This window comes from Amphibalanus amphitrite, unplaced genomic scaffold, assembly GCF_019059575.1.
Source record: "Amphibalanus amphitrite isolate SeventyFive unplaced genomic scaffold, NRLGWU_Aamphi_draft 000078F_arrow, whole genome shotgun sequence".
Lineage (NCBI taxonomy): Eukaryota > Metazoa > Arthropoda > Thecostraca > Balanomorpha > Balanidae > Amphibalanus > Amphibalanus amphitrite.
Window position 1 is genome coordinate 517410 of NW_024881574.1, and position 144179 is coordinate 661588.

Consider the following 144179-nt stretch of genomic DNA (forward strand, 5'->3'; position numbering starts at 1 on the left):
CGCCGCACACATGCGAGGGTTTAAAACATGCGTCGAGTGACATAAAACACGTGTCACACGACTTATACATTTCCCACATGCATTCCTCAAAACTTCCATGACCTTTTGTGACCTAGTGCGACCTAGTTTTGTCATGAAACATAAGTGGTAAAAGCTCGGTATCTACAAGGTACCTTTTATCATGCATTTATGAGTGTGTAAGGCAGACATTAGCTCGCTGTGACTTGCTAGCAGCGCTGAGTGCCCGAACTGGGGGCCCGCTGAGGGTCCTGGATTCCCACGCCCTGCTGGGGTGTTTTAACACCCCATTCTAGCTCGGCTCCTGGGACACGTAGTGACATAGTAGGCGGCATTCGAAATAGCGTAAAAATAATGAAGAAATCGGTCAAGGTCAAGGTCAAAACTCAAGTCATGGTCATGACCTGCCCGGTAAAAGGTCTTGTTGCATGCCGGTCGATCCGTGTTGTCAAGCCAAACAAATCTTAGACGTTTGTGCCTCTATCAAAAGCTGTTGGCCAAAAACTGTTAAATGCCATTTGTGACCCAAGGTGACCTCAGGGACATAAAGAAGGGTCAAAGGTGCCATTTTCTGGTTCGTCATGTTTACTTGTAATTCGATCGTTGAAGGTGTTTGCCGTTATGTCTGTTTGTTGCGATGTTTATTGTGACGTTCCTCCACACAAGATGCACCTTTCAAGTTTCCCCAATGGCTTATAATGGAGGTGCGCGGGTTAAATTCCTACTTGCAACGGTATACTAAGCCCACCCGAGTGTTGAAACACGCATTCCGGTTTGAAATACCGTTGACCTGAGGTCAACTATGCATTGAACGTTGGTCAAAATAACATGGAATGCAATAAATTTGCTATGAGCTTTAGGTAAAGTGTGATTAATTTAGGTACACCGACCGAGCGAGGAGGCCAGTGTCTTAATTTCTTTTGTTTTCTTTTCTTTCAGTCCTGTCCCGCTCAACGATGCCCAGCGGCAGCGCACGACAGTGCTGGCAACAGCATCATCGAGACGGCAGGTTGCCGAAGTGCAACTGCAACAACAGTGCGCCGACATGATGGAGGCGGAGAAGTTCTCAACTCTGGAGGACATGCATACCAAGCTCGAGAACGAAACGCTTCCTTCAGGGTACACGACAGTGAAGATGTCACACCCAGCCGGAGTCGAGTCTGTACTGAGCGTCCGATTAGAGCAGCTGGATGAGAAGTCAGGGCACCCGGTCATCACCAGAAACCTAACGGTATATGAAGATCTTCACTTTCGGGCACACGCAGCAGGTGTTGAAATCTCTGTTCAGCAATTTTCTGGGTTAACTGCAAGAGCTGGGCAATTCCAAAGCACCACAGAGGTCTTGAACGTGCTTGCTCGCCTGAAGTCATTCACCATCACTGCCAAGGACTTGATGACCTCTGCTGCCAGCGTTTTGGATCTAGCAGCGGAAGCCGACAGTGGTGATAAGTTCACCATCTGTCAGTTCGTCGCGGAGCAGCTACGCCTGGCCTCGGTCCCAGCAAACAGACGGCGATATAGTCAAGCGCTGATGAGTTTGGCTGTAGTGTGGGACAGAACCAGCCCGAAGTTATACGAAGAGTTGTGTAGCTGCTCTGTTCTGTTCCTGCCGCACAAGAAAACCCTCCGACGCCTCACATCCGCGCTCAGCGTGAGAGAGGGTTTGGAGATCGGCACAGTTAAGTATCTCCAAATGAGGATCGAAAAACTGACCAAGAGAGAGAGACTGGTCAATCTGGCAATGGATGAAGTGTACACGGCGCGAGCAGTTGAAGTGGCTGGAGGGCGCGTCTTTGGTGAGAGCAAAGACGGTGTCGCCAGTACTATCTTCTGTACCCTCATCTCCTCTGTGGCTGGCACGTACGAGGACACCATCTCAATGTCACCGGTATGCAGCATCACCACCGAAGACATTCGCACCATATTCTTCACGGTGCTGAAGACCCTGACGGAAGTAGGGTTCACTGTCGTGTCATGCACCACCGACGGACACCGGACAAACCAAGCCTTTCACAACTCGCTCGGTGAAGACGGGCGTCATCCGGAGTACATCGTGAATCCCTTCAACGCTCAAACAAGAGTCTACACCATGTACGACAGCGTGCACCTGTACAAGAACTTCTTTTTCAATCTGATGAACAAGAAGACCCTCGTCTGCACACCTCCAGGCCTCGAGATGGCCGTGCAGGCCCAGTTCAAACACCTGCAACAGCTGCACAAGCTGGAGATGGGAGAAGAGGTCAAAATGGCCTACAAACTGACAGACCGGGTACTTAACCCCACCAGCATTGAGCGCGTCAACGTTCAACTGGCTGTGGCAGCCACCCATGAGTCGACTGTGGCAGCGCTCAGATACTACAGCCAGAAGAACGAGTACCGCGACTTCGGACAGACGGCCGAATTCCTCGAGATGCTCAGGAAGTGGTTCAGCGTTGTGAATGTGAAGACGGCATTCACGCACGTGCGCCTGCGTGACCCTCTCAGGGCCCCACCCAGGAACGAGGAAAGCTGCACGGGCCTGGACTTCCTCGCTGCCTTTGCAGCTATGCTGCGAGTCTGGCAGAACAGGAAAGGAGGCGGGAAGATGTCTGTCGACACATCGCAGGCCGCCATCTACACCTGCAGAGGTCTAGTCGGCGTGGCCCGCTACCTGCTGGAAGAGCACGGTGACGTAATCGACTATGTCCTTCTGGGGAAAATACAGTCGGACAGGATCGAAGGCCGTTTCGGCTACCTGAGGAAGTTGGCTGGCGGAAACTTCTGGGCGAGCGTCAGACAATTTTTCGAAGGGGAAGCAGTCATCCGGGTCAAAAGTCTCGTCTGGGCTACAGTCTCGGCACAGTGGCTGCTGTCATGGCGGAGGCACGTCAACAGCGACAGCAGGACGACGCTGAGGTGGCGGAGACCCTGGCGGAGTACGCTGCCAGCGCGGAGCACGAGCCTCTATCGGAGGGAGCAGAGCAGGCCATCACACATGTGGCTGGCTACCTCGCCCGCTCAGCGCTGAAGAGGAGACAGTGCCATGCATGCCACGCACTCTTGGTCAACAAGGAGCCGAGCCAGGTTCAAGAAGTACGAATCGATGCGGAAGACAGCCAACCAGAAACAGCACCCGAACTAACAGAAGCCGTGAAGACATTCACTGATCATCTGAACCGGGGAGGCCTGCTCTGCCCTTCCGAGCTCACCGTGGACTTGTCGATGAACATCTGCCACGCTTATAGGTAAGCACTACCACTCAGTTGTTTATATGCTTAATTTGTCTGAGTTAGTTTGAACTTTTGGTCATTTTCCTGTCAGATATTAGGTACTTTGAGTTCTGGCTCGGTGGCAGACAGAACCTGTGCATCAGCTAATTTTAGAATAAGTCGACACATGATTGGTGACAGTACTTTTGTATTAAATTGTAATCTAAATTGAACTTGTTGTAGCGTTTATTATACCTGCATTATAATTGCTTTAAAGTGTTTGTCTAATACGCTACAGTTCTGCCGTGCAAAGACAAAAACGATTAAGTCAAGTCAGAGATCATTACGTCAGGTTAGAGGTCACCCTAACGTTTTTGCCTTTGCACGACAGGGTTATGCAAATTAGTAATCAGTAGTCATGTATCATAGTATGTTAGTTCAATGTTCTTTCCTTGTATTTCACAGGTCGCTGATGCAGGATGAGGCATCGAGGCGCGCCCTTCTCGGCTGCTCCGAACCACGCTCCACGTTTGAGCACGTCTCCACCTCCATCGCTCAGCAGGACAGCCGGCTGATAAGCCTCCAGTGCGCCAGAGGCCACAGCTTTCTTCCATTATATGGACAGATGGCGCGCGCACTCTTCAATGTCTTCACATCCAACTACGCTACAGAAGTGAACAGTGCTGTTCACTCAAGTAAAAGGCGATCTTCAAGTCCGGTAGTCATGCGTCGACGTGATCAGACTGAAAACAAAGTGAGAAAACTGAGCGGTGCAAAGTGACAGCAGTGAGTGTGTGGTGGTCGAGAGCGCCGTCGTTATCGTACGCTTACGGATGTGTGTGTGACATTGTCCCGCCGTCAGCGGGCAGGTCCTGTGATCAGCCGCTTCCCGCTCTTGACAGAAGTTGCAAGTAACGCACGTGACTCCCGTCGCCGCCGCCGCTACCGCGCGTTGGCTCTCCGTGCGGATGCATTCCAGCGCCCCACATTCGCCGACTGCCGCGCGTCTGTCTTCAACGTTCGCCCCTGGCGAAGGACGTTCCTGGGTCGAGTCGCGAGAGCTGCGTGCCATGCGATGCATCAAGGGGTGGTTAGAAAGGCGTTTTGTGATGAGTGTAATAGTGAAATATGTTGTCTACAGTCCCGAAGAGATGTTCATATGTTACCCGTTGTTGTTATATGATATTTGTTTTCACGCCACCCCCCAATAGCTGAATGTCGCCAGAGGTCGCCTCTTATAAGGCTTTGCCCGGATGCAGAACAGAGACTGTCGCACGAGCGAACAGTCCTTTCGTGACCGAAACAGGACATTCCGAGAATAAAGCTCCTCAACATTTATCCTACATTCTTTATGACAATCAATGGTATTGGAATCAAATGGTGATAAAAATAAGAGCCTATTACAAATACAGAACCAGGAGTGTAAAAGTTCCTATGCTTTACAAACATTCAGTAAACCTAAAAAACAAGAATTTGACTTAAATTTATCTTGTTTATCCTCTCGCACTCATAACAAATACGTTAAGCGAAAGAAATCAGCTGTCAATGTCTCAGTCTATCATTTAAAGCATTTTCTAACTAGAAGCATAGGCGAGGACACTCAGTGTCCGAGGCACAACAGGGAGTGTGCACGAATGCACGTGCGAAGTCATTCCAAAATCGAGATGTTGACCAGCAATGCTTGCTGAGTATCAAGCTAAAAAGTAAAGTTCAGCAAAATCGGACGAGTAGTTTCTGAGATACAGAAAAGGGGTGTGCACGTGCGCACGTGCAGCTGCACCCCATGTTTGAGGTGTGCACCAACAATGGTTGCTTAGTGTCCGGCTATATATCAAATTTCAGCAAAATCGGACGAGTAGTTTCTGAGATACAGAAAAGGGGTGTGCACGTGCGCACGTGCAGCTGCACCCCATGTTTGAGGTGTGCACCAACAATGGTTGCTTAGTGTCCGGCTATATATCAAATTTCAGCAAAATCGGACGAGTAGTTTCTGAGATACAGAAAAGGGGTGTGCACGTGCGCACGTGCAGCTGCACCCCATGTTTGAGGTGTGCACCAACATTGGTTGCTTAGTGTCCGGCTATATATCAAATTTCAGCAAAATCGGACGAGTAGTTTCTGAGATACAGAAAAGGGGTGTGCACGTGCGCACGTGCAGCTGCACCCCATGTTTGAGGTGTGCACCAACAATGGTTGCTTAGTGTCCGGCTATATATCAAATTTCAGCAAAATCGGACGAGTAGTTTCTGAGATACAGAAAAGGGGTGTGCACGTGCGCACGTGCATCGGCACCTCAAAATTGTAACATGCGTGATTGGCCAATGGGTTATACCTGGCTGTGTTCCGAATCTGGACTCATTCGGCCCAGCCGTTCCCGAGATACTGTCACGCCATTTTCATAAACATCTCTCACGCGCCACGTGCAGGTGCTCCCCCATCACACCGCATCGGTTCGGCGGATGATCCCCATCATTTTCAATGAATGAGGCTATGCGGCGGTGAAAAAATGGATGTCATAGGTAAACTGACTCTCGAGTTATAAGCATTTACTTTTAGGGCCGTTGTGGTCATGGCCGGATTTTCTGTGTCCAGTCCATGTATACAGAGGTCTATGGTTGAACTTAATTGATTAATTAAAGTTTACTTAAAAATTAAGAAAAACTTTAAGTACACTTAAGCAAGCTAAAAAGTATATCCTTCGACGCGCCTTGACGTGCTGAGTTCACTGGTGCTTTTCTTTTTGCTCTATCTTAATTAGATCAAAAGTTATAAGCGAAAAACATTTGACCTGTTTTTAGCGAAATTTTTACATTTATACCCCCCAAAACCCCCCTAAATATTGACCTAGAGCAACCAAATTTGCACAGGGGCGAGAACTCCGGGGGACTCACCTACCTACCAAATTTGGTGCTTCTAGGTACCATAGGAGCCAATCGCGAGGGGGGGGGTCGCATCGACCCCCCCTGCCAGGCCGTGTTATGAAAAATGCCCTGCCAGGGCGAGGGTTAAAATCGAACACACATTGTATGGAGGAAACGTTCATGGTCCTCGCCTGGACCACACCCTCTGTGCGATGACCGTTTGAGGGGCAGGGCGGCCTGTCCCGCAACGGGGCACTCCCGACACCCGTCCTGTACCGGGACGATCTCTGCCGCTGTGGCACACCGTGTCGGGGGTCAGACTCCGGTCCCAGCGAAACGCAAACACAATAGTGACGGATACATCAAAAATAAAACAGATGCCAGTATACTAAATTGCAGGTATTTCCCAGTAATTCGGCATAACTTCTGGATCCTGTACTGCGTGGTTTTCGATTTGGTGCACCAATTCATTCGGACACTTGAAGCAGTACCTACTTAATTATCTTCCACCTGCATGCCTTGCGTTCCACTTGGAAGAGAGATAATAAAAGCAACTGAATAAGTGATAACTAAATATGTTATTCCTAACTAGATCAATTAGGTATTGATCTTATTATCATTGTAAAAATATTCATGTCACTTTGGAAAAAATCTCTCTCTCTCTCTCTCTCTCTCTCTCTCTCTCTCTCTCTCTCTCTCTCTCTCTCTCTCTCTCTCTCTCTCTCTCTCTCTCTCTCTCTCTCTCTCTCTCTCTCTCTCTCTCTCTCTCTCTCTCTCTCTCTCTCTCTCTCTCTCTCTCTCTCTGTATCCCTCTCATTCCCTCCTTTCTCTCCCTTCTTTCGCATCTGTTACTCATTCGTTCGTCGTAGGAGCCTCTCGGCTGCACTTCATAAGACAACCCCGAAACAGCGTAAATAACATCACGTCATTCCGAACTCTCCAACCTCGCCAATTAACTTCTTCAATCCACCAGCCAACGCTTCTACGACCGCTACTATCATACTCCGATCTGTGACGTCATATGGCCTCGGGCGTTTGAGTGACTCACCGCGCTGCTTGGCAGGGCAGGGCGGTGTTTTGGCATCGGTACCCGTAACATCCCCGGCTTTCGCCCGTTCAGCATTCAGTTCATGAAGGAGGCGGTGCCTGGCCCAATGTGCGGTGGTGAAGTGGAGAAGGTGGTGGTGCTAGTAGGACATTACACGGTGGTTTTAGAGGACGAGGAAGGTTGGATTGGAGGGTCTCTGGATAAGCGGTGAAGAGACAAGACAGATTCTGGTCTTCGTGCAGAGATGAAGTAAGTACCATAAAAAGTGATCAATCTAGCCCAACTAAAACGCTGAAATTGATCAGTTCCGGTGGATGAATGGTGACGTAAAACAGGATGACGCGGGCTGCTTGAGTACCTGCGCCTGCAGTATTGAAAATTGCTGGCTACTGATCGTTGCACCCTGCGATGCAGCCTATATTTTATAAACAAAAAAGCAAAAACTGCCATGCTGACGTCATATAACCCTCAGAGGTTGGACACGCCACCAAAGCCAATCATTATCATCTGCATCAAAAACTGCCATGCATTTGAAAAATAAAACAAGTTTTCACGCGCTAAGCGATTGATAATCATGGCTAGCTCATAGTTCCACACAATCACCATAATCGCCTTCATTATCTTACGGCCCTAATGCCATTGTCTCATTACAACACACCCTACGGGAAAAGTCGCACACGTCTCATGACCTCTCTGACCTCATGTGACCCCATGTGTCCCATTGACCTCCCGTGACCCGGCGTCACCGGCATATTCCGGCGCCTATCCGGTGACATTGTGGTCCCCGCTGTCACAGCCGCGATCACCGCGGTCACCTTATCAGCTGAGCGGTTACAGGGACGCTCTCATTCCCATCAGCCCCCTCCCCTCCCCAAGAAGGGGATGGGTGTGTCGCAGCGTGAGGAAATGGGCGGTGGCTTAGCGGCATCCACTCTTTTTTTTTTGGTGGCATGACCTGCCTGGCTTAGGCCGTCAATATAACCTCAGGTCTGCTCGCTGCGCTACGATGCATGTGTGAGGCGGGATAATGTAAATGCAGCCATGACATGTCAGGCTGGCGTTTGTCTGAGATGCAGTGTTGCAGCCGGGAGAAACTTTAGGGAGGATAGCTCGCGCTCTCCCTCTTCCTCGCCCGCTCCTTTTCCCTCTCCCTCTCCCTCTCGCGTCCCTTTCCCTGTCCCTCTCCCTCCGCTCCCTCCGCTCTCTCTCTCTCTCTCTCTCTCTCTCTCTCTCTCTCTCTCTCTCTCTCTCTCTCTCTCTCTCTCTCTCTCTCTCTCTCTCTCTCTCTCTCTCTCTCTCTCTCTCTCTCTCTCTCTCTCTCTCTCTCTCTCTCTCTCTCTCTCTCTCTCTCTCTCTCTCTCTCCCTCTCTCTCCTCTCTCTCTCTCTCTCTCTCTCTCTCTCTCTCTCTCTCTCTCTCTCTCTCTCTCTCTCTCTCTCTCTCTCTCTCTCTCTCTCTGTCTGTCTGTCTGTCTGTCTGTCTGTCTGTCTGTCTGTCTGTCTGTCTGTCTCTCTCTCTCTCTCTCTCTCTCTCTCTCTCTCTCTCTCTTTCTCTCTCTCTCTCTCTCCCCTCGCTCATGCTCCCCCGCCGTTGGACCTTCAAAATGTGCCGCAATGCTAGTGAAGAGCCCGTCTTCGTACAGCTAACTCTGCTGGATCCCACTGCATGCTACCATTACAGATTGCCTAATCCTCTTCCCCGTTACTGAGAGTTTGTACCGATTTATCTTCTGGCAACCGTACGGTAGGAATAAATGATCGCCATTAGTTAGTGGCAATGGTAGTCAATGGTGATGAATATTATCACGGTTTTCCACTCGGACTGAAGAGAGACGTTAGAGACGGGAGGAAAGGGAAAGGGAGAGAGAGAGAGAGAGAGAGAGAGAGAGAGAGAGAGAGAGGAGAGAGAGAGAGAGAGAGAGAGAGGAGAGAGAGAGAGAGAGAGAGAGAGAGAGAGAGAGAGAGAGAGAGAAAGAGAAAGAGAGAGAGAGAGAGAGAGATATATTCATTTTCATTAGATATAGGTATTCTATTCTGCGTATGCAATTTTAGTTGTTGCATGGCATAACAGACATGTTGAGTATTGAAATTTTATGAAATGTTAAACAATATTTCATTTACATTTCGCTTAGCCAAGAAACAGTCGCCCACTTTTCAAATGCGCTATGCGTGCCTAGGACTGTGACTGGGGCGTTCCACGACAAATCGACAAGTGCCCTGCACCCTCATATTTTATTTTTTGCTTAAAATTGGTCTAATGGGTTGCGATGGGTGGGGAAGCCAGCTGTGGCAAGGATTTTTTTCTTCGAACAACGGTTTCCGAGATATAGCCTCGGGCAATTCTTGGAGTTTGCGCTGCAGTCCTATGTTTGGTGGCCTATAACTCAGAAACTATTGTTTTTTTTTTACGATAAAAACTTCGTATGGTTCAACTCACAATCAACCATCAAACATTTTGGCTATCTCGGATTTTCAATTTTTGAAAATTTTGATCACGTGACCTTTTGTCCTATTTTTCGAAGAGTGACCTTGATATTTTCCCCACTGAAAGTTGCAATTTTGTCTGATGACGATTAAAGCCTTATCAATTGTCATTCATATGCGATAATAAAAAAGTGGTTATCGCCCTGCGTTGACCTCAGGTCAGGTCATTTTTATGACCTGTCCATTATTACGAGCGGGAGCGACAGCGAGATCTCGAGCAGAAAGCAAGAAAGCGACAAGCGGTAAACGGTAAAGGGTACACACGGATAAGGTCTATAATTTTTACTGAGGTCATTTTCAGGTCAGTTCAAAGATGACGTCACAGGAGCTAAAAGGAAGTCAAAATAGCGGCACTATACATATATATGAAGTTTTTCTCGAATAACTTTCTAGGTATCCCAGCTAGGAACAAACTAATAGCACCATCGTGATCCTCTCGTCGATCCGCATCGAAAAATATGTATGTTGACCTCGAAAGGTCAAAAGGTCAAAAGTTGACCTTAGGTCACGTGATCTAAGGTCAACTTTTGACCTTTCGACCTTTCGAGGTCAACATACATATGTTTCGATGCGGATCGACGAGAGGATCACGATGGTGCTATTAGTTTGTTCCTAGCTGGGATACCTTGAAAGTTATTCGAGAAAAACTTCATATGTATGTATAGTGCCGCTATTTTGACTTCCTTTTAGCTCCTGTGACGTCATCTTTGACCTGACCTGAAAATGACCTCAGTAAAAATTATAGACCTTATCCGTGTGTACCCTTTACCGTTTACCGCTTGTCGCTATCTTGCTTTCTTCTCGAGATCTCGCTGTCGCTCCCGCTCGTAATAATGGACAGGTCATAAAAATGACCTGACCTAAGGTCAACGCAGGGCGATAACCACTTTTTTTATTATCGCATATGAATAACAATCGATAAGGCTTTAATCGTCATCAGACAAAATTGCAACTTTCAGTGGGGAAAATATCAAGGTCACTCTTCGAAAAATAGGACAAAAGGTCACGTGATCAAAATTTTCAAAAATTGAAAATCCGAGATAGCCAAAATGTTTTTTGGTTGATTGTGAGTTGAACCATATAAAGTTTTTATCGTAAAAAACCAATAGTTTCTGAGTTATAGGCCGCCAAACATAGGGCTGCAGCGCGAACTCCAGGAATTGCCCGAGGCTATATCTCGGAAACCGTTGTTCGAAGAAAAAAAATCCTTGCCACAGCTGGCTTCCCCGCCCATCACAACCCCTTACACCAATTTTCAACGAAGAATAAAATATGAGGGTGCAAATTTGATTTGACTGTGTCGTCTTCCCAATTCGTCACCCAACTTTCCTGCCTGTCGTTCGCCGTTCGGTCGACACGACACACCGCTTTTGCCAACCACAACAGCTCCTCTACCCTCATCCCACCTGGGCTACCGCTCTCTCCTTCCCGGTCCCGCCCCCCCCCCCTCTCTCTCTCTCTCTCTCTCTCTCTCTCTCTCTCTCTCTCTCTCTCTCTTTCTCTCCTCCACTCCTGCACCCGTCAACTTCGGCTGCTAGAATGTTTCGCAGGTCACGGGACAGCCACAGACCTGTAGTGAGACTAGATAGTATGTATGTATGTATGTATGTATTTACGATCATGGGCGATCCACACATGGCGTGGCGATTACTGCCCATTAGTAAATCACCTCAATCACAACACTTCCGTCGCAGACTTTGTATCACATCTTATGGTATGCGGGGCCATAGGCCATTTAGTTGGCGTTGGTATGTAGTGTTGCTTGTCCCTTGAAAATAACTATATAACATTTTCTAGGCTGCACTGCTGAACAATATCTTCCATCATTGAATGTATGGCTTTATGCTATTTTGATTAGATATAGAATAGTTTCATCCATCATGTTTTATTGGTACGGAGTGCAGATTCAATCGAATTTGATCGTGCAGATCAGTTCAAAATATTTCTTATATCTGCTCTTTCCGCATTTGAAGTTGCAGATTTATTCGTAGTATTTGATCAGAGAAGGGACACTGCACACTGCACAATGTGTGTAGCTTATGGTGTGCGGTGTCTCAATGTGCTCAATTATCATTCGTCTGTTAATCTCGCTTATTTTAAATTCGTCGAACAGCGCAAACTCGTGCGTCATTGGGATCCCTTCTGCTTTTTCCACGCGGCCTTATTCTTGTATCCACGTGCCAATTGGGACCTCAGACCTGTGACGTCACAGCTGTGACGTCAGCCACCCATCAATCACGCGTCATTTTGGGTCGTAACGGCTTGTGGTGGGTTCAGTCGACCTCATACGCTCGTCAAAAATGCACGAGTTAGGGTGGTCAGGTTACTGACCTGAAGGGCACAGAAGGTCGCAAAACTCGTGAGCTACCGAGTGAAAATGATGGAGCATCGTGACCCCGCAGCCTTGCCATTGTACTTGCTTAGGGCGTTCAATTGCAGTGTTCTTTGTATTTGCCGCCTCCGACCTGCAAATCAGCAGGATTTTCAAATGATGTGTCCGAGTCTCTCACGAATCGGAAAGAGAGACTGAATTCAGCAGTCAATTGTCGTGAAAGAAACAGATGTTTGTCATGAACGTCATCCATTCCAGGGCATGATTGACAGTTCACACATAGTTCTGAATGCATGCGACGTGCATGAATGAGCCGGGGTCGAGTTCCCACGGCTCAGTGCAGGAAATATAGCTTCTTTATCACTCATGCATGAGCGCTACAGCCGGCGTGACATCTCTATATCGATTCTGATGACTGATACTGTCAATACTATATTCATGTCCAATGTACATATGTGCTTTATGATGCTGCAATGCACCTGCTAGTGTTACAGTGGGCGCAACTGACATCCTAGCAGCTTTGAACCTTGCACGTCAAGCTTAGTGCGCTCACAAGTCTCAGGTGCACACTTTCGTGCGAGTTTTGCAGGGCGCTGCACCATTTCATATCTTCAGCTTTCCTAACATTTTCTTTCGTGCGCTGACACCAGAAATACATCGGTGTGAACTCCGTTCCTTAACAGCGGCGCAGAGTAATTAACGGTGACAATTAGTGGAGAGATTTTCCCTACTGTCATGTTGGACACGCTGTCCACACACCTCTAAACGTCACATCACACGCTCCGCCCCGCTAGGCTGCAGTCTCGGTCACAGAATCACGTGACCTGATCAGCGCCAACGCCCGTCAGTCACGTGATGTTGTAGAACATTTACAGTAAACGGCGATGGTGGCAGAATTATTCTTGTGCTAAATGTGGGGTGCTCCTCGATGGTTAGGACACTCAACTTTGCTATTTGTAAATTGCAGTGTTCATATCGTTATTCGTTGACTGGTACGTTAATCTGCCTCGCTTTTCATTAAATGCAACGAGACGTGCAACGTCACTCAGTATCGCAAGAGTTTCTCACATTTAGCGCCCTACCCGTTACGATGTTTTTTAGAGTTGCCATTATGTGAGTTGAATCAGAAGATTTATTTAGCCAGTGCAGGGAACAATGTGAAAAGCTGGCGTGGCACTTTGTGCAACAAGTGGATAGAGGGTCGGCCAAGCTCATTTGCAAGCTGTTTTCATAGCTTGAAGCTCAATCTTTCTGTAAGGAAAGAGGATACCTTTCATTGCTGCTTGCAAGAGCACCAGTATTTCACCGTAATAATTATACACCTAAAATAATCCATTCACATTAGTTAACCCTATTAGTGGCAGGCTTCTGGCTACCCCTATATTAGTGGCACGGGGGGCTGTTTACGACCCCCCCCCTGATATCTCGAGATCTAACGGGCCGATTTTCAAAATTCAAACGGCATTCGATTTCGCTCAACGTGATCTACATTTCTAAAAAATAAAATTAAAAAATGTCAATAGGGGGGTAGAGGGGGGTAAAAACGGGCAAATTGCAGATAAATTTTAGACTGTTTATCACGGCCAGGTTTCTGAACCAATCTTAACGCAACTTTTGCCGATCGAATGAACCAGGAATTCGCATGGATCCTAAAAACATGCATTTTCAAAAATCATAGGCGGATACAGATGTAATTACTAATTGTTCCCCAATATTCAGCACCTGGACGCGCCTATGATTTTAGGGGAAAACATCGCTTGTAAGTGTTCACAAATACATGATATGGTGCATTTGATCGCTTTCTGGCAATGATACTACGAAACCGCTCATCAAATGGTACTGTACATTTCAGTATGAACCCCCCCCCCCCTTTTGGACGCCTGGATCCGCCTATTATAGCAAAAACGTGTCAAAAGAGGATGCACAATAACTTTGTATATGTTATCACATGATACCTTTCATTCACTGTTCGTAAAACTGGTGCATACAGTTATAATACCTACATCAGCATCGTGATCTTCGCCCAAATGACTCGCTTCACGAATAGGACCCCCAAATTCCCAATGCTCTGGAGCCGCCCTTGGTAAGGTTATGAACTTGAAATTTTCAGGGAATGTGCCCAATTTAGTTTTAGGAAAAGTCAGAAAATTTTAACATCGTAGCTTCAGCGGTTTCGGAGATATTCCCGAAAAACCTGAGGGGTGGATGAAAACAACCCCCCCCCCCCTGCCACTAATAGGGTTAAGCTTGATTCGTACCAGAGAATCACTAAAATGGATGTTTCCCAAACGTCCAACACATCATCAAAAACCATCATTCCATCCCAAGTTCTCGGCATTCCAATCCACATTGGGCGCGCCACGTTTCACACCACTGCTGCTTCAGTCTCTGCCGCGCCGCGTGGTGCGCCGCTATGTATTTACCGCGCCGCACGGTGCGCCCCGTCCAACTCGGGTGCGCCACGATCGGAGGCAGCTGGAGTTGCGTCAGGGCGTGTTTCACGTCCGAAATCGTCAGCGAGCCGAGCGTCGGCAGCTGGCTGGAGGTCACGATCCGCAGCTGGCGTCCGACGGCTCCCATCGTCGAGAACGACGCTGGTTCGAACTCTCTGCCAGCGTGCCGACGCGAGGGAACGGTGCCAAGAAACGGTGGAGAGCCGTTAGACTGTGCAGTGTGCAAGGTCAGAAATGGTTGAATAGATCGTTGTAAGGCCCTCAGACCTCAGCATTGCGAGGAAGGACTTCAGTTTAGTTTGTTTGGCTATAGATATATGCGCAATTGTCGTCGTTTAGACTTACTTTGGTCGAATGAGAAGGCGATAATGGAGTAAAGAAGGTTAAACTATCCTGCAAACAGCCGGAAACCACTATTTTCTATCCATCGTTTCAGTAAAATTAAATAAAGGGTCCTGAAAGAGCATTGAAAATGTATTTCACCAAATAATACACTAACGCAACTTACCCCGTAATTTCAAATGCTGGTAATGCCGATTATCGATTATTTACATGAGCAATCGATACAGCAGTATCGTGGGTGGTCCATAATCATCGACACCGTCGCGTCGTGTCGAGAGCGACGAAGCCCGCTAACGGTTCCGGCTCCCGGCAGCACTCCGGAAGCACGGCATAAGCTCCCATATCACATATGGCTGACGGGGAGGGAGGAACCACGCGCTGGAGGGGAGACACAAAAAGCAGGCGCGAATCACTGCTACGTGCGTTTGTGCGGGCGGGCCGGCCGGAACAGAGCGTACGGGGGGGGGGGGTCGCAGAGAGGAGAGGGGGAGGTTTGTGTGTGGGGAGGCTGCATCGATCGCTGTCCCCCTCTTAGCGATCAGCGCTGTTCTAAATGCCGGGCAACGGTCGACGAGTCATGCAGTGGGGTGGCTGTTAGTGAAATGATTGATGAATGTGTCTCGTTATATTGACGTCCCGAACGCTGTGCGGGGCTTGCTTTGTTTCCTCACACCCGGTCGCTCTAATGAGAGCACATCGGAGCAGATGAGCTTGCACTCACTTGAATAAAATGTTTGACTGATTTTCCGTTTTTGCAAGATTTAATTAACTTTTTCCTAATAATTTTGAACTGATAGCAATTCGCCGGCCTACTTCATTTAAACAGTTGAAGCCAAAGTGCGCACACATTTCGCTGACGAACACACTGATACACTTTGGGCTTATTTTCTTATTTCGCTGAGTCGCTTTCACCCAACATGACATTGCTAACTGCAGCAGCAAAGTCTTCATTAACATGACTCGGAAATGCATTGCTTGTGAGAAAGGAAAAAGCAAAAGTCGACTGACACGATGTGGAAGCTATTGCCCACCAATTTCACCATTATCAAGCGGATGTCTGGCGCATGCTTCTGTCAAAGGTCACTTGTGTTTGCAGCAATGTGAGCAGTGGTTTTGTTTGAAAAACCTCGGTGTAGTCCCGTCACACCTATCGATATCGATGAGTCATTTGATTGAAGGAAAGACAGCATAAACATCTCTAACCACAAGAATAACATATCACAGTTTGTTTTTCCTGTTTATAAAAGCGCTGTTGTCAAACAAAATTATATTTCCTCATTCCATTTTCACCCTTAGATGCTCCACCCTTCGTTTCTCTTCATAGTCCTCCCGATGTTGTTCTGCTGACACCACTACTGACGTCATCAGTGATTCAGCTGGTAACCGGAGACCAGTGGACGCGCACCACTTGTGCTGGAGAACGCTGGTCTCTCCCTCGCCGAGACAGCTGAGGAAGGGAGGGGTGACTCCATGTTGCAGGGAGCCGTATTCATGAGTGGTGACTGGACCGCGCGGCTGCTGTGTCGATTTATTGGGACAGCCGGGACGGAATAAACGTGGCCGATGAGTCCATGCATACAGTCATCTGGGGCTGGCTTGGAACGAGTGATGTCACCAGCCAACTCTGCGGTCATGCATGGTTAATGAGGAGCGCTTTCTCGCTACAGTAACATCACTACAGCACAGCACAACTCCGCCACAGCAAACTGTATGCCATTTGGTAACAATGGTCCTCTCAATGAGCCAAAGGTGGCAATGTTTAGCTCCCCTTCCGCCATGAGTGTAACCAATCACCTGTTCCTCCCTTCTGAAGCCTTCTGTCATTAGCAGCACCCCTCCATCAGCGTATGACCCCCGCTGTGTCGCACTGTATTATGAGCTCACCAAATGGCGTCCCCTTCCACGCTACAGTACAACTCTCCCCTCTTTCCCCTCCGATCACTCTCTCCTGTCACTCTCTCCCGTTCACTCATCATTACCGTAACTTGAAAACGGACGGCGGGAGCCACACAAAAGGCTCATTTTGCCGGTCATGTGACGGAGGGAGCGTTGGCCCAGCACTATCCAGTTACTTGCCCAGCTCTATTTACCGCCTGCGGCGCTGCAGGGACGACTAACGAGAAATAAACACTGTCCGGCGCCCCGGGCGATTGGTGAGTGACTGGCTCACGCACTGCGCCCCCCCCCCCCGTCCCTTGGGGAAGGGGAGAGGGGGTAAACGCAGGGTGGGGTCGCTGCATCCCCCGGGTCCCGGGGTTTATGACTGTTCTAGCTGTAGCGTTCGTGGCTCCGAATGACTTCCAAGTCAGTAGTCACTCTGAAATCTTCAGATATTGTCCGACTTTTTATGGTCTGGAGCTTTTTTTGGAAATTGACGCTAAAACATTTTGTTTGAATTGAATGAGAAAAACAATTACCTGTAGATATCGTGCTGGTTTTTGAGTCCCACAAACACGCTAAAATAATAATGAGTGTTATTAATTCCTAGAAATGTTTTGATTGGTGCAAAAATATAGGTACTGGATTTACCGGGACTATGATATCCTGATCATCTTTATTTATCTACTCACGTACTGCTCTGTTTTAGCTTACTGCTCTATGTAAGCTACTCTGGTGGGCAATGTTGCGAAAGATACTATACGGCATCTTTCGTCCCCCGCTTTGCACGCACCTGCTAGTTGGGCTCAGCGAGCAGACACCGTCCTCAAAATCGATAGGTACACACACGGTGATCGAGCTCCCTTCCGCTCGGCGGATCAGGCATAGGGGAGCCATCGATTCCAGTGGCGCTCAAACTTTCCGGAATTACAGTCGATCACCGAAGATAAAAAACTGCGACTATTGAATCCAGTATTGGCATGCATCCCAGTCTCATATTTTGTGATGGTGGTGAACAAAACACCTCATTTAAAACATATTCATTTCCGGTATTCACAGATGAGAACAATTGTTATTGATGATTTTACCAGAACGATCTTATCTTGCAGTTGTTACGCATAAGAAAACATGATGACCATAAGACCTTAGCTCTCGATGACCTGATCTATTCGCTATCGCCACAACACCCCAGTTTGTGGACCTCCGCCTGCTTCCCGCTCCCTATTGTAAGGGCTGCGTCGGGGCAGCTAGGGCCGACGGCATTCGCTCAGCTGAGCCGGCGGCGGTGGTGGCGGCTCAGCGGGGGCGGCGGCGGGGGCGGCGCCGCGTACGGGAGAGCCGTGTCAGTGGCCGGCGGCACCTGAGCGCGTGGGGCGGTGCGTGTGCGTGTGTTTACGCGTGTGAGAGTGGGGAGTGGAAGGTGCCATGCGTCTGCTCGTGCCCCGCGCACGACGAGGACTCAGGTGGGTGAAACTCGAGAGAGGGCTGGTTTGTTGTTTTTTTGTTATGTTATCGTTTCAGGGTTGGAGCTGAAGAGGAGATAGAAACGGATATGTTGTTCAGAAATCATGACGATGTGGAAATGGCTTACTCCTGAAGTCTATTGTTGTTATCATATGCATTGTGAAATTTTACGGAAAACGTAAATGGATTAGTTCAAAAAATGCGGAGCTACAAAAATGAAGGAGACAGCCGCATATGATGCGGCACAAACCTGCAGTAATAAGCTATATTTGTTTTTGAATGATCAGATTAATTTATTTGGCATGTCGGAAATAAAATGCCGATATCGACGTCTGTTCAATAGTGCTTAGTCCCTGTCTGGAGTCTTGACCCTGCAGCTGCGATTCTCCCATGTCGTCTGAACTATAGCATCACGTAGTCATTAAAGTCGCGGCAGATACCTTTGCCTCCTCACCGCTGTCTCCAAGGGCAGACATTGTTTTGTCATCTGCCACACAGTGTCATCTCTTACAGACAAAGCCCGAGCAGCGGCCATGGGGCGACTTGTTTTGTTTATGGTAATAACTTGGTCACATATCTATGTAGCCGTACACGGGAGGACATGCCGCTGCTTTCGGTCCACCCTCCCCGAGCGTGGTTAGTGCCGGGTGACACGAGGTTAGTGCCGGGTGACACGCGATCGACCCTTGTCGCCTCAACTGTGACCTCAGTGACATTTAGCGACAGGCAGCCCAGGCAAGCTGCCGAACCTTTTCTGTTTTTGTTGTTGTTGTTGTTGCAACGCTATATATCGTCGGTTTGTGGACTCTTTGTGGAAGATTTAGGTCAATTTTATCGAATTTTATGTGTGGCTATTGTGCTCGAATTATATTACATTTCTGGTATAATTTTTACATTAAATGCATACTATTTTTGTATTGTATTCATACTCCACATACGATGTGAATAATATGAAGAATTGGGGTGACTTGTATCCATACCACAGTCCTTTGTCAGATACTCAATTCATCATCATTCCACACTTCTCTCTTTATAGTGTACGATAAGTGGACCGCCACGCCGTCCACTCATACTCATACTCCTGCTGGGACCATTACTCTCTGTGCACGGAAGCCCCCACACCCGTGGTCCTACAGAGAGGGTAGTTATAACCGCAGTGGTCGGGACGTGACGATAGTTCCTGCGTTCAAAGATAGCTGCAGTGGCTGATTCAATGACAATAATTCTGTCGCCCTATTTGGCCGGGCTGGACGCTGGGAGATCAATAAATGCCAACACCCTCGTTTGGAAATGATCTGGTGGCGATCTAGAAGCCGAACAGTCACCTATGTTGCTCCAACTGTGAACGTCAAATAAACAAGTTCGCTGGAACATTGCAAGGACATTTTTTGGTCATGACTAAGTACTAACCACTCCTAGTCGTCACGGTAGCCCGCTCCCTGGACTGTGGCTGTTGCTTCTGAATTACGTAGATCGTCACGGTTGAAGGAGACTTTGCGAGATACCATGAGTAATGTTGCCACCGCAAGTGGGGTGCACGTTGTGCCCCTCAGCCCCCTCCCCGCCCCGAGTTACCCCACCCTGAGCCACAGTGGGGGTTGGTTCTCACGCTTAGGGCCCGTTTCACACGACAGCTGAGCGAGAAGACACGGTCCCTGACTCCCTGCACATCAGCTGATTGATATCGAGCGACACGATTGACTGATTGGTTAATATTTCATGCGCGATTGCATGCCATTTGCATATACGGCACCCTACAAGGGGACGCTCAACGAAACATGTGTATTGAAATGGAGGGTGCGGCGCGTGCAAAGGGGACGCGGGGGGGGAGGAAGAGCAGGATGTCAGAGGGGCTGGGAAGACAGAAGGGGAGAGGGTTGTTCGTACAAGGACGACTTAATGAGCCGTTTGAAGTGTCCTTTAGTGGGCGAATTGATGTCTACGCCATACGGTTAGTGAGACACCAAGGAAGATGTGCCAGCCAGCCACGGAAGGAACATAAAGTTACCGGAGACAGATAGCAAGTTGCGCGTTGACGAAGGACAAGGGACATTTTAGCGGCTGAAGGAGAATCTGATGAGAATATGCACCAAGGTATACTTGTGCATTGTGCAATGACTCTAGTTCACAGTTTAGTGTCTGGATTAGCTCCCATACCTATAAGTATTCACTCTGCCTGACTTTGAAAGTTTATGTAGCTTTGAATATATTTCAAGATTTTGAAGAATACAAAAATATCAATGAAGTATGTAATGCCTGACCGGCAGACATGTGCTTGGATCCGAGAGCTGGATCTATGATCTCAGTGGATCTCTCGACAAAATTGAGGGGTTGGATCTATGATCCGAGTGGATCTCTCGACAAAATTCAGGGGTTGGATCTATGATCTGAATGGATCTCTCGACAAAATTTAGGGGTCGGATCTATGATTTAGGGGTCGGATTTGCCGGTCCCGTAGCTCAGTTGGTTAGAGCGTTGGACTCCGCGTGGTGAGAGCACGCGTTCCCGGTTATAACAGTCCGGGTTCGAAGCGCGACGGGCGCTCGACATTTATGGGCCTCCTGACAGGTATGGTTGCGGTTGGTGGCAGGCCGTAGCCAGGCGAAGTCAGCGAGGGGACCGGCCGTGCGCGGCATTGTGCGCACGTTAAACTTTGGACTCTAAATTCTGCCATAGAACTGGAATTGCGCGATCGGAGGGTAGAGGGCAGGGTCATCGCAACAAGCTTCGCTTAGCGGTGGCTCTGTCCTTGTGAATCCTTCCCATCAAAAGGTTCGGACAAAATTTATAATAAAAAAAAAATGATCTCTGTGGATCCAGCGGACAAAAATTTGTGGAGGACCTATGATCTGTATGGATCTCACGACAAAATGTAGCCAATGAAACCCTTATCCTACATAATTGTACACCTTACAGTGCAATACAATTGAGAATTATCACTTGTGGACATGGTTATTGGTTAAGACCACTTGTGATCATTAGGTATCATCATTAAATTTGAATTTAAATAAACAACATTTGTACTACATTTAAAATAAACCAAGAACATGCATATTGCTACTTTTTGTGACCAATTGTAACTTTTTCATGACAGCACTGATGACAATCTTATCAACAAGCTACAGCCACTTTAATTCAAAGAACAAACAGTACAGACAGATGCAGTGGCAGCAGGGCACTGCAGATTTTCATTTTGGTCCCATTCTTTCTGCAACGCCAGTAGGGCTAATGCTAAAATGCCAAAATCTATGGGGGGCACTGTACCCTGGTGCCACCCCCCCCCCCTGTTCTGCTGCCTATGGACAGATGCTAGGAAATCAAACCTGGAAGCCAAATAGGTCAGTTTTGTTAAAAATAATCCAGCAATCCACTTCTGCCAGGTATGAAATCCCAATCTAGAATGTTCATATGAGCTATTAGTAGATGCAACACAATTTCGATTTAGTAAGAATAGCAACCAACCTCTAATACTTTCCTAATAAAATTACAAGTTCAAAAATGGCATCAACTTCTTCAGATTACCTACTTTTGACCACTTTTGGCATCGTGCCACACGTGTGGTGCCATGCTGCCATGCTGTGCTTTTGTTATGAGAGAGCCTCCCAAAAAAAGACAAACGAAATTCACAGCTCACGTTTTGGTAATATGGTTTTATTACGTCATTATCGTTTGACCAATGAAAAATCTTAATTTGACCAAGCCCGTAATGATTCCAAAAGATTCCCCGTAATAGGCCCTTTAAACTAATGACGTAAGATATTGTTATTCTTTTGAAAAGTGAATAAAATAAAGATGCAAGGCGCACACTGCTCAGGGCCATATAATACCGTTTCAGCTTACGGTTACGTCATTAAATTCAACGCTACAAAGATGAAATTCACAAAAAAATCGTATCGTAAAATTATGTGAGGCAGAAAAAATGAACATTCTTTAAAAAAAAAGGCTCCAGACTTTTGAACTTCCAGTTTGATTTTTTATTTATTTTCATTATACTCGAAGGTAGAACGCCTAGCTCATTTGTTATTTGAAATGACGTCACGAGTTCAATTTAGATACTGAATAATCATTTTACGGTAAATATCCAAGGCCATTACAATTGATATTTCGCTTCCCATCGCTTCCGCAGGCTGTTGAATATTTTTATACTTTTGTTTATATCTGTTTATTTTATCAAATATTTCTTTCAATAGATTGAAATACCTTTACCTAACCAAGCCACATGTGTCAGTATCATCTTTTATTGTTTATCAATCAATTGTGGTAGCTGGAAACTGGAAAGCCTCATGGTTGTCTAATGCAAGATCAATGAGATTGTGTTATCAATATCATTATGTAGATTCTAACATGAATTGTGATGTGGTAGGTACCTAGTTATGTATTGTTCATTAGTCATTACTTTGACTTACCTCTATGTTAATTGTTAATGCAAACTTTTCTGTTGATATGTGAACTGTGAACAATCTTCATGTCACTCAATTCTCTTAAGTTGTGACCATCATGAGCCTCCTTTATTTTGCATTCTGTATAATGTAACTGGATGCCTTTACTAATATGGTCTTTGTATAAGATTGTTTGTTTCTAACCATACTTTGGTATTCATAACTTCTTATGAAAGAAAGTTGTTAACATTTTGAGCACCTATGAGCTATGATCCCAATGGATCTCACGACAAAGTTGGGGAGCCAGATCTATGATCCGAGTGGATCTAGCGACAAAATTGAAGGGTCAGATCTATGATCCCAGTAGATCTCTCGACAAAATTGAGGGGTTGGATCTATGATCTGAATGGATCTCGGATCGGGATCCATGGGATCGGATCTCAGATCCATTTTTCCGGATCCAAGCACATGTCTGCTGACCGGTAACGGAAACAAGAAAATAAGTAGGTAGGCAAGTTTGCAATATACCGCCGGTGGAAACCGGTCATGGATTCAAGTAATGTTCGCTGTCCTGAAAACTAAAAATCACAATCAAGAAACCGCATAAATTTGTTCAATCTAACTATGTGCGATGCTTTGCTGACCTTGCCATGGCATAGCGCTTTCTTTCCTCTTGTCCCATGTCCAAAGGTTCGAAGGACATCACCTGTGTCGTCAATAGAATTCCGTGATCGGCCTTACATGTAACTCTAGCTAACCAGTGACCACCCAATGATCCGGTGTCTGATTTGTCTGATTGAGCACACCTGCTCCTTTCGTGTTTTGGAACATCCATTGGCACGCTCAAACAGGATTCCAGCGACGGCTTTCCAAAAATAACCAATCGCGCTGCCAAAAGTTGTGTCCGGGAAAGCTTTGAAAATGCTGTGGGGCTGGTCATTTACGTTCCTGTTACAGCGGTTAACTCACCCTACAGCGACAAAGCTACAACAATCGACAAACGACGTGCAAATCTGCGCCGAAATCTCAGCTAATCGCATTATAACCCATCCCGTCGCTGGTTCTTGACATGTTGCGATGTAATCGACAATAATGGCTCCCTATTACCACCTGTATTGGTAAAACTCCCGCCTAACACGCAAAATGATGGTCGTTAAAAACCACCGCCGCCCTCGCACGCACGAGTAATTCTGATCGCAGCGATACATACCGCGCACGGGTTCTGCCCGCTCGATGGGCTCGTCTCGACCGGTCGGAGAACGCAATGAAGCCGTCAAGGTGGTCGTCCGTACGGTCGTCCAGCTGTTTCTGAATGCAGTCTGCAACGGATACAAACTACTGCTGTCGCAGCCGCGTATTTACAAATTGCAACCGAGCTCCGCCGTAGGGTATTTTATATCCGCCGTAGTGTATTTCAGTTGGGGTATTTTCTACCATACATCTGCCTGAGCTTGGGGTAATTACAATTTGTCGGCGACGTTAAAAAATGATGCACCTTTTTTCGCAGTATAGGTTATCGCATGTGCATATTTGTCTTTTTGGTTGCGCTTTTCCCTCGCCCGTATAGGGGGAGGCGTTGAGCGGACCCCATCGGTTTTTCGTGAGTAACTCGCGTAAAAACCGTCCGATCGCGACGAAACTTTCAATACTCCCGATTTTATCAATTTTACTCCTGCCCTGAAAATTTCATGACCCTGACCCAAATGACCTTTGACCTGTGACCTATTTCTCGAGGCCATGTTTGGCCCGAATCGCGATTCGGCGTATGTCGGCTCGCATTAGCCGCGCGTTTGCAGTCTTTACGTGGTTTCAAGCGTTGAAATATGTGATATGATGCTGGTCCCATGCATTAGGGTGGGTGTCACATGAAGGTCAGGTCAGCTCAAGACCTTTGATGACCTCGGTTCACTTTTTCGAGTTTAACATGTTTCTAGGCTAGTTTTTGGAGCTGATTTCGAATTTAGCAACCACTTGAACATTACAGAGGGTGTAACGAAATTATCCGGACATCTTTCTTCCCGCTGTAATTAAAAAGCAAAACATTCTGGTACTTTTATTTTGACTGAGCATGTAGCCACCTTTCATAAAAACACAGTGGCGAATGTTTTGGAGCATTTCAGCCAATGTATTCTCCAGCACACTGGCTTTGATGCGGACCAACGCCGTCTAAACCTGTGGCAGCGGTTGGGCGGTGCTTGTGGCGGGCGTCTCTTCAGTCACCTAAGCCGTAATCGCCACGCCATATGTGGAAGGCTTTTGGTGTCAATACATATACATACTGAACAAGAGCCCACAGGTTTGCGATTGAATTGGGATCGCGACTTTTTCCAAGTCATAAGCGTTAGCCCAGAATGATTGAAGGTTCTATCGGCATCACTTCCCGTTCTTTTAGGGACTTTTAAGTAGCGCGCCGTCCCGCATGAAGACAGCGTGGCTTGAATCAGGCATCAGTGCGCGTTCAGAAACCGAGCCCTCAGGCGCTCAACCAGACGGTATAGGAGGGCCTCCTATACCGTCTGGTTGAGCGCCTCCGACTATTCATTGGCCAGTATGTTTCTCCGGTAATACTTGACGTTGATGGCGGTATTTTGTGACACTATGTTCTATTGGAGGATCGCTAGGCAGCTGAACATGCTCCAGTTCTGGATGTTGTCCGGATGTTTGACGGCGGCGAAGGCCAGCAAGTTCGAGCGGCTGACCGCCCATACATGGCCGATTTGACGGTTCAAAGGATAATACAGCTCGAACGGCTACCCATCCAACCAGACCACCTCACCCTTATCATTCTTCAACCAGTGGACGCGATCTGGCGTGAGGCGAAAGGTGGCGAACTGGTTGCTTTCCCGTCAGTTTTGTTGTCTTTTTCAGTTTGAAGGGCACTAGAACCAAGTTAAAGGGCGGGTAGCGGTAAACCATGATATGGGATCTCTTATTATCTGACTTGGTAGGAATTCGAGTCAATTTGCGGATTGATTGGTGCCGTTTCCTTGCCGCTATCTTGATGACTCTCCTCACCACTTGACAAAGGGCGGCTTTTGTGGTCGCGACTGGGCTGAGTCTGCCACCGAAGTCCCAGATTATTACACCTCAGGCAGATGTGCAATTGGCTGCTGCTGATGTCCAGCTGCTGGCAGACCAGCTTCTGGCTCATGACGCCGTGGATGCCGCCATGCGATTTTACCACGAAAGGAGAGATTGTATCACTTTCTCGCAACTGCCTTGGACGAAAACTACCATGTGAACCCGTCTGTGAATTGACTCCTACTCAGAGCAACAGTCACATGACAAGGTCAGGTCACTGCTGAGTTGAAAACCGATAGCAGAGGCACGTATTCATCCAATATTCCCACTTCTAACATCAGAAAGGATTAGGAAATTGTGCAAACAGATATGGCGAAAAAATAGATGTCCGGATAATTTCGTTACACCCTGTACTGAAGTAGTTTTAGTGCCTTCGTAACATGTTACGAAGCTGTCAGAAAAAAAACGTTCTGCCCCTCCAACTTTTGCTTATTTGTAGAACTTCGTTGCTTAGCAAACCACTATGTTGTTCGCATTGAGGAGCTTTGAAATGTCTGTGTAATTCAAAATGTTAGTTCTGTAATTAAAAGAATTGATTCAGTGTTGCACATAATCTAACTTAACAACCGAGCATTGCAGGTTTGACAGCTTTTTGCCCCACCAGCACCACCTTCGCTGGAAAAGCTCCACCCTTGCCTATCCCGCGAGTTGCTGGGGGGGGGGGGGCGTTAAACGCCCCCACTTTTTTCGCCGGGCCATAGCATAAAAACGGCGGGCCGCAGGCGCGCCAAATTTTGGGTACCTGTAGGGAATTGATTGAAGTTTATTGTGACAAAGTTTTAAAAAAATCAGTCGGAAAATTTTTGAGATATCGAGGTTTTAGTAACGTCATGATTTCTGAGTTTTCGACCAAAAACGGCATATGTTCAAAAAATCATATTAAATCACAGAACAGACATACAGACATGCCGTAAACGCCATTAGACTGCCAATACCATGATCAATCAAATGGCTATCTTCGATTATTGATTATCGTTCCGCATTTTCCATAATCTTGAACTGAATCTTGGCAATTTTTCGTGACTACTTCACGACCATGATACATGCATTTCTTAAATTGAACTTTTTGAGCCAAACACGTACACATATGGTAAAATGAATGTCACCATCGTGTTCTACGCCCCAAATTACCTATAAAACATGTGTCACAGGCTGCGAATATCAGTTTTGATTTTCGGGGATATGTGGCATGTGCCTACCCGGTTGACCTGACCTTGACCCTGACCTATGCTTGACTGACCCCTACATGGAGCTGACACTCTTGTAGGCCTTATATGATGGATTGTGCACCGTTTGGACAGAGTTTATGACGAGAGGCGCCCATTGCGAAGTCCTGAAGTCCATGCTACTGAAAGCCCGATTTCAGGTGTTTGACCTGACCTTGACCCGACCTGTGACCTCAAAATTCAACTTTAAAGTACTCATCTGAAGCGTCTCGTCGCGCTCTTTCGTTTGCCGCCTCGTGCGTTTCGCTGTGCCTATTGGTTCACGAGTTATCGGCTGGGGGCGTTTAACGCCCCCCCCCCCCCAGCAAACGGTGGGTGGCGAAATACCCCAGCAACTGCCGGGCTATGGGGCAAAACATAAGGGACAAAAACAAAACAAGACAGATAAAAACAACACAAAATGAACTCATTGCCTAATGAAGTTCAGTCTGGAGCAAAAACATAGGTAGTAGGCATCTATGTCAAATTAGAATGAAAGATTAAAATCAACTTGACCAGGTCTTACGGTCTGACCTGATCCTGACTGCCTTACTTCACCTAACCCCAATTCAACCTAACCTACCACAACACCTGCAGAGGTACCTTCCTGGAAAATCACGCCCAGGGAGGTGTCCAACTTATTGGAATATTACCATGATTGCTTGTCAAAATGTGTGTCATCATGCTCTTGTTTGACAAGTGATGTATAATAAATGTGACATTCAAAAATGACCTCCTGACTGTTGAGTGATTAGAATCTTCAAATAATCAGGGTACAATGCTGTGCATCATAGTGCACACTAGTCACTGTTGTTTTTGTGTAGGCCCTCTGCGCATTATTGTGTACACTGCCATGTGCACCTTAAGGAAAAAAAGTGACTAGTGGTGCATAAAAAAGGTTGTGCAATTGTGAAGTTCATGCCCTTGGTCTTGCTGGAGCCAAATGCCTATAGCTATAGCAGGATCAGTGAGGGTTGTAGACATGCTACCAGCTACATACACTGTGAATTGAAGATATTGGCACAAAGTTCACCCATAGGTAATTACTATGCTTAACACCTAATGTAAGAAGCAACATAAATGCCCAGATGATACAGCAACAGCTCTCTGGTCAACATCACACAAATTTATTGACATACTTTGCAGGTACATATTTACATTCATAGCAAATACTTTCGATTTGATTCAATAACTAGGTGCTAGTAAGCTTGCATTTTTGTAGGTACAACAATGAACATATATTTAATCATAAAAAAACTTTCTCGTGGCATTAATCACATACCTTTTTACCGAACAAGTACCTATCTACCATGCAATGATTCTAAATTTTTTCCGCAATGTACCTATATCTCAACTGACGCATTGCAATTGAAATACCCTAACAAAACCTAGAACTGTACAAAAGGAGAATGCAATTCTACAAGAACTATGAAGTTCTGAAGTTATTCTCACATGCTGGAATGTTGAAACTCTACTTTTGTCGTCCATTTCCACGTTTCATTGAGCAATCATATAGAACTGTTTTCGCTCTTCAGTCATAAGCTTTTGCACAAATCTTGAATTTTTACACATCATCTTGAACCATGCTCCAGTCTTTCCCACAAGGTACTATGGAACATCAAAGCAATTTTGATTTGTTGCAACAGCTTCAGATCATGATAGGCTTGAAGTTTGTTACACCATTTGCCAGACAAACCTCTAGAAAATGTGTATCAATTCCCAAACTAAGCAATTGATTATATCAGTATTTGCGGTTTCCACACAATGTTTCATAATATTATTCGATTTTTATATCAAGAAACCCAAATAATCCACAAATTGTTATTGAAACACTCCCACTTCAAGAGTTCTCAGCAATAACAATACAAGTTCAGAAGCAAATAAACATTGCGCCAGATTTCGTATGAAACGCGCCATCATCCTGAAGTTTCTACCACAGACGGTAGTTCAACTTGAGTTCAACCGCAGCCGTAGTGCGAAAACCCCTGCCCACCTTACCCCACGGCGGAGCTCGGTTGCAATTTGTAAATACGCGTCGCAGCCGCGACCCCGCTGGTTTCCCACGCAGGGTTGTAATCCATCAATGTAGATCGCATCTGTTCACCTATAGTTCACACATCTTCACTTTGCAAGATCGGTCAGCGTTCGATTTATCAGACCGAGTCACACGGATGTCCGTTTGTTCCACTCCGACGCACAGTGCCCAGCGCACGACTTGCTTATGACATCAAAGACGCCGGCTGGCATGACGTCATGACCCCCGCTGACCCCGCGCGCTCTGTCGCCCGGGGGCAGCTGGCACTTGCCCGGGGCGGCGATGCGACGCGAGGCGCCCCCTACCGAGCCGGGCGCGCCGGCGCGGGCGGCGGCGGCGGCGGCGGGGAGGGAGCGAGGTAGTAAGCAGCGTGCATCAGTGCAGTGAGGCAGGGCCGGAGAGGGTCAGCGGTGCAGCGTTGAGTTGCAACTCGGGGGGAGCGCGGCGCTGGTGTAAACCAGGGAGATGTGCTGGTGCGGCGAGGAGTGAGAGGTGAAAATTCAGAGGTGATTGTAAGCGACACATCAGTGAGAGTGACGTGAAGGACGCGCGGTGACGTGGGTGACAGTGGCGTGGCCGTGGACTGACGCGGGCCGTGAGTGACGTCACCAATATCAGCAGCTATGGTCGGAACCAGGGTAGTGACACATCTTTTCGACATCAGGTGAGCTCGCGGGTGTAACCCGTTCTACGATTACGATTGTAACCCGCTTCGTACAATCGTAATCCACAGTGCATTTCGTTACCATTCGACATGCGGGAAAGGTCACAGGCATCTTTAGCCCGTTCACACTCGTCTACGTCGTCCACAGTCCACTGCCGTCCACAGTCCACGTCGTCCACAGTCCACAGTCCACAGTCGTCCGTGACCCGTCCATATCTCGCGAGCACCCACCCACACACGGTTACGCCACGCACACTGTCTTGCCACGGCATGACTTCAGTGGTTCTACCTATCTTCAGACTATCTACACATCACTCACAGCCTGTCCAGTGTCCACATTCCACTTTATCGTCCAAGTTCCAATTCCACACCCTTCCACGGACCGTGCCCCGCCCACGCTGTCAGGTATCAGCCTTGAAAACCGCTCCGCGGTCCTCGGCTCCCCTGCGGTCGGTAGCGTCTCATCCTGGCTCTTCCGTGGCTTGTGCTTGTGCGTCTGTGTGTCAGTCTGTGTGTCTGACGGCGCACAGTTCCCCCTTGGGAGTGGGGAGGGGGCGCAGATGGAGCTCGGGCCACGCGCACGTCCCGCCCCGCCCCGCCCCGACCCGCCCTGTTCCGCCCTGACCTCCGCCCTGAACTGCGTACGGCTCCGCCCTTCTTCCGCCTCCCCCCCCCAGGAAAGGGGGAGGGGAGGGACAACGTGCACCTGTCCATTTGGCATTCAAAGCGACAGCCGCATATCCGGCCAATTAAGAAAGAAAAACACAGTAGCATGGAAAGCTTTTACAAGTTTTTAAAGTATTTCGTTCACGGAGAAGAAACTTGCCGGGGTTGGCTGTACCAATATTTATATTTGTGTTGTGTTTGATGGAATGTTTTATGCATGTCAGACGAAAGAAAAGCTCGCCAGTCGCCCTGCTAAATATAAACGGTGCATGATTTGCACTTCATTCGGAATGCGAATCTGCAAGTGGCAACCGGCCAGTTTCAACAATTGCATTGCATGACTTAGTTTCGTGCAGAAATGCTGGATCGATTTTCGCTAGTGCGCTTGTCTATGTAGGCATTTTGTATTGGGTATGTTCGTTACTATCAGTTTTGTGTTAGGACTGAGATAGCTTTGCTTTTGGAGTAATGATTATGCAAATAATTTGCTTAACATGTTTTTGCTCTTTTCTTTTTTCACGATGGTCGCAAAATCAGTTATGTTTGAGAATACTTTTCATGATCCGAAAACAAATGAATAATTTGCTCATGATTGGGTGCTCTGATAAACGTAGCTACACTGAAAACAATTTAACCAAAGGCCGGCGAGTAAACCGGTGTTTCGCGGGTACCCCTATCCGCAACCATTTTTAACCACCCTCCCAGGTGTACAGTAATGTCCCATTGCAGTGTAGTCGTCCCTGCTCTCAGCGGACATGTTCGCTGAGAGCGGTTATATCCGCTCAGAGCAAGTACGACTACACCGCAATGGGATCTAGCACTACTCCTGGGAGGGTGGTTAAAGATGGTTGCGGATAGGGGTACCCGTGAAACGGTTTACTCGCCGGCCTTGGGTTAAATTGTTTTCAGTGTATACGAACAGAGGCCTCTTGCACCAAAATCCTCTTGCACCAATGCTTGGATTATTTTGCATCGTATACCCAGTCCAAGTCTCAAATGTAACAATTTGCGTGCAAAATTTAGCAAGCACATGTAGGATTATGTATTGGACTATTGCAAACAAATTTACCACCATTAGATTAGCTTATTCTGAAACCGGTTTTTCGATTTTACCTAGCTAGGTAGTCTGGTGCAAGAGGCCTCTGGTATGGGCAAACTATGTGGTGCTTGAGATGTCGATTGTCGGGGATTTAAAGAAATTTCCAACCACTCTCGTAGTCAGGACCAGGGATCTGTGGTATACAGACACAGGCCTCTGCAGTACTGATCTACATTTTGCAATGCTGATACGAATTTCACGTGTCTGTCTCTACTCTGTCCTTCCGAATCGCCTGCAACTCTTCAGTACGTGTCGCAATACGACGAAACTAAACAGTGCTTTTCTGCGTATGTACAGTCTGTCTTAAAAGTTACGCGCAAAGTGACGGTGGATCCATCAAGCCTGACCGAGGAAGGGCCTGCTATAGTTTGAAAGTCACTGAACCAATTGACCTGGGGAATGGACGAGGATGTCAATTGCTTCGGTGACTCAAATTTAGCAGGCCCTTCCTCGGTCAGGCTGGATGGATCCACCGTCACTTTGCGCGGTACTTTTAAGACAGACTGTACACGTCAAAGGGCAATCGCTTTGCTCAACCAGAGTCCACTCATCCGCTTGCATGTTGCGGTTCCCTTACCGCTGCAGTTGGATGCAGGGTAACAGGGCTGAAGTTACCAGAACACTGCAGGATTCTACGTCTAACGGAAAGCGACTGTAACGGACCCAAGTGTTGGACTAGGACTCCGCAGAAACGGAATCAATGTCAAAAGAACGCCGGCTTATGTTGGGAGAGTATCGTCAAATCTACCACGCTGTTCCGCTTAGGCCAGGCGCAGGGCATTATGCTCTTTCTCCTACCGGGTCGGCTATGCACAGTGCAGTCCGCTTTTTGCGATCACCTGTGTTGACCTGGATTCCACGAATATCGCCTGCTTAGGCGCCTAAGGTGACCGATATTGGACAAAAACAGGTCTCTCCTTTCAGTCCGGTGCTGTTCGGGTTATCATTACTGGTGCACGCCCATTTCCCAGGCCACTGCTTGGAGCCTTTGGTGGGTTGTTATCCTCCCCTCCCCACCCGACTGCCAGGGGCCCCCAAATTCCAGGGCACGTGTGGCCAGCGCGTGCTGTGCTGTAGTCCAGCTACCGTCACGTATAACCCCATGGCGCTGAATGCGGCCGCGCGCTGGTGACAGTAGCGGCGCGCCGGTGGCGAGTGTGGCGCAGCTGCGGCAATGGTGGCGCGGTCCGGACGTGACTCAGCCACGGCGGCTGTCTGGCTGGACGTGCTTCGAGAGCCCGCTCCCTCCCTCCACCCGCCCCTCCCCTCCCCTCCCCGCAGCCTATCACCTGTCCGTCAAATAGCCTGCCGGCTGCCCTCACCGTGCATCTTGCAGACCGGGCGGGGCAGGGAGGGGAGGGGGGGGGGAGTGGACCGCACCGGCCCGCCCCGGCAGACGGCACTTCGCAGTACAGTTGACGTCATGGGTGACGTCATGGGTGGCAGGTGACGTCATATCAAGGTTGGCGGCCGTGGCGGAGGAGTTGGGAGCAGACGTGACGTTATCTTGTGATAATGGGGTGAGATAGCGACGAGAGAGGTGCAGACTTAGCCGTGCTGTGGGCGCGGAGAAGCGGAAGTTGCATCTCCGTCGAGGTATCGTCACCATTTGTGAGAGGTTGTCACATTGACCAATGACCGGTTTAATTGGCACCATTCCTCCTACTGGAGGCAAATTATGCCAGACTGAAAAACAAAACAAAAAGACAATGAGCTTTCCTTTATATCAGTGGCTTCAGAACCTGAACAAGGTGCATAACACTTTGCCTATCAAATGTTCTGTTATAGACCCACCTACGCGCGTCAAACCCATCTTTCCTTGTATCTAAACTTTGCACCTCGTAAATCATTCTAGAAGGATTCCCCTAACCAAGACGGTTCCCAGCCTGCAACAAGTAAGGCGTTCTGCAACACATTTTAACGGCTCCAAGCGATTGTATTTTACAAAGAGCTGGTTATGGTCTAATGGCCGTCGTGAGAATAACTGCTCGATAAATGAATTACTGTGCTACGCCTACGTCCATCACAGTATTGGCGAGAAAAACAAACTATATCTTCAATTATTGCAGCTTAGAAGTGTTGTTTTCCTGAAATGGCATTTGTGAAATATGAGAACGATGGCGTGTACTTCTAAAGCAATCGATATTACTATGCATTGCTAATTTAACTTTTTGTGTGAGTCAAAATGATTTCATTCCATTAAATTATGGCCAAAATCTATCGGATCAGTTCAGTAGATATTGGTGATAATATCTGGAAAACAAGTTCTTGCAGCTGATTGAGTAACTCCCAGCTAACGAACATGATTTGCATGTTGTAGTAATTAACTATCAGTATTACCGCTTAACCCTATTCCTGGCGGGCTCCGCCGGGACAAGAAACTGGCGGGGGGGGGGGGGGCCGATTCGGCCCCCACCCCTGAGATCTCGAGAACGAAGCAAGATAGCGAGAAGCGGTAAACGGTATCGGATACGCATGGACAAGGTCTACAATTTTTACTAAGGTCATTTTCAGGTCAGGTCAAAGATGACGTCACAGGGGTCGAAAAAGTCAAAATGGCGGCGCTAGATATGGAGAGAGTTTTTCTCGAATAACTTTCGAATTAGTCAAGATAGGAACAAACTAAGGGCATCATCGTGATCCTCTCGTCAATCCGCATCGAATGATATATATGTTGACCTCGAAAGGTCAAGGTCAAAGGTTGACCTCAGGTCACGTGACCTCGAGGTCATCATGTATATCATTCGATGCGTCTTGACGAGCTGAACACAATGAGACCATCCACGCGTCTGTATCTTGTTCCTGTACGGAGTTATTGGCCAAAAACCTTTGGTGACCTTTGATGACGTCACATGACCTCACAGCTGCCCAACAGCAAAACAGACCTCAAGGTAGTGAAGGTTGATCGTATATGAAGTCATGTATGGTATATGGGGCCATTCTGACCCGTTTTAGTGGTAAAAACAGGGAGTTGATTTTTCCCCCATTGACTTATAATGGGGAGGTCGCGAAATTGACCTGACCTTAGGTCACCGATATCAAAATTCCGAGATATACAAATTGCACATACTGGTACTCTAACTAAAGCCTGAAGAGAAGAAATTGATCGGTCAAAAACTCTAGCTCTGACGTGATTGCAAACTTTTCTGAGGTAGGGTCACCAAACCGCCTCTGGTGACCTGACCTGAGGTCAGATCAACTCAAAATTTTCAGACATGTTGCGTAGAAGCCTTTTAGGAAAAGTCAGAAAATTTGAGCTTCCTAGCTCAACGCGTTTGGGAGAAATAACCAAAAAACCTCAGGGGGGGGGGGGCTCCTGAGGCCCCCCCCCCCCCGCCAGGAATAGGGTTAAATAAACTCATTATTGATATCGGATTAGTGAAGAGCGACCACTAGGGAGAATAGTTCTTTATAATTATCCTACATTTCACAGTCCACGTAACGCTGTTGCCTATTATTGGAATATATTTTCATGACAATAATAAAAAACTCGCGTATCATTATTTTCCTCTCTTGAGACACACCACCCACCGAGTATAATACTAAGCGTCCAACTAAGCTCACAACACAAACCATGCCTTCCCTATACGCCACCTCATGTCGGCTTATCGCGTACCACATCATGGGTGCGCCCACTCGCATCGAACAATCCCTCAGCACATACAATGCAGGGTCGCTGGAGTTCTCTGGAAGCCTGGCAAGGCCGCCCATATTCATGGAGCCGGCTGGACCCTGCCGAGTATCGCCCACTGGATCGCTACTGGAATTCTGGACAGTAAGGAGTGCCACCGACCGGTCACGTGAGGTGGGGGCTGCCTGCCTGTTTGGGCGGTGGAATAGCGCCGGATTGAGCTAAGATGGTATGCTGGCTGTTCTAGGCTGCAGCTGGGTCTCGGGATGAGACTGAGTTGAGTAAGTGATCAGAACAGAGGCTGAGACTGGCTGAGCTCGGTTCAGGATCTAACTACTAGCTGGGTCGGAGTTGGAGCAAGAATTTGGTTTGGACTGCAAGCGAAGCCCAAAGCGAAGCCGGGCTGGGGCTGCGCGGGGGCTGTGAGAGAGATTGGTGGGTCTGTAGCTGTGGTTTGACTTAGTTGGGGACTGGGGTGGGGCTGAGCTCATCTGTGTTGATTAATTGATATAGCTCACAGGATCCTGTGAGCTATATTAATTGAATTAGAATAGGACTTCACATAAAAAGGCCCAGGAGATGAGCATTGGTTTGGTGAATAGTGATCCATAAAGTTAGGCTGGTCAATACATTTTCGTTGGTCCTTGATGGTCCGTACAGTGGCGGAAATGATGGGTATCGCACTCAACTGAGACCTCGAGACCTCTAATCTATCCATAGGAATTTTTAGCCTTAGCAGTCCGTTTTACAGCCTTATTCTTCGCACCCTCCCCTCATGTGTGGGCCCGTAGTTGGTTGGCACGTCCCATCAGCATTGACGAGACGAGTCACGTGCGTCCAATGGGGTGATGACAAAAGGTTTGCAGAGGTTTGAATGGCGACTGGCTGCGTTTCTGAATGGTTATATGCACGCAGTACACCCATTGTCGTTTTGGACGGCGTCTCTCTCCCCTTTTCCATCACCCCATAACTGTTCTGCATACATTGTTGCACTATCGCATAGCATAGCGCTTATTGCAGTTACTCTATGTGTTCTCTTCTGTGCTTCTTTTCTCGGTGCACACTGCAAAGGTTTATTTCAACAGTGATTTATTTACTACAAGTACACATACGAGCATTCGGCGAATCCTTGCAGAAGACACTCTGTCACCAGCTTTGCGACTTTGTACCGCGGGAAATCTTACCGGTCAAGGAAAGCGTGCATAGGGATTTTTTGTTTAAAGTTCCATTGCATTGGCTAATAGTTTCAGTATGTTTTCCTGTATTTTTCTGTGTCACGGCACAGACGCTCTGGCCTTGGGCAGCTCTTCCTCCTTATACATACAGCCATGTGCAAGTCGGAAAATCGGCCGTCTGCACTAGAAGCTCAGCGCTGACATAATTTTCCGCAACTGAGGTGTGAATGCCGCCGGAAAAATTGTATCTTTTTTGAGATGTCGGGTTACACCTCGTCTGGCTTCCTTGTAATTCAATTACTCAACCCCGACATACACAAACGTTGTCCGTACCTATCGCAGATATGCGGGCGGGCTACTGAGTCAATGAGTCATCCCTAAACCGTCCACCTGCCGTCTATATTATACATAATACAGCGGGCCACTTTGACCACCATCACCACAGCAGTGGCGGCTGGAAGAGCACCTGCCTGTGCGGGCAGGTGCGGGCTTCAACAGAGGGCTGCCCACGTGCTCACGTGCCCCTGCCGTCAGCCCCCGAGCCTGTGTCGGTGGCAGCATCGCTTCTGACACGCGATCGTTTTTGTTTGGCTTGTTTTGGTTGTGTGAGGCTCGATTGTGCTAAGTGGTGGGACTTTTGGGCATTGTTTGATCTGAAGAAAAGATGGTGCGGGACTGAGTGGCATAGACTGCTAGTTGTTACCTTGATCTGTTGTTTTGGTCTAAAACAGACGGCTTTAGCGGCATCTGATAATTGTCGTAATAAATAGTCCCTTTCATAGGCATGGCTCGCTGAGAATGCAACAAGAATCCATTTTTAATTCTGATCCTCCCTGCCTCACTTTTCCTCTTTCTCTTCCTCTCCTCCCCATTCCCAACACTCCCTTCCTCTCCTCCCACAGTTCCATGTCTTTCCTTCCCTTCTCTCCACTCCTCCTCTCTTGCCTCCTCTCGTTTCCTCCATCTCTTCTCGTCTCGTCTCGTCTCGTCTCGTCTCGTCTCGTCTCGTCTCGTCTCGTCTCGTCTCCTCTCCTCTCATTTCCTCTCCTCTCCCCTCCCCTCCTCTCCTCTCGTCTCCTCTCCTATCATCTTCTCTCCTCAGTCCTCTCCTCTTGTTTTTTTTTCTCCCCTCCTCCCCTCCTCCCCTCTTCTCTCCTCTCCTCTCCTCCTCTCCTCTCCTCTCCTCTCCTCTCCTCTCCTCTCCTCTCCTCTCCTCTCCTCTCCTCTCCTCTCCTCTCCTCTCCTCTCCTCTCCTCTCCTCTCCTCTCCTCTGGACTCTTCTCCCTGGAGTAGCCTGCCACCTACTGGCGCTACACTAGCGACGCCTGTCGTCGGACTAATGAAACTTCTATGCGAAAGCCTGATCTCAGGCTCAGCATTTGGTGTGATTCCAGGCGAATGAAGGGCAGGGCTATCCATTTACATATAATATTATTTTAGGCGATATATTTATTGATCAGGGTATGGGATATTGAAGCTAGTATACATGTGGAAAGAACGGATGTCGAAGATTAGATATGTTCGGTAACAGAGACTGAATTAACTTAAATCGTTCGTACAAATTACAGTAGAATGTATCGTACTGTTATTTGTCATTTCGCTCAGCAGAATGTTTTTTTTTTGCCTCACGAAAAACAGCACACACCGTTGCACCCGTGCTAAGGAACGTTCCGCCTCTCGGTCACAACGGTTCCGTATAAAGGCTGACGACGCTCAACGCTTGCGTGCCTGCATGAACGCTGTGCCGGGTTCACTGGGGTCAGAGGTCGCGGGGAGTGGTCAACTCGGACACAGAGGGGTCAGCGAAGGTCACGCTCCGGGTGACTTACCCGGGAGAGGTCTCGTGGGGTCAGCCGACGACCAGACTGGTGTTACGCTGTCACGGAAGGAGTTTCTAAAATTCACTGCAGCTAGTGAGTTGTGGTGTCTGCCGAAAACGATTAGGCGTGTCCGGGATTGTTAAATATTGCATCGGGAGCTGTAATGATTTCGTACTTGCGTTCTACCTACCCTAGATAATTATGGATTGTGGAAGCCAAAAAATGATCAATTATTGGTGATTTGCGCTTTGCAGCACTTTATGTACTGAATTATGATTGACTGCACACATTCTATTAGTGCTCTTTCGCGCAATATTGAGTTGATTTTCATTATATTCACAGCTCATATTTATAATTCAGACCGCACAGGCCTGCTCCCTTGCTCTTTCTCCCATAACCTCTGCTGCTTCTATTTAGTTTTAATGTCGCTGGAAAAGCTCTCATAATTTCAACCAAACAATTAATGCAATGAGTCACTCATGCTAAAATAGAAGTTCACAGCTTAGGGGAGAGAGGTCATATTGCGCCACCTTAAGGATATCGGCCTATTGCGGCTAAAGTTGACCAGCTGTCATGCTTGATGATATCTCAAATTGTACCTCAGTTATTTTGGCATCAAATTACAACTCCTAATTTGTATCACACCCATAAAAATTAACAAGAGAAAAGTTTTCCGACACACCTGCAAAGGGCGCATTTACGGACTTCCCCATCAAAAAGCGCCCATGCCTCTCATGTAAAAGCGCCCTATCAAAAACAACGGTTTGCCACCTAACTAAGTAGCCTATTTGAACGTGTCAGCCCATTAACCATTTATGCTGTGAAGGCTAAGGTAATGGTAAGGTGAGCGCTCTAATAATCAAAGTGTTCAATGAAATGTGTCCCAACCACCAGATGCTGTTTCTCTGGGTTGAAGAATAGGGCGCAAATAGGGTGGGCGCAATTACGAATGGAACACATTTTTCATGAGCTTCAAATATGGCGAGGACAGCGAAGCCACGGTGGTGTTAAACTTTCAAAACTATCATTAAACGAGCAATTAACAATGATTATTAGTTGAATCACTATCTCTAAGATAAACCATGACACTAGCAAAGGTCGAAATAGACTGTTTCGCGTAAGAAAATATAGGAAATCACAAAAAATGGTCTGCGAGAAAGCTGAGACACCTCACCTGCCACCGTGGACCGGAATAAGAGCGAGTTATTGGTGGTGAAGTAAATGCACACATTCGAGCATTCATTCGAATCGAATTTTGGACAGGAGGAAGGTGTGGCGCATTTAAGAACATGGCGCAATATGACCTCTCTCCCCTATCAGGGCTTCTTACTGTGGTTTGTATGCGCTATAAGCGTGTTTGAATGCCTGGGAGGGTGCACGGCAGTGCTGCTGTGTTTTCTGGGCAACCGCGTCGCCATAATAATGAATAAACTGATCCCAAATTGTAATATTATGCACATTCTGTGCCTTATGTCCAAGTTCTCACTTATCGAGTATCTCTGGCAGGCTGTGCCAGTACCCGCTTGCATTGCTGATCAGACAGTAAGAGAGACAGACAGAGACGGGCTGAACAGAGTCGCTGAGCCGTGACAGCTGTCGGAATGACAGCTCTGCACCCGACACCGCTCAGGTGACAGGTCAGGCGTGACAGATGGCACGACCAGGCGGACCAGATGGTCCAATCTTGATCGGACAGGTGAAGTTGGCCCGGTTGGTCCCTTTGCCAGCGTGTGTGAATTTGTGGGCAGAAATATATTAACTAATTTAGGTCTACGACATTCGGTGATTACATCTTCCTTCTCTTGCAACATAGTCACAGGCTGCTTTCCCGATTATTTTTCGGCTCCAAAGTCATCGCTTTTCACGATTGCCTTTCACTTCCCAACAATAATTTGGCGGCCTAATCGGCAGGCCCGCTAAACTGGGTCATTTGGTTCATGTTTGCCCTGCTTTATGACAGTCATGAAGTAGCTCAATACAATCAATGCAATCTTATCTGCTTGTACTCATCGACGGTAAATAGTCTTGTGCCCCTGAAGAAAAATGTCCTATTTTGCACACGTCCACTTCCTGGGCTGGTGTTGCTGAGATGACCCATTTGGCGAGGTTCCATTCTCCGATGGCATTGCGCTATGCTTTATTTACTCTTATGGCACTTGTAAGAAACACATTCCCAATCGGTGATGCCCCGAAGGTTGTTGAGTGGTAGCGACTTGTTGCCAATTCTTTTCGCTAAAGCGTAGCAAAAAAAGGCATTGCAATTAATTGAATTCGCAAATATGAAAGTGGACATAGATTACCTGCATTGTGACATATTTTATATTTATCAATTGATAATTTTAATCAGACACAAATGCTGCACAAGTCACATTGCAATAAATTAGACATGCTGGCTGGGCTGTAGGATCAGACAAAATAGCTGGATAGCAGACAGACAGACCGTGCACAGACGGGCAGACTGCACGGACGGACAGGCTGCACCGACTGACATACCTACCGCAAGAAAAGCAGCTGTACAGTGTAAGTACTTGCGGACAGACTGCACAGACGGACAGACTTCACGCCCAGACAGACTGCACAGACCGCTAGACGAGCAGCTGGCCAGATCAGCACACTGCAGACGGCCAGACTGCACAGTAAGACCAGACCGCTAGACGAGCAGCTGGCCCGACCGGCAGGTGAACGTGCAAACAGCTGAGAGACCGGAATGCGCGCCAGCTGAGCCGCCAGGTGCCCCTCGGGAGGGCTGGCTGGCTCCAGTGCCGGGTAACTAATGGCTGAGAGGTGCTCTTGTCCGCCACCTGCAGAAAGTACCAAGAAACCCTTCTGTCATGTTTCATTTATTTCCAGCGTGTATCCTTTTCTTTTACTTATCTTGCATTTCATCCTCATCAGTGCTTCTTCGCACCTAACGTTATCTCTCTGTTGTAAGTTCTGACTCGTGTATCCAAGCTTTGGACCACATATTTTGTCATGAACTGGGTCGGGACTGATTGTGCGTGCCACCCATCACCCTGTGGAGGGGCGGGGGGGGGAGGAGGGGCTCGCACGGCCTCGGGCTATCCGCGGCATCGCGCACCTCTCTGTTTGGTTTTGCGCGGAATCGGGCCATTTTCGATCAAGGTCGCTTGACCGTGCAGGTCGGCCAGTCCGCTGTGGTCTGTCGTCATTTCAAACAAGGACAGAGTGCTTTACTCAGCACGAGGACACTGGGACACAGTTTGGTGGGCTCGAATTGACCGACATTGGCGCGAACTGGGGAGGGAGGGGAGGGGTAATGTGTATGGTTGACGGATTCGTCCTTCGGCTAACTGGGGGTCTGGCGACGTTATGATTCAGTTTGTCGTGGTCTGTCGATTTTGTGCGATGCGGAAGTCGGAAGTGAGGGAAGGGTGAGACACGGTTTTCATATTTCCGTGTTCCGCGGCAGTATTTGTACGTAACCGTTGGTAAACGATACTTAGAAACTCATAATAACTCTGTTGAGGATTTGAACCTTAATCATGGGGTGATTTGTCGCGATTCGCGTGACGTTGCTGAGCTGCTTATCATAGTTTTTATCAAGCAGGCATGCCACTCATTCAGGGAGGCATGCATGATGCTTATCGGTTTAACTGCCCGAATGGGATCCATATCAGACAAGAGCACATGAGCCACTTGACATAGATTACACTGCTTATTTGCGGGTGTTCGTGAATCGTGATCTTCAACACTTGACCTATCTGGTCTTTTGGGATAATAGTCATTTCAATTTTCACGTTTTACAGATAGGGAAACACACTAGCACAAAATCTGTGATGCATCTCATATTCATGAAAACACGAGGCTAACTCTGATGATTAAATTCATGAACTGATTTGACGCTATCACATGTCGGCAACTGCCAGCGGTAACTGACAACCAGCTGACATTGTGCTGGTTCCCCAGCCACACGAAAGATCGATAAACCGTGAACTCTCGGCAATGCCAAGACTAGAACATGTATTTGGGCTGCGTTCGTCGCTTCATTCAAGTATGCTGATCCGCCGGGAGAGCGCTCCACAAGTGATTGATGTTTATTGGCGGAGGGTCTTTAACTTGGCGCCCCGTATAATTTGTCGACGCACAAACGACGCTCTCACGATCAAGACGAGCACAAATAGATGGCTGAATGCGTTAGCCTATGGATAAGCCACGCAGCTCACGCACGGGCATGCCCCCGGGCTTCCAGACCGTTCATTCGTCTTTTGAGACAGGCTGAGCTGAACGCGAGGTCGAAAGTCGGACCGTTGACGGTGACAGGAGGTGCTGAGGGGCCCTGTGGGCGTTTTTGTGCCGACCATGAATCCTGAGAATAAGGGAGCTATAAAAAGTAGAACAATATACGTATTGCTTACCATATCTGCTCATGCATATTTCGTATCATGTTTGTTTTTAATGTTTAGGCAGAAAAGGTTATATATTTAAAATTACTAAAGAAACATTCAAGTTTTTTTGTGATGACGTGAACTTTTGTATTTATTTATAACTTCATCTTTATTTACTTCGAATGTTGCTGAAACATCAACATATGATTTACGATGAAAAGCAGTTTTGTTGCTATTGCCTGGAGAGGGCATACCAATCTGTTTTATTTTTGACATCCGTCTTACCGCGATACATCGATATCCTTCCCGCCACCTCTTGCTGTCTTGCTCCGCGATCTGTTTTCGAGGAAATGCTAACCTTTGTCTGTCGCCTACCCCGTAACGTGACGGGAGCGTCACGGCACAGTCCCGTGACCGTCACGGAGGCGTGATGCCGACCTGGACCAGTCACGGCCGGCGGCCAGTCGAGACCAGGGACCCAAATTGTCCGATTGTCTGACAGTGGCGGCTTCTAAAGGCCGACGGACCGACACTTGGCTGTTCCGCCGGAACTGGTGTTCGCCGGCCGTGAGATTTGTCGAGATTTACGGGAAGTTTGCTGGTTGTTTGGTGTGAAGTTTACCAAAATTGATACATGATTGAAGTGACATTGGAAGTGCAAAGACAGGAAGGAATGGAGCTGCACTGTAAACTCATTTTGACAAGGGGTTGTCGTACAACGACGAGCGTTTGTCAAAAATACTAATAAAGGTTATGTCGAACGACGAATATCTTGTCATAGTTGGTTGAATCAACATTGCAAATATAAGTATCAGCCCCAGCACCTAGTCGATCATTCATAAAATTGACGAGGATTATGGAGGCTATTGTGAAAACTACCAGTGTCTTATTCGTAATATGGAACATAGATTTGCTTATGATTTGTAATTTACATCCTTGTCGAAAGAACCAGCTACACCATTGCAACAATACTGATACATACTTGTGTAATCTATGTCCTTGTCGAATGTATCAGCTACACCTTTGCAACACGGACTTAGTTACGCTAGCTAGACGTGTTAGTAGTAACATACACAAAGCTGTTACTTGTTATATAGGTGGCGCCAAAAACGTTTCCGGCCGTTTAATTTTGAAAGTTTCAGTTGCGCGCCAACCGCCGTGCAGTGATGTGGCCTCCTGCGCACTTCCGTGAAAATGGTAGGTGATAACAGTGTTCGGTCGTTTTTGTCATTTTTTAATGAAATGTATGTCTTTCAACTGATAGTAATGCAGATTGAATCAGAGAAATTTGCTGAATAAGTGCGTGATGTATGGAAGTAAGCAGTAAGCACAATGTGTTCTGCTCCAGGCCATATTGTTCTGCATATGCTATAATATAGCGATGCTTTCTTCAGGCTTTCATCAGGAGCGAAAGCTCCAGCTTGCAAGCAAGGGTCGCTGCACTGAAGACAGCAAACTGCAGAAACTCAAGATGTCTAGAAATGAAAAAGCACCTGAATTCCAAGGGGCTAATGAATTTGAATGCCCCTTAGATTCGAATTGGTTTTGCCCCTTAAAATTTGTGTTCCGCAGACTTAGAAATAACATATTTTTTTCCGAATCAAGGCATTCCTTGATGTTGCGAGTCCCCAAACCAGTTATTGCGAGGCAGGGAGCCCAAGTTGACTATCTTAACTCAAACCTAATGCATGTAAACGTGTGATTCTATAGTGTACTCGTAAATGATGACGCTCATTGCCTTTTCGCATGCGTTATTGCCCTTACCCCTTGGGTCATCAGTGTCATCACTATTGTGTGTGTAATGTGTATGTACCATTTTAACCCGCGCCCCGTTGGGCTCTGCCGAGCAACGCGCCCGGTTGGGGGGGGGGCCATTTTGGCCCCCCCCTAAGATCTCGAGAACCACGCAACATAGCGACAAGCGGTAAACGGCGTTGGATAGCCCCAACGGGGAACTACCTTGTGACCCAATTTTATTGACCTAGGTCAAACCGATGACGTCACAGGTCAGGTCAAAGGTCCAATTTTCACCGTTTACAGGCACTTCAAGAAATGCGTTGTAAAATCGAGTAAAATACATTTCATTGAAAATCATCGATGGTGAAATGTTCTTCAAACACATATTTTGCTATTTGAGGTCACTGATACCAGGTCAGGTCACAGAGGTCAGGTCACGGGGGGGTCACATATGAAAGTGTCGTGTGATACATGTTTTATGGTCCATTTTACATGACAAATGCGATTATATGGGTCAGGCAGCCTTTGGGGCCAGCTTAGATCACGTTTTGGTCAAGGTTAGGTCAAGGTCAGGTCAAGGTCAGGTCAAATTAGGTCAAATTTCAAAGTTAATATTTTTGCATAAAATGGGTATCGAATCGATGCAGCTCGTCACGGGGAGTTCAATGGTGGTCTTTGTTTTGCCGTACGTGGTCTAGAATCGCTAAAAATTGAGTTCAAAAATTTGACGTCATCATTTTTGAACAGTTTTTTCGCTATAACTTGGCCAAAAAACGAGATATCGATCTGAAATTTGGTATGTATATAGAAGAGCGCTGGGACTATCACATATATTCCGTTTTTTTTTCGAAATTCGGAAAATTTTTGGATTTTTTAAAAGTTTTTCTAAAAAAATCAATTTTTTGATTTGTTTTTGGTCAAAAACCAAAAATTTTGAAAATTCGAGATAGCAGTTTTGTAGCGCCGCTTTTTGTCTACTAGACCATATAAAGAACTTTGAAATTGCTTGATAACTGTAGATTTGGTGAGCGTTTCAAGATTGCATGTTTTTTGCTCATTTTTGCTCGAACATGACCTCAGTTTGACCTCAATAACTCCTGACCTAAGGTGACCTAAGACTTGAAATTTGGTGTGAAGGTGTCAAATTGATGCCCGGGAAGGTACTGAAAATTTGGCGGCGCTGCGCGCCGCCGTTTTCTTGCTATTCAGGAAAAACCACAGGGGGGGGGGCCAAAATGGCCCCCCCCCAACGGGGCGAGGGTTAAATACATGACCTTCTTTCAGTAATGCTGTTTTGCTGTAATAATGAGACTGCAGAGCGGCGACCTGCGATTTGTGGAGAAAACTGACGAATACAAGGGAGGTCTTTGTAAAACGTTACAAGCCTGAGACTAGTAGATCGCTTACAAGTACAGGTTTGCTGCACGTAGACATTACTATGCTAACTCAGATTTGCATTGATTTGACTTAACAAGTACACGGCTCAGCTTTGTTAAATGCAACTATGCGCAGGTCTTTACCTAGTAGCCGCATGATTATAACTAGGAACACAGTCGTTCACACAACAATGACAAAGCAAACTTTGGTAGCTAATCTAACGAACAGGGGCTCCGCCACGTTTTTGGGATTGGGGGGGTCCGACCCAAAACACAAAACCTCACTCGCGGATCCAGGGTGGCATTGAGGGTGAATACCCCCCCCCCCCGCTGCGCCCGAAAATTGAAATCGATGAAAAATTGCCGTTTTCTAGAGCACAAAAAACTTAACAATTTTATTGGAAGAAATTTCCCTTAAACTGCAAAACCAGCCCAGCCAGCAAATTTGGTCTGGGCCGTAGCTGGTTTTACTCTAGCTAGCTCAGGCATTTGCTCCGGCCAAAGTACGGGCAAGGTCTGGGGCTCTACTGGAGCTGACATACGATCCCAGGGCTCGCCCGCACCACAGCCGGACTTAACCCATATCAGGCAGTGCCGTACCCCAACCGTACTTCAGCCACAGTAAGCCAGAACAGCTTCTAAGCAGCCGGACCTGGCCGTAGGGACCCGGAATAGAGCCGTGGCATGGAGCCAGACTTTGGCCAGACTTGGCGGTCCGATACCAACTCGGGAGCGCTACGGCAAAGGCTAGCTAACCGGAATAGAGCCAATGGCCATATCGACCCAAACCCCGGCTCCGACGGCGTTCCGTTTACACCGGCCCAACTATGGCATGTTGGAGTTACCGGGCAAAACGGACTTGAGCCAAACCAAATTACTGGTTGGGAAGGTTCCAATAGCACGAGGAATCGAAAACCGAGGAGCGGAGCCCATTGACACCGACATGGCGGCCTCTCAAATCAAAGTTCTTGGGGAATGGAGGCCGCTGTTGCGCGCTCCAAGGGCGGTATTGTCCATCAGAGAATGCATTGGGCTCTCAGTGACTGGCATGGGCTTGGTAATTCGGGGACCTACATAGGCCTTCAGATATCTATGTAGGCTCTAAAGCCAGTGTAGAGTCCTCTAAGGCCGTACTAAAGGAAAGCGCAGGGCTTTAGCAGTGGTAGGGATTTGAAAGCCCTGCCCTCATATGTAGGTATAGCAGCATGGGATGGGGTCCTTAGAGACTGACATTCAGTCCTGTGATGAGTGTGACCTATACTGACCCGAAAATGGATATCAAAATGCTCCACTTGAAGCAAAGGTCAGGTGATGGGGATCCTGTTGCAGTTGTGACTTGTGGATGTCCCACCTCTACGAACCTGCATTCAGAGCCCTGTGCAGATTATCGCCGATTACCTCTGAACGGTGTGAGGCTGCTTAGACTAGTATGGTGTTCTGAAAGACCGACTTGGACCCCCCCCCCCCTGAAACTATAGGACGACCTCACATGGAAAAAGGATTCTCAGATCGATTTGAAACTCTCTTAGGGCAGGTATTGTGTCTAGGAGGTGTCTGGCAAGCTTGACCCCCCCCCCCCCACAAATTGTGGCCAAATTCTAGCATACTTTCCTAATCCTAGCAATCTTAAACGCATTCATAGTAAAAACAAAAAGATTGGAATGATGACACTCCCATGTAGGCCGGCGAGTGTTGAGTACTTCGTCTGTCACGAAATTATACCTAAGGGTTCCCTACATTTCTAGATCTTCAATTCCTTAGCTCTACGACTGTCAACACATTCAAAGTGCATACTGTGAATGAATGATATAGTCATTTTTTACGCGAAAACAAGCTTATTGGTATCCGGAATATTGGGGGGTACTGTACCCCCCAGGTAAATTATTGGGGGGGTCCGGACCCCCGCGACCCCCCCTGTGGCGGAGCCCCTGCTAACGAACTACATGTGTGTGGGTTGTAAAAACAACTACCATGACAAACAATAGGGTCGTTCGATGACATGGCAAAGGGTGCGGGGATTTGCGCTAAATAATTTTCCTTGTAAAAGTAACAAACGTTTGTTGAAATGAGTTAACAGTGTGGAAGAATGCTGTTGATGCTTACATAGTTGGGCAATTGCTTGGTCTAGATGATTCCTAGGCTGGCTTCATTTTTAGCTTGCCGGTTTTCCTTGCGAGTACTCCCTGCTCACCTGACAAATTGTGTGCATTGCCCAATAATTAGCGCTGACGTCTAAATCCGTCATCAAGTGACATCTTAGCAGAGTTTCTGACACCGCACCGGTTACTTCCTCATCTGTCACACCCGTCAATCATCCGTCACTGCGGCTGTCATCGTTTGATCGCCATCCGTCATCGTCTCACTGCACGCACTAACGCACATCATAGGGAAGCTGGAAACTTGTGGTTTTAACTGTCAACGCATCGGTGCGATCCGCAAAAGTTTTCGTTGTCGATGCCTCGACTAGAAACCAAGCGTAGCTCCTGCTGCCTTTTATTCTCCTTTGATTCATCACTCATCCCATTGCGTCTGTTGTTTTGCTTCGCCTATTTCCTTCTTGCATCGCTCTCCTATGCATCCTTGCAATCCTCGCTTTTCCTCACATCCTCCTCTTTCCTGAATTCTCCCTGGCTCTCTTCGCCTCTGGCCTCTCCCTGACATCCTTCATCTTTTTCCCTCGCTCCCGCACCGATTCGCTCTGTCGCCTCAGGCGTCACCCGTGGGAACTAGACCGGTGACCTCCGCCTTGAAAATCACCAGCGACCGTGCGGGGTCACCGCCCCCTCCCCATCCCCGCCCATCCCACCTCCCCCGAGGACTAAAGTGGCCCGTGACGCGAAGGACGAGCCTTGGGCAAGCGGATGCTCTGAGGCTAGCAGTAGTGTCCCTCTAGGGTGCCTACTCGGAGGGGAGGGTAGAATGGCGACCGGGGAGGGTGGCTGGCAGACCGTGACGGCCTTCTTGTCGCGATAGAACGCAGAGCGACCAGCTGCTGCGTGTCTGATGTGCAGAGACGGCCTAATTGTCCGACCACACCCGCGTCCTGTCCGGCGCGACCGTCAGCTGGCCTGCGGGAAACAGCCTGAGGGTACAGGAAGATGGAGGTTTGGGACAAGAGACGGGACGGCAAGGGCATGGAACGGGATGGGACAGAACAGGCATTGAACGGGATGGGATAAATAGTCATGGGACAGGAGAGAGGATGGGACGTGAGAGAGAATCAGACATTGAACATCGGAGAGGACATTGAATGAAACATGGTGGGATAGGACGTCACGAGAAACGGAATGGGACAGATTGAACACAATGGAATGAATTGGATGGATTGAATTGAATGAAATTGACGTTATTGGGATGGGACGTGAGAAATGAAATTAAGATGATACTGGACGGGACGATACGCCTAAAACAATAACGGGACCGCATTGGACTGCCGACACCTGCCGTTGTGGGCGAGCACGGTCGTCAGTTCGGGGCGGCTCGCGTGGGTGTCGGCTCTTGTATCTCACGGCGCCCATTAGCCATACCCCCGCTAAGCCACCTGCCAGGGACGGGTACAGATAATTAGGGACTCGTGAACCGGCGCGGCGCCGCGAAAAACGGGGCCAGCCGGCGGGAGGAGGGCCGGTCCTTTGTTGGGCCCAGCGGATCGGCGGCCGTTTGACCGCGCTGGAGGAAAAACAGCGATTTCTGGCGAGACCATGCCGCGGGTGAGGACGGGGCCTGTCGTCTGCGGAGACGGGCCAGGAGGCTGACAGGGCGACTTCGGCTAGCCACAGGGCGATTAGGAGAGGATAAACGGTCATAACGTGCGCCATACTGCCTGCCTGGCGGATGGCCGGCTGTGGCGGCGGCTGGGACTTGTTGGAGTTGACATGAGCTCGACAAGGTCATCCACGTCGTATGTCACCACGACCAAAGGTCAGAGTATGGTGGCTTTGAGAGGGCGGGGCTGGTTGGGTGCGGTACGCCCGCGGAAATCTGCAGTAGAGCCTGCGGTGCGGTGTTGCTGTTCTGCAGAATTGCGCCACGGAACCTCGCAACCCGCACTCGTTCCCTCCGGTGACCTCGTTGACGGTCAAGCTTCAACACCCACCCTTGAGCAGACCCTAGCTCGCAAACCTGCAGCCGCGCCTGGCTCCGCCGCACCCCAGTGATTGCCGCGCGGCCGGCGAGATAACACGTGCACGGGAACCAGCCAGAAACCGGTACGGCACAGCTTGATTCGAGGATGAGCCAAGTGGGCCACCGCACCGAACGGAGCGTGCTGATTTGAGCGGTGATAGACTTTTTGACGCGTCACATCGCCTCGATCGGTTCACAGAGGCGCGTGCCGCTGACGTTGGGCTGAACAAACGACAGAGGTGCTGTAGGTAATCTGGGGTAGGAACTGGATAGGCTGCCGTTTTTGTCGTCTTAGCAGGAGGTGATTAGCCCCCGGCTGCCGTTGCCAAACAGAACCGTAGCCGCGCGCCAACGCGGAAGTTGTGACTTGTGCGCCGCGTGTCGTCGCCTCAGCGCCGGTTGTCGTCGCGTTCGCGGGCAGTGGCTTTGTGGGCGATCGCTTTTCTCTCTGCGTCACGATCGTGCCGTGACGTGACACAACGTGACGTGACGCTCGTGAGACTCGTGACGTGGCGGTGGAGAACTCTGGGTCAGATTTTGCTGGTTTGCCGGCTGGTGAACCGCCAACTCGGCCAAATTTGGTGCAGAGTGGGCTGGTAGCGGCCCACATCAGGCCAACGGTCTGCCGCGTTTGAGCCAGTCAGTGCTGAGTGCTAACGAAAACCGACCGAAACGTTCGTCCACCGGCCCCGCCGCATCGGACTTGGTGTACGGAACACAATAGCATCTGCCACTGCTGCACCGCTCACCGCACCATGCGTAGCCGCCACATCGCTCTTGTCCGCACTCGCCTCTAGCACACCGCTCGTCCGCTACCGCAGCCGCCAGCCCGCCGCCGCCGCCTCGCGGACAGCCGTCCGCCTGCCCTCCCAGCCGGTCGGGCGCCGGGCGGTGCGGTGCGCCGGCCAACCGGGCCGGAGTAGCGCGTGAGCCGCCGTCGGGTGAGGTCGTGTGAGAGCGCGCCGCGACTCGAGGCGGCCACGCCGCCGGTCGAAGCGGACCATCGCCTGGCGAGGCGCCGCTGTGATGCTGACCTCAGTGAACCTGACCGAGTCGTCATCGAGACGCGATCGCGCGACGCCTCCGACGCACACTAAGCGTCTCTCGATGCCGGAGGAGCTGTGGAGGCGCTGGACGAGGCCCATAGCGAGGCTGTCTGTGGTTTGGGAGTGCGTGAGTGCGGACAACCCTGTGTACGCAGATGATGAGTTTTACCCGCTGGTGATTCCTCGGCAGACGTCGGGCAGCTGCGGGTGAGTGTTAGAGAGGGCACGTGCGGAGGGTTGGGTCTACGTGCACACTGCAGATGTTTCGTCTTGTCACGTGCAGAGCGGGTCCCACGTGTCAAGTATTTTTTGGAGTTTCATCGTGGACAGTGGCGCCCAGGTTTGCCGTTATGATGACGGTTTAAGTTATGTTTTGAAATATCGGGGGCTATAGTAACATTTAGCTTAATGTGAGCGTATATCACTTTTCATCATCTATACTGTTCATGGTTACCTATCAGGAGGTGTTTTACACAATTTCAACGGCATTTATCTATGTGTAAATGATGAACGTTCGATTTAAACCGCTCGCCTCACGCCGTAAGCTGGCATCACTTCTTGGTCTATAGCGTGCTGGTGCGTGAACCCTTGACCGTTAAAGGTAGTTGCCCCCACGTAACGTGTGCTATCGGTAGTTGGCCGCAGTTTGTTTCTCGGAATGTCCAGTAGATAAGGCTTCTCTCGACTCGACTCGGTTCAACCCCACCGCGAGGCAGCTCCAGACTGGCTTTAGGCTGGCGGAGCAAAAAAAAAAAAAGGCATCGTTAAACGATGGGCTCAACTTTTCAGGCTTATCGGCTCTTCGGAAAGCGCTTGGATTGGAACCCAGCTATCATGGAGGTTTGCTTTGCACTTACCGGGTGTTCTCTTTTTGACTTGGTCCGGTCGCACTTCTCTTTAGTTTGCTGACTTGAGCCGCCAGGATGTTCACAAGCGGTTAAGTCGAGGCGTTGATAAACACACTAAACAAGCGTCCGTTGTCTGTGCACTCGTCTTGAACCGTGGGAGCCCAGCAGTCTGGAGATTTACAAGGTGATTGCATTGTCGAGGCAAGACAATTCATGAGCTTTTCATTCATTATGCTCCAGCAATTCGTTATCCGCCATCAGCCGGTGGGCCATTTTCGATTCGTGAGTCCGTCACACCCCGTGCACATGGACCAAAGGGGCATCAGTGTGCACTGCAGTGCACACTGGGAACAGACTGGTCGAGTGCAATTGGCTGCGGTCGGCTGCACGCCTACAATCAACACATGATTTGAGTTCACTCGTTTTGACAAGGCTTGACTGGATTTGACCACTAGGTTTCTAAGTTGGATTAGCCGTGATTTGTTTCAAGTTATGACTCAATTTATGACTTTACTCGACTGTTTTTTTTTACTAATATTTTAATTCACTTACTTTGCGTAACGTTGACTTTGATGCGAACATCTATGTAAGTTATTGTAATGGATGAGGCAGGAGCATATTGTTTGCTTGCCTTTTTTGACATTTATTTAACAAATTTAGTTAGTCATCAATTTTGAACTAATTCAGGTCATTCCGCCGATTCGGCCAGTAGTGCACTGACCTTGCAATGACCTTGCCAGCTAGCTAACCGTTCTATCATCTCATTTGGTCAGCTCAGTCTGCTGGTCCGGTCATTGGGCGGATTTCGGTAGCGGCTGATCCTCTCCGTTCTCTGACCTGGGCGCCAGCTCATCCACCCGGTTTGGTGGACTCGTCACCGGCAAATCCGGTCAGCCAAGCATTGTTCGGCACCCCGAGACCGCAAAACTTCGTTCCACTTGTCCCATGACCTGTTCTTCTTGCCCCAGTGGTGACCTCATGTCACCGGGGTCGCTGAATTCCAACCTGTCTGCACAGTTCTGGTCGGTTACCTAGCATTCCATATTTCACACCGCTTCCCATGGGCACGAAGTTTGCGATTCGCCGGCCAGTAACGTGAAGGTTGGCAAAGGTGAGCGCAACTCTTCTGAAGTGCAATTCAAACGGTCCAACCAGGATCGGGAAGTTCACAACGGCGCTGAACGGTCGGGGAGAGTTCGCATGGCTGTTTGACCTTCCAAAAGTCCATAATTCACTGCCCACACGCTTACCGCTCGGCTACTTGTGGCTTGTAACACCCACACGCCGCTAACAAACGGCACGCTCTTCCCGGTCCCTGACCCAAAACTCGCAGCATTCAATCATCAGCCTACAACCAACCATTATTTGTCGCCACCTTTACACCGAATCATCTATACACCTGTCATTAATGGTTAGTGTGGGCTTCGACCTCAAACAGCCACCAATTCAAAACATTCAAACTGATTTGAAAAAAAACAGCGCCACCGCGCACAGCGCTATGCGGATAGCGCGTCCCAGTGCGGTACGAGGAGGCGGCCAGCCTCGCTGAAATGTGGGCTGGAGAGACCTCGCGTGAGGAGTGGTGGGCTGCGGTGGCCGGTTTCGGTCAATGTCAGACTCCCACGTCTCGCATGGCGCTTGGAGTGCAGTCTCGAACCGTATCTGGTGGCCGCATAGTCGCTCGAGTTCAGAGTCAGAGCGTTGTCTGACCCGTCTGTTCTGGTCCCGTCCAGGCACTGTTTGGTGGTCCATATCCCAGTTGGCGAGTTCGCCGGACGGTGAGCGGTGCCTTTGTCTCCGATCGGGAGCCGAAGGGACGGAGGGCACCGCAGGGGTCCGCCAGCGTCCGATGTTTTGTCGAGGTGCGCAGGTGGGGAGCCAACAGCGCCCTCCAAACCCTCACCGGTGGATTATCCACCTGAGTGGAAACAGCGTGGGAAATGGCGGAGCGAACTGAAAGTGGAGAGTCGATTCATAAAACGTATCCCCGCCGATTGTGGATATTGCGTATGCAATACGGTGAGAAAGTTGAAACTAATGCAAACACTGCTTGAAATGTTGATAAGAGATGCTAGCAAAAATGTTGCTGTCGAGGTCTTCGTTGAAGTCGCCTTTGTGAGATCATTTTTATCTACAGAGGCATCTCCCTAAACGATTTCCATTTGGCAAATGTGACATCCAGGCTCCAACGCACACAGTACACACGCGCAGACACAGATCGGACCTCTGCCAAAAAACACAGCTGCGTCGCTTTGGTCGCAGCAGCGCCGCACGCGGCCGGCTCAACTTACGCGTGACAATCGTGGCGCACACATGTCGGCGCGGCGCGGTGCGTCACCGGTCGTTTGGAAGATAGTCACCTGTGTCTCAGCGGGCGCAAAAGGTGATCATTAGTGTCTAGCCCTGCGTGTTCTTGAGCGTGAGGGGAAATATGATATCCAGGAGAGCGTTGCGCAGAATTGGTTACACCATGGACTGACATGGCAATGAGGCAATGCTATTGCATTATTCTAAAATTGTGTACCCCAGTTTTGAGACGATGAGGATCGATATCTAGTGATGATATTTACAGATTTGCTGTCGGCTGATCTATTACCAAATTGGCACCATGATGGGTTCTAGTCATCATTGGATGTTTTCTGAACATTTCGCCTGAAGCTGAACATACATGTGAGCTATTTCTATCAATTCTCGCTCTTTTTGTCCGGGCTAGTGTGAGAGCTGTAGATTTATGAAACTTCTCAGTGCTCGCGCGTCCCTGAATTAAACTCAACCTGTGCCAATTCTAGATCACCCTGTCCTGCTGAATTTCATGTACTTTCAACGGCTTTCAGCCAATTTTTGATATCTCCCGTGTGAAACTTGCTTTGATCTAACGTCGATCCCTGACTCTGCTCTCGCCAGCTGCCCTTTGTATACACAGGTCAATCTGTCTTCTCGCTTCTCGCCTGTCTTCTCACTTCTCGCCTGTCATGTAGCGCACAAAATCCGTCACGGAGCGCTCGGCTGGCGGAGAATCCCGCTCCGATGGCCGCAGGGGTGTCTGAATTGGCCGACCGTGCGCGGCCGCTGACCCGGGCTTAGGTATTCGCCTCCTCGTTAGGATTTCCGGTCATGACCTGTAGCGGCGGTGGACCGAGAGAGGGAGAGGTGGCAGAAGGTCAAACTCAGAGGAGGTCTCTGGGTCTTTGACGTTCGCCGCCGCCACCGCCCGCCGCCCGCCGCCAGCCGCCAGCCGCCAGCCGCCAGCCGGCAGCCGGCCGCTCCGCTATGACCGTTGTGAACGCAGTGAACCGCCGGTGTCAGCTGACCGTTGGAGCTGACGGTTTGAAGTGATTGTCATTCCCGCCGCCCGCTGGACCGAGAGAGAAACGGGTTTGGAGTGGACGGAAAACTTGTCACGATGGTGGAGATTGGTCCAGATTAATTACGTAGAGTTGTCACCCAGAGGTGTTACGGGAGTTCATATGAAACGATTTCTAGAGGTAGTGCGGTTTCCGCGAACATTGTGCCGGTTTGAATGTATGGGCTTGTGCTGGAATTCCGACAAGAGTAACACTTCTCTACTGGCGCTCCTATACATTGCAAGTTAACATTTTTCAACATCATTTCATCAGCGCACTCGACATCAGTCAAACATATGATGTCAACGAGTCGTTCGCTGCGGGCTCACCCCACTCCCCACCTCGCATGGCTGTTACCAATGAATCATGGGCAACGGCAACCATTTGTGGCTACGCCCTCCCAAACTGCGGCCGGGCAGTCATCGCACACTTTGCCGACTACGGCGACTCACGCTCCCAGCTTCAGTCTCAGGTCACGAACGGTTTCCACATGAGGACCGAGTCTCCACTCTATGACGTCATAAGACAGGTGGGCGCTGCGTGACGTCACGGTAACTACCTGTGACGTTATCGGTGCCATCTCCAGTGGGCGGTGCGCCGAGGAATTTAACGGAGCTCTATTGAAAGCTCTATTAGGCATCGTGGGCTTGAGTTTGTCGGACAGAGCAACCCGGCGGTGATAGGCATTAAAATGTCGTGCTTCCGTATCCATTGTTTTATGGCCAATTTATTGGCTGACCAATTTGAACTAAATTGTTAGCAGTTTGTTATGCCGGCCAGTATAGTTTATACAGGTTTAAAACTATTCCAGTCTTGTCGATCCAGTTTCACTGAAAAGATCGCGGGTCAGGGCGACAGTCGACCTCACCCAACCGGTAACATTTTATTGCCACAAGTTTTCCCCTCATGCCGCATGCTTTCGAGCTTTCTCTGCGTCGCAGCCACAAACAGTGGGCGACGGGCGTGGTGCGTCGACTGTCAGTGGTATCCTCTCTCCGGTCACCGCACGCGCATTGTGCGTCGAAAACGGCGCCCAAAGCCGACCGCAGCGGCGCCATTCAGGGCCCCATTCATTCGACCACAGCTGTGCCCTCGGGGCATGTACAATGACCGACGAAAACGGAGGCTAGACGGCGTGCCGCTCGCACTTGAGAGAGGGGATGAGGGGGTAGAGGAGGAGGAATGTTCTCATCGCTTTTGACCTGACTGGGCTCTTTGAGAGGACTTGACATGTCGTTCAACGATGCAAAGTGGAGCGTAGTTAGTTGCTATCAATTCGAATTTTGACATGTAAAACGCAGAGTTGGATTGGATAGCGAGGATTATAATCGTCTCATTAATTGCCGTCATAATGGTGCAGTTATCAAGATGTATGCGTTTATGGGTATCGGATTTCATGGCTCATTTGTCTTGTTGCGAGAGGTGGCTTGTCGTCTGAGTTTAATCGCTTGCTGGTAGCTCCGAGGTTTTCATGATTTTTTATTCATGTCCAAGTTTCGCCTTTAACCTTTTATTTGATCCCGTTCACAATTTTTAGGTGTGTCCTGTGAGCTTCATTGTCACTCTGAATGTTTTTTAATGACAATACAATTACCGCCAAGTAAAGTGCGAAGTTACAGGCCGATGCATACATATTGCGACGACTTAAGGTCTTCCGGGGCCTCTACAGGGACGTTATTAGCTCCTTCTGTAGTCACGTGTCCTTGATAAGTCTCTGGTTCCGATAGCGCTCAGTATCATTGCGACATATCGTGTCGCCGATGCGCCGAATTGTTTGCACACTAACTGAGCCTCCTGCTTCCGTTGAACTTTGACACACGGTGATCGGCAATATTTGCAGTGCGTAAGGGCCTTGCCCATATCAAGACCTTAACCGAGTGACATATTTACAGCACAAAATCGGCGCACCGACTTTGTCGTTTCTGAGTCTTGTTTGTCGTCGGCTCGCTTTGAAGCAGCCTTGGCTCTTTTTTTTTTTTGGCACCAAGAGTGTCATACATCGGACGCTGTGCACACTACGCAGTCACTGAAATTGACCCATCAGAGGCGCCTGTGTAAGCACTGAGAGGCCAAATGTGCCGCGCTGAAGTACGATTATGCGGCTGCTAGATCCAATCTCGGAACAGGTGGCCAATGCGATGCATGCCGATGTACCGAACATTGGTCGTGACTTGCGATTGAAGATGTAATCAGATGCGAACGATAGTTAGGAATGCCTCCCGCTTGCTGGTGGGCATATGCAAAGAGATGGATTGGATAATGATTTGTGGTATTCATTAGAATGTTTTTGTTTGGTTATTTGCTTAACTTCAAGCCAAGTCAGCATTAACGTTAACCTAAATGATGGTGTGCTTAGAATAATATAATGGAGACCAATAATCTAAAGGAGACTGTGGAGTTGCGACTTGTGGCAATTGCTCCTGCATCGTACATTGGTAAAGGGAAAAGTTAGCGACTTCGTGGAGCAAATGGCAGGGAAGTGTCGTAATGCGTTGTCATCGCCTAATGTTACGTGCTCTTTCCTCACATTAGAGAACCGAGTGACAAAGCTGTCGCTCGCCATGATGAAAATGGTGATGACAGAAACTGCAGAGATGATAAATTGTTGGCGATTCACACGCTAAATTTCCGGCTTATATTACGTGGCATCGGCCCGTGTATTCATCTTGGGCGAGGTGTGATCTGTGGCCCGTAGTTCGGCGACCACTGAGCGCTAGTGCATAGCTAGGCGACATCTGATTACAAAACGCGTGGTTTGACGACCTCTGATGACTATCCGGTGTGGTTTGCTGATCCTTGCTGACGTCTAGTTAATTGAGGTGTCATACCCGGGTCACTTTCCTTTACAATCCGCACGATTTCATGGTGGCATCAATATCATTTAGGATGTGCTTACCTGGCACGCATACCTAATTATTAAAATAGCATTTATGTAGATCGTCGAAGGTCGAACCACTGCTCAGGCTAACAACCCATTCATTTTATGTGACCAATTGCAAAGGCTAAAGGGTCGACCTCACAGATTAAACCTTCTGGAGGCCCATATCCATCTACAGCGGGGTGGAGAGAAAGGTTGACAATTCACGTGCCCATCGGAACATAACGCACCACCATACGCGCAATCTGCATCACGGCGCACTTTTGCGTGCCAATGACGTAATATCGCCCTGGGTGGTCCGTGCTCAGATTAGCGTCACATTACTACTTAGCTTCTACGTCCACTGAATGGCCTGGGCGCGGTGCTGCGGGACTGAATAGAGCCCGTGGCCACGGCGCACCGGATGGAGGCTAATCGACTGCATTAGCGGACGCCAGTGGCGCTGTGACGGCGTTCAGAAGTGTCACGTCATGTGATGGCGGTGACGGTGCTGGTGATGGTGATGAGATGATGTAACGGTGATTTCCTCGAGTCCTGATCTCCTCTGCCAGCGTCAACCGTTGTCCAGTGCCGATGGTAACGCTGCCAAATACAGCGGTGCCAGGTCTGCGCTCAATCTCCACCAACTCTGCTGTGTGCTAGTGCAAGGTCGTCTGCACTGGACGCGTTGGCATGCGCTGCCAGACCGGTGGACAGCGGACAGCACTGGACATTGAACAGACAGGGCGCCCCGGACCGAGACAACAATGTGTGGACGGCAGCCGGACAGTGCAACCGGACCGGGAGCGAGGAAAGTGGCGCATTGTTTGGCTGCAGCGAGCAGGGGAGGGGGAGGAGGGGTGACACTGAACAGCGAATGCAACGACGTGGAAAACATTTTAGATGCGGTTTAGCTTATGTTTGGTTTGTAAGATGCATGGTGACGATGTTTTAGACCAGGACAGCTGGAATTTGGGAATGCAACATCGCTATTGCATTTACGTCGAGCCTCATTGACTAGATTTGCACAAAGTACCTAAAGGTGGAGAAGCTAAACATGAAAGGATGCCGACTCATTGTCGCCATTACCGCACAACCCTGGACATAGAGCAGCGTCGCTTAGCAGGCACTGCGGAAAACGCACCCGAAAAACGCGACCGCCGAATCCTGCACATTTTCTTTCAGTTTGACCATGCGCAAGCACATACAACCCAGCAGACAGACAGACGGACGAGACCGCGACCGTGCCTCGACGACTGGCCGTGAACCCAACCTTCCCGGCTGCTGGGTGCAATTTTCCGGTGATTGGCAGCAAGCGATCGGCGCTTTAGGCAGACAAAAACTCAAACCGGATAGGCAGGGATTCCTCGGACAGTAGCCCGTCGATAATTTTGTAAACGCGATGGACGATGGAAGAAAGGAGCAGACTCTCGAGGACAGGCCCGCCGCCCGGCTGACACGCCATCTTCTCTGAAGTGTAATTACGGCCTGTCCCTGGGTGTAAATTAGCACCTGTGCGCCGCTGTCTAGGCGGACGAGATGTCCTATCTCGTGTCGACGTCTGGTAATGTCTGTTCTCGTCAGCTACGGGACAGACACGCGCGCGAAAGATTACTGGAGCGTGTCTAATGCTGACCCCTGCTGGTCTCCCCGGCACTATGCTCTAATTAAGAGGCATTTAGCCGGACAGCTGTGCAATTGAGGCAATTAAACGTGCATTAGCGATTGCTGCTCTGATGGACTGGCCACTTGGCAGGTCGTTCGGAAACTGAGCCGGGTTTTGACATACTGCAGACGAGCAGTGGACCGGGAGTTTCGTGAGCGATGCGGCGCGGCTGGAGGTAATGGGACTTTGAACGGAGCTCCGCTGTCATGGTTCGTGCCGATCAGTCCACACAAGAACCGGTTACCGCATGCGGTCGGTGACTGGTTTTCCAGGCACTGCTGACTGTGCATCGTGTAGGGGCTCAGCGAGGTTATATTTACATATATTCTGGCGATATCTGTCAACTTTGAATGTCGCTGTAAACTGGTTTCATCGCTCGACCTCCAGGCGGCATTGAAACCGTTACGTCCGAACTGGTAATTGGAGGGAACCGCGTATAACCACCCAAAACGCACGCTCGTGGATCTTGGATTTTCTCTCACCAGTGTTCATGACGCTGCGTCACAGATTTTCCAGGAGTTTCCACTCACTGGGTGACTGCACCCTCCCACAACATCGCCAGTCGATGACGCACGAGTCGATAACCCCCGTCGTCGACCTGTCATCGACTCGTCCGTCGACCCTTCCGCGTCGGCGACGAACGTACAGAGGTGGTGCGAGGCGGGATCCTTGAACAAACCCTGGGAGACATCTCGGACGACCACAAAGACGCCGCCCGACTCTGACGGACATGCGAGCCATGTTTGCCCTCTCAGACGTCGGCATCCGAACACTAACGGTGTCCGATGCCGACGACGGGCTGGCTGGCGAGTGGCGACTTCAGAAGATGCGGTCTAATGCGTGTTTCATGTCGAGGCGAGAGGGTATCGGACTCAGGACTGCTTCTTTGCGGGCACCGGTATTGGAGGATGCGGAGTGGCAAACTCTTTCACTTTCGTTTGGCAGTGCCATAGCGGGTGAGTGGGAATGGGTTCGATTTTTTTTGTCACTCAGTGGCAGAGCATGAGTGGTTGGAACGGACAGGTACTAATTATAGTTGAAAGTTCAAACTTCAATCTCACATCAAAGTATATCACAATATCCCACAAATCGATAAAATGTGCAGGTTTCGAATAAGGCGGCCTAAGGAATATTTCAGTTACTGTGTTAAATTGTTTCCCATTCGAAACAATTTACAATCTAAATGTAAAGTAATGCGTTGTCGCCATTCCTACTTCTGACAAAGGAACAAATGATTTTCATGGTTATACCACATGGCTTGATGTTATTTTTGCATGTTAACGTATCATTTTTAGATACTCTGGTCTCGTCTGCAACAAAAACCTGGGTGCAGGCCCGCCGTTGTGCGGCTGAAACAGTCTGTTGGCAGGCGCCGGGTGGGTCATCTGAGGCACCCGACACCGCGCCGGCTGCTCCCCTTCCCAGGACCCGCCTCGTGCCGAACAAAGGCGCTCGGTGTTGTTTCACAGGGAGAGCTAATTACTGCCGATAAGGCAGAACGGTACGTCCGAGGCTCCGAGGAGCGGGCTGGTCTTGCGGTCTGCCAAGACTGGGCGATCTCTAGCGGTCGTACTGAGATGATCCTGCGGGCTTGTCTGGTGGGTGGAGATGGGTGCCCGCAGTGGGAAGGTGGAGGAGTATGTTTCGGCGAAAATTGAGTAATTACTGTGGAGCAAAGAAGGGTGACGAAAGAAACACTAATGGAGGCAATGCTAGTGATACTAGGTGGTGGGCTAGTAGAGGTGTGGCTTGACAGATTAATGAAGATGCTAACTAGCTGATTCAGATGGTGATGTGCCGATTAGTGGCTCGCTGGCGACGGAAGTGACGCGATGGAACGCGACAGTGGAAAGTGACGATGTAACGTGATTGTGTATCTATACGGAGATCGACGGCAGCTGGGAGAGCTAGCAGTGTCCGTGTCCAAAATGTTGTTGTCCCGCCTCGTCCGTCCCTCTTGGGAGTTTTCCAGGATTAGCCTGGTTCGCCGTCTGATCCCAAGCTGATTCTCTCTGATTAGATTGTGTCCGTCACCATTCAACCGACGCTTCCGCTTCAGCAAACTGCGAACGTGCCTTTGACTGTCTTCTCGATCTCGATGCTTCCGGCAGCCTGGGCATCGCTTTGCCTTAAATAACTATCCTGTGATTGGACAGGTTGGGAAGAAATGGAACAGATACACCTCTCCTGGGATCCCGTCTCCGGATCCAATTTCAAGTGAAGCTGAAGCTTCTGTTGGCATTTCTTAAGTACTGATACGGCATGCAATGCGCTATTTGCTCTATTCTAATGCTTTCTTATCTCAGGACCCGATTGTTTTAACCTCCTGTTGCTTTTTTCCCGACGCTGTATTATCCAAAGATCAAATTTATACAATATGCGTATGGGCGCCATGCTGGTCCTACAGTTTTTAGTGTTCGGTTCCCTGTTTGTTTGTATAACTTAATAAGTGCCAGCAGGCTCACTCACGTTTCGTGAAACCCTTTCACTCCTTTCACGCTCCCCTTCTACAGTTTCCGATGCGGCTGCCCACTCGCCTCTTTTACCCCTCTTCACCCCTTCGTCTGGTCCTCCTCATCGATCGGCAGGTGCGCGTGCCACTTTTTGCCTTCGTTCCGGATTTCCACATCGTCTCACCGCTACCGCACTGGTGCCGACGCGTCGTAACAACAGACCTCCGCTCCGAACCCCAGCCGTCACAGCGCAGCCGATCGCCGCGCGAGGAGCGACGTTTGGAGCGCGCCGGTCGACGTTTGGAGCACGCGGGTTGACGTCTCGACGCGCCCAGGTGCGCCACGTGATAAACGTCTGCCCCGCGGCGTTTTTGCGCGAGCTCGAGCCGCCGCTCGCCACGCGCCGAGGTGCTGTATTTGTCTTCCGTCGTCTCGCTGAGGGCACCGGTGGCGTGTGCGGGCTTCTGGGGTCTTGAGAGGATAAAAGAAAACGGCGATGTAACGCTGGTGGCTTGCGATCTGATCAAAGTGAATCTCTGACAAATCAAACCAAGTGTAATAAAAGCATTATATTGTGATGGATTGGCCGTATTCAACCTTCCGAATATATTTCACAGTCACTTTGCAGTTTGCACCCAATCGTATGAATGAGTGACTGCAAAGTTGATGCCATCACCCTTGTGATTCAAGCTCAGTGGCCTATACCCGACAGTTCACCATTTAAACCCGCCGGTCAAGCCGGACTAACCGCCGATCGCTCCAGGGAACCAACCCCAAGGCCCCTGAACAGTGCAGATACCCGTCGCGTTCACTTTCTCCGGAGAACAATACGGCGGGCCGCGTGCTCGAGGGGCGAGGTAGACAAACAGGACTGCCGATGCGCGCGGCTACTATCGCCAGTGATTGTCAGTCAGTGAGCGAAGATCGGGACTCACTTGAACACGCCGACTGGAAGAGGCGACAGGACGCCGGCTCCGACGGCTCTTGCTGCTCCTGCGGCGCCCGTAGGTGTTAGGTTGTGGAACAACACCGCAGTGTTGACAGGAGGGGAAGCTAGAAAGCGAGGGCTTGTTGCGTGTAGTGGAAGGGTTGCGATGCCGATGCGTCTTCCAGTCATGCCATTGACAGACAGCCGGGGAACGCCGTAGACGAGATGTCTTGGATGTCGCCTGAAGACGTGATGAAATGCTGGGAAGGCGTCGCTGACCGACTTGGGTCGGGACGATTCTGGGAGTGTTTCCCAGAGTTCATTGTGCTGGAAGGCACGCTCAGAGATTGGGTTTATTATAGCGTTATGTGATCAAATTGGTGTGTCGCTTCCGTCCCCGATGTAAGCCTCGGGGCAGGGTGGGTATTGGGAACTAATCCATCAGCCTGCTGTGACCATCAGGCTTTGATGTCTGTTGTGCGCGGAAGGTAGCAGCCTCAGAATGTAATGACACCACCTGAGGCGAAAGGGACAGAGGCGAGGTCACCGGAAAAGAAATTATCGGAGCCCGAAGGTGATCAAGAGCGACCGATTGCCACCGGATGGGGGCCGAAGGGCCGGGTGAAAGTGCCGCTAGCTCGTTTGTTCGCTGCCGTCGTGGGAACGACAGTCGCCAGGGGCGTCACGCGGTGGTCGCACGCACTTGACCCTTGACTTATGTGACAAAAGTAAGGCGAACACCAATGAGACAGAAATACCTTTTGTGCGGAAGGTCTTCACTTTTGCCTGTCATTGAAGTTTTTCCTCTGCACGAAGCGCTGGGCGGGCTAGCAAGGACGATATGCCCCCACACTTCACAGGCTTTCATGCAGCCAGATTCTCGCGCTTTTGCCGCGCCATTCTTCTATTCTTCCTTCCAAGGGAAAATAACTGCCATATGTGAGGATGCCAAGGAACTTCCAAAAAGTCCGTAACTGGTCCACTGATTGCCGGTTGGCGGCTTCAATCGTTTTACGACCTTTGAGGGGAGCGCTCTTTGTTATGGGAGAGCTGTTCAGCCTCAGCAAAGATCCTCTTCCTCAGAGGTCCAATTTGACATCGCTATCGAGAGCATCTCCCCTTGCTAGTTTCTCCCCGGCAATCACGCCATTTGGAGACAGAGAAAGAAACAGAAGCCGTCAAAGCTGGAAGCGAATTAGGCCTCGTTTCCCTGTCGTACAGCTGGCTTCCCACCCCACATAAACTTCATTCCATACCCATTCCATGCCCATTCTACGGCCCATGTCCATTCCTGCGGCATTCGTGGGACACATAAGTGATGTCAGGCACCCCAGAAATGTTCTACAATGTGGAGTCGTTTTCCTGGACGCATCCCAAACACGAACCGTTGAATCGAGGACTATGCCGTTTTGGTGTTTGCCGCTAGTTTTGCTTTCTGTTTCGTTTTTTCTGTGTTCGATTTTGGTTATCCTGAATTCCTATGTGATAGGAGCTTGGTATCTGTCGAATAAAACCTTGTTGCACACGTTGAAGTAAACACGCTGAAACTGTACCGATTCATTCAGTTTGCGTATGCATTATGCACCAATCCAGCAAAAATATGGTTGAAAAGTATGGCGGTTGAACTGTTATTACCGGTGACACAAAAATCATATCTGGTGACATCCAAGTCCATTTTTCACGGTCCTGATGCAGCATAACTGCGCTTACAACGCTCGGCGCAGGCACCATTTACATTAATATACGGCCGTCTTTGTGAGCTCGGAGCGCGTTGGAACTGCCCCACGTGGTAGCCTATGAGCCAGTCATTGCTCCTTGTCCGCGCCGGTGATCCCTCGTCGTGAGGTGGTCATTCCTCCTTGTGAACTACTCCAGTCGGACAGACCTGTTGGTGCAACTCCTCCGCTAATTATCCTCCCGCAGAGCTGCCCGTCACGACACGAGTCCGAGTGCAGGGCAGTCGGGCCGCGGGAGGGTGTAACGATGGTGTAATGAGAGAGACGCGTGCCTGCCCGCCGCGCTGAGCCGCCCCCGCCGCCGCCGCCGCCCCCGCCCGACCCGTCACCGTCGTCACCGCCGCCGCCGGAGCCGCACTGTCTGGCAGGCCCGGTCGGTCCGGGGCGGTAGGAGGGGGCGCGGTGCACCTCCCAGACAGATTCAGGTCAGGTCGGAGACCGGCGCACTCGGTAGGGGAGGGTGGGAGAGGGATGAATGGTGGGGGGCAGAACGCGTGACGGGAGCTGAAGGGAGGAAGGGGGTGATGGAGAGTGGTAACGGGTAGAGGTCATCGCTCCTTGTTGGATAGGGTTGTGATTCTGGGCATGATGAGTGGATTGGTAGACGGGAAGCTGATTGCTCTGTGACTTTAATGTTCACACTTTTTTAGCACCGAACTGATTGCGTGTTATATGGAATGGGGAAAGCTGGACACCAAAATAACTGGATAGCTTCCGTAGAGAAGTTCACAAATTGGTGCGTAAATCAGGTTTACACCGCAATTTGAACGTCTTGAAAGAATCGTCTTGCTGTGATTATTTTAATTAAATTTGCGTTATTATTCTCATCTGCTCGGGATGAGTCGCTCCTGTGTTGAAATTATTTCAGTCCCATCTGCCGTCGTCGTTTTTCCTTTCCGGACAACGTGACGTAGCGCTTTATCATCAGAGATGCTAGGTCATTGGCGTGCTTTACCCGTGAACTGTTGTCACGAGTTCTCCTCATTGCAATATCGCCATTTTCTCGGACCATTTTCCTAATGGATCCAGCGTAAACTTGACCCAGTTATTGGCACTGTAATTATCAGTACTCGAACATGGAGCTTTATTTGAGTGGTCGTGGCTGGAACACGACGGAAAGAGCAGCTAAGAGACTCCTCATATTCATTGTTTTTCTTCTTGCTTATTTAATTTTCGCCCTCTACACTTTCGAATTGTAGTGGGCCTAGAACTGAACCTTGCAATGAACCCCTGTTGAGATTGCTTGCCGTTGCGCCGATGCCATGCTGATCTGTATATTATCTAGCGCTGTGTCATATCACATCATGACAGTCAACTTACCATTCCTGGCGAGTTGTCGGACCCACGGCGAGTTTTTGCGCTTTGTCTGTGCTCTTTTTTGCCGGTCCAAGTCGCGGGTCTGGTTCAGAAGTTTGTTTTTGTCGACCCCCTGTATCGTTTATGTTGAAGTGGCACCGGTAGTTGACTGGTACTGAATAGAAAGCTGTGCGGCAGTGCGTGTAGAGCTGTACGTAAACTTGTTGATTATTTAATTTTTAATTCCAACACGCTGGACATTTCTTTTATCGATGTACATTTTTCTCTCTCGAATTACATATTGTTTCTCGATTTGAGGTAGGTGCAATTCCCCCACCGGACGGACCCCTTTTCTGCTGCTATGATATATGTTTCTGCTGCTTATAGTCACTCGGGATGCGGTGGGCGAACACATTGCTGGCGGGTGGGAGAGAGGTCGGCCCAGCCCCCGAAGAATCACCGAAGGTGCGCACAGGTCTCAAGGCCGCGGCGATCCCCGACCGATTAATTGGCCACACTGTTAGATCGGATGGATTTGTTTGATCCATTGACGATGTGAAGGTTTGTTTTGAGGCCTTCACCCGGTGTTTGTACCTTGAGGAGATGGATTGTTTGGCTTAGAAGGCTGAAGTGTACTTCGACGCTGGGACCGAATCTGTGATTGCTATCTTAAATCACGATGCGTTGGTTTACGTAAAGATCTATTGTGCTCTAAGCACATTAACTGCTATAAATCAGTTTGTTTGTTATGGGTACTGAATTTTACAGTGCACAATGATTAGATGCTGATAAGAATGTCTAAGTTAAATGCGATAATATATGAGATGGCAGACGGAAGGGAACTACTTTAATTAACTATGGAACCATTACTGAATGCACAGGAGGAATAGCAAAACAACTTAATTGGCAATTAGGACGATATCGTAAAGCCGTGGCTGGATTTTTCGCACTATCTTTGTGCATTGTTGGGCATTTCATTGTATGCGGAACACGGCTTTGCAAGCTGAATGAGGGCTTACAAACAACAGGTGCGTTAGAGCGGAACGGCGGAACCGCATATACAGGGAATAAAAACAGAATAAAATGAGAGTGTAATCTTTCCATTCGCATCTGGCATCTTATATCGGAAGGAGAGGATACCAAGTCAGCGTAAAAACACCTCCCAACCCCAGAGGAGCAGATTTGAGCTAATCGTAAAGCAAGATAAAAGAATTGCTTCTCAATCTCTTCCTCCCTTCCTCTCTTCCTTTCTCTGTCTTTTTCTCTCTTTTCACCTCTCTCTCTCTCTCTCTCTCTCTCTCTCTCTCTCTCTCTCTCTCTCTATCTTTCGTCATTTCACACCTACCTGTCAACCACCACCACCGGCCCGGGACGAACTCTCGGCCATGGTCACACACTGACCTTCGCTGTGACGTTTGTGACGCCTGTGACGCTGTGACGTCTGTCCGCCTACCCGTCACGGGTGGGACGTGGGTACTGCTCTGGGGTACGAGGTCGCTCGGACGTAATTGGATCACTGAGTCTCATCAGCCCCCGGTGTGAAACTTGGCCTTTTTCATCCCACGGGCAGGTTAGGCCAGTTACGAAACACTGGCAGGGGATTTATTAAACAATTTTGATGATGATAATGATGATTTGGTGGGGCATGTAGAAGGACAGAAAGGTATACCTAAAGTCAGGTGCATTTCCCAAACGCCAAATGTCGAGCTATCATTGCCAGGGGTACTGCTGCTTATCTACTAGTGCAACTGCTGCACTAATATTTGAATGCCTATTTGTTGAAAGCATTTTTTGAAAGTAAAATTAGATGCATTTGCATGAAGTTTGTAAGATACATTTTCACAACAGCTTGACTGATTTACTCCTGGCAACCAGCGTTGAATACACATTTGGCTCAACACACATTTTTTTGTATTATTCCATGAGAAACGGGCTAAAGCTTTTCACTTTGATGGGAAGAAATCGTGGCTTAGGACATTTTGCATACACTTACACGCCTTACGTGTTAGCGTTCCGTTGTGTATCCGTATAGTCGTCATCTGCAGCTGCGCCACCCAGGGTGCCAATCGCCATAAGCCCTGCATGGTCCATTCTTCTCCTCACGATTAGCACTCTGCGCAGACGAGCGCGCGTGGCTCAGGGCCCGGAAATCCACACGCAAAGACGTCTTGGAGACCATCCTAGCAATACATCAACGTCCTCACCGTCATGCGCGGGGGCTTATGCAAATCCTCGGCTCATTCATCTGCGAGACGCAGTTTGCCGTGCTGGGCAGGAATTTATTGGCACCCATGCGTCTGCGTATCTGCAGATCTTGCGTGGAGACCTTAGATGAAGAGAGGAGTGTTCGTTGGTTTGTCAGGCAGCGATTTTATTATGCATTTGGTTATTGCGTAACGCTTTGCCTGATTGATTGGTGCACAGGATAAGCATTAAGCAGTCCATGCGTGTATACGATTTTAGAATGTGTTATGTGATGTACTGCCTTTATTAGGATATCGTTTTATTCCGATGGCTCTCAAAATCTTCATGGCTATAGGTGCTCATAATTGGTGAATAGCGAACACTGAAAAGATGTGTCACAACCGTGACTTCAGCGATGTTGAACGGCGTCTTCCCCCAATATCCAAATATCAAATCCACAGTCACATGAGGAAGTCCCGCGTTCATGGACCTTGATACGGACGATGCCTCCAGTGACCATTCGGGCGCATCGCCATCCAGGTGGTCGACAGGTGCTCCACCATCTCTGACATGATGATGACAGATGAGCTGTCATTGACGACTGACGTGACAGGAGCGCTGCCGAACTCTGACCGACCGTCAACGTCTGCCACACGTGTGTCATGAAGTTCAAACATCACAGCGGGGTACATAGTGAACGTGCATCGACGTCCGACCTCGTGCTCATGTGCACAGGTGCTAAGTGAATCGCCTTAGGGCAGAGACATCCGCCATGTGCTTCCGTCACGCATGTGTTTGCAGTGTCCTACGACGTAAGACCTGCTGTGGGGCTCCGAACCTCTGCCGTTAGACACTCTAGCCACATGTGAGGCTAGACCTTCGTCTGGCACCTGTGGTGTCGCTCGTCTGTCCACTTGCCAAGGACGTGGTTGCTGATTCAGAGACCCCAGCTGGCTCGCTGCTAAAAACACTCGGCTGCGATGTAGTTATACCTATGCAGCTGCAGCTGTGTCGTATTGCTAGGCTTGGTGTGTATGAAATAATATTTTCGGAGTTTCTTGAGTGATATATATTGAAAAATTGATAGCAAATATTTCGATACTCGTAGTGGTACCTTTTTCAATGCGAGTGATGCACAGTGCGAGCTTTGTTAAGCACAACAAAATAACACAATTCCCATGCAATCGGTGGAGCTGGGTCCTCCAGTGCAGATAAAATAACCTATACGATACCGCCTTCCTAAGAACTTATACAATATCGCTGTCTATCACGGAATTTTAATTAAATATTTAGACAATCAGCGCTAATTTAACAAAAAGAGCGTCACTTCAGTTACAGGTAAGTCACACTTACACAAGGTGACCCCCCCCCCCTCGCGTGTTCGTTCAGCGTGCCAACCATTATTTTTTTAGCACAATGTCCCATATTGGACTCAGCTGGACGCCACCGCTGTCGAGATTCATTGACGGGCGCAGCTGTCGGATCTCGATGGCCTCCCTGATTTTACGTTTTTTCCAGTGGCGTTCGATGGCTAGGGTTCTCGCCTCGAACGGGTTCAAGTCACCGCCACAGGTACAAAAGTGTCTGGCCGTCGCTGACGTATCGCAGCGTCCGTGCTTGATATCGGCGGTGTGCTCCTTCAATCTGTCCTGTTTTGGTCGCCCTGACTCTCCGATATAGCTGGAGCCGCACGAGCACTTTATCTCATATACGGCCCCTTTCTTCTTGCTCTGCTCCACGGGATCTTTGAGCAAGAAGAAAGCTCCACGGGATCTTTGAGCAAGAAGAAAGGGGCCGTATATGAGATAAAGTGCTCGTGCGGCTCCAGCTATATCGGAGAGTCAGGGCGACCAAAACAGGACAGATTGAAGGAGCACACCGCCGATATCAAGCACGGACGCTGCGATACGTCAGCGACGGCCAGACACTTTTGTACCTGTGGCGGTGACTTGAACCCGTTCGAGGCGAGAACCCTAGCCATCGAACGCCACTGGAAAAAACGTAAAATCAGGGAGGCCATCGAGATCCGACAGCTGCGCCCGTCAATGAATCTCGACAGCGGTGGCGTCCAGCTGAGTCCAATATGGGACATTGTGCTAAAAAAATAGTGGTTGGCACGCTGAACGAACACGCGAGGGGGGGGGGTCACCTTGTGTAAGTGTGACTTACCTGTAACTGAAGTGACGCTCTTTTTGTTAAATTAGCGCTGATTGACTAAATATTTAATTAAAATTCCGTGATAGACAGCGATATTGTATAAGTTCTTAGGAAGGCGGTATCGTATAGGTTATTTTATCTGCACTGGAGGACCCATGGCACACCGATTGCATGGGAATTGTGTTATTTTGTTGTGCTTAACAAAGCTCGCACTGTGCATCACTCGCATTGAAAAAGGTACCACTACGAGTATCGAAATATTTGCTATCAATTTTTCAATATATATCACTCAAGAAACTCCGAAAATATTATTTCATATTCATTATAACTTGAGGAAAAGGTAACACGACTCTTAAGTCATACAGGCTTGGTGTGGTCGACAACGTCCTAAGAGAACACTCGCCAGTGATACATAGCGGCAATGCATTCAGCTCCTGACTGGCGACGCAGCCACCTGCTGGTATAATGCCTAGCCTCGGGGGTCAAGAAGCTGAGATCGCGTGCCTTCACGTGCGACCTTCCTGGGGCCTGCCCGTCCTCCGTGTGGCTTGGGTTCCACGCGCCTCGAGCTGTGTCCTGAGGCACCGAGCTGAATTCAATAGCTCTGAGCTCGTGATGATGGGTGCAATGAAGCTCGTCTACCGGGGACCAACATATTGACTGAGGCTGGTGATTGTGAAATCAGCTCACACGATCGCAATGACTCGACAAAAGAGACTGAATTGCGCTGAAATGGTGATATAATCGTTGCTCATGACTTTTAAATTTGATTTATGATACAGCAGTCGCGATTACGTGGTTTCCAGGCAAATATTATTTGACGGTTCAGCGAGGATCACATAGCGCAGCACTGGCCGTTACATGCTGCTGTTGTCATGTGGCTGTGCCAATGTGCCATGCATCAAAATGCCAAACATGACAGATCACACTTTACATACGTGATCAGTGGCAATGCCATACGTGGGATCGGGATGGATAGTTGTTGCTGTTCATGCTTATCTAGTGTTATGCTGAAGCCACGTAGAGGCGGGGACAGAGTATCGCGGGCGTTGGAAATTGTCGTTCAAAGCTTTTGACAACTGTTTTGTATTTTAGGGAAGTTTCGTACTTAAGCGATACGCAAGCTGCCATATCTTGACCTCGACCTCTCGTGTTTTCCAGACTGGATGACCCTGCCACGATGAGCAGCGGCCGGACTGGGTCCAGTCAGACTAGTCTGACCTCACAGTCTGACGCCGTCGGCACAGTGGGCTCGCCGGAGAAGGAGCGACCTACCTTGCGGGTACACCTGCCCTCCGGCTGTCAGGTGGTCAAATACTCGGAGAATACCGATGTCAAGGTGAGTTTGATATGGGGATCGGGAATGGTGAATATGAATTGATTTAAAAGGGCGCTAAGATGCGATTACATAGATGTTTATGTGTAGTGAGGTGTTTGGAAAGGTTGGGGAAATGAAACAAAACTTTTACGCGTACATGTAAGAACAATTAATTGGTGCCCTTGAAAGCATATAAAATTTACATATGTTAATTATTCCCTGCGTTATAGGACCGCCATGACATTGTCAACATTTCAGAGTTTTCAGTTTGAAAGTTTCCCTCGTTAGATGTTACCGCTAAACGTATTACGGAATCGTCGTTACGTGTATGACGCATTACCTTCTGAGACATTCATTCATCAACATTACCGGGGTCATCCGCCATGGAGCACGCATAATGGCCGTATTAAACGCTAAACGTATCTGCATCTCGTTACTTTTGACGTTTGGCGGCGCGGTTTGTGGCGCTGGCAGCCGTCGGCGGCCGCTTCAAAAGGATCTCAGTCATCACTAGGAACGCTAAAGCCGGGAATCATCCATTATGACGGATATGGTGCCTGGGTCGGCTCGCTGGGTCAGCAGACTGGGCGCTCCGGCCCGTGAGAGAGGTCATCGACCCACGAGACTGGGGAGATGGCGCATAGATAGGCCGCACCTGGGTCCATCATCCACTGGGGTTCGAGTCGATGTTTTGTCTTTCAACTGGGGACAGGGGAGAGATGATCGACAAGATAGCGCACGGCCCTCGGTGATCAATGATGCTGAGAGACGATTTCTTTGAAAACGGTCCGCGACTTTGTATATTTGTGGATTTTATCCAACACGTATCATATCATGGAGGAACGACTCTTTGTTGTTTAGTTACAATGCTTCTATAGGAATATATCTGTGATGTCTTTATAACTTAATATCCTTTTTGAGATGCAAATAATAATTCAGATATCTTCAGCAATTTTTTGTTTGGGAGTTAGACGGAGCATAAACGTACCGAAATTGATATCGAGCAATCCAAACTAGTACTATGCAAGTTCAAAGTCTCATGGGAGCCACGTTTTCTATCATGAACGTGCATTCAGTGTGTGAATGGGGAAGGGGATGCATGCCGGCCCTACACCGCCAGACGAGGCCGTCCCATTGAGTGGACACCGGCCGTCCCGGGGAGTCGTCTGTGTATAACACCCCGCGTGTCACCACTCTGTCATGACCGTGAACCTAAACACGATGACCGTTGAACAGTCTACATAAACAGAGCTTCAGCCGCGGCCAGCTGAGCTGGTGGTGCCCTGAACGGGAGCCAACAGAACCCTTCCCGGGTCGGGAGGACTGGCGGCAGCATTTAGTAGCCCAAAGAGCGCTGCGGTATGATGGTGCCGGGATGAAGTATGTACAGTCTGTCTTAAAAGTACCGCGCAAAGTGGCGGTGGATCCATCAAGCCTGACCGAGAAAGGGCATGTTTTAATTAAAAAGTCACCGACCAATTGACCTAGGGAATGGATAAGGATGTCAGTTGCTTCAGTGACCCAAATTTAGCAGGCCCTTGCTCAGTCAGGCTCGATGGATCCACCGTCACTTTGCGCGGTACTTTTAAGACAGACTGTACAATGCGGCCCGGTTTGGCAGAGGCGTGCCGCAAGGTCGCGTTGTTTGCGTCGTGATCGTTGCGGCGTGGAATGCAGACAGGCATCGGCGGCTGCATGTGTTTTCGGTTGGCGTGTGTGGGGTGCGTGACATCCGTTATGAAACGGTATTTTTGTGTTTAGTTTTTGTATGTTGGTGGCGTTAAAATTGAGGCCTTTGTTTGTAAAAAGTGTCATGCTGCGGGCAAAAGACTTTGAGTAGACGACTGTTTTGTGTGTCTCGTGATTAGGACATGACATTCGTGGTCAGATGGTATTTCAATACATGATATCTTACATTCCGTCGATGCACGAACTTTTTGCATTCCTGGAATGCACTGTCTGTCTAAAGGCAGACATTATCCTGGGTACGCATTACTTTTACGATTGAATACGATAATTATAAACCACCCATAACAATAAGTCGATATATTTTACCTAGCATCCTAGCAAAACATAGCTCAGGCCACACGCCATCGAAGTCACGAGCGACTCCCTTCTATTATCGCATTATCAAGTTCGATCATCCATGAGACTTGATCACCCACCACCTGTCCTTGGCGTCGCACCTGCCTATAGCGACCTCACTCGCCCACACTGAACTGTTCTTCCCCATCCTTCCACCTGGCCTTCTGTCTGTCTGTCTGCCACGTCTGGCTGTCTCTCCTATGTAACGGCCGATGGAACGCGGCCACTGAGCCGTGTCAGTAGCCGGGGGTCCCTGCAGGGCCGACCACCGCCGGACACGGTATGGATGGAGCTTCGTTGTCGCACTCAGACCGTTTCCGGCCATGGCGGCACCACGCCCGCCTAGTCGAGTCCGGCGCCGTTACGCTGCTGATTCGACGTCCTTCCGGTGGCGAGCGGTCAGTGGTCTGGGGTTGGCGCCGCGGTCAACGGTTAGCGGTAAGCGGTCAACGGTCAATGCTCAGTGGTAAGAAGTCAGAGTGGCGAAAAGGTAGTGGTTAGTAGTCGGTCGCGGACTTCCGTGAAGTCCTTCTCGCTTATTTCATCGCTTGACTTATGCCAAGACGAACAGCTAAACCAGTGGATCTCAAAGCTACGCTATTTTGCATAATTTTAGCGTCTCCAGCTGTTCTTGATTATGTGGTTTACCCGTTATCCTACCCACTCACCGGTCTGGTCTGCTCTGCATACTCATGAGCCCTAATTAGCGATAGGGCTGTGTGTACTTCGCTGCAGTACCGCTGCTCGAGACTCGGCAAGATGATTTCTAGGAGTTACACCCTCCTATGCCAGTCTGCTCCACTCCCCAACTAACTACAGTTTTGTGCTGCTCTTCAGCTGCACCCCCCCCCCGCAGTCCGGTCTGCCACGCTGCTGCAACATGGGGTGGGTGCGTCAGACGAGGCTTTCCGTGAGAAAGGTGAATGCCCGAGCTGCGAGGCGTGCTTTACAGAGCTGACCTCTGACCATCCTAACGGGAGTCGCAGCTATGGATCTTGGACCGCTGGTGATTCCTTTAAAAATGTCGTAGGAGTTAGAAAGTGGGGATGATAAAGCGATAGAGGTTTGTCATTGTGGTGATTTTTACGCTTCGATCAGTTAACAGTTGGCACGTTTTGGCAGAAAGGTTCCCCATAATACATGGCCTCCGACTTGGAACCAATGTCAGCTGTCATGTCCAACGCTGGCTTTTTGTGTCGCTGAGCGCGCTGATTCTATTAGGGCACGTCACTCCGCTGCCCTTCCTGACGCAGGCTTGAGTTCATGTCTGGCTTCCTGGGAGACACTTTTGTCTCTGCTGATGTGTCGGTGACCCCATCCTCTGCCACCTTTGCTGGGCTCAGATGACTGTAGACAGACACTTTGTCTCCGCTGCTGTCTGTCGGTGACCCCATACTGTGCCGCCTTTGACCTTTTCTCGGGTCAGGTGATTACGGACAGGCACAGCTGACCTGATCGGGGTGTCAGACTCAACGTTCGACTGTTGCTAAGCGGGTTTGGTCAGTTCAGTGGACGGCTGTCGTCAAGGGGTTGGCTGAGTGACGTCCGTCCGGCTCTGAGGGAATGGATTTTACGAGAGCTTATCATGGCCTGTCGCTGATGCCTGCAGTCTCTGGGGATTCATGATTGACAAGGACGTGCCATGGATGGCTGGTCGAAGGTGTGAGCCTAGCCATAGGTTGGTTTGTTTTGCTCAATTTTGTAACCTCAGGAAATGTAGAAATATGATCAAGAAGCGTGCTGTCTGCATATCAAGTTGACAGCGAATGGATGAAATGTTGATATCAATTCATGTTCGGAGTATTTTGCAATGTAGATAGCAGCATAATGTTTAAGCATAGCAATAGACGTTGCACAAATTGGAAACGCCTGGTGACCAAAAACAGTCCGAATTCAGGCTGTGCCACACCCCTGCGTCGCATGAATGCCAAACTGCCTCGGGCGACAACACCCTTCTATGCAGAGCTCCACTGGCAAAAAAGGGCGGTGACCGCGGTACGTGAAGTTATGCCGCGCCGGGCCGGTGGGGACTGGCGCCACTAGTGCTATGTGGTCGCGTTTTGATCAGCAGGGGTCACAGGTGAGCTGTGTCGACTGCTGACCCGCTGAGTCGATGAGTCGCTAGGACGTCGGCCAGCTGAGTCATCGAGTCACAGAGTCGCTAAGTTGCTGAGTCACTGAGTCGTGGAGCTGCTGAGTCGTGGAGCTGGCAGGTGAAACTGGACGCGTGCCCTGATGGTGGCGAGCGGGGCACTGGAAAGCGCGGCTGTTTCCGGTTGAAAGGGCTGGAGGCGTGCGACAGGTCAAAGATCGCAACAGAGGTTACGAGTAGGGTCACACCAGAGGTCATTTGCGGTCCGAGGTAGAGAGATTAGGCTAATTCGCGGTACATGGTGCAAAAGGCTGGGAGGTATGGCATGGCTCTGTAGGTTTCTCCTTTCACATGATTGAGTTTCACTCTCGGGCGGATTTCAACAATGCTCGATAGAAAATGGTTGACCTGTTCGAAGACAATAGGGCATTCGCGGGCTCCACGCACGAATTGTCGTGGAAACGAGATATTGCAATCCTAAGTGCCCATGGCGAAGTGGGACACATTCAACCAGGTGTAATGGATTCATGATCGGATGCGCATAGTGGATTCACGTTCTTTGACCCAGAATAGGTATGTACCTGACTTGAAAAAAAAAATACTTTACCGTTTCCAGACTGTCTCTTCCGTATCATTTATTTATAATACTCGTACATTAACGCACAAATACTTCCTTGTCTATGCAAGTCATAAGTCATTTGAGAAACACATCTCGAAAACACGACCCTCCGACTATCGACTTGCTAACATGGACCACACACACATTCGTGGCTATTTCGTAATGTGCCCGCCCAAACAGCTGTTGCCCATCAACGGCCCATTCGGCACCAGGTGGTGACCTTTCTGACCTTTCTGTGCCCCGTCCTCCCCCGGCCCGTCTGGCACGTGTTCATTTTCCGAGTGGATTGTCACATCTCGGCATCTCATTACTCGGGAGTGAGAAGACTGGGGAGAATTAGCGATTGGCTAAAGAGGGCTCAGATGGCGCATGCTTCAGATGAGATGAGGGGTGCAAGGGCAGAAAAGGTGCTGTGTTAGAATGACGGTATTAGTCCCTGAGAGGGTTTCGGTTGAGGACGCCCGCAGGGGGTTGTAGAGACAGAGTTTGTAGAGTTATTGTTATCCCTCGCCCATGTAGGGGGGGGGGGGGTTGGTGCACCCCCCCCTGAGGTTTTTCTTAGCTACACGCCGAACCGTTTCAGATAGCCTGCTCAAATTTTCAGTACCCTTTGGGGCATCCTTTGCGCAACTTTTGGTAATTTTTTTTTTGTCAAGGTCATGTCAGGTCACGGAGTTATGACGTCATAAAGGGAACAACCTCCGGCCAGATTTACGCTAAATTGGAGATTGCTTCACATTGGTATAAATGCCGACTGACCTGACACACTGAAGGATTGTTTTAGAAGCATAACTGGCTGATTTGACATTGGCACAATGTCCGTTGACCTTTTCAAGGTTACTAAAGGTCAAGGTCAGGTCAGTGACCTCGGTTGACCTGTAATGACTTCTTGCACTTGTATGCCTTTTCGGGGTATTTTGATGCCCTGAATTCGAATTTGCTATCCATTTCAGGCATCGTCGGTTGTTTCTTGTAGTTCATTTTGGGTCAGGGTCAGGTCAGTGACGTCACACGCCTGACGTGACCCAATGCACAAATGACCTTGCAGACTTCCGATGCTCCCAACGCATCATTTTTAGAGTTATGACATCGAAATACACACCAAACGATAGAGAATTGATCAAGGATCACGATAGTGAAGGTTTCAAGTCGACATCTATTACCGTTTTGCCGCAATCGGTGCGGAAATCTGAAAAAGTTAGATTTTTCCGAAAATTTGACCTTTGACCGGTCATAAGTAGGTCAAATGTTGACCTAGGACCAAAAAATATACCACCAATCGCGAGATCTCGTTGAGAGCAATCCGTTGGTCTTTTCCGCTAAGCTCTACGACGCTTCGTTTTCAAACGCCAGGGGGGGGGTCGCACCAACCCCCCCCCCCCTGCATGGGCGAAGGTGGCAAAACACCGTTTACGGGCGAGGGTTATAGTAGTATCAAGAGAACATCTAATCATATAGCACATTCTGTAGAACATTTATGTTTGTTAGCTCGTCTTCTATATCTGTTGGTCCCTCCCCGCTCTGACGGCTCTTCCCTACACCTCCTGCCGATCCCTCCCTGCGCCGCTCTAGTTTCTTGCCCCCATCCACGCCGCCCCGTCTGGCAGTGGTTACTGTGTGCCGTTTGGCCGCACTGCCAGCGGCGGTGATTGGACCCGTTCGGACCTACCAAGAGGGCTGAGAAGATGGGATGGGACTGATTGGCACCCGATCTACCGACCGCCATGGCGACTGTGAGTTGCTTTATATGCTTACCTACCTATACCTCTTCCAATTTGTCGCACGGTCCCATGAAGAGAGGTGCCTGAACGTTCATAGTGCGTGGGACTCGACGGAAGTTATTTGCTGGAAGCGGTTGTTCTCCATTTTTACCTGTCGTCTGAATTGCGCTGCCGCCAGCAGCTAGGTGTGTGAATTGTTCTGCCCGCCCCATTGTATGCTGTGGTTCAGGCCTGGGTTGCCAGGCGGCTGAGTTCTTCCGGGTTATAATTCACCCAGTGACGTCAGCTAGTGATTTTTGTTATGATATCAGTGTCCTCTTGATGAACTGTGCTTGCAATAGGACCAGCCTAACGCAGGCGTGCTGGCAATGATGTCTGCTGAGTGAATTGCGGGTGTGCCCACACGCTGCAGTTGATGTAAAGTCGTAATGTTTACGTGACGTCATTAGAGTAGCTATTACATGATCAATTTATTAACCCTGAGTCATACTGGTGCTCAATTCTTATGATCTGTTGCGTTGGCGTTGGGGCCTGCGTGAGCATTTGGATCCAATAGGAATGCGGAAGACTGCATGATTTATTGAAATGGGGACATATGGGAAGCAATACGGGAGGTTCGAATTGAATAATGCACTTGATTTTGTAATCCTGTAATGATACATCACTAATTTCATGGTTACTTCGGCTGTCTACGCATTCACTATTCAATCTTTTAAGATACGAATAACATGAATAACACGCCATTTTGCCGACAAAATATTACCATCCCCCTATGTACAGCGTGTGCACTTGCATAGAACGGCATATCTAACCGCGATCATTTTCTCTTTTTCGCAGTATGTGATCGACCTTCTGGTGACCCACGACAGTCCCGGGCCGCGGGCCTACCAATCTCTGTTTGCGCTGAGGATGGTCAACACACGTTCCCGAGAGGTGGTCTGGCTACACCAGGACACCTCCATGTTCGAGGTATGTCCGTCTATGTTTGAGGTGTTTGTGTCCATGTTTGAGGTATATTTGTCTATTTTCGATGTCTATGTGCGATCGTCCATGTTCGCGGTCCAGGGTAGGCAGTTTTGACTTCTGACCGCATTGTTTTGCTATTCATGGGAAGGTTTTGCTTGAGAGATCGATATCCCTGGCTCTACCCTGGAACTTTTACTTTTGTCGCCCATAAACTTTCACGTCCTTTGTTTCGTGACTTAACGCAGATCGATTACAGACAGCACGCGTGTGTAATTTGCACCTAGTGCGTGTCTTTTCAGGACACGACCGTGACGAATTTTACATGCTCGCCCCTTTATTATCTTATCTGACATCGCAAACTGCACTTCACCACATACATTTCTTATCTTCCTGATGAGCGCACATGTGTGGTGTCGATGTTTTACGTGGATCGCTGGAGTCGCTGGCGGCTCATTTGATCTCGCTTGGTCCCCTTTGACCTCACGTGACCTGTGACCTCTGGGTGACCTCCAACAGGTGATGGAGCGCCTCGACAATGACCCTGCCAGCTGGAGGTTTGAGTTGCGTGTGCGGTACCTCCCAGCAGATCTGCACACACTCTGCGAAAAGGACAGGGACACCTTTCTCTTCTATTTCGAGCAGGTATGTCGAGCAGGGTGAGGCGTGGCTCTGAGGAAAGTGAACGGAATAAAAGACATTCCTGGAGTCGTCAGATGTTGTGTTTGGCTTCCATTTAAGAACTTACTAGTATGGAAGAATGCCTACTGCGTTTGGCTTCCATTTAAAAACTTACTAGTATGGAAGAATGCCTACTGCGTAGTTAGGATTGTAAGCTGTGTTGCAGTCACATATTGGTAAGAGATAAAATCAAATTAGTGCATTGGGCTATCTTTGTGGTGTGGGTGCCTTTTCATTTGTGCCCTGCCTGATTTGCTGTCCTTTATTACACATCTTTTGCGTTCATTCTGTCAACTTCCACCGGCAATATTATATATGACATTGCGTGGTGTTCGATATAATTGCTTAGCTTAAGTGATATTGGCATAGGTATTTCTTTTCAAACGAGAGGTTATAGCATCTTTCCCAGCAATCCTGTTGAAGGACGTTTTGTTTTATTTTATCTACGCCATGTTCAATTGAATTTCTCCTCAATATTTCCCCATTCCTCAGCATATTGGTCCGCGATTGAAGTGCTGTTTGTCGTAACATGAAGTATGGTGAATGGCTGATACAGCGGTATTTAGGTTAATGACTCTCCATAGTTTTGAATCTCGTGTAGACCTGACAGCAATAAATTAAGAATTATGTTGTTTTCACCTCATAAAACCTTTTTACAGAGTGTTTCACAGAGGTTTTAATGTTGTTGGGCGGCTGTGCCTAATGGAAGGTAATTCGTTTTGGGACTGTTACCTGTTCATCGGAGGTTATAAACACCGGTCAGGCACTTAATCCCAAGTACTTCTAGAGATTCCTTCTAAAGTCACCATTTCCGGTTTTACTTTCGTATTTTAGCGTGCTTTTCTTTGGCTGTTTGTCGTTAGACTTGTTCTCTGCTATATACGTAATGACGCGAACAAAACTGTTATCAAATTTCATATCATCTTTGCTCCGCTGTTTCTATATAGCATAAATCAATCCAACATAGGTAGTAGACTTGCTTTCTAGAATCTCTATCTAGAATCTCTAGATTTGCTTTGTATAATGCAGGCTGCGGAGCAATCTAGCTTGCTTTTACTTATTCAAACGGTAGGTTTTGTGCAAGCTCTCCTGCGGTTTCAATGAGGCTGCATTAGTTGACAATTGAGGTCGGCATAGATTGCTATACCGGTTACAAGGTGGATTGGGTCTAATGTATGCGCCCGTTGAAAGGTCAGTGTTGACCAGTGGTTACGGCCCATGGTATGAAATTATCCCAATCCGCTGGTCGGTTGATACGATCGACTGTTAATCAGGTCAGCTGGAGATAGCGTGGTTATGGTTTCGGAGCCTACTGGCCAATTTTAAGCTGGAACTTTATTTGCATGGCCTGCAAAATGATCGCATCGTACTTGTACTGTACTGAGTGTAGAGAAGAAAGTATGTGATTATTTTATATAAAGTTGTTATTAGCTTGTTAATTAAATCATTATCAGCTACAGTACATCCACTCTACCACGTCATTGCTTGCCACCAACTCCCTAACCAGTTGGCCACCGGACATGTTGCAATATGGCGAGGATCGTGAACCATATTATTAAGAGCACCGGTCCCTCATTATATACGGCACCGGAGATTGCACCCTTCTGGATCACGGCATCCGTTGACCGGACTCATGCCAGGCTGGGAACCCGGATACCGTTAGAAAGTCCGGGGTCATGGTGGCCTGGGTGTGGTCACTGCGGGTCTCCAAAGGTCACTGCCACGTCGTGGTCTGGTGTGTGGAAGGCAGCAGTTATAGCTGTGACCTTATCAGTAACATCTTTTTGTTATAAAATTACCAGTTTCCACGTTGTGCTTAGATAAGGAAATGTCTGTTTTAGAATCTGGTATTAGATTAGATGTTATATTGGATTATAGTTTTCTTGGGTGAACTCACTTCCTTGTTCTCTGCTCGAAGTGTATTTTCCCGTTGTATCTCTCCGGCACATCTAACATTGCTGATCTGCTCTGTTTCTCTGCCTCGCTCACAAAAAGACGCACAGTCGAGTACAACAACCATTATCGCTCTGTGACGGACGGCTGCAGAGCGTAGCAGGAATCGTTTGTTGTCTTTTTAGGCGGGCTAACATGTGCTGAGCCTGCGGGGTAGCGTGGTGGGCCCAGAACGCATCCCTGGTGTACACTCGGATTCACTGCAAGATTGGTGGAAGGGTGCCGGGATCTAGACACAGCTGCTGTTGTGAACCATCGGTTTTGCTTTTCTTTGTGCTGTTGTCTTGTGCTAGTTTCGCTTGGCAGCTTCACTGCTTCCTGGCGTTTGGTAGCAACAATCTCATTTAGCAGCGAGCAGTACTAAATGAGCTGGCTGGTGATAAAAGTTGATCAAAATTGATAACAAATCAGACAAAAAATAGTTTTAATCGAAGACTCGTTTGGTTTGTCATTATTGACTTTTTTCTCACTGTTCAGTATCTTGATTCTTTTTCTGCACACTGTAAATCATCACATTTTGTTTAGCCTATAAAATAACAGCCGTGCTTGCAGGTATCGCTGTAGCAGCATATTCATATGCCAAACTGTTCGTTCATAGCTGACACTTATCACTGTTTACTCCTCAGGTGCGGGACGACTACCTAAGCCAGGAGCGATGTTCCGTGGACCAGGAGACGGCTGTCCAGCTGGGCTGCCTCGACATCCGGCGCTTCTTCCGCGACCTCCCACCGAACGCCCTCGACAAGAAGTCCAACATCGAGTTCGTCGAGCAGGTGGTCGGCTGGACCAAGTTCCTTCCGCGCGCCGTCGTCGAGCGCACCAAGTCCAAGACACTGCGGAAGCAGGTGCAGCAGCAGTTCAAAAAGTGCTGCAACATGCGTGAAGTGGAGTGCATGTTCAAGTACCTGGACGTGCTGAAGGGCGTGGTGCGCTACGATCAAGAGCGGTTCGTCTGTACACTCGGGGTGAGTACCGGACGTTTTCTTTGCATGCTTGTTTGGGGAGATGGTACACTGACGTAGACATATGTCCAATTAGAAGATCGAAAAAGGACAAAGAGACTTTGCATGATAGACAAAGAGCTTTGTCAGCATAAATGCTGAAGTTCTAAGCGCATTAGCATCGCATTACGTTTGCTTTATTAGTGGTTTATCACGAAGAACAAAGAAACAATCATTGCAACAACTGTTCATATTACACCCAACTGTTTTTTATAGCCAATTTAGTTCCAAAACAATTAATAGATATATTTTTGACAGTTCAAAGATGTTTTCATCTTACTTCTTGGTATAAAAGGAAGCCAAAATTCAAATTAATGAATCCTAGGTTTTCTCTATATGAACAATAGCTCCTGTAAAGAAGCGTCGCGGTGGTTTCCAAGGACATTCTTCAGCGTCCGACCGGGATGAGACATTGGCCGTGCCATGCGGCCAGCAGTAGTGTTTTTGCTCTTCGGCACGTCGGTTTCGCTCGTTCGCATGCGTGACAGCGCTCTTCTGAGACTTTCGATACCGTTCGCTGAGAATACGAAGCAGCTCCATGCAGTATGTGGCGATGCTGTTGCCTTCATGATGCGACAGTAGCCCCATTGCGGCCCCGTTGACCATTGGAGACGCCTGTGCGACCATTTCTTGTCCGGTGATGTAGATTATATCAGTTCATGAATCCAGCGCCCCACATCGCTCCCATGAAATCAAACGGACGCAATGGTAGGTTACAGCTTGTCTCTGGCGTACGACCTTCAAATGTACACTAAACAAATACTAGTCCACATGAAGCCTAGCGACAGTTTCAGACGGTGTTCCGGCATCCTAACAAAACGAATAGTTTGTCTCTTGGAGATTATGAACCGTAAACAAAACCTTCCTATGTTGGGAATAATGAATATGGAAACAATGTTATAGCAATTTTATGTGATAGAAATTTTAGAAAAAAATGGAGCGGTCCTCACTCCTCATCCAATTTAGTCTAATTCTTAAGATGCCGACCTTATAATCGAGTGAGCGATTCCGTCCATGAAAGTTATACGTTACACTGCAATACATGTTCGACAGCATGACGTCACCACTGTTCTCCTATCTGGTTCCAAAACGCACATATGGAAATTATGGGGAAGAAATCACATGTTAACCCTCGCATGTGTAGGGGGGGGTCGGATGGACCCCCCCATGGTTTTTCGCGAATAACTCGCGTAAAAAGCGGCCGATCGCGACGAAACTTTCAGTACCCTCGCATTGATCAATTTTACACCTACCCTGAAAATTTCATGACCCTGACCCAAATGACCTTTGACCTGTGACCTCTTTTCCGAGACCATGTTTGGCCGGAATCGCGATTTCGCGTATGTCGGCTCGCACTAGCCGCGTGTTTGCAAGCTTTTCGTGGTTTCAAACGTTCAAACATGTGATTTGATGTTACTCCCGTGTGTGTCAAGGTCACCTGAAGGTCAGGTCAGGTCATTGACCTTTGGTGACCTCGGGTGACCTCGGTTCACTTTTTCGAGTTTTACATGTTTCTAGGCTAGTTTTTGGAGCTGAATTCGAATTTAGCAACCATTTGAACATTTACGAAGTAGTTTTGGTGACTTCGTAACATGTTACGAAGCTGTCAGAGGCGGTTGACACGTACTACGAATACCCGTCACGACGCCTACTGGTTGACCTGACCTGACCTGACCCGACCTGGTCTAAATGCTTCAAGACATCATCTGTGATCAAAACTAACACGATATTCGTGATCAGCACCCCGAAAAACCCCTTAGCAGCCACACTTGACGACTTTCTAACAGGTCCCGATTTTCCCGACTTTGGGTCATTGACCTGACCTGGAAGGTCAACCAATGACCTAGGACCTTAAAATTGGGTATCATCGGCTTCCTCTCGTCACGGGCAACACGCTCGTTTTTTCCGCGAAGCTCTAGCTCGATCAGGGGCCAAACGGCAAGGGGGGGTCCAACCGACCCCCCCCCCCCCTACACATTAGAAGCTGGCAAACGCCGCACACATGCGAGGGTTAAAATTAGTCGACGTTCGATTTTCTCAGGTTCAGTTTTTGCTCGTTTTGCCCGCTAAAACACGTGCTTGTTCGAAAAACATACTTGGAGCCAGCGTCCTTTTGAAAAAAAAACGAACTATAGTGTCCACCAGTGGCGGATCTAGGATTTGAGTTTAGGGGGGGCAAACATTGCGCCGCCAGGCAAGTCGGCGAGAATTTCAAACGTTCAGTCTTAGGAACAAAAAAAAAACGAGCTACCCCTATTTTTCTCCTCGGATTTCGGGAATTATTTTTTTTTACATTTTTGTCAGTCCGGCCAAGCCAGGGCAGCGCAAAAAAAATTGCAGCCACCCTGACTCCGGGAGATAGTTAGAGAATAGCTCACCGGCGCTATGGACGGTCCGTCCTCTACCTCCCGCATCACCTCGGCAAGACCTCGTCCGAAAGGTCCGCCCGCGCCGGTTCTCAAGGGCTTCTGTATCCAGAGACCGATAAGGGTCGCAGCAGCAGGTTCATGTGTAAATGCCCACGACCAAAGGCCACATCAGCGTACCTGCGATACTATACGCAGTCAGGGTTGCCACGTAGTTAAACGCAAGAATCTTGGTCTAAACGTATGAACAGTTGTTTCCGGTAATAGAAAATGAGATCAGTCGATTAAGAATCCCAACGAGAAATAGACGAAGAACAGCGCATTTGTTTTCGGTCCTGCATTTATTGATGCAATTACAATGAACATTCCTTAACTTTGGGACTAAACTTTGCGAGCTAGCAAAATTATACAACCAGTATAACGCCTTTTGGGGCGACTAACGGAGCGAGCGAGAGGGTGAGCCTTGCACGTGCGAAATTTCGAGGGGGTACCTCCAGCTGACTTGTGCACGGCACCCTACTAACCGGTCTCTAGCGATGTACCAAATTTGGGCACAATCGGCCCAGCCGTTCTCGAGATCTGGAAGCGGCACCCTGCACGTGCGCACGTGCAAAATGGGTCCCAACTGACTTGTGCACGGCACCCTACTAACCGGTCCCTAGCCATATGCCAAATTTGAGCGCCATCGGTCCAGCCGTTCTCGAGATCTGGAATCGACCCCTGCACGTGCGCACGTGCAGCAGCACCCCAACTCTGGCACATGGATATGCATTGCCTAGTGGGTGCCTACCTACATGCCAACTTCAGCGCAATCGGCCAAGTAGTTACCGAGATATTGCAACAATTACAAAAGTGACACCTCTTCGTTTTGCACGTGGCACGTGCATAAGGGGTCACCCACATGCATCGGGAATAGTCCAATACTTGGTAGAAGGAATGAAGCTACCCTACAAAAATTACCGCGTGTAAATCTGTCAAGTGGTTGCTGAGATATAAGCGTCGCAGAATCGTGACCACGGCCGGCCGGCCGGCCGCTCATACTCAGAAATTTCCGTTAATCTAAGGAAAGACTACGCTCGCTTCGCTCGCTCCGTAATAAGTGCTACTTTCGAGAGGAGATAAACGATGTTTCTACAGACTACATAGGACCACAGCGCAACAGCCAACGGAATCACACTGAACAGCGTTAAGTTCCCACAACATACTGAGCTTCTCCAACACCTCGCAAACCAAAAGCTCTGACCGAGCCTTTCTGTGTTTGTCCCCGTTAGATAACGGTATGGCTCATGAAAAAGCCGCGATTGGTAATCTTCTTTACGTTATTCCTCTCAGAAACCTATCTCGCACTTGTTCTCAAAGGCACGCAGTACACCGTTCTTTCTGGCCATCACTGAGTGACACAGCGGCAGTAGCTCAACCATATCGTTCACTCAACTAGTTCTTATTATGCAAACACTTCTTATATACCCATGCAAACCCACCACTGTCCAACCGCTCACCAGTGTGGTGACCCCTGACCCCACTGGCGTCTGGCGGTCTGCTGTTGACGGTTTGTTTACTTGGTTCAAGGTTTCAATAAATCGCGTTATTTTTTATGGTAACAGTAGCAGTAGTAGCACTGCTGATTGATGATGGACTGACATTCATGGGGCGGAGGACTTTTTATCAGCTCACAACTTAATATCACGAATATGACAACCTTCTAGTCCTCCATTTATTTCACATTTTCTTTTCAAACACCATATTTTTAGTATTCAAGTTGTAGTTTTTTTTAGGGGGGGCAAAAAGATATGTTTGCCCAGAGGTTTTCCGTTTAGGGGGGGCAATTGCCCATTTTGCCCCAACGTAGATCCGCCACTGGTGTCCACTGACGAAGGCACCCTGTGGCCGAAACGTCTGGTTTTAGGAATTTGACTTGTGTTGCCATCGATCGTGAATAAAACTCAATCATGTCTGATCATTTAGGTTATAAAAGCGACATGCTTGGTTTAGTGTGCCGCTTTATTAGCCGTTAGATTGTTCAGCGACATTTTATGGTGCTCTGGTGAAACTGAATTTTAGATAAATCGGCGTGATCAGTGTAAGCTGTCTGGTCATTATCCCATCTGATACGATTACGGAATGCTTTCAGCTTTCATCGCTGCGTTCACCTGTGAATGAACTAGCCCTTGATCAAGTTGATGTGAAGTTAACCTCTCAACTCTCACCCATGATCTTATTGCTGACGTGTTAGACCGATCGTTATCTAATGGCATCACACCCATCGTTGGACACAGCATTTTTCTCGGCGCGCTCCGCCCTCCTTCTTGCTGTCACGATGCCGTGCCATCCATCCACACGCTTTGATTCTCGCCCAATCATCGGTTTTCACGACTGCCGACTCGGCGAGCGCGGCAAATGGCCGTTTCGTGGCTCGGACGGCAGCAGGGAAGCTGGACGCGTCATTGTCTCCGACCTGCGCCCGTTGACCCGTGACCTGTGCACCGAAATTGTCGGCCAACCGCCGCCTCACGAGCCGCGGCGCTCGTGCGCGCTCGGCTAGGGTGTGGTCGGGTGGCTCGACCACTAACTGGCCTCCCGCTGCGTCAGCCCCGTGTCTCAGGCCCTGCCGTTGGGCTTGGAGTGGGACCTTGCCGTTTGGCCGCCACAGCTCCGCCGTTGGTTCCGCAACTGTCGGCCAACCGACGACCCCCTCCGGCGGCCGCTCTCGCAACCGACACGCGACACACGCGGCGCACGCGGCGAATGTAACGCGTGCGGCGGCTGCGACGAATGTGGCGCACGCGGCGCCTGTTATGCCCGCGGCGGCTGTGGCTCGTGCGGCGTTTCTGGCGCTCCCGCGGCTACCTCGGCTGGGGTTGCGTGAGTTGCACAGGAGTAATTACAGCTGGGCGAGTTATGAGTGTCGCTGCGAGACTGCGGGGCGCCCCGCCTACCCAGCTCGTGCACTCGCTGACGAAAGGGGTCGCCAGGAAGGAGGTGTTATCGGAGCTCGTTATGCTGTCGCGCTATGTTATCGTTCCGACCTCCATCCGCACTCTGCTGACCCGCAGCCCCAGTTAGCCCAGATTAAGATTATATCAAATAATGCGAACAATAAAACGCTAATTAAGGAGGTTTGTAATAACTCACTCGGAAATTGGAGTCATTATCTGTGGTGCCCTTGGTGCAGAGCTCACTGAGAGCCGGGTCACAGATTAGCCATTGTTGTGGTAATTACCGGCTTGGCATCTGATGTTGACTCAGGGGAGCAGCTGCCGGGATGAATGGGGATCGGTCTGAGACGCGGCGCTCCGCAGCCTCCTCGCCGAGGTACGCGGTGAAAGTGATCTCAGCTGAACATTCGGTGCACCAATGGGAAGCCACCCAGCGACTACTTTTGTGTTGCGTGGCTGTTTACGACGCTATTACATTCCCAAACTTGGTGTCAGTGCTCATCCCAGGAGAGAAACGCCCCACAAACATACATCCCATCGCGTCATTCACAATTACTCGCCGGCCACCTCAGGGCTGCGTGCTGGCGCCCACACTGTTTGGTCTCGGAGCTCCATGGGCGTCATCGGTGACCCGGCGGCCCGCGCGCGTGAGCCGTGTGGGCCCTCCACCCCCGGTACAGCCATTCAGAGCCAGCTGGGCGGCGTTCGCAGCGCTTCCAGCCTGTTGGCCTCGCCGGAGCTCCTTTCAGGTCCCGGTGATAAGGATGACGCATGGATGTTGGCAAGGCTTTTGACGGACGTTTTGATAAGCGCGGTATGCGGAGAAGAGAAGGTTTGCGACTGTGCAGCAAACAGACCGCGGGGATTTTGGTAGAAGGTGCACCGTGTGTACTCACTAGTTAGGCGGACCCCCTGGAGAAAGACTGACGGGCGGCGGAGGTGGGAGAGATCCCAGAGACCGGCGAGGGACCTCCGGGTGAGATCTGACCTTGTTGTTGGAAGCTGAGCCAGCAGTGCCCTCGGGGAGGCATTTGTCAGAGGAGGCAGCCCTGCTGCGGAGGCCGGCTGCCGACTGGCAGGGCGGCCCAGACTGCATGGCGCCGCCGCCGCCGCCGCCACCGCCGCCGCCGCTATAAATGGCGTCATTTGTCAGACGTCATGGGGGATGACTTGAGAGATGTTGCATTGATTGAACTCTACGGCGCAGAATGGTTGCATTCTCCGTGAAGAGAATATAGGTGAGCGGTGGTTATTGTTTACCCTCATTCTGGTCGCCTGGTATGTGCTGTGGAATATCTGGCCTTAACCGAAGCCATTGCGTAGTTGTCGCCAAGGGCCCAGAAGCCACGCTGTTGCACGTCTTGTGGGAATTTTACACACCAACGCTCTCGTGTGATCGAGCCAACGCCCAGTTTTTCTTTCTCATTGACCTAGGTGCAGGAACCGCGAAAAGCTCATGACGTGACAGCTACAAGTTGAAGCAATTATTGCAAGTGATATTGTTTTCGTAGCCAGTTAGCCTTGCCTCACTTGTTGCGAATGCAGTCGTGTTACATTATCTTTCTCGCACTATGCTAATCTACGGCGTGGGAATGAGATCTGCCTGCTGCCAGGTCATTCTCAACGTGGACCGTGGAGTAATAACAATACCGTACGCTACTCTGTACCTACACGTGAACACGAAATGAGGCTTTCATTTAGGGTAATGGCGCAAAATGGGAATGACTAAATTATTTAGATAAGATCAATTGAGTTGAGATTGAGAAGCAGAGGAGGATGTTGCAGTGTTCAGTGTACCGTTTTTTAATTCATTTATGAATTATGACATACGGGTTCAATATAATTGGGTGGTGCATTTTGGTACCAGAAGTTCATGACAAGGGGCTTAGGTACTTGCAGTTCGGTATTAAACAGTGTGTTGAACTTTGCCTTATCGTAACAGCCGTCCATTCACCGTCTATTGATTTGGTATGGTTTTAATACCGTTGATACCTTTCCGGTCCGTTGGATAAGATGGGGAGGGTCCGGCTGAGGGCTGGAGCCCCTGCATCAGCAGCGGATATCATTCTGGTCAGACGGGGTCACCGCTAGGCCTCAAGTGTTAGAGTGTGCCTCCTAGAGGTGGCAAAACTGGAAAATTTTGGGACCCGGACCCGGACCCGGTCTGACTGGCACATTTCTGGAACCGGTCAGACCCGGTCTAAGTCAGCGTTGGAACCAGATGGACCCGTTCCCAAAATTCATTATGAAAATTGTATACAGTTGTAGGCATAGCAAGAAGAAAATAGTTTCTTTCCAATTGGGCATACTTGTGTTGCAAAGTAAAAAACTCATGCCATGGTCATTTCACTTCGCTTCACAGTTTGTATCTTAGAACCAGATTCAGGTCATATTTAAGAATATAAGAAGTAGGTAAACCAATGAATTTCATGCTAACCTAAGTCACTTTTACTACAGCTGCTAAAAATGATGTGAACTGGGGATCCATGGATCAGTGCCTTCACCAGTCAGAACCTAACATCAACATGGAACAAGATAACCATACTGATACATACCTTTTCTAATATTCTTGGTAAAAGATATTCGTTTTTAGAATTAATTCATTAGTCCTTACAAATATTTTCAACTATCCAAGGCCCCAAACGAGAAAACATTCAAAATCAAAATAGAAACATCAAAACTTTGTGAGGTCCGCCAGAAATGTCGACACGATAGCAATGCAAGGGACAAAACAGGCGTTAAATCACTGCAAAATTTTGTTGGGGTTAAAGTACTGCAAAATCGTAATGGCAAATGGCAATAAGCTTTTAAGTACTGCAAGGTTGCGATCATGACTTAAGTGCCAATTTATTAACGTAGAAAACAAATTACATTTTTTTTTTGTTAGTGCCTAGATATAGAATAAATACCAAGGGTTCTGAGACTTACCTGATTTCTTCCCAAACGTGTTCCAAAATTGTAACCTATATGCAGTAGATTAGCGTGCGTAAGGTATGGCATATATGACGCTCAAATGCGCCATTTTCACATCAACACGGAATCGACGGAATCATTGGCCTTGGAGAAAGGCATTGGTATTGACTCAGTCTTTTTGCCAGCTGCTGCCGTATGATGGCGCTAGTAGAGCGCTATATGTATAAGCGCTCTGCTAGCGCCACCATGCGGCGCCAGTTGGCTAAAAATCTTATCAATACCTACTACGGTTTCTGGAGAATGCCTTGGATTCATTTTTAGCTTTATGGATTTATGAAAGGGCATGTTGGTTTTATGAGTTGTCTTCTGGTCGTGATAGAAATAATTTCAAAGCTGTTTGAGTTATGAAATGCATTTAAATATCAAACATGAACTCTGATTTCCGGTGGGCATAGTGACTTTGGTATGTCAATGTCTTTGAAAAGGCAGGTGAGAAGGCCACTGGTCAGCCTTGCTTCAATTGGATTTGTGGCCATTTATAAATGGATTTCAGTCATACCTACTTACCTACATATGTTATTGGTATTTGATTTCTACAGCTCAAAATATTGCTAGGTTTTGTACAGCAAACTGAATGGAAGTGATCCGTACAAACATTTGGTGAAATGTTTTCTGGATTGCTAGCACTTAGAACTTGTTTATTCTGTTGTAGGTGACAAGATAATAAATTGAAGCAAGACTGACCAGTTACAGTATGCTATAGAATAGGTAGCCCAATCTGCAGGAATATTAAAATTCAAAAGTGGAATTGGGACTTATGAACTGGAAACTGCATCAACTATGACTATGTTTGCCAAAGCATAAAAGATATTAATTTAATATTTACCATAAAGCACAGGGAAATGATAGGACCCGGTTGGACCCGGCCAAATATTTTGGGAGACCCGGTCTGGACCCATCCGGGTCCAGACCGGTTCCATAGACCGGGTCCCCGGGTCCACATTTTGCCACCTCTAGTGCCTCCCCCTGGCCACCCAGCCATTCAAGCGGTCACACCGGGTGGTAAGTATGTTTTACAGGAGCTTCATCATCATTTACCGGCTTAGGGTGACCGCCAGCTCCAAATACTGCTGTTATCGGCTATCATCATTCATTTGGTAAATAGAATCAGCAAACTGCCTCGACGTTGGACTGAACTCTCAAGCAAGGACCTAGCCCTTTCCTCATCTTCTAAAATTCTCCAGTGAAATAACCCAGCGAGATACAGCCAACAGCACTACCTACCTCCTACAACTTCCCTCCCTCTCCACTATTGTTGTGAGGGCAGCACCATCGCCCTCCCTCACCACCGGCCTCTAGTTTGTCTTTCTCCCGGTGGCGGCGCTAGTATCGCCAGCTGACTGCGGGCGGCGGCCGGTCGGCGGCGGCCTGTGGCGGCCAGTGACGTGAACGGCGACCGATGAGAGTGGGGCCACTGTGGTAGACAGCCATGGCTGACGGCTGACTCGTGGCTACGACGGCGAGATAGGTGGTAGCTGACCGGTGAGTCGCTTGGGTACAGTGTCCAACTTGGGGAGTTTGAACTGGTCAGGAGATCGGCATTTGACAGAGGTCGTTGACGTGGCCCGTCACGGTTCGGTGCCTGGCGCTGCCGAGTCGCTTCCGGTGCTCGCTCCTGTCATCTGCATTTTCCACTCCTCTACCTGGGCACTGGCTCACCCATATATCATTTCATAGTGATACTTCGGTCCGTATCTTGGGCTCCGTTCCCTCCAAAATAACACCAGAGTCAGCGCGGTGCCTGTCCGCCTGCCTCTCAGACCGGCTAACGGCGGGCGGTCCCGTTACCTGGCTGGTGCACTCATGTGGGCCCTCTCGGCGGCACCGGCGGCGGCAGCGGCCTTGTCCCGTGCTGACATGTCAAACACGCAGTCGTCATCCCGATTCATTTACTAGCTTCCATGCAAGGACAGAAATCTGAGCTAACCGAGCATCAGATTCGAAGTGATTTTGGCTAGGAGAGTGGCTCAATGACTGCTGCACACCGCACAGAACACTGTTACCCGGACTTTATTGGGTTGGGCGACTCTATTGTTCTGCTAACAATACCAGTGCAAAGGATATAAAGGATTACTGGGACATGCAAGGATAACGAGCTTGATTCAACTATCGGTTGTTTGCGGCCGGACTGTCCGCCGGTCTCTCGCTCCTGGCGTGGCGTTTCTTCTTGAAGAGGATTATCGAGACTTTCGTCGGACAACTTGCTTGTTTGCTGTGTAGTTCGTGACGTAACATTCGTGCTCCAAGTAGCTGTTTGTGGTTTTGTTGCTGTCTTCTGTGAGCTCCCGGGTGGCCAGCTGAAGGAAGGTTTCATCAGGTTTGCGGTTTAACGGACACCTGTTTTTGACTTATCGTCAAAACACTTTCGAAACGGATTACTTGAAGCTTAGGAATCCGAATCAAAGTTGACTTAGCGCAGACAGCTGTGGTTCGTTTGCGTGGAAGACATCCTCAAGTCCTGACCACCTCACGTCACGTCCTAACCACGACAGTCCATAAATGTGTCAATAGACACCATAAATTACCTACCACACAGAAACCATTATTTCCCTCAACATCCTGGCTGTCGTCCTGACCCAATCGGCTCCACATTGGAGGGGGGGGGGGGGGCTGAGGTGAACGATCGCTCGGGTCTGTCTATCACCTAGCCCGGCGAGCCTCGCGGCGTTTGGCATCGTGCCTGGCACGCACCCCCTCCCTTCCCTCCGCCCCACCCCCACCCCCATGTTGCTCTTAGCCTCGCCGAAACGGAAGAGAGCACGCACACCAGCCGCGCACTGCAGTTCGCTTCGGTGGGCGTCTAAGCAAGCGGTTTCGACAAGAGAACATCAGCTTTTGCATTGTCTGGCCGTTTCCAAATGTAAAGACGCCGACAATGGTGACGAGAGATTTGTTTACGATGGTGCTCGTTTTGTACCACGGAAGCCGTATCATCGGTGAGAGAGGAATGGCTTCGGATTCTCAGTGACAGGCTGATGTGTTGGCATCCCTCGAGTTGAGCATTGAACTTGGTCTTGGTCTTCTTGGTTCTTTCGCTGATATTTTATTTTCATGTTTCAAAATGCACATGAAAATTGAAATTCGGTCTGCATTCCTCTCAATTATTTTTTCATGACTCAAACTTTAAGAATATTGATGAAGATGATGTCTTTCTTCTCTGAAATTTCAACACTCATTTTGCGCCCTGGCGGGACACTGGCCGGCCCCGGCACAGTCGATGTTCAGTTATCCGCTCATTGTACTACCCAGCACGCCTGGCTGGGTGACAGTCCCAAACGGACAAAACTGAGGAAAACAGCGTCCGACTGCCGACCACTGGCCACCAGATAATTAGGCCGCAGTCCAGCCCGCTCGGGACAATGGGCCAGCACGGTATGGTGCGGAAAATTTGGCCACTGGCCACCTGAGGCTACCAACCTCGCTGCTGGACAGTATTGTATTGAGCTGAACAAGGTGACGAAGGCTGACCAGCTTCGACTTAACTTTTATCATTGTGATAGTACGCTGTTGTGAGGTTAGAATCATACGAGTATGTTTTGAACTAGGCACACGGGTGCGGACACGCCTCACATGACGTGTGGAAGCGGTTCTGTTGATCAGACTACCGTGTCCCGCCGCGCCACTGCACGGGCTTGGAGGCTAGTTAGGAGCCCAGCCTTTGTAAACTGGCCAGCTATATGCCCTTTGCACAGGTCATGTATCCACGCTTCCTCTTCGTCAACAGGCGCAGTTGTTTATTGTAACAAAGCCACAGACATTTTTTGGTGTGCTTATCAAAGCTTGCGCAATGAGCCATGCTCCAAGTCCAGTTCGACTGCGCCGGTCGTACGAGAAGTGCGATAGTTGCTAGTTTCTGCCAAAAGATGTCGCTAGTAAAACGCCGTAAAGGTATGCTGTCCCGCAATACATCATCGATCTGAACGAACGGCTGGATCATAAACAATGCCTCGATCGATTTAAAACATTTTTGGCTCAGGTGATTAGATTTTGCGCTTGAGCTGTGTGCCCTGAGGCTTTTCTGGTGAGCCAGTGGTGGAGCCGTCGTGCCGCGGCGATCGGCGCCATGTTTGTTTTCGCTGGGGCCTGCCCCGCAGTCTGGCCAGCCACCGGCAGGCGTCAATTGACGAAATGTCGACGGACATGTTCTGCACTGATCCTGTTTGGTACGACGGAACAGGCCAGGCTTCTGACTTCTGTATCCTGATTGGGAGAGGTTAAAAGCTGGCGAAACATTGCATGCAAATTGACAGTGGTGCTCATGTCTGGATACGTTTTTCAAAATGTGTGCTTTGTCATATAGATGACTAGTTTATTCGTCAACATCTGTTATAGACAGAGATAAAAGTAATGCTTTTATGCGGAATAGTTTTTTCCGAATCGATTACCATTGCGTATTCTCAAATACTTAACCCTCGCCCTGGCAGGGCATTTTTCATAACACGGCCTGGCAGGGGGGGGGGGTCGATGCGACCCCCCCCCCCCCTCGCGATTGGCTCCTATGGCACCTAGAAACACCAAATTTGGTAGGTAGGTGGGCCCCCCGGAGTTCTCGCCCCTGTGCAAATTTGGTTGCTCTAGGTCAATATTTAGGGGGTTTTTGGGGGTATAAATGTAAAAATTTCGCTTAAAACAGGTCAAAAGTTTTTCGCCTATAACTTTTCATCTAATTAAGATAGAGCAAAAAGAAAAGCACCAGTGAACTCAGCACGTCAAGGCGCGTCGAATGATATACTTTTTAGCTTGCTTAAGTGTACTTAAAGTTTTTCTTAAATTTTAAGTAAACTTAAATTAATAAATTAAGTTCAAATTAACCAAATTGCATCATATCGCATATCATTTGATTCGGCTGATCACCAGGAACACAATGATACCATTTTTTAAGCTCTAGCGTCATTATGTGCCAAGTTATTGGCAAAAACGTCATTTGACCTCAGTTGACCTCATTTGACCTGACCCATGGATAAGTACACCAAACAAAGAAGCACCAAGTGTCCTGCTGTTAAGTACCGTGGTTTCAAAGCACAAAAGTGATAAAACGAAGCGGATATCTCCAGTATTTTCCGAATTTAGTATTTTCCCATAGGCTTAACATTACGACGTAATGACCTCTAACTGACCTCAGGTCAGTGACCTAAAAAAAACGGACTATATGTTATACAACTCGGTGAACTTAGCACATCCTGAAAGTTTGAAGGAAATCAGTCGAAAACTGTGAGTTGGACAGGTGCATAAAGAAAATTGAAATTTGACCATGACCTTGTACCGGTTTTTCTGACCTGGTGACCTGACCCAAGGTCACCCGGACCGGAAATTTTCAGGTCATATGTAAAAAGGTTGCCCCATAGGCTGTGGCAAATTTTTTTACGCTATCTAAAGCCGCCGTTTTTACGCTATCTTCGAAAAACCTTAGGGGGGGGTCGCATCGACCCCCCCCCCCCCCCCTGCCAGGGCGAGGGCTAATGAATATCCCAAATATATATACCGACATTCCCAGGCTGATGAAGGCTGCACTGATGGCCGGTGGCTTGGCCCACCCATGACGTGCCCTTATATACAATGACGAGTGAATTTCAGGGAGCTAAGCTCCGACCTCTGTGGGGTCTTATGCGACTTCTGGTGCTCTGTTTATGTTCTGCATGTGTAATGATGCGTCAACGGTTCTCAGCCGCATTCCTGAAGGTACTTAGGCCAGTGCAGTGCATGTTTAGTCTTCGATGGAATGTCCTGGCCGGGGCTCGCCATAAATGAAAAACAAGCGCAATCTGAGCTCTGAACGTTATTTGCGATATTCTCGGTTATTTGTTGAAATTGTATAATGCCTTTTTCGTTGCATGCTCTGTCTATAACTGGAAGTGCTGTGGGATGCCGATTTTCTGCCGTTCTGGTTTTATCCTCAATAGCTGGAAAGTTGAAATTCCAAAAAACTGTACGATTTACGTTGCTGGATCACAATTTACATGCATTGTACATCGATTGAATACGGAATGCAGACTGCAGTTTTAATTGTGGTGCATTGGCGCTGCAATTTTCCACTTTTTGTATCTCGGCACTGGGCGCGATATGAGCCTGTACTAGATGTAATTCTAAGATAACAGCCCTCACTACGTTTCTACATCTCCGGATGGGTGCTTGCAGCAAGCAGCATCACGCGTTTGTGATATCTGCAGTAAAACAAGATAGGATTAGAGCAGATTACATGTGTTAAGTTTTCATTGAAACTCGTTGTCCAGTGTCCTATCTTCGACGCTGGTTGCTCATATTGTCAACTTGATATTTCTGTGTCGTATATCATTAGAGGCGAAAGGAAAGTGTGAAAGCGCTAATTGCGAAGGATTTCATAGAAATAGAAATCTGAAAGCAGGAAAACACGCTCAAAAGCGAACTTCTCACGGATTTTAGATTACCCATGTTTGCTTGATTTGCCATTTTTATCGACTATAGTAGATATGCTAGGTGTACATTTACTAAACATGACAACTTTGAAAGTTGCGTAATCGTCGGCCAAACCTCTTATCAAGCCGCTGATAAGTCTGATACCACTGATACCCTTTCCTTTCTCCAGCCAGTTCTTGTGATCCTAGCTGGGAACATGTCTTACCCGACCCGTTCCGACCTGGCCCGGCGCAGTGGCCGGTCCCTTCCAACCCTCCCTGGCTGAGCCAGCATCAGCCTCTTGCGTAACCAACGGGGGCGGCTCCGTCGCCACCGCCCGGCGGGGGCGGGAGCGGGGGCGGCACACCTGGCATAACGAGGCGCCCTGTGGTATCCGACCGCATACCCTGCAACGCTCCGCGCCCCGACCTAACGCAACGCACTGACCCGGAACGCGGCGGCAGGGGCGTAATGTGGTAGGGATTTTGTGGTGGTTTGTGGGGGCGATTCAGGCGCTGTTGTGGTATGAGCCATTCAGGCGCGAGCGCGACAAATGTTTGAGTAGTGTGCGCCCGTTTGTGGTTTACTCTACTTACTATATGAGATATGTTTCGAAAATTCAGTGGACTGGATGTTTTGGTGTGAGGTAGATTCAAATCGGCTAACTTACAATTGGTGCATTTTGGATCAATTTTTCTGACCTGTGGTCGTCAATTTCGACGGACGCGGAGATGTCCATTTTTAGGAGATTGTTCGGAAGCATAAATATTGTTCTCAGTTGAAACTTGCTATTCTTTTTCTACATCCGAAGAATAAAGTTCCATGCCCATGCGAAAATGAAGCGATTGAAACTCTATCAGGGAGGTTTGTTCTGACCAAGCCAAAAGCCAACGTCCCTTCAACTGCTTGTAGTTGACACTGCCACTAACTTGTTATTTTTTCTGTTTTCAGTCCTGGTCGATCCGAGTAAACCTGATCATCGGTCCGGACTCTGGCATCTCGTACACCACCGACCAGCAGGAGTCGGTGAGTCGGCGCTGATCTCAAAGTTAACGCGTTGCCCTACCATTGCTCTACCCCAAACTGTTCTCTGTGTAATTATATCTCGTCAAATTATATCATAAAGTCTTATTCTGTTGTCGTCCCAATCCCTATCACTTTCTTCTCCATAGAAGCATCTCAATCTATCCCAAGAAGCATATTATCTTTCTAGTTGAGGTTTATTTGCCATTGGGTCTACAGTGCAGGGATATTTCTATCTCGCACTCCTCTGAGATGCAAAGATAAGAATTTGTTGTATCTGCATCCCTCTGAGATGCAAAGATAAGGTCTCGAGGGTTCATAGCGAAAAATCAAGAGTTCATGTGATGATGGGTCAATAACCGAACGACATTTTTAATGGTTGTTTATGGATGAAACTTATGAAATAAGAACATACTACTCTGAATCTATTTTTATATAGATGAATGCATTCAAATATAATATTCTATTAACTAAGAATAAACCTCAACATAGAAAGATATAGGATTCCTCATGGCTCACTCGTGGAAGATCGGATATCTTTTCCTCGCGTGTTACAGAAAAACCTCGCTCCTTCGTCGCTCGGTTTTTCAGTAACCCGCTTGGAAAGATATCCTTATCTTCCACTCGGAGCCATGAAGAATCCTCTATGTCTCCCCTGCCGTGTCTATCCCTCTCTTTTTTCTCCCTCCCTCTCCCTCTCCCTCTCTCCCTCTCTCCCCACGGTGTCGTGGCCCGTTTCACGCCTCTCCTTCCCTCCTCTCACTTTCTCTGGCCATTGTCAGTGCACACACGATCCGACCGCGCCGGTGCACCGCCTATTGAGACCACAGATAGGCTAGTGGGGTGCTCTTCAGAGAATTGAACTAATCTCCCTTTCCCTCACCGTGGTCTGTCTGTCTGTCTGTCTGTCTGTCTGTCTGTCTGGCATTCTGACGGTATGTCGGTCTGTCTGTGGGTCTGTCTATGTCGGGCTGCTGGTCTGTACGATAATGTTTTATCTTTTTCGGCCTATGGACTCCGCCTGTTTGTAATTTTATTTCGACATGAGCCCGTCGTCCTGCCCCTTTGGTGTCCAGCTATTTAGTCTGCCCCTATCCATGTCTTCGTTTTTCTTTATTTTCATTTCATTTCTCGCAGTTCTTTCCGGCTGACGGCCTTTCCGTAACATTACCTTTTTTTCTTCTCCCTCCTTTTTTACTTCATTTGACACATTGTCAATTATTTTTCCTACCTCTTCTCTGCACGTGATGGTCGTGAACACAAGACGTGCCAGATCTGCGCTCATCCTGCACCAGAGGCCAAGCACCTCAGTTCGGCTACATAGTTCATACACGTTTTGAGCCCGCTTCACTGCGCTGTAACACCACAGTCCGATGATATCTCGAGAAGCGAACTGTGCCAGACGAATAGCTACGCTCGCCTTTTCTATGTAAATGTCGCGTTTCCGAGTCTGCCGTCGGGCGAGAGACGACGGATGGTTGAGAAATTCGACCTCTCACCGGTCACCAAGGGGTTCGACGGGGGAGGGGGAGGGAGGGAAGGGTGCCGGCGAGGGGAGGGAAGACAGCGGGCAGGCGACGGCGGACGCGTGGCAAGGTCAGTTCGCTGACGGGTGTCAGAAGCCCTCGTGTCAGTGGCCGGCGTGTCACTGACACCGTGTCACTCGTGGTTTAGGTCCGAGTGTGCGTGAGTGTGAATTGAATGCGAGATATAGGTCACAGGCCGTATATTTTGATATGCGTGGGGCGGTGCGTCTTACGCAAGGTGGCCTGTGAGCATTGGATATTGTTGGATTTTGCTAGAAGGGCTGCATTCAACATGAAGCCGATTGTAACCCTTCTTTGGAGATGAGACTTGCGTCAAATTCTGGAAGAATTCTGGTCCTTTCTCTACCTCTAACCTGATTTTATGTTACGCGAAAGGCAGCTTTGTATGTTGCAGAAATTCCGAACGTTTAAATGTTTTAAAACATTTTAAATCGTTCATTTGCTCGAGTCGTAGGTTTAATGCTTTTCCATTTTATGAATTTTCGGTCTCCGTTACTCTTTTAATGCCTCCAATTCACAGCTTACTTTACACGTGGAAGTTATATGTCACTTGTCACCTGTCACCTGTCATGCTGACCTGCGTGCAGCCCATTACGCTGTGGGTTGTGACAGTTCAGTCAGTGACGTAATACATGACGTCATTAGTGACCTCTCTCCATCCCTCTCTTGCCCTCCCTCAATTTTTCCCATTTGTTTGACACGTCTCTCCCTCTTTTCAGCCGACGCACCTGAGCAGTTTCGATCAAATCCAGAGCATAGAAACACTACCGGCCGAGACGGGTGCCGACCCACGGCCTCCACGGCTTCAACTACGAGTGACGGGTCGCGCTGAGCCCCTGACGCTCGCCTGCGCGTCCACCAGACAGGCGGACAACATGGCTGACCTGGTGGACGGCTACTGCAGGCTGGTCAACAACGCCTCCAGCAGCCTCTGGAACAGGCGCGGTGAGTGGGGCAGGATCGGACTGGGAGAATGGGAGGATTCATATGCTCACATGCGCTTGCATAGTTATATGTATTTAAATTTGTTTTTATATATGTTACAGTTAGTATGCGAAATCCGTTAGTTTGCAACGCAACTAGTTTTGTTGCAAACTACCTGACCGGCCAGGTAGTTTGCAACGAAATTAGTTCCGTTGCAAACTAACTGACCCTCCAGTTAGTTTGCAAACTAACTAGTTAGGATGCAAACTACCTAGGTACGTTGCAAACTACCTAGTTACTTTGCAACGGAACTAGGTGTGTTGCAACGAAACTAGTTGTAATGCGAAATCGACGAGGCGGTGGCTCTATTTGTCGGTTAAATTCAACTTTTATGTAAATTTTAACAACGGTTGTTAAAACAAAGCTGTGTTTTTCTTAAGGGTGACACTAGACATAAGAGTAGGACGGGTGGTCACATTTAGGATAGAAACAGTGAATTAATAGGATTCGACTACATAACGTTACGATCACTGGCGGATCCAGAGGTGGGGGGGGGGGGGGGCGCCCGAAGTCGCTCCGCCATCCACGCAGTGCCCGAAAGCGACAAATATTTACTTATTATGAGAATGAAACGAAAACTGAACAACTTTTATAATCAAATACTTGTTTAGACTGCACAGCCGTGTGTTAGGATTGGAATCAAAATCCGAAAGGTTTTTGGAATTCGGAGAAACTTTTTGGGATTATGTCTCCCGCAACATTTAAGACCATCTTTCTGGAACCGCTAGTGATCACCATAAATGCGTAGACATAAGCGGAAAGAAAGGTTCTGCTGCCGATTTCGGAATAGGGGAGACCCTTTTTCGGTATAGGGGAGGTATGGGCCCCCCGAAGGTATAGATATGGACCATCGCAGTCTGTTGCGTATTTTTACACATTTGACCGCGTACATACACTGGAAGCAGCCATTCCGTTATACAGCCGACGTGCTTTCCGAAGTCTTCCTTAGTCTTCCTTGGCAATGAGCGGTGATAAAGCGTTTTTGCCCTCTTCAAGTAAAATACGGTACATACAAAAAAATCGTGATAAATTTGAACCAGGCTCGTTTTACGACGTCAGACCAGCTCTAACATAAAGTTCAAAGCATGCAAATTAGGACTGGATAGACAATTTGAAGCTTTTTTGCAAGATTATGAGCTGAGATGCTACGCACATCCTGGCGTCCTAACCGAAAGGTTCGGGCCACCCACCCCCGTTGATCCTAAATCAATGAAATGATGCTTTCATTGAATGTCCTCTTCAACAAGTTTATTTTTGCCGCGCAAGGTCGAACATTTAACTAAAAATTTCATTCGAACAGAAAAAGATATTATTTATCTTATTTCGTGGAGCATGATTGAGTTTACCAAAATACTTAATGTGCCCAAGTGACCTCCATGAATTGTAAGCCGTTGGCCGCTTATGCGATGGCTCTTAGAGAGATCAAGGTAGATACCAGCTACGAGTATTGTTCTCATTGTCGAGAAAAGAATATGAAACATAGCACCGGCCCATATTCCCGGTGTACTTTGCTGGATCGAAAAAGCGCATGATTTATTGAAAGTTGTCTCGAGACAAAATATGTTGGTCCCAGATACCTAATAACTATCAGGCACACTTTGCAGGCGAAAAGCAATATCACGTACACAGAGTGAAAAACCGGGTCTAGCCACTGCCAGTGGCGTATTTAGGGGGGGCCATGGCCCCCCCTTTCCGCCCAGCCGCCCAGACGGCGCCCCAATTAGCGCCGACTAGGCTGATGCTGTTTTACAGAGGGAACATAAATTAAAAAGTGATGTGCAGGCAGGGATCGAACTCAATATCTCTTTGGGGGTGCCTGGACACCCCTATGTCCTCCACGGCACCCCCAAATGGGACCTGAGCCCCCCAATGTTAAAGGGCGCCGCTCCGGAAACCAGAATATTCCGAACCCCCAGGGTCGATGGCGCCCCTGAAGAGCCGCTGGCACCCACCTGAAGGGAACAGTCGCCCCAGTAAAGGTTGATAGCGCCCCTCTGAAGTTCACAGCTGCCCCTTTCGGCCCCATCCAAGATCGATGGCGCCCACTGAAACCACTGGCGCCCCTCTAAAGCACCTGCATTCTTCTCAAGATCACAGTCGCCCTATCCAAGATCAATAGCGCCCTCAAGAGAGCCACTAGCGCCCCCCCCCCTTGAGACTGAAGTCGCCCCATTCAAGCCCAATGCCGCCCCTCCAGAGCGTCCGGTGCGCTTCTGAAGATCACAGTCGTCCTCATCCGAGGTCGCTGGCGCCCCTCAAAAGTCACTAGCGCCCATCTAAACGGAGATCACAGCTGCCCCATCTTAACCCTCGCATGTGTGCGGCGTTTGCCAGCTTCTAATGTGTAGGGGGGGGGGGGGGGGTCGGTTGGACCCCCCTTGCCGTTTGGCCCCTGATCGAGCTAGAGCTTCGCGGAAAAAACGAGCGTGTTGCCCGTGACGAGAGGAAGCCGGTGATACCCAATTTTAAGGTCCTAGGTCATTGGTTGACCTTCCAGGTCAGGTCAATGACCCAAAGTCGGGAAAATCGGGACCTGTTAGAAAGTCGTAAAGTGTGGCTGCTAAGGGTTTTTTTCGGGGTGCTGATCACGAATATCGTGTTAGTTTTGATCACAGATGATGTCTTGAAGCATTTAGACCAGGTCGGGTCAGGTCAGGTCAGGTCAACCAGTAGGCGTCGTGACGGGTATTCGTAGTACGTGTCAACCGCCTCTGACAGCTTCGTAACATGTTACGAAGTCACCAAAACTACTTCGTAAATGTTCAAATGGTTGCTAAATTCGAATTCATCTCCAAAAACTAGCCTAGAAACATGTAAAACTCGAAAAAGTGACCCGAGGTCACCCGAGGTCACCAAAGGTCAATGACCTGACCTGACCTTCAGGTGACCTTGACACACACGGGAGTAACATCAAATCACATGTTTGAACGTTTGAAACCACGAAAAGCTTGCAAACACGCGGCTAATGCGAGCCGACATACGCGAAATCGCGATTCCGGCCAAACATGGTCTCGGAAAAGAGGTCACAGGTCAAAGGTCATTTGGGTCAGGGTCATGAAATTTTCAGGGTAGGTGTCAAATTGATCAATGCGAGGGTACTGAAAGTTTCGTCGCGATCGGCCGCTTTTTACGCGAGTTATTCGCGAAAAACCATGGGGGGGTCCATCCGACCCCCCCCCCCCTACACATGCGAGGGTTAAGATCGATGGCAACCCTCTGAAACCAATGGCGCCATTTGTACCCGGCGCCCCTCTGAATATCATATTCGCCCCATCCGAGACAACGCCCCTTGAGACTACAGTCGCCCCACCCAAGCTCAAGGCGCCCCTCTAGAGCGTCCGGCGTCCTGCTGAAGGCAACAGCGGCTCCATCCATGCCCAATGGCGCCCCTCAACGCTCTTCTAAAGATCACAGTCGCCCCATCAATCCAAGGTCGCTGGCGCCCCTCAAGAGCCACTGGCGCCCACCTGAACCGGGACTTCATTCGCCCCATCCTAGATCAATGGCGCCCCTCTGAAACCACTGGTGTCCCTCTGAAAATAACAGTCGGACCATCCGAGATCAATGGCGCCCCTTCAGAGCGTCCGACGCCCTACTGAAGGAAGGCAGCAGTGAACCCATCCAAGCATTGCACCCCTCTAGATCACCCGGTGGCCTTCTGAAGATCACATTCGCCCTATCCGAGTTCGTTGGCGCCCTCCAGTAGTCACTAATGCCCGAGACTTCACTTTCAGTCGCCCCGCCCCATTCAAGATCGTAGCGCTCCTCCCCCCCCCCCCCCAGAAACCACTGACGTTAGGTAATTATTTGACAATGGGGCTGTCTCCGACACCAAGGGCCCTTTTGAAGATGCAGCAGCCAGGCGGCGCCGAGCTGGGCTAGGATGTGCCAAGTGTTTCTTATAAGGCAGCCTCGTTAGTGCCACCCCTCGTTGCGATACCGCCCCTCAATGCGACGCCGCCCCTTCACCGTACAGTGCCACCCCTCAATTCAAGTGGTGCGTCTCAGCACAGTGCCGCCCATTATTGCGATACCACCCCCGCCTAGCAATGCGGTGCCGCCTCCAGCATATGCGTTTTTTTTATTGAACCTGCTGGGGGTGTTTGAACACCCACTTCTAACTCAGCTTGTGGGCCACGTTGAGACGCACAATAGGCGGCGTTCGAAAGAGCGTCAAAAACATTTGCAAAACTACTTAAATCATTTTTAAGGTTAGGTCGAACTGGTCGAAGCCCGAAGGTCAGGTCACCAGAGAGAGTCAGTGACCTGACCTGACCCAAAAATGCGGTTGGTGTCAAAAGATCCGGCTTGAATCAAAGGTAAGGTATGCCAAGTTTCAGCTCTCTATAACCAGCGTGTTCGGAGCTATCGCGAAAAACCCTATGGGGGGGGCGGCACCCGCCCCCCCCCCCCTTGGCCGGCGAGGGTTAAGTCAGTGGGAGAAAAGTGAAATGCGCCTCTTTTGGACGAATGTCGTGCAAAATCCTCTCAAAAATCGGTTCATGGGTAAACATAGCACACTGAATCGGAAAATACATCTGTGACCCTTCTGTGTGCCCCTGAGGTCATCTCAGGTCATAAACGGTCGCCGGCAGTTTTTTTTTTTGGCTAACCTTTGATAGAGACGTGCTAAAGCTGTGAAAACACGTCAGATGTGGTCAGCTCGACGATACAGATCGACTGATATGCAGCATGACCTTGACCTGAGGTCAAATTCTCAAAATGACCTTTCAAGGTCAACGTATAGTTCATTTGACGCGTCTTGACGAGAGGAACACAATGCAGGCAAATTAACTATCGTCACCCTCTTGAGCCAAACGTTATTGCAGAAAAACGCTTTTCATAAAATCTGCTATTTTTGGAGTTTTTGCCCTCTGGAGGCTAAACCGTTGACCTGATATCAAATCTGAGAGCGATATTCAGAAAGGTCTGTAAAAGAGCTTTCGAATGCGCTTTTCCGCGGGGCTGTAGTTATATTGGTTCCCGAGTTAGCCGTTGGCAGCTTCCAAAATTGTTGGAATGGACTAAATTTGACCTTTGGTGACCTCTGGTGACCTAACCTTTGACCTGACCTAAAACTTGAACAACGTCTTTCCGTCATTCTTTTTACGCTCTTTCGATTGCCCCTTACCGCGTGTCGCTACGTGGCCCAGGAGCCGAGTTAGAGGGGCGCGTGAAAACGCCCCCCTCCCCCCAGCACGACACGGAAAACACAGGCCACCAGCACGGCGCGGGTTAACTAATAGGTAGTGAGAGGTCACAAAATTGACCTCGCCCTCAATGTAGATATTTGGTCTGGGGATTACGCAAGGCAAGTTCGGTGAGATCAGCAAGTGTCTATGGCGCTTATTCAAAGTCGATCATGCACACTAATCATCAAAAGTCGTCTTCTATAGTCTACGTCGACCGAAGACATCATAAACCTTCGTGTCACTATATGGGACAGTCTCACGCCTCACCCATCTGGCACTCATGCAGTCATGCATGTCCACAAGTAGGGACTTCGCGCACTAGACATCGAATGGTAAAGGTGATTTGTGGAGAAAAAAAAAATCCAGAACGTGTCAGCGTTCGGTCGCCTCTGACGCAGTCGCTGCTGGTATGACAGTGAGTTTGGATCTCATGGTGGATATCATAGTCTTAAATGTTCAAGTCTTTCCTTGACTCAATTTAGGCAATTAGTCTCAGCGTGAATCCTACATACGTGCGGTCTGAGATTCCAAGCACGGCCACCCCGGTTGACCAGAGGCTGCAGTTCACAGGTCACTTTGGATCAGTGAGTGAACTTGTATTTTTTTGCAAAGAATAAAGATTGTGCTTATCGATCAACGTATATTTTACCATTTCGAATTCGCATGGGTGCGTATTTTGAGAATAAAATGTCCGTAGCCTGAGCTCGTTTCCTATATCGTGCATGCATAAAGATCAAGATTTTGATAAAAAAAACACCGGGCTGCAAATTGCATTAATTGGATTTTATGGAAAAACAGCGAAACCTGGTTCTTATCCTCGTATTTTGCAACACCTAGTAAATCATGCATGAATATATGACGTTACATTTTAGACTGACGCCCCTGACACTAGCTCACAATGGCGCTCCTCTCAAGGGACAAAGTCGCCCCCTCGAGCACCATGGCCCCCCTTTCGCCGATTTCTGGCTACGCCACTGGCCACTGCAGTGGCTAGACCCAGGCAGTGCACTGCCCACTGGAAGAAAATTACCTTTACACAAAACCGGCCCATACCTCCCGGGTCTCCCCTATTCCAGAACCGCGCCGCTGACGAGCTCCTACCTCCACAACCGATCAGTCTGTGACGCAGCCTGCCCTTTGAGCATTGGCTGTTACCGAATGGCCCGGCACCGCTAGGCAAGTCGCAGTAGGAGTCGGCCGTTGAGACAGATTCTTGATCGCACGCTTACCCCGGACCACGGGCCATGGGACAATACAGTTCAGTTCTGTTCTGTGCGGCGGCGGTGGTGACTGGTGTTAGTGTGTGTCGCAAAAAAAAAGAAAATCAAAATCGCAAAATGCCCCCTCGAAACTGCCCCTCCTCTGGATCCGCTAGCGATCGTCACATTATGTAGTCGAATCTGGTTATTTCACTGTTTCATCCATGAATGTGACCACCCGTCCTACTCTTATGTCTAGTGTCACCCTTAAGAAAAACACAGCTTTGTTTTAACAACCGTTGTTAAAATTTACATAAAAGTTGAATATAACCGACAAATAGAGCCACTGCCTCGTCGATTTCGCATTACAACTAGTTCCGTTGCAACACACCTAGTTCCGTTGCAAAGTAACTAGGTAGTTTGCATCCTAACTAGTTAGTTTGCAAACTAACTGGACGGTCAGTTAGTTTGCAACGGAACTAGTTTCGTTGCAAACTACCTGGCCGGTCAGGTAGTTTGCAACGAAACTAGTTGCGTTGCAAACTAACGGATTTCGCATACTAACTGTAACATATACACGGATTACATATATTACTTCCTCGCCTCCAATTTCAGTCAATCCTCGCCTCCTCTCGCCACCAATTTCAGCACTGCCACTCAGTCATCTACAGCAATACATATTACATGTGATGTACCCGCTGATATAACAGCAAATGCGCCAATTCACGTGGGGCCACGATATATGCAATGTGCAATGTGCATGTGCCATCGTCACCCGTGTTTGCCGTGGAGCAGTCACGGGTCACAGGTTCCCCAGTGCGCTCGCAGCGGAGCCTGCGAGGGCACAGGGCGATTCCGCCCTCCCGTATCCCCCTTCCCCCCGGGAGGTACAGGGGGATCGGCTGTGCGCGAGACTCAGGCATGAGTAATGCCAGCGCTGCAGAAGGCTTGTTTACGTTGAGGGAGGGAGGGAGGGAGGGATGTGTCTGCACTCTGCAGCGTGCTAGAGGACGACCTTGTCAAGTGTCTCTTAGGGTTAGGGTCTGAGTGACCCACGCCTCAGATGGGGCTCAGGCTAGAGGAAAGTCTGTTGATTTGTGCGTGTGTGGGCTGGATTTGCTAGGTTCTTTTGTATAATTATGGCATGAGTTCGTAGTTAGTCGCTGTTTTGTGCTATGATGGAGATCCAGAATCTAGATTGAATAATGCGACTAGATCAAACCGGATTTTCAGTGTCTGCCCGTATGTTAAGTTATTTAATATCAGGCTGAAGCACGACGATGATTTTGCTGCGATGGGTGCATCTTGTTCGGGCTAATGATGCCCGCATCATGCAGGCTGCCTCTTTTGAAATCACGCTGCTGCAGGCCACAGCACCCGCATTCGGTTTGAAGCAGGTGTTCTGCTTTTGGCTTCTGCTATTTTTTTATGAGTGTGCTGTTATGTGTATCGCTATAGTCATAGAAATGTATAATCTCAGGTGATCTGCACATCAACTCACGCTGCTTTGCTCCATTTCAGACGGTCGTTGCGGCGTTAGTTCGCCGGCCGGCCGCCGCACCGGTCTGGCGCCACGGTCGCCTCTGTCGGACGACTACGCTGAGATTGTGGAGGATGAGGACGATTACAGCACGCCTGCGAACCACGACCGGGAGCTGCCGCGGGAGAGCGTGCACCTCGAGAAAACGATAGGTGAGCGACGGTCGTATGTGGCCTGGAAAAGGAGTAATCATGAGAATATGTACAACATTTTACGGCATTTTTGCTGAATTTGTTCATGAAAGGTAGATTGTTTCACATTTCTGGTTCATGTCCTTAGATTTGCAGTCGCCTTTAGTCAGTCACCTTACACCATACTTAGTCGCCTTGAAACAATATGTTTGTGATCAATCAAACAGCTTGTCACGCATTCGAAGCGAATGCAACAAGTCTCGTTCCCTGGCATCCCGCATCCCGTTCTCAATGACATATCATTTTCAATCCATGCTTCTTCGTCCACAGGCGAGGGTCAGTTTGGAGACGTGTACCTCGGTACATACAGTCCCCCCGGCGGCGCGGCTCCCATGCCAGTCGCAGTCAAAACGTGCAAAATCGACCACGATGGTTCGATGGCTAACAAGTTCCTAGAAGAAGCCCGTGAGTACTTACCAATAAGATCGTGGAAGTGGCATGAATGGTGCCTTATGTCGTGTTCCGCAATTGCCAACAAGTTGTGCTCATCTAGTTTTAGATATATGCAACATCTTATGTGTTTTCGAGGGTGTAGATACGGAGAGCCATAATTTATCAGCTTTGCAAAAACGAATTTAGATCACAAATTCTTCATCCACATACGGATGGTAGTGATTGCAGTAAGATTATCGGAATATTTGGCTTCTATCTGTCCCATGCAGACTTGCTCTAATCTGACCCGACCTTACTTCTCCAGACACGATGCAGCAGTTTGACCACCCGCACATCATCCGTCTGGTGGGCACGTGCAGTACCTCGCCCGTGTGGATTGTCATGGAGCTGGCACGGCACGGCGAAATGCGGGCTTACCTGCGTGATAACCGCCACCGTCTGAGGCTCGACACACTGGTGTTGTATGCGTACCAGCTCAGCCAGGCGCTGTCGTATCTGGAGAGCAAGAAGTTTGTTCATCGGTGAGTGAGGGGATGGGGAGGAGGATGGGAAGAGTTAGATGGATCGGGGAGGGTGTTTGTAAACGAGAGAAAAACAGTAATTCGTGGTAGTTGTATCGTTTTAGCATAACTTGGCGTTCTTTTGTGTCATAATGTTCCGGTATTTGTGTGCTTTTATAATCAAGGCTCGTGTTCCATCGTAGCTGTGTTTCATTGTATGTCGTGCAGTAGACATGTCCAAATTGACCAAAAACATGATGTCTGTCATGAATAATTTTTTTTACTATTACCATTTTCCATATTTTATATGGTCTCTCTGACCCCCCACATGTGCAAACATCATGATCTATACACCATCCCAGATTACCCTATAACCCTTTCTACCTTCACACAGGGACATCGCGGCGCGGAACGCCCTCGTCTACAGCCACCACAGCGTCAAGCTGGCCGACTTCGGTCTCAGCCGGTGGGTGGAGGACCGCAGCTACTACAAGGCCTCCAAGTGCAAGCTGCCCATCAAGTGGATGGCGCCAGAGTCTATCAACTTCAGACGGTTCACCACCGCCAGCGACGTCTGGATGTTCGGTGGGTGAACTGCGGGAATGAGAATCGACATTGTTCCTTTTGACGCACATGCTTGAGAGTGGTGGTTACATAGGGGAGAGTGGGGCACATTCGTGCATGGGGCACATTCGTTTTCAGCAGTTTATGGGAACACGAGTGACTGCACGAGCTCAAGGTAAATTATGGAAATGTGTCTATCATTGCCGCCCTTCGTTCACCGTAGAAGACAACACTGTACCTGCTGTCATGCTTGATAAAAACGCAAATTTGTAATATTCGTGAGCTTTCCAAACTTTTCTCATATCATCCATTTTCGTGATCCTGACTCGGAAATGTGGTTCAGCTTTTCAAAATTGGGGGCGAAGATGCTCACTCTATTCACGGAACTGCTGCAAACTTGTTTGTTGACAAAGTGTCATTTTTTCAACAAGAAATTTTGAAATATATTACAAATAACGTTGTGGGGCAGGTTCGTGTACGCACTGCCTGGGGGCACATTCGTGCATATTTTTTCTTAGTTTTTGCTATTTATGACTTTATCTATAGTAGGTTTCACTAATGACGCTCGCCTGACTCAGTCTCGGCTTCCTTCGACGTCGTGACGAGTAATTCACGCGAACTTGGCGAGGTCACGGAGGCCGGCAGTTGGCACATTCTTGTTGGCCAGCCCATTCTTTCTACATATGTTGTGCAATGCATTCTTGTCGAAAGGAATCAATTGAAATGACCCCCTGCCAATTTCATTTGGTAAATTTCTGGTAATGCCCGGTAATTTCTAGAACTTTGCAGGGTGCACGGAAGTGCCCCACCCCTTGCACGAATGTGCCCCATAGGTGGGGCAGTTTCGTGCAAACGTTCAGAGTTATTAAAAGTCATTTTTTCTAATAGAAGCAATAATTTTAGAGGATAACTTTTAAAGAGGAAAAATATCTGCAATATTTCCTTTCCATACCACAATCAACAATTTTGTCGTTGCACTAACCAAAGAACAGTTATATGGATTTATCCATTTTTTGCACGAATGTGCCCCACTCTCCCCTAAAGTGCCCATTTGAGCCTGCATTTCTGATTTGCTGCACAAATATCAGCATTTTTAGTTTTCATATCTATGTTTGCATCTATGCCGCTCAATTTGCTCTAATTTTATCTGTTGTGGATTTCCCACAGATTGAGCTCTCAGCCAGTGCTTAGCCTGTCCATTTTACTTTCCATGACAGGAGCCTGTGCGCGTCATCAGTGAGCTACATACTTACTTCCATTCTCATGTATATGTGCGAGTACTCCGCTCTGTTATGAGCTGTGCTGACTAACCGTTTCTCCCATTCTCTCCCAGGTGTGTGTATGTGGGAGATCCTCACACTGGGCGTTCAGAAGCCGTTCCAGGGGGTGCCCAACAGCGAGGTGGTGGGTAGGATAGAGGCTGGAGAGCGGCTGCCGCTACCTGCCGACTGCCCGCCACACGTCTACACCCTGATGCTCAGCTGTTGGTACTATGATCCGGCCAAGAGGCCCAGCTTCGCCCGGCTGCGACAGTCACTGCAGTGAGTGGTGGGAGGAAGTGGGAGGAGGGAGGGAGGGAGGAGAAGAGGGGGAACATACATACATAAATTTAGCGGAACGGAGACAGAGACGCTTACTAGAGGGAAATCGTGAAATATGTAGGTAGATGGGGACAAAGAGGAGTGGGAAATTCAAATGTGATAGGAGCAAATCGATATCATTTAGGTACTGTTTTTTATATTTGTTTCTGCCAGGGTTCGTCATAGATCTCCGTTTTCGGAGCACACGTTGATGTGTCTATTTTTCCTCAGTGAGTATCTGCTGGAGGAGCGGCAGGCTCAGGAAGACTCGATACAGCGAGAGAATCGACGGGCGCAAGCCAACTCATGGGGTAAGTATCAAAGCAGTGAGGGCAGTTCTCTCCATGGCGAATACAAACAGGACCTATGGGTATACTATGGGTATGGGTATGGGCTAGATTGTATACGCTTGAATGCTGCGTATGTGCATGTCTGGTACAGCCATGCTACCGATAGTTACAAGTTCCTGCTTTATGCCATAAGCATCAACTTTCTATGATGTCATTTTAATGTAAATTCAGCATCATTTGGAAGCTTTAGCAACATCTGCGACGCTGAATAATAATGCGACTCCCTTTTCTTCCACAGGCTCCAATGACTCTGACGAGCCGTCAGCGCCCTCCAAGCCGGCCAGGCCTCGTCTGGCAGTGGACCGGCGGCCGGCGCCACCCTCCCAGTCACCCCCCTCATCACCCCAGACCTACATCGTGGCCCAGTCGCCGGAGGCCCTCTCCAGGCTTCTGCGCGACTCGGGCGGCCGTCTGAACCCGGGCGGCTACAGCGCTCCAGCCTCGGTACTGAACACAGTGGCAGTGGACCTGGCCGACCTTCCGCCCGTCCGCTCCCCCGGCTACGGCCAGAGCTACGGCCCAGGCTACGGCCGCGGCCACGGCCAGGGCCGCGTCAGCTGGCAGGTTCGGTGTCTGAGTGATGTAGAAGAGACTGGTGGAAGCACGCGTGCAGTGTCGCACTGGGCTTGTAGAGGCGACGAGGTAGCCATCTTCGTGCGGGAAAGCTACAGTGTGGACTGGAGATTTAGAAAAGATGCGTATGTTTTGTATTTCTGTTCACTCTGTAGCTTTCATGGACGATTGGCTGCCTCCGAAACCGACAACAGGTCACGCTAAAGCACAGGGATCTGATGTATATTGTAGCCTTAGGCACTGAAGCGCCGCTTCCAGGCGCATTCTGCTGCACACGTTACTGGTATAACCAGTCTCGTGTACTCTTTGTACTCTTCAGCACAGGTAGTGTACATTTTGGGGATGTTGATTCGTGGTCACACTGCACTCGCGTTTTCTCTGCACCGAATCTCTTCATACGCTCAGCACCGCACCTGCTGACTGTAATGGCTCATCCTGTCCTTATATCTCTGTGTGAGCTTTGTTCATACTGCTGTGTTCAATAGGATGTCTTGTAAACATCATCCTATTCCTGTAGAAAACTCGCTTCATGGTTGGGTCTAGTTTGTTACGGTTGTTGATTCGTAGCGTCTTCTGGGTTGTAGCTTAGTTTTACGGTTTGTTTTCGCTTGAAAGCTGCTAAAAATGTGCTGTTTCACGAGACGTACATTCTGTTGTTCATTAACGTTTTTGGTGTTATTGATTTGATTGATATAGCTTTCGAATTAAATATTGATAATTTTCAGCAATATTTTTTTTTCCAATTAGGACACTTTGGGATTATTATATTATCAACGACAATCATATACAATTTCAGCGTTATCCAGGATTTAATATTATATTTTTAGTAAGTAGCACATAATTTATATCTAGTGTCATATCGTTCTCGCTTTCCTCCACCAACTGACCCTCCCCTCCCCACCCACCCCAGAAACCTCCCCTGCCTCCAGAGGACATAGCCCGTCGTCAGGATCAGGAGCTGTGCGACTCCAGGGAGCGGCTGGAGAGGCCAAACAGGCACGGCGAGCGGCCGCACGGAGATGAACTGGTGAGGAACGGGAGAGTGTGTCATAAAGCGGCTTGATGTGGGTCTGGGACGGGTGATATTGTTTATAAGCTATGGAGTTACCGCTATTTCATACAGGGATGAGTATCTAAATATACCTAATATACAACTCATGACTGCTATGATTGATTGAAGTGTCATGGTTGCTAGGTCATGGGGCTTGGAAGAAGAAAACAAAAGGAAGGGTTGAATAAATAACATTACATGGAAGGTACAGAAAGTATGTGGAGCACTAGAAAATACCTTTTTGAATTACACACACACAAAAAAGGGAATAAAACATGTGCCATAGAGCTCTACGCGACAAGCTGCTAGTGACGCGGCACAGTATGCATTCAGGCGTAGAGGAAGTGTTCGGCGGGCTAGTATAACTTCAGGCGCTACTGCTCCTGCCATCTAGTGGCTGAAAATGTCATTAAACGCCCACGGCGGCCGTGTGGCACTTCCAATGCCACTGTAAAATTGCTTGATAGCTTATGACTTCCTGATGAACGAAAGCCTAAATGGACGGCTTAGTTTTGCATAACTACAATATGGAATACCAAAGCAGAATGACTACACATGAGCATTGACATGGCTTCATATGACATTCTCGTCAAAAACCCTTTCCCTGACCATTTTCTCTCCCTCCACAGCGTCGCCGGATGTCCGTGGGAACCTCCTCGGACCGCTCCGACTCCGACTGCGGAGACCCGTGTGGAGCACACAGAGGGGTCTCACCCGCTCTCTCCGGCGCGGACACCGGCTCAGACGGCTCCAGTAGTAAACCGTCGTCGGCACACAGCTCCACGGAGCGGCCAGTAGTCGCTAAGGTGGGCTATTGGGAGCGGATTGGGACGGAGGGGGGGGGGGGGGGGCGAACTGGTGGTCAACTAGGATCTATGTAGATTTGGGAGGTAGTTGAGGAATAGGGCTGGTCGGTTGCAAGTCATTTTGACGGGTTGGTGCAATAAATGTGCTGTTTTTCTCAAGCCTTCCGTTAGATGAGCTTGCTTTTGGTCATGTTCCGGTGGATTCCGTACCGACTACCGACATAGTAAACTTCCTTTGGGGCGAGTGCAGTGTAATAAGCCATCGTCTTGAAATAATCGTCAGCTCAGTAGGTGCGTTTTAAATCCACTTCATCAGCCCATCACCTCACCTCGACCTCTCTCCAAACGTATACGTTTGGAGCTAGCGCCGGAGCTCCCGGCACTAGCTCCGTATACGGAGCTAGCGTACGGAACTCTCTTGTTATCTCTTTCCCCAGCGCGCGGAGCTGCCTCTTCTCTCTCCCCAGCGCGCGGAGCTGACCCCTTCTCTCTCTCCCCAGCGCGCGGAGCTGACCCCTTCTCTCTCTCCCCAGCGCGCGGAGCTGACTCCCACCGCGGACATCGACCGTACCGGTGACCGGGTGTACGACTGTACCACCGAGGTAGTCCGAACGGTGATGGCCCTGTCGCGCGGAGTACAGGCCGGCAGGGCCAACAGCTACCTAGACCTGGTCAAGGACGTGGGGTACGAGCTCAGGGAGCTGCTGGCTTCGGTGGATGGAGAGGTGCCCTCGTTCCCGGCGTCAGCTCACAGAGAGGTGAGAGGGGAGGGAGAGAGAGGGAAGAGGAGAGGACGGAGGGACGGAGGGAGGATGTGAGATGATGTGACTTACAGGGAGATGAGCCGTGCAAAGGTTTAGGGAGATGGGACGAACAAGCATTTGCATCACAACATTCATCTCGTTGTAGATGGTAAACCAATATTTTGGAGCCACGGGAAGAGTATTTCGGGGATAAATGCAGTTCCGTAAAGCAGGGCTGCGGAGTCGATGGATTTTCGGCGACTCCGACTCCGACTCCGACTCCGGTTTTCAAAAACCAGCTCCAACTCCGACTCCGGGCAGAATTGTCGACTCCGACCGACTCCAACTCCCGACTCCGACTCCGCAGACCTAGCAGGGCTGCGGAGTCGACAGATTTTCGGTGACTCTGACTCCGACTCCGGCTCGGGTTTCTAAAATCGACTCCGACTCCGACTCCGGTCACAACTGTCGACTCCGACCGACTCCGACTCCGACTCCGACTCCGACTCCGACTCCGCAGCCCTGCCGTAAAGCAGCATCGAAGCTCCCACTGTCACCGGCGTTTCCTGCGTTGACTGTTGATGTGTGATGCACAATTCACTCAATCCCCATCTCGCAGATCGAGATGGCGCACAAGGTGCTGGGGAAGGATATGCAGGAGCTGGTGACGTCGCTGAAGCAGGCACAGCGCTACAGCACCACAACACTGGACGAGGAGTACAGAAAGTGAGCTTTTGAACTTAGTTCTCGTGTCTCTGCTGGACGTGCGAAATGTGTAGTCGAGTAATAATGCCTTTAAGAAAGTCATTCCTTCAATAATGTGATTCATTTAACAATAATTGTCAGCAGCATTCACGAAAGTGGTCTATATAGGTCCATTTTACATTTGTATAACTCTAGCTGGTGTAAACGGAACGCCTTCAGAGCCGGGGTTTGGGTCGATATGGCCCATATTCCGGTTAGCCAGCCTTTGCCGTAGCGCTCTCGAGTTGATATGGTTTCGGACCGCCAAGTCTGGCCGAAGTCCGGCTCCGTCCCTGCCACGACTCAAGTCCGGCTTCATCAGTCTTTATTTGCTTTGTTGCTATCGGATTTGGCCGGGGCCGTTGTGCCCAGTTAATCACCGTCTTGGCACCCAGCTGACGGGGCTGTCTCTCCGCCAGACAAATGCTCCAGGCAGCTCACGTGCTGGCGATGGACGCCAAAAACCTACTGGACGTCGTAGACGGAGTGCGCATGCGCTGCAGACGGGGCGGGGCCGCGCCTGGCCGGCCCCCTCGACACGAATTGGCTCCAGCGGGCAGCTGAGCGAGCGACGGTGGCGCCACCACCGCCGCCGCGCCGATCCTCTAGTCAGCCGCGTCGCCGCCGGGCGGCGCTGGTGGCGCGGTGCCGAGAGTTGGGAAGGGGAGGGTGGGCTGGGTGGGGCCGATTGCTGCCCATTCCATAGCGTCATACGACGCCGGTGATGTTTTGTGTTGTGCCGAATGCGGCGCAGATTGTCTTGTCAATTCACACGTGTGTGCTGCCTCTCACCGTTGTATGAAAAGTGTTACAAATACAGATCTTGTAATTTTGCTTAGCTGTTTTCTCGAGGGTTCCCACTTCTTGTTAGACATTGCTGGGAACTGACGGTTAGACTGGGATTATTTTTACCTTCGCACCAGCAATGGCTTCTGACTAGTGAAATTCGATGGAAACCAGAGTGGCCAAGCAAAAGTGACGAACCGCAGTGGTATCATGAACCATCACATCAGTGTGGCGTGGCCATGTCATGATTCATTGCATCTGTACATTGCGGTGATGTTATTGCCAGCTCATCAGCTATCTTGATCTCACTCCGTCAACTTGTCTTCCTTTCAAACATTCACAACAGGATGGAGGTGCACGCGGTTAGTCCCCGTGTAAGTAAGTAAGTAAGTAAGCTGCACGCGGTTAGTCCCCGTTGGCAAATGTTAGTGATTAGGTGCTGTGAATTCCTAAAAGCATGAGTGGCAATTGACAAAAGGGTAATTTCTAGAGATATCGAAAGCTTTATAAGTAGTAAGGAGGCGTGTAGAGAGTCAGTATAGCTCGCGAAAGATTTGCGTGAACACGTTTTTCGGTAAACATCAATTCTGATAGAAACGTAGCTATGTGCAAAGACGGTTATATGGGGACACATTGATTCGCCAGTTGCTGCCAGTCTCGTCTAAAAGACAACCCTATACCCACTAAGATATAATCTTCCTGAGATTAAATTCACGAGTGTTGCTGGGCACTCCTTCGGTCAGTCATGCGTATCGGTGCTTTGTATTTCTCTTGTATGTAGACTGTAGTCCTTCTATTCATCACATCTGACTGCACTCCGGGGACCAAATTCGTCATATGCTGTGTGTGTATTACCGTTCAATTCCCTGAACTGTCATCACCTTACGACTAATGCATTGTTTTTACAGCGTGACGCAAGCCCATGGTGATGTAAAAAGAGTCCCCCGGGTCAGATATCAGCGGAACTTACGGTGTAGATAAGGCGGAGGGGACAGACTGCAGAGTCGGGAGGCCGGGGGATGCTATACCGTTAGGAGTCGTCAATGGGATATCACCTCATGCCGTATGTGGTGCGCCGGTCCAGCCCTTTGTCTAGCATCACACTAGTCACTAACTGTAGGCATATTGTAAGCTGCCATCACAGATGATCGTAATACGTTAGAACGCATTTTATATTTTACGAAACAGTCATTGAGCATCAAACCACATAACGTTCCTAATTCCTAACAGAGAAAAATTGCTTTAGTTTGAAAGTATACTAATAAATTGTGCTGAAATTTATTCTCACACTATATTTATAAACAAAGATCACACTCAAGTTTTTTTTCCTTCCTTGGGATCACATATCGAAGTCTGTGGGATTATATTTGGGCCCCGTGAGGCTTCTTTCATCCGTTTCTGACATAACATACCTACTAGAGGACGTACTCGTAAAAAGTGGCCCTGGCGAAGGACCTGACTGGCAGTATTGTAGTTTTTATAAATCGTGTTGGGACGCACCGATTATATATACCGACCACTGACTGATACTGTGTAGTACATAGGGGAGAGTGGGGAAAGATGCCCAGGGTTTTGCTATGTCATATATTATTCGAAAATGACGATGGGAAAGCAAAAACTTGGAGTTTCAACGGAAGCCGACATCATTTTTCTCCAAAAATATCACACTTTCGTCCCTGAAATATTATAACTTTTTTTGCTATTAAGCATTTTCCTGAAGAAGTGAAAGGGGGCATCTTACCCCACAGGGTGGGAAAGACACCCCCTGACGTTGGGAAAGATGCCCCCTGCACTATAAGTGACATAAATGGGCACGTGAATCGCCTGAACGAATCAGTAGTCCCTTCGAGCCTGCAGTAGACACCAAACGTCATCATAAGGGTCCTCAAAAGTAGTCGTAAGGGGCTTTAGAGGTCATCGTTAGGGCCATCATAGTCCAGCGCGGCCAAACAAGCCTCCGTGGTGGCGTTCGGAGGCCACTGTGGGGCCCTTATAGGTCTTCATGATGCTTGAGGGCCCTCGAGCCCATCGTGGGGACCTCCGATGCCAGCGCGGCCCGTGGGGCCAACGTGGGAGCCCTCAAAGGATGTCGTGAGGGGCCCTGGAGCCAATAATGGGGCCCACAGAGGCCATCGTGAGGGCTCTCAGAGTCAGATGCCGCCCAAAAAGTCGCTATGTGAGCCGAGAGACCGGCATGGGGAGCACCTGACCGTACTGGACTCTCAATAGTCCCAGATCGGCTTTTGTCTACATCATAAGTATGTAATAAATGCTTTGACGGGCTGTTTGAAGGACAGCCTACGGGTTTAGGGGGCGTCTTTCCCCATCAGGACAGGGGGCATCTTACCCCAAGGTACCGAAGTAACATTAAATCAGTACAATTTGTTAGCCATAAAACTACACCCTGAAACAAACTGTTTGGGACACAGTACACGCATGCTAATGTATCACGACTATAGCAAGGGACGCAAACATTATTTACCTTCTTTGATATTTACAATGTTCTGACACATAGGCGTAGGAACAGGGGGGGCCAGGTGGGCAAGTGCCCACCCACTTTTCGAGGTGGGGGGCCAACCATGTGTTTTGGCCCACCCACTTTTTACTCGAGGCCCCTCGTCTCGATTGGAGAGGACGTCGTCACCTTCCAGAATAAACAAACTCGGTAAAAATAAGTTCCACGAATCCCCACGCACGGACTCCAAGGGGCCGTGATGGATCCAAGGAGGCCCTCTGTTCATACTTATCAGTCGAAGCCCCTGAGACTGATGGCCTGAGAGGCCCTAGTGGATCTGAGGAGGCCCCAATATCCACACTGGTCTGGGAGGCCCCTCCATCCACACTAGTCAGAATAGGCCCCTGACACTGGCGGTCTAGCCGAGGCCCCCTACCCTCACTAGTCAGAGGAGGCCCCTCTATCCTCAATAGTCAGAAGAGGCCCCTGAGACTGATGGTCTGGGAGGCCTATCCATCTACACTGTAGTCAGAGGAGGCCCCTGAGACTGATGACCTGAGAGGCCCTTATAATCACACCAGATAGAAGAGGCCCATGATACTGATGGACTGAGAGGCCCTTCTATTCATACTGGCCACAGGAGACCCCCAAAACTTTCGGTCTGGGAGGTCCCTCAATCCGGCACCAGTCAGAAGAGTCCCCTGAGACTTATGGCCTGGGAAGCCCTTATATTCACACTAGGTAGAGGAGGCCCCTGAGACTGATGGTATGAGAGGCCCTCATATTCACACCAGTCAGAAGAGGCCCCCGAGGCTGATGGCTGTGAGGCCCTTCTGTTCATATAACTGGCCACTGGAGGCCCCTGAAACCGGTGGTCTGGGAGGGCCCTCTATCCACACTAGTCAGAAGAGGCCCCTGAGCCCGATGGTCTGAGAGGCTCTTATATGCATACTGGCCACAAGAGGCCCCTGAGACTGATAGTCAGAGAGGTCCACTCGTAATGAATCTGAGGGGCCCTCTATCCACATTTACACTTTTCTAGGGAGGCCCCCGGGACTGATGGTCTGAGAGGCCCTTTTATTTATACTGTCCACAGGGGCCCCCTGAGAATAATGGTCTGAGAGGCTCTTCTATTTATACTAACCAGAAGAGGCCCCTAGGATTGATGCTCTAACAGGCCCTTCTATTTATACTAGCCAGAGGAGGCCCATGAGACTGATGGTCTGAACTCTGAGAGGCCCTTCTATTCAAACTAGGCAGATGAGGCCCCTGAGAATGATAGTCCGAAGAGCCATGCGGCGGCAACTGGCCGTGGCCATATTTCGGCTCGGTAGGGCCCCACAGAGCTCATGAGAGCACCTCAAGGGCTCCTAAGTAGACACGCTTATCCCCATAAGGGTGCCACGCCGGCTTCTGAAGGCTCCTTGTAGGCATCTAAGGACCCTTTCCGGCCTCTAACGGCTCCACCCGCCTGTGATGGCTCCACACCAGTGTTTATGAGCGCCACACAGCGGCGCCTTTGAGGGTCATACTAGTGTCTCTTAGGGCCCTATATCGGTGGCTCTGGGGCCCCACACCGGCGCCTCTGTGGGCCACCACACCTGTGCATCTCAAGGGCTCTAAATGTACATCTGAAGGACCCACACCGACATATCTGAGGGCCCCACACCAGTATCTCGGAGCTCTGAAGGCCCCACACCGGTGACTCTGAGGACTCACCGGCTCCTGAGAGCACCATGTTGATGTCTAACGGCTCCACAAGGCCACTGAAGGCACCACACAAACTCTCACTGAGCTCTAATGTCCATGTACCGGCCTCTGAGGGATTTAAGCCAGCGCATTCATAGCTCCACACCAGCAATTGTAAGGGCTTCACACTGAAGTATCTGAGGGTTCCACACCGGTGTCTCTAAGGGCCACATACTGGCATCTCTGAGGGCCCCATACCGGCGTCTCCGAGGGTCCACATCTGGCGGGCACCCATCAGCGACTGAAGGCCCCACACTGTCGACTCCGAGAGCCCCATCTGCGTCTGGGAGCACCATGCCGTCTCTAAGAACCACAGCGGCTCCTCCGTACGAAAGATGGGCGTCTGCATGGCAAAGGGGAGCGGTTCTGAGACAGTAGGGCACCTACCGCCTACGTGCAATAGAGGGGCGCCTATGAAGCCCATAGGGGCGCCTCAATGCGAAAGAGGGGCGCCTCTGAGGCCTACATACATATATGGGCGTCCACATGCAATAGAGGTCTGCAAATTGCAATTGATCAATGCCATGGGGGTGCATTCATAAGAAACAGGGGCGCCGGCATGGCAAAGAGAGGCGCCTTCAAGTGTCCATAAACGAGAGACGCCTATGATAAGCGCACATTGTATGCGACAACGGGGCGACTGTGGGACATATAGGGATGTCTCTGATGACTATAGGCACATAGGGCGCTTATATGCCAAAGAGGGCGCCTATGAAGCTAATGGGGGCACCTGGGAAACGAGGAAGACATTTGTGTAAGGGTTTTCAGGGGTCATGCGCCGTTTGCGGCAAATAGATTTAAAAAAAAATCGGAGGGGTAAGAAGATTTAAAAATGGTGCGGACTTTCCGCACTGTTCGCTTTAGCGGTTACGCCCCTGGGTACATCTGCCCGATCTCAGAAGCTAGATTTGGAGGTCATACTTGAAAGCAGCCAGCAGTGTGAGGCAAAAGTTGGAGGCCCCTGAAAATAGGAGGCCCCATGGAAAAGGAGGCCCCTTGACAGGGTGGCCCACCCACTTTTCATGACGTTCCTACGCCCGTGTTCTGACACCAAAATATTTTTTGAAAGCAGCAAATAAAAAACATGCAATCATCAGCCAGCCGTTGCCCAACTGAGCTTCGCAATTTTTTGTGCAGTTAACAAGGCAGGCTTCCGCTTTACGCTAAGAACATTAGTTTCCAGGTCCGATTCTTTGTTTCGCCGCTAAAAGGGGTGGGGCGTCTTTCCCACCCTGGGCATCTTACCCCACTCTCCCCTACGTCCCAGGACTTGCTATTGAGTATAATCAGAGCGTTTGCACACCGCACGCACGGCTACGGTTTTGACTTTTGTGTGGTACGAATACTGGTCGCAAGATAGAGAATATAAGCAAATCGACCGGAAGGACAGATCCATTGAAAAGGAACATGGTCGATGTGAAGGAACTCACTTGCTCTCTATTATTGAATGCCTAGTGATTGCTCAACATGATGCCTGTGCATATAAGGACAAATATGGACTTTTTTAAATCGTATTCGTAACCGGTGTCAATATTCAATCGTGGGAAGTTTAACCCGCGACCTGGTGGGGGGGGGCTATTTTTTGCCCCCCCCCCCCTCCAGACTTTTCGATATATCTCCAGAACCGCTGCGCCGATCGTCACCAAACTTTCAGTACCCTCCCGGACATCAATTTTACACATTGTGACCAAAATTTTTTTCCAAAGGCTATGATAGGTTGGCCGGAAATGACGTCAGAGTGACGTCATGTTCTGCCGTTTTCGACCCAAAAAAGGGTTTCGCGGGAAGAGCTGTCAGGCCTATAGCTTTGCAAATACAGAAAAATGATAAAAACATAAAAGCTGTAGAATCAACAGGGCTACAAAACTCCTAGGATTTTTGAAATTTTTGGATTTGGACCCCCAAAAACCAAAAAAATATTTTTTTTGGATATAATAATCGAAAAATCAAAAAAAAAATTTGAATTTCGCAAAAACCGGATAATATGTGATAGTCTTTACCGCCTTCCATCCACATACCAAATTTGAGATTGATACCTCTTTTTTTGGCGAAGTGATAGCAAAAAAACTGTTCAAAATTGATGACGTCAAATTTTCAAACTCAATTTTTAGCAATTCTAGACCCCGTAGCGCAAAACAAAGACCACCATTAGACTCCCTGTGACGAGCTGCATCGAATCAATACCCATTTTATGCAAAACTATCAACTTTAACCCGCGCACCGACGGGGGGGGCGGATATCCGCCCCCCCTGAGGTTTTTCGCGGATAGCGGGAAAACCGCGGCGCGTAGCGCCGCGAAATTTGGTATGACTATTCCCTCATCAATTTTACACATGGTGTGCAAGTTTGAACCTCCTACCTTTTAAGGTCAGTTCACCAGGTCACTTTGAATGACCTAACCTCAAGTCACTTTTTTGCAACTTTGTCACCGTGCCAGAGCTACAGTAGATGTCGGAGGCCTTTGAAAGTCGCAGGATGTTATAAGGTCATTAGTAACTACAATTTTCTTATCTCGGAATTTTGATATCGGTGACCTAAGGTCAGGTCAATTTCGCGACCTCCCCATTATAAGTCAATGGGGGAAAAATCAACTCCCTATTTTTACCACTAAAACGGGTCGGAATGGCCCCATATACCATACATGACTTCATATACGATCAACCTTCACTACCTTGAGGTCTGTTTTGCTGTTGAGCAGCTGTGAGGTCATGTGACGTCATCAAAGGTCACCAAAGGTTTTTGGCCAATAACTCCGTACAGGAACAAGATACAGCCGCGTGGATGGTCTCATTGTGTTCAGCTCGTCAAGACGCATCGAATGATATACATGATGACCTCGAGGTCACGTGACCTGAGGTCAACCTTTGACCTTGACCTTTCGAGGTCAACATATATATCATTCGATGCGGATTGACGAGAGGATCACGATGATGCCCTTAGTTTGCTCCTATCTTGACTAATTCGAAAGTTATTCGAGAAAAACTCTCTCCATATCTAGCGCCGCCATTTTGCATTTTTCGACCCCTGTGACGTCATCTTTGACCTGACCTGAAAATGACCTTTGTAAAAATTGTAGATCTTGACCGTGCGTATCCGATGCCGTTTACCGCTTGTCGCTATCTTGCTTCGTTCTCGAGATCTCAGGGGGGGCGGTTATCCGCCCCCCCCCCCCGTCGGAACTAAGTTGGCGCAGACCCCCGTCGGTGCGCGGGTTAAAATTTGACCTTTTTTGGCCTGACCTTGACCTGACCTTGACCTGAACTTCACCAGAAAGTGACCTAAGCCGTACCTGATAGTCTTGTAACCAACACCATTGAGTTGGAAACGAAAAATTGGCCATAAAACATGCATCACACAACCTTAGTAAAGTTGGGCTCATGTGACCTGACCTGTGACCCTTGGTGACCTGACCTGTGACCTGACCTGGTATTGTCAGTGACCTCTAATAGCAACATATCTACTAGGCAACTGACGCCCTATCGCTGATAATTATCGACAAAATGCGTTTTCCTCGGTGTTATAGCGCATTCCCTAGCAGACCCGTGAACCGTGAAACATTTCATCTTTGACCTGACCTGTGACGTCATCGGTGACCCCGAGGTCAATGAAATTTGGTTTTCCTCAACAAATTTGACAGGCCTTTCGAACGCCGTTTGAATTTTGCGGATCCGTCCAGTAGTTTCGGAGATACGAGGGGGGCAAAAAATAGCCCCCCCCCCCCCCACCAGGTCGCGTTATAAACAGACCCCACCAGGGCGCGAGTTAATATAAAAAGTACGGCACTGTTCCAACCAGGGTTACAATTTGCCATTCCGTTGGCTAAAACGGGCATAAATCTGAAAAGGATCTGGGGAATATAAGTCACTTTGATTGAAAAATGCCGACGCAACTAAGTGTGATTTATAACCATACTCAAGTGGCTCCAATTGAAGCCGGGAATGATGACGCATGGGGCACGCACTTGCGCCGAATCATATAAAAAATACGACAGGGTGAAATATAAAATGTCACATATTATCTATCTGAACACACGTCACAAGCTACGCATACACGAGAGTGCACCGTGCACTCTACTTTGTGCAGACCCACCATTCTATATAACGTCTCTCCAACCCTCTCACGCTGCCTGCTCTACGAACGGACAGGACTGGCGGCCGGCGCCGTGCAGGCAGTGAGGCAGATGACGTCACAATGCGCCACAACTGTCCACCAGACGTCACGATTGTCGCATTGTGCCGCCGGCGCCGAGACGAGGTCGGCGCATAGACGTACTCAAGTGTGACGATGTCCGGCGCGGTCTCAGAGCAGACTGAGCTCTAATGCAGTGTGAAACAGCGCAAGCAGCTGATGTGTTTTTATGTTTGTGTATTCTCCAAAAAAGAATACAGCTTTACAAGGAGCTCTGCTATATTACCAATTTCAACAGCGATTCTTTTAGTAATCTCATAAAAATAAACGGCTTGTGTTCACGTTCAGGCTAACAATGAAAATTAAGGGGACGTTTTACGCGAGGTGTAAAACTGAGTTAGCCCTCGCAGACATGTGCATGGATCCGAGAAAATGGATCTGGGATCTGATCCCACGGATCCTGATCTCGGATCTGACGGGATCATAGATCCAGCTCTGTAATTTATCGAGAGATCCGTAGGGATCACAGATCCGAGTCTCATTTTTTGCTTGAGATCCAGTGAGATCATAGATCCTCACTTATTTTTTGTCAACACATATATCCCAAAAAGCACTTGTTTCAACTCACAAACGTTCTGTTTTAGTGATTTTATGTGATCGCACGTCATAATCCATGGTTTTGTATCACTTATTGGCATAGAAACCCTTTAAAACAAGGTTTCAAATGTGGTGCATGGTGGGATCCACTCAGATCATAGATCCATGTTCTTAATTTATCGTCAGATCATATGAGATCATAGATCCAAGATGTATTTTTCACGCCGGATCCGGTGGGATCATAGATCCCAACCTGTACTTTGCTTCGAGATCCACTGAGATCATAGATCCATCACTCGGATCCATGGACATGTCTGGTCAAAGGAATCATTCATTTCACGTTACGAACTAAAGACCTGTCCTAACATGGGCAGCAGGCTATTGTGATAAGAACGAAGGGCTACCTCCTAACTTCCTGAAGCTATCACCGCCTGATTTACTGCAGTAAATGATCCTCCACCTCTCAACACTGACAGAATAACGACTCTAAGACAACGTCCACCCATACTCTGCTCATTCGCCTGATCAAATCAGCACAGCCATGACACCAAGTATAGGTACGAACGAGTAGTGCGTCCACGCAATCTTCATTGGATCACACGCATGGCGCTGACAAAACGACCACCCGAGAGCGATAAATGTGAGGTAGTTTGAAATGAATTTGATTTGAGCACCCACTTTGACCACTGGACACCACTTGCTCCTATTTGGGCTGACTTTACGAGATCATTGCTCCCGTGGTTAATGCAGCCGTCCGATCTTTGAGAGCGTTGCTGGGTGCACGTGCTCAGATTACCAGGCGGGTCAAAGGAACGTAACTCAGCCTGCTGAAGCCATATTGAAGTGACCGCCAGTGTTCTACGGCTATCGGTCAGCTCATCGCTAAATCGAACAGGATCTGTCTGCAGGGAAGTAATATATTTACTATTGACTGCAGAACGGTTTGAGAGCATCAAACACCAAATATGAGGGCTAGTCAGTTTCAGGAAGATAACACCGGCATATTAATGACTTAATTTAAGTTGCTGTGCAATGTGCATCCTTAGATTCAATTACGATGTTACCAAAGCCCAGGTGGTGCTTCACGTGGTGTTTCAGGCCCTGCGCCAGCATGCAAGCCATTGATCTCATGCTTATTCTGAATCGAAGATGAATTGAAGTTCATAGTAATGGCAATAATTATCACGACACTGGCAATTAATGATATTGTACGTAAAAATGAAATCAATGGCAGCTCATTTAAATCGGAATGCTTCAGTCTGATCCCGAGGCCTTTCAAGAACCATCTGAGCGGATAACCTCATCCTAAGTGCACCAAAATCACAAACAAAGCCAAACACATCCCATTTTGTTTCAGTTACAGACCATCGCTTTATCGCCGTAATATTCCTTGGACGCAAATCCAGCTCCATTTGACTGCCATCATTATCTGGTAAGCATCCCAATTATGGTTTACGTTTATCACCATTACAGCCATCACAAGAAGACAACACCATTTCGGTTATCGCTGTCATCCCTCAATATCTTACCTGCGTGGGCTGCCGGCTATTTGGAAGCCCACGCAGCGCACGCGGCACCGGAAGCCGATGATGTCACAGCTCTGTCGGCGGCGCGGCGGAGTCCGTGGCGCAGAGCACGACTTGGGAGTGGCTGAGCGACGGCCCGGGTCGTCCGAGGTCACCAGTGGGAAAAGTGGACCGTTCGACACTTCGGAACTTGTAAGAATAGAGGCAGGAATGGATTACAAGTGTATTGTAGAAGGCGGCTCATTTTGAAATGGATTCCTCGAGAAAATGGTCAGGTAATTCACAACTGAATGTTTTGTCAGTTCCTTTAAAATGGGAGAAATTCAGAATAACTGAAGCTCAATTACATACTTGTATGTACTGTCCTCTCCATACTTACGCTACTGTGCAGTGCATACTAAATTATGTGAAAAAATGTCATAGTTATTTCGACAAATAAGAGTTTTGACTAGGTTTTTAAACACATGCCTAAACTATTCCTCACATCAAGCATTCAAGACCAGATAGTACCTACATTGTTGCGCATAGGTATTTCGGTAAGCCAATAGCACGTAAGTGCTATCATATGAAATTTTATTATGCTGCATTCTTTCATCCCCAGCTAAAGCTGTTGCGGTACCTTTCTGGGTTCCGTGACATTTATAACCAGCGATAGCCCTGTATTTGCAAATATGGAAGCTCATCAGTGAAAACCTTGCGCACTGGGTGTTTCCGCATCTGCAAGGAAGATGTCTACTGTATAGGTCCCAATGTTGGTGACTGGTTGGGAGTGCAGTAAAGACTGCTAGCAAGGACATTCCAAAAGTGTTACGTCACCTCATTCCTGTCAAGGCTGCAGGACTGCAAGGCCTGATCTGGGGCGAGGCTTTGTGTTCCTTCGTCGCAACGCAGGGCTTCCCGGGACGGAGCAGGCTGCAAGCCAATGTCCCCTTCGATCAAACCGAGTTCAGGTTTATCAGGCGCCTGGCCCCGCTCCACTGCCTCTGTGTTCAAGCAGGCTCGGGTACTTTACCAGGCGTTGGTTGATGCCGCTCACTGCTCAGTGCAGTTCACAGGCTGCAATGGTCGTCCTGGGTTGTTAGAAATTTAATGGAGGTCAGGCGACATGTTCCAGGGTATCGGAATGCTGATTTAGCATTTGGAACTCTCGTTTATTGTTTGTCTATTGGTTTGATTTCAAGCTCCTGAAAAGCAACATATGAGCGAAGAATAGTAATTATTAGCCAACCTAAACGATTAGCTACATTCGAATCAACCAGTGAGTGTGGAAGATCCAAGAGTTTGACAACACAGCTTACATTGTCAGTCTGATAGTTTGTTTGCCAGTTTGTCAGTTTGTCAAGAGTTTGAAAATACAGTTCGCATTTGAGTTTGTAGTTTGTATTTCAGTTCTTCTCTGAGAAGAAGTAATAAGAATAATGCGCTCCAAAAGTTGGATTTCAATATCTTTGCTGCGTCACTCTATCATGGGACACACCCCGAGTTTTAGAAGTCAGCTTCTTCGTACAACATGAGCATTTCCATACAGCGAATTCGACGGCATGCCATCCATATATGTATGCGCCTCGCGACATGTTTTGGCAATGCATTCATGCGCGTCCGTGTCAGCCAATGCCGCCCCTCGATCCTGCTGGACAATACCCACCACCTCCCCCTCCGCTGAGGACGGCGTCCGTCAGAACTCCCGGTACACTCCCTCGCTCTGGGTTTCCGCGCACTCAGCATGTCATCCAGATGGAGGGAGTACAGTGGGCGATTCGTCTTCGTCCTCGTCATGGGAGACAGGCGGCTGACAGTGACGTCGCCAGCTCATGAACGTGCCACAGCCGCAGTGGTCAGCAGTGCCACCAGCGGCGAGAGGGAATCCCAGGCTGTTCCTGAACGGGGTTCATGGGTGGCTACATGGAATATGCTTTCGATGGACCGTGTTCGTGAATGGCATTTTCAAGTCAACAGTAGCAGGCAATGATACTGCATTGAAAAACTGTTGTTCTTTTGAAGATTTTAAACAGCACTGTCAGTTTATCGTCAATACTTTCAGATTGTTGGGCGGTATCATGGGCTGCATTTGTGCAATGTTTTTGCATCGGGCAGGCCGAAGGATGACGCTGAAAGCATTACCTTGCTAAATTGAATCGATTTATACTGCAAAGTAGATGAATAATGAACCTGGTTTGCGCCAGACACTACATAATCTCTCTGTTGAACTTCAATTTAGTCTTTGCGCACCTGCAGGCTATACCAGCGATGATATCACCTCTGAAAGTTCAACCAAGTCCTGCTACCTCTTCCTACTGCTTCTCGTGGTCACCCACACTGCACCTGGGCCCGCCACACACAGATTCCTTCCTCCAATCGTCATCTGCACGTGCGGACGACCACCTCCCTTGATACCGGCACCTCGGGCGCACGAAATGATATCACCGCTCACGCCCATAAAATGCTGATGAGACCGCCAGCCGAGCCCATATGGGCGGTTCATATTACCATAGACTGACAAATGGCGACGGCTGCGCCTAATGGATCCGAAAAGTCACACAGGACGACAAGAGCTTCGAACAGGCAGCGATTTTTTAGCGATTGTGCTTGTGCTCAAGTGGTTACAAAGAAGACGCAAAATATGTCTAAAGGCAGAGGTAGCCCATGTGGAAGGGCTAGTCTCGTACAGGTGCAATGGACAATATCAGTAAATAACGTACGTAAGTGATCGTCATGGGATTATCATCAATAAGCACCGACTTACGTCAGCGAACAATGTTCAAATTGCAAGTGGCATTGTCTGAAGAACAAATTTGCAAACGTGTAAGCCCTTGGTGAGCCTCAAGGGTGAGCCTGTTAGTATACCAAGCGTTTGAAGATACTCAGCACCAAAAACATAGGCAGCTAGTGTTGGTAGGTTTGGTAAGGTTGTTTGGTTGGTTAGTGAGCTATGTTGGTGAGGCTACCTGGCACTGCGGACCGCAACGATATAACAGTTTTTTTTTTGTATGTGTGTGATAAGCTCACTAATAAGTAATAGCACAATTTATAAGCAATTATATAACAATTTATAACAATTAACAGCATCTGCCCACGATCTGTCTCGCTACAATGCCCAGATAAGGAACAATTTGCCGCCTTATGACGCTTTTGTCACCATGTTGCAAGCTCATTGTTACCCCGACTGCGATCGGGATGATCACATACGTGGACTAGCTGATGCGTATGATTGTTTTATCCAAATTCTTATTAGTGCCGGGGAAAGTTGCATAGGAAAGCGTGAAATGGCTCATCCAAAGAGCATACCTGGCTGGAACCAAGCAGTACGAAAGGAGTACTTGGTAGCTCGTGAGGCATTTCTGCGCTGGCGCTTTAACGGCTCTCCAAGAGAGGGCTCGCTGTTTTTAAGAATGAGTTTTACGCGCTCGTCATTTAAATATGCGCTACGTCGCTGCAGAAGGAATCGTGAGGTTGCCCTTGCTACTCGATTGAGTGAAGCTATCAAAAATCACCCAACTGATCGTTTTTGGGCTCTAGTACATAGGCTCCTGAGTAAAAAACCACCCATCCCTTATAGCTTCCCAGGAGTCGCTGGCGGTTTAAATATAGCTAGCATGTGGAAAGACCACTATTCCCAGCTTTTTAATGATACCACCTGTAGCAGTGATGAAACTTATCTGGTCCAGCTCACTCGTTTAGAAGCGGATGATATACCTGTCATCAGTCACGAAGAAGTCAAGGCTGCCGTCGCCAAGCTTCAAAGTGGGAAATCGCCAGGTTGGGATTGTATCACTCCCGAACACTTGCTTCTCTTGGATAATGACGTTCTTCATGCACTTGTTCTAATCATCCGTAGCATCATTTGTCACTGCTGTCTACCGGGAAGTGCCATACACTCCCTTCTCGTGCCATTGGTTAACCCGCGCCCCACTGGGGTCTGTGTATAACACGCCCTACCGGGGGGGGGGGGGCTATTCATAGCCCCCCCTCCTAACTCCGAAACTACTGGGCCGATCGTCAAAATTCAAACGGCGTCTGATAGCCCCGGAAAAACTGTCGAGCGAAACCTAATTTCATTGACCTCGAGGTCACCGATGACGTCACAGGTCAGGTCAAAGTAAAAATTATTAGCACTTTGGCTTGTTCACATTTTGGGCTCTGGCCGCCGTCTTACAAGTCAGATCAGGCTCATTTTTGGTTTCCACACTCGTGAACAGATGCTCTAGATACCTTGAGGGTACCAAACTTGTACTTTGATTTTCAGGTCAGGGTCAGGTCATCACAGGTCACGAAAATATTATATCATGCGTCGGTCACGTGACACATGTTTTATGGTCCATTTAGGCCATAGATTTCGAATTTGATGTCGTCTTTGTCATTCGAGGTCATTTTGAATCGAATTTAGCTTAGGTCAGGTCACTTTCAGGTCAAAAAAGGTCAAATTTTGAAGTTGAAATTTTTCAACAAAAAAGGTGTCTATTGGATGCAGTTTGAGCTCAGGAACACGATGGTGCCATTTATATTGGTGTACGATGCCAAATACGTACTGAAAAATTGATTTGAAAAATTAATAATTGTGAGTTTTTTGCAATAATGCGTATAACTTGGCCATTTTTGAAGATATTTAGCTAAAACTTGCTAGAGTTAGTCATAATCATGCGTTCTGTCACATATATTCCGTTTTTTTCGAAAAGTCAAAAACTTTTTGAAAAAAATATGAAAAAATAAATTTTGAATATTATTATATAAAATTTTCGAAATTTTCAAAATTTTGAAAATCTGAGATAGCAGTTTGATAGCGCGGTCAATTCTGAGTTCTTTCATGCAAAGAAATTGGATCTAGCTTAAAAACTGAGCTCTTGGGAGCGATTGCCGTGGTTCAATGTTTTGCGTCGAAATCGGACGAACATGACGTCACTCTGACGTCATTTCTGGCCGACCTATGGTAGCTACGAAGTTCAAATTTTGACACAAGGTGTCAAATTGATGCAGCCGAAGGTACTGAAAGTTTGGCGTCGATCCGTCAAGCGGTTTGGAAGTTATTGTAGAAAAACGGGAGGGGGGGCTATAAATAGCCCCCCCCCCAGTGGGGCGCGGGTTAAGAACAAGGGAGGTACTCTGGATGATACATCAAACTATAGGGCTATTGCTCTTTCAACTAGTGTCTCAAAAGTTCTTGAAGTGGTCCTATTAGACAGATTATCGCCACACTTACGCACTAGTGACGCGCAATTTGGATTTAAAGAAGGTCACTCCACCACCCATGCTACTTTCGTTCTAAAGGAGGTGATACATCTTTATAATACACGGGGAAGTCCAGTATATGCGTGCTTCCTAGATGCACGGAAAGCGTTTGATAGAGTTTCCCATTCAAAGTTGTTTAGTGTCTTAGCCGAGCGTGGTGTACCCGCACCGTATCTAAAGCTGCTGCTTTACTGGTATCGGTCCCAAACCATGTCTGTAAGGTGGGATGGTCATATATCTGACAGTTTCAGCGTTGCAAATGGTGTGAGGCAGGGCGGAATCCTCTCTCCGTTTTTGTTTAATGTGTACATTGACTCATTATTGTGTGATTTACGTAAAATGAGTGTTGGCTGTCGCTTAGGCATGTGTGCAACTAATGTTTTAGCCTATGCAGATGACATTGTATTGTTATCGCCTACCAGAGCGGGGCTACAAACACTTGTCAATGAATGTGAAAGGCAAGCGCAACTGCTGGATATGGAATTTAATCCAGATAAATCAGTGTGCATGCAATTTCTGCCCAAAAGACCGTACTCAGCATCACATCTCACTGATTCTAGGCCACCCCAAATACTACTCACAGGGCTGCAACTGAAATGGGTGCCGTGCTTTAACCTTCGCCCCAGTGGGGGGGGGGCATATGTTACCACCCTGTCGCGTTTTTTTCGTATAAATAAAAAACCGCGGCGCGTAGCGCCGCGCCGCTTGGGGTAGCTTTTGGTACATCAATTTTGGACAATGTGTGAAATTTTTGACCCCAGGTCATGTCAGGTCAGGTCACTAGGTCAAGTTAGCTGACCAAGCCTAAAAAAAAATTTGCAATCATGTCCAGCCTGCAGTGTTTGTCAGAGAGGTTTAAAACTTGGTGGATTACATGATGTTATGGGTGCCTACAATTTGTATATCTCGGATTTTTTATATGCGTGACCTAAGGTCAGGTCAGTGGCGTGACCTTTCCATTATAAGTCAATGGAGAAAAACGAAAATGCCTCTAGATCCGTGTGTACGCATAGGAACAGTCCAAATATTTCAGGATAACAATGATTTGGACCACCCGTGACGACCAAGGTGTCTTTTTTGCTGATAGCCTCTTGAAAGGTCATCCGAGGTCATTTGAGGCCACAAACAGTTTTTTTGCCAATAACTCTCGATTGGAAAGAGATAGAACGCTGGGGTTGGCCTCATTGTGTTTGTCTTGCCAAGACGCATCGACTGATATGCAACATGACCTTTTCCGGTCAGGTCATGACCTTGACCTGAGGTCAAATTTTGAAGTTGACCTTTCAAGGTCAAATTATAGTTCATTCGATGCGTCTCGGCGAGAGGAACACGATTTTGGCATTAGAAATGATCTAGCTTTTTTTAGTCAAAAGTTATTGTCGAAAAACACTTTTCTTAAAAACAGCTATTTTTGGAGTTTTTGCCCTCTAGAGGCTAAACCGTTGACCTGAGGTCATTTTAGATAATGACCTTATCAAAAGAAGAGTTCAAAAGCTATCGATTGCTTTTCCTAGCGTTTTTCTAGCTATCATAGTTCCTGAGATAATGGCATGTTTTCTGAAAAATATAATGACAATTCGCAAATTTTGACCTTTGATGACCTCTGGTGACCCCAATATTGCTCTAAGATGAAAAATGACCGAAATACTTTCAAACGTACGCATTAATTGCTATCGACTGCTTTTCACCGCGTCTTTCTAGCCCTCTTAGTTTTTGAGTTAGAGGTGGGTGGTAACATATGCCCCCCCTCACTAGGGCGAAGTTGGCGGAGACCGCCACTGGGGCGCGGGTTAAGTACCTCGGTCATGTGATCAGAGAAGACTTGCGTGATACTGACGATATGTGTAGGGCCAAACGCACTCTGTACAGCAATGTGAACATGTTGTTAGCAACTGTTGGCTTCGCAAAGAGATGTTCTAACGAATCTCTTTAAAACACATTGTGCCAGCCTGTATGGATGCGAGCTTTGGGTAGCGTATCGTGTTCAGAAAGCAGCTCGCGAGCTGTGCGTTGCGTACCACAACTGCTTGAAAAGGCTTCTCAAGGTTCCGAAGTGGGCACGTAATCACGAACTCTGCCATGACCTTGGAATGTTGACTTGTCCAATGCAAATAGCATATAGACAGATGTTATTTTGGCGCCGCCTTTCGCTCTCGCCCAACACTCTGGTTGCCGCCGTGTTGGCAAGTCCAGCTGGCCAAACGGGGCTGACGGCCCAAACGCACTTGCGACTGCGTCAGCAGTATGAACTGAATGATTTGGATTTGTCCGCCATCTCCCCTTCTGAGCTAAATAATGTGTTCGTTGCGCGCATCGAAAATGTTGTACGGCAGAGGGGGAATGATGGTGCCGCAGATCGGTTTGTGTATCAGTTGTTTTAGGGATCTTGCTGTTTTGCATTAGTTATTTTTTGTGTTTATTGATGAATGATGTGTAATGTATGTGTGCTGTTTGTGTATTATATGTACCGACTTCGGTATGCAATAAACATTATTATTATTATTATTATAAGACAGATGAAAATATACCTCTGATGCAAATGACATAATCTTGCACTGTCGAAAACAACAGCGCGAAAACCGCTCCCCATTCCAACAACCGCTTAAATTCAAACTGCCTCACAACCGGCCCGATCATCACACTGAATAGGCCACCGATGTTCGCAAGTCAATGGCAGTCTGTCATTACTCTGCTCGAATTGAAGGCCAGTGCAACGGTCGAAACGAAATGATAGACCCACCACAGTTCAGCGAATGCGACACGCTTTTGAGGCCTGGTTGAGCCTCTGAAAAGATTGCAGTCTAATGAAGCTGCATTAGTCTCTAATCAAAGAGGACTGAAGAGATGCCCAAGGTCATTTGAGTTTTGTATGAGCTCACAAGCGACTCCAACAAGCATGAGAACTGACGTGGTTGATAACGAAAAAAGCTCAGAAAAATATAGTTCAAATAATCTTATGTTCATAATTATCAATATTGTATATGTTGGTGCTCTTTTCATCGTTTGGGAAGCGCATTTGTAAGTTAATAAATGTATACATTCATGCATTCCTTTTCATCGGCTCTTTTTGAACAGCAGAATGCCACGACATCCAATTTGCAGGCGTATAACAGACATCCTGAAGGACGCTGATGGGGTACATTGAGTGTTTTGTTTACTTTCTGTGAAGCTTATTTGACTGCATTTTCGGTAAAAACTACCCAATTCATGATCTGATGTATAGGACGCACACACCAATGGATGAACACGTCAGTATATACAGTCACATTACACAAACATACAAACACATAGCTAGATTAAGCGAGTACGTTCTTTCTAGCTTTGGGAATCACTTAAACTTCAGAAAATGTTATGCTACAGTTCAAGTGAGCTATGCTTGCATTCTAGCTGTTGTAGCTAGTTTGACACCACAATACGGCAGCGTCATTGGCATATTTCGGGCAGCGCGCGTGATATTCCAATCATGTTCCAATTCAACCCCAAACAGCAGCATTTTTCAGTTTGATATGACCTGCAGAAGGCTGAAAGGTCAATGGTTAACCGGACAAGATGAAGTTGGGTACCGTTGAAATCGTCTTTTCCAATGAATCTGATGTTTTTCCACAAAACTCTATTACAACCAGGAAAGAAATGACGCAGGAGCTGGGTAGACCCATCTGCGTTCTAGGATGGGAACTTTGCATGTGCGGGCGAGGGTTAATGTTAATCTATTTTCAACAACGAGCACCCGAAATCCAAAGATTCCTGTACCCTAGGGTGCGATAATTGTGCTCATAATATACATACTCCCGAAAACAAGGTCGAGTAGATAAATCGTCAAAATAGCTACAGGCAGCGATGAACAGTTAGTTTCGCCTGGCTTCCGTGCAGATCAATTTTTGCACGGTTATTGAGTTAGTGCACAGTGCAGCGCCGACAGAATAGCTCCGACTATCAGATAAGCAGTCATCTGTGTAGCAGTGCCTGACGGCTCATGAAATATGACGTGAAATACTTTAGGATGATTGGATCAGGGTGCCAAAGAGCTTTCAGCGAGACAGGCCCTTTTGGTGGACACTTGAGCCACTTTTGCGGAAGCTTTTAAGGGAGTGATGTCATGGAGACCATCGATTTAATCGCAGTTCCAAAAGGAATCTGCACTATACTGCGAGTCCAGGCTGCAAATGCTAGCATGTCAAAGCACCGGCTACAAAGATAACACATATTTGGCAGGTGCTGTGCGTACACATTAACGGGCTCAATAAATCAAGAGATTATTGAGGCGTCGGAGACTTGCAAGAGGCACGGTGTCTGGTACCCAGCTTATACTGGTAGCGGACATGGCATAGTTCCTATCTTTATATGTAGTTTTTATTTATTCACGACGGCGCAAAAAAAAAATGTTTAAAAGTTAGTTGCATTCTGGGGAGAAAGACGGAATATCTCTCTTATCATACTGAGGCCAGAGGTCGTTCTCCAATGGCGCTCTCCGTTTTCAGATGAAAATCAAACGTGACCTCAACTCGTTTAGCACGAAATCACACTAGATATACGTCATTCAAACTGGGCTAGCCAGAGGCAATGACAAGACACCATTCAACTGTCCTGGGTGATTTCTGACACATATCATCCCAGAGCAGTGCAACGAGTATCATCCGACGTGGACTAGTCACCTGTCGGAATAGACGGGCTGAGTTGCGGCAGAACCGGAAACAGAAATCCTGTTGTTCGCTCAATCGGGTGTTGATTTTGGCTATTCAATACGGTTGTGGCATAAGCTATACCTTGGAACTGAGATGACTGTATATTTCGCAGTTATGTCCAGCTAAGACCGGATGTAGATTTGTAGAAGAGACATTTCAGGGTAGCGACTAGCGGGGATCAACAACAAACGGCGTCTCACTTGTCTCTCGATAAGGAGCCAAGCCGTTAGGGCGCAATAACACATAAATGTGCAATGTGGGGCTTGGTACTGTTACTTTCACTGACAGTTGGCAATATGAACCGACAAACATTACAGGTCAACAGTCTAGCAAATGCGGTGGTCATGGCTATTACCAGTTCTCGCCAATTCACACCAGCCGTGGCCGAGTCTCCCTATTTTTGACGTTTACGTTACAAGGCAGATGGCAGTGGAGACCACGTGTGGGACGTGTGCTGATCTATGACACCTTGAGGGTAGACGAGAAGAGCAAAAACGCCTGCAGGTGGGCGGCTGAAAACCACTTAATGACGTAAAACGATGCGCTCGATGTATTTTTTTTACATTCGAGAGACTGACTGAAAGGTGCATGTCATCAACGGTGGTGTTAACGACCCGATATATGATTTCAAAGACGGGAGAATAAAGAACGACCATCGCAAGTAAAGTATCGGTGGAAAGGAGCATATAAATGAGGAATAAAATTAAAGGGACCCTCCCACCTTAACATAAGATTTGAGTTGAGATAGCCAAAATGGGGTCCCTGGCTCACAATTACCGGTTTCGGCACTCACAACATCGATGCCTTAAATCGGAAATATTGAATTTCAAAATTGAAGCATTTTGATTCAGAGGGGCTAATGCATAAGAATACCCCTCTGAATGTGTGACGTCAGCGCAGATATCTAACGATTTTTAAATGTTTGACTAAAACGTTTTGTAGCACGCGGTTGTATATGCTGCTTTGCGCACAACAAGTGCCGCACTTTCAGCTGCCAAACCAAATAAAGTCGCTAGGAACAGCGGATATCCCAAAAAGTAAACAAAAGTAAAAGTCTAATATCTTGAAAACCGGTGAATATTTTTCGGTGAAATTTGGTAGATATTCGTTTTTGCTCTTTCTGAACCAAGCGACATCACTTTCATGCCAATTCATAATTTTTTTTGAAGGTGGGAGGGTCCCTTTAAAGAAAAATATTTAGACAGTATGCAAGTCTCACACAAAAAACACCCATGCTATCGCAACGATGCAGCATAATGAAAACCAACCATATGCAGATTGCAGACTCACTAGTTAGTAGCAATTTAAAACTTCTAACTAGCAACCCTATGACAAATGATTCATGACATGCGGCTTATTAGATTCGCACATCATTATCCGTCATCTCAAAACTGCTAGACACTTACAAATATGTGTTACATTTCATACCCTGGCCAACACAATTAATCATTGACGTTTTGTTGCTTTTAGACATTCTAGCCACGCCACTGAGCTGCACAAAGTCGCTTATTATCTCAGCGTGACTTCTAGCTGTGACAGGTCTTGACGGATCGTCGAGCTGACCTCAAGCAGTGAAATTGTTTGGCACCTACCTACGCCATGAAAGAAAACAGTTCTGGGAGAATAGACTTGACGACCGGGGATAGACAATCTTTAGGTACACCAACGACGCCTGAAGATAATGGCCTGGTAGTTGTTTCAGATTTCTTGTGATAGCATATCGCGTAATTTCACCATCGATGCATTCTGTCTACAAGTCTACCCGGATAGGACTCAAGCTTAGACGCCCAGGCTTGTCGCCGCACCCTGCACAAGCTCGCGAAGCTCATCTGATCATCCTGCAGCCGCGCCCCTAGTGCCGAACCGCCCACAACTCCACCACTGCCGCCGCCCCCGCCACCAAGCTACCGCCTAGCCGTCGTCGTCGCCGCCGCCGCCGCCGCCGCCGCCGCCGCCGCCGCCGCGCCCGTCTGGCCGGCCGGGGTCGGGCCCAGGTCGCCACGGTAGCCCCAGTCGCCGCCCGAGTGCGGTAGTGATAGGTCACGACTCACGAGGTCGACACAGTGCACGTCTGGCTCACAGTTCACACCTCAAACACAGGTGGGTTCGCCGGTTTGTGACTGGCAGGGGTGAGAGGTATTTATTTAGGTAGGATGGGAAGATGACAGTCACAATAGTGATAATTGTTGTTAGGTTTTTCTTGAGATCGATTTTTAAGGGTTTGCTTAACAGAGACATGTATGGAAGAGTCTGATGAGATGCCTTGTTTGAAATTGTTTATGTGTTAAACAAATGTCGAGCGTAAGGAAACTATGAAATGCGAATGCACATAGTCCTATTTTGAAATATTTCCATTTTTTCCTAAACTTTGTTACTTCCTGCACACTTCAAATGGCAATATAGCACAGCTTGTTTCGACTAATCAGTTGCAAGTGTTGGGCATTGTTTAGGTGTCTGCCAATATTCACCGGCATTTGGTCATGACAAGCTTTAGAAATAGACGGACACTTCTAACGCGATACGAGAGTGCTCCGCCATCATCATCACCTCTCCTCGGACAGAAATATCGCAACGACCAATATAGCTTCCCTGCCAATATCTATAACTGAATCTCTGCTCAGTAAAACTGTCTAATAACCTCTTGTCTGGGCCCTCCCATACTATCTAAGGCGGCATTGTATAGAAGCCCACCCACACTCCAGTGTATAAAGACTCAGCCGGTTTGGCTGCCAAATCGCGACTGGCTCTCGTGATGAAAACAGATCACCCACTGGGCCCGTAAATCAGCCGCCGAGCGGCGATGATCGAATCGTAAAATGTGAGCGATCTGGTAAATTATGAGGACCGATCCGCCTACCGTGCCAATTCAGATGTCGTACCTCTCTAATTGGTTGTCTCTTATTGGAGTTTTGGAAACGAGCGAGCACAAGCATGTTTCGAAAAATTGAGGGAAGTCGTTTTGCAAAAAAAAAATCACCCATGCGCTGTTGGAATGTCGTATTAGAAGGCACATGCTTAACCTTCGCCCCAGTGGGGGGGGGGGCATATGTTACCACCCTGTCGCGTTTTTTGCGTATAAATAAAAAACCGCGGCGCGTAGCGCCGCGCCGCTTGGCATAGCTTTTTGTACATCAATTTTGGACAATGTGTGAAATTTGTGACCCCAGGTCATGTCAGGTCAGGTCACCAGGTCAAGTTAACTGACCAGGCCTAAAAAAAGTTTGCAATCATGTCCAGCCTGCAGTGTTTGTCAGAAAGGTTTTAAACTTGGTGGATTGCATCATGTTATCGGCGCCTACAATTTGTATATCTCGGATTTTTTATATCCGTGACCTAAGGTCAGGTCAGTGGCGTGACCTTACCATTATAAGTCAATGGAGAAAAATGAAAATGCCTCTAGATCCGTGTGTACGAATAGCAACAGTCCAAATATTTCAGAATCATAATGATTTGGGCCACTCGTGATGACCAAGGTGTCATTTTTGCTGATAGCCTCTAGAAAGGTCATCCGAGGTCATTTGAGGCTACAAACAGATTTTTGCCAATAACTCGCGATTGGAAAGAGATAGAACGCTGGGGATGGCTTCATTGTGTTTGTCTTGTTGAGACGCATCGAAAGATATGCAACGTGACCTTTTCCGATCAGGTCATGACCTTGACCTGAGGTCAAATTTTCAAGTTGACCTTTCAAGGTCAAATTATAGTTCATTCGACGCGTCTCGTCGAGAGGAACACGATTCTGGCAATAGAAATGTCGTGGCTTTTTCTAGTCAAAAGTTATTGTCGAAAAACACTTTGCGTAAAAACAGCTATTTGTGGAGTTTTTGCACTCTGCAGGCTAAACCGTTGACCTGAGGTCAATTTTGATGATGACCTTATCGAAAGAAGAGTTCAAAGCTATCGATTGTTTTTCCATGCGTTTTTCTAGCTATCATAGTTCCTGAGATAAAAGCATGTTTTCTGAAAAATATAATGACATTTGGCAAATTTTGACCTTTGATGACCTCCAGTGACCCCAATATTGCTCCAAGATGAAAAATGACCGAAATACTTTCAAACGTACGCATTGAGAGCTATCGACTGCTTTTTACCGCGTCTTTCTAGCCCTCTTAGTTTTTGAGTTAGAGGTGGGTGGTAACATATGCCCCCCCTCACTAGGGCGAAGTTGGCTGAGACCGCCACTGGGGCGCGGGTTAATTAGCTACGAAAATGTTAATGCTATATAAGCTCAAAGGTCAATATTGAACACCTAATCCTTGGGTAAAAATTAAAACGAAAGGGCACTTATAAGTATCAAGTCGTCGACGGTTACCAAGGCTTCAGTTTTTTTTTTTCACATGTGTCAGCTAATCAGCCGCAGAATATCTCGTTACAGGTAAAGAAGTTCAATGGGACAAAGTGAACTTGTAAGGCGTCACCACAACCATAAAAACGCGTACCAAGTAATGGGTGTCAGTGTCACAATAGTCCGGGTGATGCTTTCCAAAGTTGGCGTTTGGGGTAGGCTGAGACACTAGCACTTCTTATATCGTGTAAACTATTCGCATGCAGGAGAGAAAGTTTTGGCATGGAAACTACATAGATCTTTCATTCTAAAATCGTAATCGGACTCACGATTAAAATATGGTGTCAGCTAATAAATGTGTTACATTCGGTATCAATATCCCTGTCTCCTAAACCTCACATATCTTTGCATTCATTTGCATGCTCTTCCTTGATGCGACCATAATTATATAGTGATTCTTGTTATCAAAACTGGGCGCTGACCGCTGTCAAGTTATCACAACAACACAGATGACAGGTCCAAACCAATGTGTTCTCACCGGTTTGGAAACACACCATGTGAATCATTTGGCGCAGCTGAAGCAATGTAAAGGTCACAGCGCCACAGCGGGCCTGTTGCTTCTGGTAAACCTTGGATCCTCTCCAACTTAGAGTCACCATGTCTGTTTCACAATCCACACACAGAAAAATATTAACACCGTTAGCGGTGTAATTGCACAGTACATATCTGAGCACTTGAGGAAAGTTAATTTAGTCCCTTCCCCGCTTAAATTACTCGCGCTTCTAAATGAACATCAGGAAGAAGGTAATAGAACACTGTTAGGAGGGTTGGGTGTTTTGCTACATGTAGTAAAACACCCAACCCTCCTAACAGTGTTCTTTTACCTTCTTCCTGGTGTTCATTTAGAAGCGCAAGTAATTTAAGCGGGGAAGGGACTAAATTAACTTTCCTCAAGTGCTCAGATATGTACTGTGCAATTACACCGCTAACGGTGTCAATATTTTTCTGTGTGCAGTTATATCCATGCTGTTCAGACTAGCTCCAAGGCGCGGATGAGGAGCAGCGAAGGTCAAAATCGTGCCACGGTCATTTTGACCACGAAACTCAATTGCGAGTTACAAGCGAAAAGGCATCTTGACAAGAACCAAAAGGCTGAACCCCCATTTCTGTTTGTTTTCAAGTTGCTAGCGCCGCTTTGAAGAGAAGGATGGAAAGACATTACTACATTATGGTAACAGCGCCTTGCAACGCCGTGCAAACACAATGAAAATATGCGATCTTCTGTTCCTTTTAATGTGTCGGACCGTTCCAAAAGCCTTCCACTTCAATTTAGCCAATTATAAGTATTATAAATGCATGTTAAAATGACGGACACCACGTCAACGCTGAACGCTCATCAGACACCAAAACCTTTGCACATTTGCATAGCCAGAGGCAATAGGTGTAAGACTGCCAACCGACCGCACGAAACAGTTCAAGTGTTCTCTTCGTGACTGAAGTGTACACATGGGAGTCGTTTGCACGTGATTTATCGGTATGTGCTGCCAATCTAGCTATTGACAGGCTCAGCGGCATTCATACCATGCCATTGTCGATTGATCTGCATCAGTACCTAAATCGTTCCTCTCATTTCTTCGTAGAATCTATAGCCGGTCAACAGCTGGGCCGTGCTCATTTATCAGCAGTCATACTCGATAATCAGCCTCCCTTTTAGTTCTCGAAGCTCAAGCGTCCGGCAATTGATCCATTCTCCAGCTGTCTGGACCGCTTTTCTTTACGGCTGCAGGGTCCATGGGCACGAAGCAGCAGTTGGGCGACCTCTATGCCGCAGCAGAAGGGGATTAGGGAGAGGTCATTGGCTGCGGAGACCAGACCCGGTGATGACGTCACCAGACGACTGATGATGTCATAGAGAGAGGAGCGGTAGCGTCGCTCGGCATCGATGAATTTATAATTACAATTGTTTGTTGGTAGGCTATCGGCAATCCTTCGTAGGACTTGAGGCCTCTCTTATGCACTTCTTACTTTTGTGTACGGAAGGACGTAGGTCCCTCACCCGTGGCCAAAAAATGATCAGCCAGCGGTAATTCTGCGCTTGAATGACCACCCCTGAATCTAACGCCAGCAGAATTTGATGGCAGATCCTTGGCGTCATTGGAGGCTATCCCTTCTTTGTGGGAGCCCGAGCCCCTGCACCGATCCAACAAACCACTTGAACAAATCTGAACATCGCATTTATTCTTCGATCCTCATTTAACTTTTTGATTACGGTTATAATGACCTAGCCCGACACATACACTGTTATTCCATTTTCTTCCACTCTAGTGATCAGTCACCACTCCTTCATCTTCTTTGAACATGACTCGAGCCGCTGTTCGACCACCGCATTAAAAAACACGCACGAAACCGCACGTGGGAGGGTCACGGTGACGTCATATCGCATCAATCGTGTTCGGAAATCAGCTGTCGTGTCGGATGCTCAGCCGTTTCCAATTTTTTTTTCGAACTACTCCGCCACCCATTAATAGGTGACCAGGAGTGCCCCCACCCTCAGCCCAGCGACTCACAGCACCTTACGTTAACACCAGACAAAAATAAAGGATAAGTCGCGGCACTCCCAGCTAGGAAAAGTAGGAAACAAAATCAAGCAAAAGAAGTGCGGGCAACAGGTTAATGATAAAAGAGAGCAAAAGTAGTCATTGCTGAATGCAGCGAATGACTGTCCAAATGCATCTACGAAAGAAGTCATTCATACAACCATGCATAAT

At 48.5% G+C, this 144179-nt stretch overlaps 3 protein-coding genes across 6 annotated transcripts in view; all 3 read left to right on the forward strand.

Moving 5' to 3' along the window:
* Positions 1 to 2849: 2849 nt before the first annotated feature.
* On the forward strand, positions 2850 to 4544 carry LOC122379443. Its single transcript, XM_043361672.1, has 2 exons — positions 2850 to 3242; positions 3672 to 4544. Exons 1-2 carry the CDS (start codon positions 2872 to 2874, stop codon positions 3985 to 3987), a joined length of 687 nt encoding a protein of 228 aa, XP_043217607.1. The 5' UTR covers positions 2850 to 2871; the 3' UTR covers positions 3988 to 4544.
* Positions 4545 to 7126: 2582 nt separating this feature from the next.
* Positions 7127 to 116813, forward strand: LOC122379444 (focal adhesion kinase 1-like). Of its 4 annotated transcripts, none has more exons than XM_043361676.1 (19): positions 7127 to 7364; positions 71082 to 71259; positions 78593 to 78724; positions 79238 to 79363; positions 81979 to 82317; positions 97952 to 98026; positions 100290 to 100515; positions 108467 to 108637; positions 108947 to 109081; positions 109374 to 109590; positions 109964 to 110154; positions 111467 to 111674; positions 111945 to 112024; positions 112302 to 112507; positions 113547 to 113663; positions 114317 to 114493; positions 115027 to 115251; positions 115856 to 115962; positions 116400 to 116813. In XM_043361676.1, the coding sequence occupies exons 1-19, from the start codon at positions 7360 to 7362 to the stop codon at positions 116542 to 116544; spliced, it is 3060 nt and encodes a 1019-aa protein (XP_043217611.1). In that variant the 5' UTR covers positions 7127 to 7359; the 3' UTR covers positions 116545 to 116813. The 4 variants fall into 4 exon arrangements, with proteins under 4 accessions (XP_043217611.1, XP_043217610.1, XP_043217609.1 ...); XM_043361675.1 differs by lacking the exon at positions 7127 to 7364 and adding an exon at positions 17812 to 18065; XM_043361674.1 differs by lacking the exon at positions 7127 to 7364 and adding an exon at positions 29028 to 29430.
* Positions 116814 to 139094: 22281 nt separating this feature from the next.
* The window catches only part of LOC122379445 (uncharacterized peptidase C1-like protein F26E4.3), a 30258-nt gene continuing 25173 nt past the window's right edge, over positions 139095 to 144179 (forward strand). The window contains exon 1 of the mRNA XM_043361677.1: positions 139095 to 139226. The gene's annotated coding sequence lies outside the window, so the exon portion shown is untranslated. The remainder of the gene's footprint in view (positions 139227 to 144179) is intronic.

What these genes read in the sequence shown, in the direction of transcription:
- LOC122379443 (XM_043361672.1), top strand. Translation starts at nt 2,872, where the DNA reads ATGGCGGAGGCACGTCAACAGCGACAGCAGGACGACGCTGAGGTGGCG. An exon ending in AACATCTGCCACGCTTATAG is followed by an intron (nt 3,243 to 3,671) that starts GTAAGCACTACC and finishes TGTATTTCACAG; the next exon opens with GTCGCTGATGCAGGATGAGG.
- LOC122379444 (XM_043361673.1), top strand. Translation starts at nt 50,432, where the DNA reads ATGCTGACCTCAGTGAACCTGACCGAGTCGTCATCGAGACGCGATCGC. An exon ending in TTCTCTTCTATTTCGAGCAG is followed by an intron (nt 79,364 to 81,978) that starts GTATGTCGAGCA and finishes TTTACTCCTCAG; the next exon opens with GTGCGGGACGACTACCTAAG. An exon ending in GCTACAGCGCTCCAGCCTCG is followed by an intron (nt 112,508 to 113,546) that starts GTACTGAACACA and finishes CACCCACCCCAG; the next exon opens with AAACCTCCCCTGCCTCCAGA.